Source organism: Clytia hemisphaerica, unplaced genomic scaffold (assembly GCF_902728285.1).
Source record: "Clytia hemisphaerica strain Z4C2 unplaced genomic scaffold, Clytia hemisphaerica genome assembly, whole genome shotgun sequence".
In the NCBI taxonomy this organism is placed as follows: domain Eukaryota; kingdom Metazoa; phylum Cnidaria; class Hydrozoa; order Leptothecata; family Clytiidae; genus Clytia; species Clytia hemisphaerica.
The window spans coordinates 1,137,430-1,276,652 of NW_027103603.1; the positions used below are offsets into that span (position 1 = coordinate 1,137,430).

The following is a 139,223-nucleotide window of genomic DNA, read 5'->3' on the forward strand; positions in this document are numbered from 1 at the left end:
TAAATTGAGACTGTTACTGAAATATGTCATCATGATATGCATTTTTTCACTTGACGTCCTGATATAATTTGAGATTATGACTTGGAAAAATTTACATCAGCCTTCTGGAATTAGTTGAGACTGTAATACAGTATTGTCGGAAGACAGTTTGAAATCATTTGTTTATCATGATTGAATTACCTATTTATCAGTTTTGTAAATAAGAAATTTAATGTCATTTAAATCTGCCTCAAGGTTTTTACTAATTGGTACTTTTCCATTTTAAGCTGATTTCTGGGGATTTCTTAACTTTTCTATTTCATCCTCATTTTTGGACCTACCCCGGTGGGGTGGAGGTCCTATAAATTAACCCGTGTTCGTTAGTTCGTTCGTTCGTTAGTTACCAACTTTTCTCGAGATTGGCTCATTCAATTTTTCTGATTTTTTGCACAAAGGTGCATTACTATAAACCCTCGAATGTGACGGAGCCCGATTTTCGGAAAAAAATTTTTTTCCGGCCGGTAGAACCGGAAATGTCCCGAAAAAAGCGGTTTTTTGAGATTTTCTCGAGATTTTATCATTAGTTTTTTGCGATTTTTTGCACATAGATGCACATTAGTACTGCCAAAAAGGTGTCGAAAACCGTTTGCCGAAAAAAAATTTTTTCCGGTCTGTAGAACCGGAAATGTGCCGGAAATCGTCGTTTTTTCACATTTCCGTCACATTTTTTTCAACTTATTTAATTGTTTCTTTACAGAAAAATGTTCTTTATGATGATGCCCAAAACTTAGCATCGTTTGATTTCCAAAAAAATCATCTATTGAATCCGGAACTCCTTAAAAATCGCCGGAACAGCCGAAAACCGGCGTAAAACGGTTTTCCTTCATTTTTTCAACTTATACTCGACAGATTTTCATGATTTTTTGCACAATGATGTAAAATGGCAATGCCCAAAATGTGACAGAGCCCAATTTTCGAAAAAAAAATTTTTCCGGCCGGTAGAACCGGAAATGTCCCGAAAAAAGCGGTTTTTTGAGATTTTCTCGAGATTTTATCATTAGTTCTTTGCGATTTTTTGCACATAGATGCACATTAGTACTGCCGAACAGGTGTCGAAAACCGTTTGCCGAAAAAAATTTTTTTCCGGTCTGTAGAACCGGAAATGTGCCGGAAATCGTCGTTTTTTCACATTTCCGTCACATTTTTTCAACTTATTTAATTGTTTCTTTACAGAAAAATGTTCTTTATGATGATGCCCAAAACTTAGCATCGTTTGATTTCCAAAAAAAAGTCATCCTTTGAATCCGGAACTCCTTAAAAATCGCCGGAACAGCCGAAAACTGGCGTAAAACGGTTTTCCTTCATTTTTTCAACTTATACTCGACAGATTTTCATGATTTTTCTTTCACCGTTAAACATCGATGCGTTTCTTAATTGCTTTCTCCGTTCCAATAGATATATAAATCGAAATTTAAAATTATACATTACTTCCATTAAATTCTAATTATTCGTTTTATAAATAGGTAGGTCCATTAAAGTATTACTTGTTAATGTCTCTTTTTGGGTAGAAAGAAATTCAAGCTCAAATCAAAGCAAGATCAACATACTGCAAAGCTTACAAGCTGGAACATTTTACTTTTTCCCTGCAAAAGTTATCATAAGATTTTTCATCCACTACTGTAAAATATTTTATCAAACAAAACAGGAAAAGTCACAAATTCGAAATTGCAAGTATTTATAAAACTGCCAATGATTTGTATACTATACATATCCTTTGTCTTTGAGCAAATGGTGGTGGGGAGAATATACTATAGCTTTTTATTTACATGGACTTTAATATATAAAAGGGGTAAATATAAGGATATAATCCTCAGGCAAAAAAACAACAACAAACAAACTTTACATGATTTGATGTTTTTTAAGAAATTTGTAAGGTGAAAGTTTAGATAGATAACCTTGTTGCAAAGAAATTACAAACTTATTAAAGAAATGACTGCTCATAAAAATTTGCTATTCTAAGAAAAGAAATTGTAGTTCCAAGAAAATATAAAAGGAATAAAAGGGAGAGGGTATTCAAAAAGAAAGACATTATTTCTTGGAATCTCAGTTTCTTTCTCCCGCCTCTTTTTTTTTGTTTTGATTTTTTCGAATACCGAACACAGTTGGCCTCGCATACGGAAACTCCAATTCATACAATTTGAGCTGTTTTTGTATTTTGTGCCAAAATCGGGGAAGTCTGCAATCTATGGTGGACTGAAAAACACTTCGAAAAATACTTCACTAATACACGTATTCAAGTAATGTTACATTTGTCACGAATGATGACATGTGGCTTTCCCTATCCTACTTCGTGCTATACAAAGCGTAACAAGCGACGACTCACACATTTCATACTACACTTCCATGACTATTTGAAACATAACCTCACTTTATTACGAATGCGTGTCATACTATCATACTAAACTTACACATCACCCTCTACCATGATAACACAATACAAAGTGAGTATGCAATGTACCCCTCAGGCAATGGTAATTGCAGTAATTTCGGTAATCACGGTAATCACGCGATTACGCCACAACATATCGCCCTTTATAACGCCCCACCATAATAAGACAATGTATACAGTGTACCCCTCAGGCAATGGTAATTGCAGTAATTTCGGTAATCACGGTAATCACGCCCTTACGCCAAAACATATTGCACTTTATAACGCCACACCATAATAAGACAATGCATACAATGTACCCCTCAGGTAATGGTAATTGCAGTAATTTTGTAATCACGCCCTTACGCCACAACATATCGCCCTTTATAACGCCACACCATAATAAGACAATGTATACAATGTACCCCTCAGGCAATGGTAATTGCAGTAATTTCGGTAATCACGGTAATCACGCCCTTACGCCACAACATATCGCCCTTTATAGCGCCACACCATAATAAGACAATGTATACAATGTACCCCTCAGGCAATGGTAATTGCAGTAATTTCGGTAATCACGGTAATCACGCCCTTACGCCACAACATATCGCCCTTTATAGCGCCACACCATAATAAGACAATGTATACAATGTACCCCTCAGGCAATGGTAATTGCAGTAATTTCGGTAATCACGGTAATCACGCCCTTACGCCACAACATATCGCCCTTCATAGCGCCACACCATAATAAGACAATGTATACAATGTACCCCTCAGGCAATGGTAATTGCAGTAATGGATATTTGATGACAACAACCATAACCTTTTTTTCAGTTAAAAGTGAAGAAAGACTTCAAAGTTCAGGTTTCATTTTCCAGTCTTATAATGAACAGTAACTTACTTTCTAGTAGTAGAGCTGACATCTAAGGTTAAATTAGAAGCTTGTCCCCCCTCCCACATTGTATAATTGTCTTATTATGGTGTGGCGTTATAAAGCAGTGCCGTAGCAACTGGGGGGGGGGGCACGCTATGCCCCCCCCAATAATTTTTTCAAATATGGTTATTTTGCAAAATGCAAAGTTTTTCTTTTATAATTTTTCATAATTGTCTTTTATGTGCATGCTTTGAGATTTTTAAGCAATCTAGAGCTCAAATTTTCAAAATTTCCCCCCTCAGGCCAAACCATGGTTGGCCCTCTTGGTGTCACTAAACTTCAGCCCCCCCCCATATTAAAATGCTTCCTAAATCCTACGGCACTGTAAAGGGCGATATGTTGTGGCGTAAGGGCGTGATTACCGTGATTACCGAAATTACTGCAATTACCATTGCCTGAGGGGTACATTGTATACATTGTCTTATTATGGTGTGGCGTTATAAAGGGCGATATGTTGTGGCGTAAGGGCGTGATTACCGTGATTACCGAAATTACTGCAATTACCATTGCCTGAGGGGTACATTGTATACATTGTCTTATTATGGTGGGGCGCTATAAAGGGCGATATGTTGTGGCGTAAGGGCGTGATTACCGTGATTACCGAAATTACTGCAATTACCATTACCTGAGGGGTACATTGTATAATTGTCTTATTATGGTGTGGCGTTATAAGGGGCGATATGTTGTGGCGTAAGGGCGTGATTACCGTGATTACCGAAATTACTGCAATTACCATTGCCTGAGGGGTACATTGTATACATTGTCTTATTATGGTGTGGCGCTATAAAGGGCGATATGTTATGGCGTAAGGGCGTGATTACCGTGATTACCGAAATTACTGCAATTACCATTGCCTGAGGAGTACATTGTATACATTGTCTTATTATGGTGGGGCGCTATAAAGGGCGATATGTTGTGGCGTAAGGGCGCGATTACCGTGATTACCGAAATTACTGCAATTACCATTGCCTGAAGGGTACATTGTATACTCACTTTGTATTGTGTTATCATGGTAGAGAGTGATGTGTAAGTTTAGTATGATAGTATGACACAACCTCGTTCCCTGCGTATTATCAGCTTTTTTATACTTACTGATAGCGCTAGATAATACCCTGGCATTGGCTGGTTTTCGAACGCATAAGATTACGTAATTCAAAAACAAAACGTCAGATTTCATTTGTTCCTGGGTTTGAAACCATTGCATTGCAGTGCAACTTTGTAACGTCAGATTTTTTTATGACGTATTGTTTTGAGAAGTTCCCCCTCTGAGAGGGGGAACTTGCATCAGCCAACACCAGGGTATTCTCTGGCGTCCATCAGTAGTATAAATAAAGCCTGGGATACACGGGCACGAGGTTGAGTATGACACGCATTCATAATAAAGTGAGGTTATGTTTCAAATAGTCATGGAAGTGTAGTATGAAATGTGTAAGTCGTCGCTTGTTACGCTTTGTATAGCACGAAGTAGATAGGGAAAGCCACATGTCATCATTCGTGACAAATGTAACATTACTTGAATACGTGTATTAGTGAAGTATTTTTCGAAGTGTTTTTCAGTCCACCATAGATTGTAAAATTGCCCAAAATCGTATAGTCTAAGACTAGCAACTCTACCGACTGTAAACTCTTTTCGGCAAAAAAAACCCGTTTGCGAATTTTCTTCGGCTTTGGGATTTTTTCTTAGATAGTGATTCGTCTTAGACTATAACATAGTCTAGAAGAAGTGAAGACTATCAATCCGCTGCTCAAAAGAATATCGTACTCTTTTTCCGAAAATCCCAAACCCCAAAGAAATTCCGAAAATCCAAAATTCCATAAATCTAAAAATTACAACTTAAAACGGATCAAAACTCAAAATACTGTGAATCTTGTGACGAGGACGTCATTTTGGCCCTGAATGTCGTCACCGAAAGGGTAATAAATTTTTAACATTACTGAAATGAAATCGATTTCTAATTGATGATCCGATAGATTCTATCGATGATTACCAATCTAATGAAGACTCAATAAGTAATAGTTATCGCATGACTTTGAGTGCAATACGGGAAATATTTTATGAGCGAGGCGAGCCTTTTTATTAAACGTAAAATTTAATAGATTTAATCTATTTACAGAAAGTTAATTAAAGGAAGCCAAAATTCCCAAGTTCAAAAAATAAAAATAACTCGGATAGTTAAAGGAAGCACAATTTTCCGAGTTAGAAAATCAATAATAACTCGGAAAGCTAAAGGAAGGAAAAATTCCAAAGTTATAAAAGATGAAAAATAACTTCCGGGTCTCTTTAATTTCGAATATTTTTGTTCGAAAATCTTGCTAGATTCGAATTTTAAATTCGAACAAAAACATTCGACCGAAGTTCCCGCCGAAATTATGCACATCAAAATAAAGAAAGATTTTGTCGATCCAGAAGCTTCAAAATAATTGCAGCAGCTTTTTCAGAGATGTGAAATTATTATACATTACAGTATATACAGAAAAAGAAGATGTATTGTATTTTTTCGATTGAGAACAAATTTTTCATTATTGCGTTTCTCTATCAGATTGATAACACTTTTCGATGTTTTTCTTCTGATGCATAGATGAGAAAATGGATACTGGTTTAAGCTATGAATGGTCTGCTGAAACAACATTTTTGCAACAAAAACTAATTAGGGCGAACTTCTCAACTTTCAACTATCGTCAAGCTGTAAACGTGTCGAATTTTCGAAGTAAGAAGTGTTGATTGTTGAAGAATTGATGCTGAAAAGTCAAAGACACAGTTTTGTGGAGGATTGGGAGAGACACAAGAGACTTTTTACAAAAACCCCTCGTAACCTGGTTTAATCAAAGACATTGAAATTCCCTCGTTTTGTTGTGGAAAATATTCTTGACAAGTATTAAAGAATTTCAAATTTTTATGCATGCATTGATAAAAAAACTATTTGGTTTTTACGAACGAAGTGCCGATAGCTGAATTTATTTGCTATGGGTCGTGTCACGTGTGTGTCGAGTAGTTTTGTAATAATTTCTATATATTTCATCAGATTTAATTTCACTCACTTTTTGGAAAGAATGGAGTAAGAGCTCATCAAAAAATAGTTTTTTTAACGTTTTTCCATTATTTATTCCGAGAGTTCAGTTCTTTTCGGCTATTTTGTTATGATTTTCTCACGCTGCTTACCCAAATGTTAACCAATTTTTATTTAAAGTCGTCCTAAGACTTCATAACACCCCTCTTCTCTCATTGTATTAGCCATTTCCAAACTCCTTTCCAATCTCGAGTTATCGCATTTTTTTGTTTTGATGACGTCATCAACTGAAAATGGCTAAAGATTCAGCCAAATTTGAAAATCGTGCTCAAGCGTTATAAACTCTTCAACCTCATTCACCATAAAATTCCCGATAGAATGAGGGGTCAACGACCTCCCAACTCCTTTCCAATCTCACGTTATTGCATTTTTTTGTTTTGATGACGTCATCAACTGAAAATGGCTAAAAATTCAGCCAAACTTTGAAGTCCTACTCAAGCCTTTTAAACCTTCCCATCTCATTCCCCATAAACTTCTCGATCTAATGAGGGGTCAACGACCTCTCAACTCTTCTTCAAACTCGAGATATCGCATTTTGAAGTTTTTCCCAAACCCGTGACGTCAGTGGGTCCCTTTACCCCTAATGTTGTCAACGGTCAATTCGCGAATTTTGAAATTTTTGCGGTCAACAGGTACCTTATGCCCCAAGGGTCCCAAAAAACCAAAAAACGTCAATTTTTTCCAAGGGAAAGTGGGTTTTTAAATTTGCGAAAGATTGACACTGCAACGACTTCTTCTTAGAAAACGCTAATTTTCACGAAATTTTCAAAGTTGAACCATTCCAGAGGCTAAACATGTTGGAATAGCGGCTAGACGAAAAAAATCGTGAAAAAAAACTGAATTTCCATTTTTAGGGCCCACATATCATTGAAATTTTGTAAATTTTGCTTACGCGCATGCGTTTGCCAAAAGAGTCGCACTCCGCTCGCTTACGCTCACTCCGTGCGTAATAATTCAATTCACTTAAATCTAGTTGGAGCTAAACCTTAGCTCAGGTTAATTCCAAGTCGAATGAAGTACATCCCGCCACCGCACCGAGGCGGCTATGAAATAGTATATTTCGGCTGCCGGTTATTCTTTCCTTCGACTATATATATCCTACCGTCAAACCCCTTTCAGCGCAGTTCAGCTCAGTCTCAATTGATCACAACTTCAATCTTTCATCATCTGAATAACGAACAACACGACGAACAACGACCACCATTTCAGCCATTTTGCCGCTATATCTGCTACACGTGTCAGCAACCAGCGTTGAATCCAACGGCCCGCCCAAACTTTACAATTCCATCAACAGTGCCAGTTTCTTCAGTAGGCGATGAAACCAATATCCTGGTAACAGTATTCGAAAGCATCCAGCGAGCTGGCTTCGTCCATCCAAATAACGAACGAACTACAACCTCTTCACCCGCTACCGCCTCAAACGCCCTCACAGGAGCGATCAACAACAATAATGGTAGCCTTGCTACGAGTAAAAACGTCCATCAACTCTCACGGTTTCCAACTCTCACTGCCACCCCTCCTTTAATTTTCGGTATGAATCTTTGTATTGTTTTCTCTTTTCGTCTGGATTTAGATAGTCTTAAAAGGCTGGTAAAGTTATTGAGGCAAGTTTATCAGTATTCACCTGAATATGTGGCATTTTAAATTCAATCTTTGACTTGATTGTTTGCCTCTTCTGGCTTTTGTTGTTCCTTTGCTTTGTTTTGAGGAGTCGTGTCTGTCTTGAATCAAGATAATTTCTGGTACTAGAATTTTGTTCAAGGCTTAAAAGATTTTCCTGCATTCTGAGTGATTTGTGGCTGGAGTGACACTCGTCATCGTTTCTGGAGTTGTGATTGTCGGTCGTTGTGCTGCTTCATTTAGCCTTTTGAGAGTTTGGGATAAAGGGGCCTGTTATCCAGTGTTATGGTTATGTATTTTTTATTCATAATTGTTATAAATTAACCGGTCAATGAGCTATGAAACGATTGTCAAGTTGTTTTGGGATTTGATATGATGGGACAAGTTCTTTGAGAAAATGTCAGCAGATTTAATGATTGTTTCGATTTTGACACGTACGTGGTATATACAAGCCTGGTACGATTGAATATTTGTATCTGCTTTCTCAAAGTTGAAATGACAAATTGGTGTTGCATGGGATCATCCCCCCCAGGAAGATGGGGGGGGGGGGGATCAGATTTTGGTGCCAGGGGGGAAGTGAAATTTTCAAGCTTGATGGGGGGAGAAAGGCGAATAGGGGGTATATTCAGTCCTCCACCTAGTGGGGGGGGAGTAATAGGATAAATACAGACCTTTCCTGGTGTGTTTGGGCATTCAGGCTTATGAGCCTGTCTTTCTAGGGATTTTGAGAGTCTTTTTTTTTGCTATAGTAGCTTGCGAATTGAGGCGAGTCTGGATCATCACTTCGCAACCCTTATACAATACGGCTAGGGGGATTTCCCAATAGGGGGGAGCACGAATTTTAAAGACAGGTGGGGGGGAAAGGCCAGATGGGGGATTTTAGCTCTTATTAGGGGGGACCAAAAAGCTGGAGGACGCCATGTGTTGTTACTTGTGACTTGAAGAATAAGGGTAGTGATCCAGTTTTTGCTTTTCGTCTTTATAGCCTTTTCGTCTTTTGCTTTAATAAGATCAAATTAAATGCTTGTTATAGTGGATTTTTGACTGGATTGATGTGTCATTTTGCATATTGTGTTTTGATTTTTGAGATGTTGTCATAAACTTTTTGCAGTTCCAAAATCACCTGAAACATTTTCTGCAACTCTCCTTGTTTTATTATTGATTTAAACGACAGCAAGTCAAAAAGGAGGCTGTTCTCTAACTATAATTTCCTCCATTGTTCTGGGGACTGGTCGGTTTTTATTGAAAAAATTTTCAATGGCCTGAATTTATTATTCTTAACGTTTAACTAATATCCTACATTTGAGGTAACAACATTTGACCTTTTTAAGCAAGGGTAGTACCAGCAATGCCAAACATTCAGGATAAATTTATCAATTCTTTGCTAATGTTTTGAAATTAATCATTTTACAGTGTTGTGTCAAATTTGATTGATCGATATTCGTTGACTACTATCGGAAGTGTCTATCCTTTTGGGACAAAGGTTTGAAACTTTATAATAAGGGATAAGAAGACAAGTTTGACTGGCAGGTTCACTGCTCCAATTTGCAGCCAAATGTTTTGACTAAATGCTAAACAGGTTTTTTTTTTTTTTTTTTTTTTTTTTTTTGGAAATACTTGATAAGTCAAATTATTTTTGCTATAGGAGTTGACGGAGAAAAGGGCTTCACAAAATGACTTAGTCATCCAGTATCTTAAATGGAATCACAACCTAACTGTAACGGTATGGAGTACTTTGAAATTTTAGTGCTGTCCTTTCGAGACAAATACTTGCAGAATTTGTATTAAATGCTTGTGGCTCCTGAGTAGCTCAACAATGATTGTTGTTTCAACTTGATAGAGTCAGTGGCTAGACAAGGACAGTAATGAATTTCAATAGATTTCTCGAGCATGGATACTTTTGAATAATCAAAGGACCAAGTTCAAGTCATTTATGAAAATATTATAAGTTAATGGCTAACAGATGATATGTTTTGAACCGTTCGTAATCTCCAAGTTTAGTTTGCAGCGTACATTCACTAAAAACCAAATCTTAATTAGGATGTCTTATTTCCGTTTCATGTCACATCTCTGCAAGAGACTTGAATCACATTGTACAGATCTCGAATCAACAGCTTAAATTCAGATCTTTTAAAGCTCTCTTAAAACTCAAATTTAGTTCTTCAATTTTCCACATGATTGTATTTAGTTTCCTAGCTGATTTTCTTAATGCTGATGCTTTTTGAATATTTTCTCTCTTTCTATTTTGTTGCCGTCATATTTTCCGAATTTTTTTTTTTATATCTTTGTTTATAACTCTTCCTACTCCTTTTTTTTTAATTTACAGACTACAATTTCTAAGACACATTTCTTCGTAGAGATTCCTTTTCACAATAATATATGGAAATTCATGGATGGCAAACTTATATCTTGAAGGAAAGTCCATACCCTGCTCAAGCTCCTTCCTCTTGAACACTGTTTAAATACCCTAAGTTTTTGCATGGGTGGAGCCTCCGCTGCCCTCTCCGCATGTGTGTCTGACTCAATGATACACATTATGGGTAGACGGTCTAGGGATTGCTATCTTAGGTATCTCAAATCTCTGACCAAGATATTTCTAAGTTTAATTCTAACTTGGCCAAGGTAAAATGTTTACATCACAATTTGCAACCTACCTAATGTCATTATGTGTCTAGAATTTCCTCAGATTAATTTCTTTACCCTCCTCTTAATGTTATTCTTTGGATTTGGGTGACGTTGGGGTATAGGGTTACTCCGTAACCGTTGCATGTCAGTAGTCAGTTACTTAGATTCATCCCCTAAGGTCAAGGATCCAGTTAGATCTGGATTAGGTTCGCACACTGTAGTCCCAACGGTGTTAAGGTTCGCCAGGGCAACCTCCCTGTTTATTTATTTTAGCCTCCGTCTTATACGGGGCGTATAAGTCTCCGTCATCAAAACGGGGCTTATCAACCTCCGTCATCAAAACGGGGCTAGGCGACACCTGTCATCAAAACAGGCTAAGTAAGACCCCCGTCATATATAAATACGGGTTACACAGGACACCCGTCGTCAAAACGGGTTAGGCTCTCAGTTATATATATATATATCTTGATGCATCCCCAATGTCATCCCAAGTTCTATTATACATTTTCGGCATTCTTGTTTACGTTTCGAAATATACTGTTTCCATTTCTGCACACTTATGTCTCTATTCTATTTCCTCTGTTGCTCATATCCTTTGGTACCTAGATCAGTGTATTTCGACCACTTTCAAAAACTTCTCATCTTGCCTCCTTAGTCTGCCTTTTTTGTGTTTTTATTCCTAGGGCCTTATACTTTAATTGCATCTGAGACGTGGGAATTAATTGGAGCTAAACCTTAGCTCAGGTTAATTCCAAGTCGAATGAAGTACATCCCGCCACCGCACCGAGGCGGCTATGAAATAGTATATTTCGGCTGCCGGTTATTCTTTCCTTCGACTATATATATCCTACCGTCAAACCCCTTTCAGCGCAGTTCAGCTCAGTCTCAATTGATCACAACTTCAATCTTTCCCTCCCACCCTCTCCTTAACCCCTGTATTTTTGGTTCTGCTTTCTGCTTCTTCCTTTTCTTTTCTTTTTAGTTACCAACTGCGTTCTCATCCAAGCGTGGTGATTGCTGCTGCGACGGATCCTGATCTCATGGTTTCTCCTGGGCAAGGCTGTTAACCAGAGATTAGGTCATTTGGGATGCATCATGATACGTTTAGTTCTAAAGTAGGGTTACTCCGTAACCGTTGCATGTCAGTAGTCAGTTACTTAGATTCATCCCCTAAGGTCAAGGATCCAGTTAGATCTGGATTAGGTTCGCACACTGTAGTCCCAACGGTGTTAAGGTTCGCCAGGGCAACCTCCCTGTTTATTTATTTTAGCCTCCGTCTTATACGGGGCGTATAAGTCTCCGTCATCAAAACGGGGCTTATCAACCTCCGTCATCAAAACGGGGCTAGGGACACCTGTCATCAAAACAGGCTAAGTAAGACCCCCGTCATATATAAATACGGGTTACACAGGACACCCGTCGTCAAAACGGGTTAGGCTCTCAGTTATATATATATATATCTTGATGCATCCCCAATGTCATCCCAAGTTCTATTATACATTTTCGGCATTCTTGTTTACGTTTCGAAATATACTGTTTCCATTTCTGCACACTTATGTCTCTATTCTATTTCCTCTGTTGCTCATATCCTTTGGTACCTAGATCAGTGTATTTCGACCACTTTCAAAAACTTCTCATCTTGCCTCCTTAGTCTGCCTTTTTTGTGTTTTTATTCCTAGGGCCTTATACTTTAATTGCATCTGAGACGTGGGAATTAATTAGGGAAAGTGAAACTAGGTTTTACGTTTATAGTTAATCATAGTTTCTGTTGCTTAAACTTAGTTTAAGTATAGACAAAACCTAGTTTAACTGAGAGTTAAACTAAGTTTAACTGCTTTAATCAAGATTAAGCATGATTATTGTGAGCATCGTACGCCATAATTTTCTGCGTGGTCAGTAAATTGTAAGAAAATGGCGGCTGGCTGAATTTTAACACAAAATATGTCATCAAAAAGCCTTTGATATCTTTGCAATCCGTGAAAAATGAACTGGAAAACTGCATCAAAGTACTTACTGGATGATAAATAAAAAGGTTGGTTGAAATAATTTTCTGGATTTTTGTTTAGTTCAAGGGTAATTTCGATCATAAATCAGACTTATTTTTTCGCCTGTTCGACTTTGAAAAAATATCAACTGTCTTTACCCTTCGGCTGAAAGCTTTTCCTTGCTTACCTCAGGTAAATAACTCTATGCTACCTCTACAGACTAAAGCTGTTTCATTGTTCTTGTTCATGCAAAGTTTGAGACTGAAGATAATATTTGATGTTTAACGCTAAGGCGAAGGGGATAAAATGAACTGGTTTACCCTCATACTTCAAAAAATTCTTGATTTAACCTTTGACAGTTGATAAATGCAGTTAAAATATAGTTAATAAAATGTACCAATGTACCAACCATGCTTTTTTCAGGGAGTGCACTGAAACTGAAAGCAGGATTTTATAGCGGTGTAAGAACCGTACCCATTTAAAATTTGAATAGACTGGCATTGAAAAAAAGAAAAAACAATTTATTTTAAGAAGACATTTTCATGTGGGTGGTTGAGACTTCAAACATGTTCATTAGCTCCCTTGCCTTACGTATGATGTCCATTAAATATGCTTGATGATGTCCATCGATTACTGTTCATCAATTACATTTGATGACGTCCATAGATTACGCCTGATGATGTCCAGGCGTAGTTAATCGATATAATCGATACTCTTGAGTAATCTATAAATAATCGATAAGTAATCGATGGATTAGATATCGATTTAACCAATAGAATCGATAGGTAATCAGACCTTCAAAAAATCTTGAGTATCGATCAGCGATCGATTATTTCCAAGCTATCGATTACTTATCGATCACATATCGACCACATATCGACTACATACAACCTATCAATTACTTATCAATGATGTATTGATTGTTAACAATCGACGATTACTTATCGTTCGTGCATTGATTACTTATCATACTTATCAATGATGTATTGATTGTTAACAATCGACGATTACTTATCGTTCGTGCATTGATTACTTATCAATTATTTACTTATCTTCGCTCACGTATCGTTATCGATTATATATCGATCGTGACCGACAGCTGTGATCAATAGCCGATCGATTTTTAATCGATACTTTAATCGATACTTAATTTAATCTAAGTATAATGTCGATCTATAATCAATAAACAATCGATGACAAAATTGATTGATAAATAATCGAGCTTTGAAAAAATCTTTAGTATCGATTACCTAACGATTCTATCGGTTAATCGATATCTAATCCATCGATTACTTATCGATTATTTAGCGATTACTCAAGATTATCGATTATATCGATTAACTACGCCTGGTATGTCCATGGATTACGTTCAATTTTCATTGATTAAGCTTGATGACATCCATCAATTACGTTTGATGTCCATCAATTTTGATGATGTCCACACGGTTGTAATCGATAAAATTGATACAACTCATCGATCGAACAGATGTCAAACATAAAATTTATAATCGATAGCTAAATTTGAGGTTAAAAAAATTGTGATAGAGATTTGATTAGATCACAATGGATATCAATGAGCAATCGATTAATGTCGATTATATGGATTATATGTCGACTAACATTGATTATTCATTGATTGTCTATCGATGAACTATTGATCAATTTCAATTACCTTAAAGTATCGATGGTATCAATTGATAATCAATAAAAAACATCCATTGATTATTAATTGGTAATAATTGATTGAATGCAACCGTCTTTTGAATAGCTAATTAGTCCATAATTATTACTTTAAGGGGACATCAGCTTTGGGATATCATTTTTACCATTTTTTTAGAGAAGATAAATAAGAAGGGATAAAAAATCTTTTTTTTCGGCCGATTTATTCAAATTTTTATTTTTATTGTTTTGACTCCAACCACGATGGACAAAATAAACAGATTTAAAAAGAAGGGAAATTTTCAAACGTCTATTATTACGCATTGAGAAAAAACTTTCAATACTGTAATACAGCTCGTTTTGATTGTCTTGTTCTAAATTTTCTAAATGTAACAAAAAATGTGCGACAAAAATTTGGGGTGCATCCCCTTTAAGACAAATAATTTATCACCTCTTTACTGGCTGAGGGAAAGTAATATGTGGAGTAATAAGTTCAAAAGTCCGTCGCTTTCTCCAATACACTTATCAATTACACTTGATGTTCATCGATTAGGTTCGATGTCCATCAATTGCATGTTTGATGATAATTTACATCAATTACACGTTTGCAGATTTTGTGCGTCCTGTGCCTACGTTGGTTCCTAAAAAGATTTTGTGCGTCCCCGTCCCAAAAAAATTTTGTGTGTCCAGAAAATATTTTATGTGGGTTCGCCAGAAAAGACGTGGACAAGAAAAAAATTCTCATGGGCCCTAATAAAAGAAAAAATACTGTACAAACTAATATATGTTTCAGGGTTCGAATTATAAATTTTAGGTGCTTCGCAATTTTTTCTGAGTGACCCGAGTCAAAAAAACAGCGCCGCAGACGAAAAATTTTTCACTGTTTGCGAAGAAATTTTAGTATTTTGCGATGTCATTTGGAAGAAGATGCGAAAGTGTCTTTAATGGATTTATCTAGGAAAGCAAAGTTAGAGTTAGGCTATTATGTAAAATTGTAGAAAAAGCAAAGTAGTGAGTTTATAAAGCATATAGACAAATAAATTGATAAAGCTTCGAAGTAGCGAGTTGATAAAGCAATAGATAAACGAATGAATAAAGTTGCAAGGTAGCGATTTGATAAAGAAGTATATAAACGAATGAATAAAGTTTCGAGGTAGCGAGTTGATAAAACAATAGTTAAACAAAGAATAAGCTTTAACGTGGCAAGTTTATAAAGCAATAGATAAATGGACGAATAAAGTAGTGAAGTAGCAAGTTGATAAAGAAATAGATAAACGAATGAATAAAGCTTCGAAATAGCGAGTTTAAAAAGCAATAGATAAACGAACAAATAGTAGCGAAGTAGCAAGTTGATGAAAAAAAAAGAATATATACGAATAAACGAACAAATAAAGATACGAGGTAGCGAGTTGATAAAGCAATGGCTAAACAAATGAATAAAGCTTCGAAGTAGCGAGTTGATAAAGCAATAGATAAGCAGACAAATCATAGTTTGCAGAGGGGTATGAACCCCCCTAGGTTTATTTCATCCCCCCCTATATACCCATCCCCCCCTTTTGTAATGAAATCTTATCCCCCCCCTTTTTTTTACAGAAAATCGGTTTCGAAGGAAACTCGCTTTCCCACCTACCAGCAAAATTATCAACAAGAAAGAGTATGAAGTATTATAGTCACGAGCCAACAATGACAGAATATAACTAGCGTTTTTCATTAATCTTGATCATTTTAAAATCTAAATCAAAACAATTTGTATTTGATTAGAAAATTGACCAAAATTTCCAAACCCCCCCTTTTTTATTTGATCCCCCCCTACATTCCCATCCCCCCTAGTTTTTTCGGCAGATCTCGGTACCCCCCCTACAAAGGCCCTCCAGAAAGTTGGCATCCCCCCCTATTAAAAAGGGGGGGGGTGCAAACTATGCAAATAAAGTAGCGAAGTGACGATTTTATAAACCAATAGCTAAACGAATGAATAAAGTAGCAAAGTAACAAGTTGGCAATGGTAAAGCACCAGATAAAGCAATAAATTTGCAAGGTTTATAAAGCATAGACAAACGAATGAATGATTTAGCGAAATGTTTTTTTTATTTTTCAGCTTCGCACTTTTGAGTAAGGAAATCTTTTTTCATCGCTAAACCTAAAATTCACTTCGCATTTTGCGAAGTGCGAAGCGTTAATTCGAACCCTGTGTTTAAAGCTGAATTCTTTTTAAAGTTTTTTTGTTTAGTTACATATTAACTGAAAGAATGACATTTTGTTATGCAAACTTTCTGATAAATACAAGGAAAAAATTTCTTAATTTTCTTTACTTGCAAAAAATGCCATCTACTTAAGTATTCACATGAGTGTGTTGCGTGTCTTGTCTTTTCTATTAACTTTTACTTCGTTCTTTGCTATGCTTACCAGATGGAAACGAAAAATAAAGTTGCTGGTCTATTTTAAATCATGCTTCAATCATGTGCCGTCAAAGTGCCTTGTAAAATGTGATTCCATTACTCAAATCTAAAGAAACCAAGTGCTTTGATTTTTACAAGTGTTTTTTTAAGAAAAGCGTAACAGGAGTTAATGTCCACATAAATTGAATTCACTTTTACATTTTCTAATATTAAATTTTTTAGGTTCTTTCAAGAAATTCACAATCTAATTTTATAATATAGAAAAATCTGCTATGGTATTCTATGTACAAATTGAAAATTGAAAATTGTAGAAATATATGTTATACTTTAGGAATTTAAGTTAAATATAATAAATTAAATATTTTCAAATAGCTATGCGAACTTGTGCTGTTTCAAAATGTGATATTATCAAAATATAATTTAGCTATGCATAAGAAATAAATAACTGGAAAAATCTTTAGTAATACTGTATTGTATTAAGCTTTTATTAAGCCATTTTAAATTCTTTTTTTAGAAAAAATGCAAAGCAAACAAATTCATTCAGATTCATTTATATTATTTGTTTTTTTCTTCAGATCAATGAATTGGAACCTTCATACTAGAATACCCAAGAAATATTATGATCAAGACTGAAATACATGGTAAGGGCATAAATTATTTTGAAAAACGTCGTTTCAAGACTGTTAATATTTTCAGCTGATTTCTAAGTCTGTCATAATCATGCTTCATATCTGGTGTGAATTTCTTGGCTGCTTGCTCGTCAAAGGCTTTAAATTTTTTCTTAACATCGTCTAACAGCACAACAACCCTGATTTCCCACTTGGCTGCAAGATTTTTCATTGCATCCCCATATGTTGCCTTGTCTTTATCAAATTTTGTTTTCATTTTCTCGTATTCTGATATCTCATTTTCAAGGTTTGGGAATACAGTGCTTAAAGCTTGACAGGTTTTGGATTCTTTCCGAGCGAAGTATACTGCTGTTGCTTTGTCTATGACACAAAAAAATATTGAGTCAAACTGAGTACAAGGGAGAACTAAAGAAGTGCAAGAAAAAATCCATTGTAAAAGATTTCTGAAAAATCTGACCAAATATTTTTGAAAGCTATTTGTCCGCTATGATTTTTCCTTACTAGATTCCTCTTGAAAGATTTTTTACACAAAATACACACATACAAAGTTTTGATATTTTCCACCCATTTTACCCCCATCCCTTTTTATTATTTTAAATTCAATGACTTTTACCATTTTCAGTTTGGATATCTTGGATTTTAATCGGATGCTCTGAAGTCTGTGGTCCTGAAAAGGTAAAAAGTCATTTCAATACTATATTTTTGGAGTCATTCATACAAATGAGATTCCTGGCACGAATCTCTACTCCTTTCATATTTTGTTCAGTTCCTGAGTGTCGTCGAGTCATGTGTATTCGAATTTAATCAAAATACACCTGACCTAAACATCTGCCTTATAGATGCCTAAACAACGTGATTTTCAGATATTTGTGCTCTTACTCTCTTCAGACTGGTCATCAGCAGAAGCATCAGTCAAATTTTCAGAAGTGCTTGGTCCTGAAAAGGTAAAAATGCAATAATAATCGTTCAATTTTTGTAAGAAATTTAGTTCTGTAGATAGCAATTTTGTATGCATAGCGACCATACTGAGCTTTAGCTTCATACCCTATACAGTCACTCAAAGTCGGTTCAAAAGTGACTAACCTTGCATTGATTCATCTATGCAAATTTCCTTGCCACAACACTTGCAAACAGCATCTGGTAATTCTGTTAAAAAAAATTATTCTCTTCACCATTCTCTTCACATTTTTGATGAAGATGTTTTAGATGTAGTAGATCTGTTTTTCTTTGATTATAACTTTATTTTATTATAACTGATTTTTCTATTCACTATATATATAGGCTCTGGGGACAAGTTGAAATTTTTTGGATTGTTTGACTTTGGTTGCTGGGATTGCACTACAGGGTAAGTCAATTTCTTAATTAAACTTGTTATAGTTCAAACTGTAAAAATATACAAAACATGGTTCACCTTTTGTTTCATCTTTTACTGAGCTGGCACCTTGAATTTGCATGTCGTCCACCGCAAGTCTGCACGATTCAAATGTTGACGCTAAAAAGGTTTATGTATGATTGTTACTAAAAACATTGATTTTGAAGAAGTTTAGTTACTACATGTTTACCTTCTGACATCAATGAAATCTTTAAGTGTATTGATAATTACAAATTGAGAAAACTTTCGAGCCTCTCTTTTAAAAGTCAATTATATACCTTCATTGGTAGTTCCATTGATAACAGAGTGTTCAATCACCATGTCGATTTCTTCTTCGTGCTCTGCACTGGGTCTATTTTTTGCTGGTGTTGAAGTAAGGGGGACCTAAAAAAAATCAAAACGACAGCGCTAATAGTTTTGTCAATCTCTTAAATAAATTTGACAGTTGAACTTTCAGTTGGAAAAAAGAAAATAAATTATCTTTAAACTCTTAAAAATCACTTACGTTATCGTGCAAATGGGGATTAGGTCTTGTCAAATTACTCAAAAGAGTCCTGTTTCCATCCTCATCTATGATAACAAACGCTGGTATCCTTTCTGGGAAGATGTTTACAAGCTTTTGCCAGCAATCTTCGAGGTAAAGTCTCTCCTCTCGAAGCGTATATTTCCTAAAAATATGCGAAAAGTTTGAAAGGGTGCTGGTATCGCAAAGAGCAAAGATGTTAATCAGAGAGGACAATTAAAAAGATCTCCCGTGTACTTAATTTGAGTTTTAACTACCTTAAAGGAAGAAATTTTGGTGGAAAGAAAATTTGGCGGATTCGGCAGATTTCGCCAAAATCCGCCAAATTAAGTTACCGCCAAAATTTATTTTTTCCTCCGTCCGCCAGATTAAATTCCCGCAAAATTTAATTTATTTCACGCATTCCCCAAATTTGTGCTATTTCAAGCCTTTAAAAAGGTTTTTTTGCTTATTTAATAACGCTTTTGGCCAAAAATATCCTGCAACCGCCAAATTAAATTCCCGTCAAATTTACTTTATCCAGCTATCTGCCAAATTAAATTCCCTCTGAAAAAACCTTTTCGGCCATCCGCCAAATTAAATTCCCGCCAAAATTTCTTCCTTTAAGGTATAAAACGATTTCTTACCTGAAATGGTGCAACTCTTTCCTTTTGAACAATTCTTCACTTTTGTCGTCAAACAGAATGCCTTTCTTTGTCTCTCTCCACACGTTTTCAAACAACAGAAAGTCAGCAACCCGCTCGAGATGTGCTTGCAATGTGTGTGGTTTTGACTCAATCAGATCAAACGGTACAAGTGAAAGCTTGAATGGCGGTAGGAGTCCTTTGTTTTCACTGACGTAAACATCGTGCTCTTTGTTTTCTTTGTAGGAAACCTCCTCCGTGAACTTTGCTCGAATTTGGTATCTTACAAACAGATTCATCAAAACGTTTTCTGGATGGTGATTGGTGCATGTAACGGCCACCTTTTTCAATGGATGGAAAATGCGCTCTTCGTCCTCTGCATTGATCGATGGTAGTGACATGATGCGATACCTCATTGGACCGTGACCCGTTAAAGAATGCAGGTACTGACCATGCGTTTTCCTTGTAGTCAGCTTTTTGGGTTGTGGCATTAGTTCTTCCATTGCAACCAAATGAAGAAATGACTGGTTGAGATATCGGAATACCTTAAAAAAATTCAGAATTTAACAGCTTTTTTAATTTAGTTTGCAGTCAGTACTTAGGACTTCAATATGGCAGGAGGATTATGGGTGGTTAGTTTGGTAGTTACGCTCTCAGAATCGACATATATACCGTTATATCAGAGGAATGTAAAGAGATGGAAAAACAGCTTTTCTGATTACTCAAAGTCCAACGATCACTTCTATTGAAAATTCTATTGTAAAAACGTTGATTAGGTCATTAAATGAAAGTCCAGAAAAGACGGCTCGCCATACAAATCGGACGGTTTCTACATGATTTGACGATGAAAATGAAAATTAATTTTTCCTTTTTTGCCGATTACTAGTTCAATTTTTAAGAATAAGGAGCAATATCTTTACCAATGTATAGCAAAAGAAAATCTTAACGCAATGATATTAAATTGGTTCTTGTAAAACTGTCTGAAGTCGAGTAAAATCAAGATGAAGTTATAATTTTCTCGAGCTCTAGCTTTCCATATTATGGTGCGGTCATGATGCGGTTATATCAGTAGAATCGCTAGGAAATTCTGAGCAAGAAGATATAGGTACCTTTTCGTATAGGAGAGGTGTACCCAAAATATAAGCCCTAAAATTTTGCGCATAATCAGGCTTGAAACAAAAGAATTTTGTCACAACACGCTAATTATGCATATTTTCTATAGTGACAACAAAAGAAACCTATTTACTCGACATAAACTCCCTTAAGGGCAAAAGACCTGGTATATGACGAGCCGTTTTTCCATTGTTTTCAAGAAGCTGTTTTTCCATCTCTTTACATTCCTCTGGTTATATACCTTAGCGTTGGTTCGGTGGACTTCATTTAAGTAAATAATCTCCTGTATCTCGATTATCTGGAGTAACAAATTGTAAAAGTCAGGGTCAATCTTGTTTCTTAACAACACGCAAACATCAATCAAGCTTCTTCTGTAGTCTGCTCCTGTTCTGGCTTCCTTCTTGAATGACACCTTGACTGCTCTTGACATCTTTTTCTTTTCATCTTCAGGAAGCCGACCAGGGATATCTTCGTACATATTGTAGATGTGCCCCTTTATCGCATGCAATGGCTCGACTTCCAGAACCTCATAACGCTCAAGAAAACACTCACGTAATGTCGCGTTTGGTTTAAAATGGAGCAGTGCTGGCAAGCGATGGATGCCGGCCATTTCTTCTACCAGTTTTGCTAAGAGGGCAGGCTTCAAATCGTCCATCAAAAACTTAATACCACGCAGGGAAAGTTCTGACCTAATTTCATCTTTCGAGATCTTGTCGAGCACGTTCGCCTTGTGATTTTTGAGGCAAGTTCGCATGTAGCTGAAATGGAAAAAATGAATGATAATTTTTTTATTATTAACATCTCTTTTATCACCATAAAGCTACGGTATAAGTCAACAAAGAATTCCGTAGGGAATTTCCCTTCTGTCCACTATTTCTCTCAGTTTGAACCACAAGTGATTTTGTGGTTTAGAGATGCTGGCTAAATCGATCTAGCCTGCCAGGGTGCAGTATGCAGTGCTGACGAGTCCCAATAAGGACGAAATGCATATGCTGCTCTGCCACCCAAATCTCCTGAGTGAATATAGTTGGACAGAAATTCTTATTTCTTCACATATATATATATAAAGGTTTTTGAAGAAAAAAAAAAAATAAATATACCTTATTGGTATATATTTTCGCGTGTTACAAATTTTCGCGGGTACTTAATTTCGCGAGTTTTTTGGTCAATTTTCGCGAAATTTAATACTGTTTAAATTTTTCAAAATTACAAAATCGCAAAATTAAATACACGCGAAAAATTCTTTCTTATTCATTTGTTAGTATTTTTACATCAAAAACGTTGTGTTTCAAGCAAAATCAGTCTTTTTCTTGCTTTATATTCCGAATCGCGAAATTTAATACACGCGAAAATTTTCCAGAAGTCTGCAATCGCGAAATTTAATACACGCGAAACAAGTTTTTTCGAAAGAATTTCGCGATTCGCGAAAATTTGTAACACGCGAAAATATATACCAATAAGGTACATCGTTTTCGTGACAACAAAATAAGAACAAGAATTTTTATTACCAAAAAAGGGCACTGAAAAGCATGAAAAATTCTGCTAATGCCATGTGAAGGAGAGGCCGTTCTTGCCAGCGGGGCCTATCCGAAGTTTGAGAACAGTCTTGCCTCCAGAAGACATATAAAGCAGACCCCTCAAATGTTGAGGCCGCTAAAAAGGGCCCGGAAGCCAGAATTGAAACTGGAATAGAGTATGAGCGAGGGAATCTCCCAGAAAGTGTAACCGAAAACGAGATTGGAATCTGATGTAGATAAAGATGGAGATTCCCCTACCGTAAATAGACTTCTAAAATTCTATGTAATACGTAATATGTAGACGGCGATATTATATACTAATAAATTAGTAAAGCTAGCTTAGATCTCATAATGAATATTTCTAAAAAATAAATAATTGCTACGAATATCTATCGTTTTTATTGGTCTGTCCGCTTTCCATGTACTTTAGGCGTACAAACTTTCGCGAGGTCACGATTCGCCCCGTTAAGAATTTTCTATGACATTTTACTCGCGAAAGTTTGTACGCCTAAAGGATATAAAAAAAAATGGTTATTAGATTCGCTCAAACTTTCACTTATTATTTTTCAATGATCCCGTCAGTCAGTAAACCCCAGCTCCTTTTGAGCTAAGATCTGCGCCCTAAAATGGTGGAAAAGCATAAGTACCTTGATAAATTAAGTTTATGTATCCGATCTTGGAGGTCCATACTTTTTCTTCCAAAAACATATGCAATGTCGTTCCCTCTTTTAGCATACATCGGACAGCCCCAACAAAAGTAGTCACCTCCCTTTTGGTGCCCAGCCTCAAGCTGACAGGCGGGTGCATCACCTTAAGATGAAGGAATAATGAATTAATTCTTGGCCTAGAAAAGGGAATTTATGATAAATGTATTGAAAGCGACGAGATTTTATAACGTCACGTGACTTCCTTAGTAGCAACTCCCACCAGGAATTTGTTTACTAATTAATTAGGCCGCGTTGAACTTTTCTCACTCGATAGAGCCACAGATCTGTAAAGCCCGAAGGGCTAGGTTTGGAAGGATTTCCTACCAAAGTCACGTGACTAAAATATGCAATTTCACCGGTTTGAGAGATGTGAAATAGCGTTTGCCGCCTACTTTTTTTGATCTCGCGCTCCGAAAACAATTAAAATGCTAGATCCTATCCATCGGCACGAAATTTAAAAAGTCGAATTTTTGCTTCACTTTTTTTTGCTGGAGAAAGCTTCGGGCTTTACAGAGCCTCACTTTTGACATTAAAGTCTTCCGTGCTTAAAATTCAATGAACATACCCTTGAAAAATCTAAAATGGTCGTTCACTTGTACGCCCTTCAACATAACTGGCATTGTAGATAGTTCTTCAATATCTTCAAGGCGTAGGTCACCGTACATTAATTGTTGGTCTGTAGCCGGACAGCGTGCCAAAATATATACTTCCGGATATTCCACGTTTGCTTGTACTGATGTCCGCTCACCTTTTTTGGTTGAAAGAATGAAGGGAGTAAATTAATTAATTTCTTTTAACTTCGGGTTTTCATTTACATGCTCAATAGCTTTTTTCTATAAGAAATATCCGTATAAATATCCTCGAAAGAATCTTGAGACAAATGATTTTATTGCTTTTTCTAAAGAACGCGTCATCTCTATTATTTCAAATGACCAATTAGTGAAGTACTTTAATCGTAGAATTTTTAGCGAGACTAATTTTAGCGTTTTAGCGAGTTTTCCCTATTTTCGCTAAAATAAATCTCGCTAAAACCATTGAGTTTCAAGCCGAAGGCTAGAGGTCAATCTCCTTGGTAGGATTTGAAGCCAACAAATCCTACCAAAGTTGCGCGGCCTTGAGCGAACCGCCTGGTTTTTACACAAATGACAGATTGAAACTAAAATTTACCGCTTAATTTCGAAAAATATATCACTCAAAAACAAAGGAATTGCTAGATTCAATCCGTCATCAAAAATACGGCGCATATTTTAAGGCTTCAATTTTTCTTGCCTGAGAAAGGTTAGAGATTGACCTCTAGCCTTCGGCTTGAAACTCAATGGCTAAAACACGCCGAATCGACAGATCGCTAAAATTTATCCGCGCGAAATTTCTGGTTATATTAATTTCGCCTTAGCGAAAGTATTACGATAGGCATGGTGCGATATCGGACGAAAATTTAGAAAACGAAAGTACTTGATACGGTGGACAAACTCACTAAAGTCAATTTACAAATTACACGCTCGTATAACCACGGAAGATCCAACCTCGATTCCATGGCGAACAGTCAGCGGCCGCGCGGGAAAATATAGTTGCTAGTCTAGATGAGAGGCAAATAGGAAGCTTATCGCCCTGGGTACGAGGTTGAGGAACAAGTTTTATAAGAATAATACAGTAAATGTAATATTAATACACGTTTTTTATAAGAACATCCAAAAATTTTGAAGCCTTTGGATGTTCTTAACTTTTTGAGTTTTAAGCCTAAAAATTTTCTTAACATGTTCTTATTTTCGCCAGTTTTGTGAGTATTTTTGTCCATTTTTCTGAGAAACCGTGTGTTTTAGAGTACGCAAAGCCTAAAATGTTCTTAACTTGTTCTTCATAATTTGACCATCGAAGCCTTATATTCTTATATGGCCCCCCGGGGGGGGGGTACTAGTTTTGGCGGATGAGGGAAATGTGCGGACGGGACATCCGAAAATCGACCCTTAGAGAGACTAATTTAAAACTTTCTGATTTTTCCGACCCTTAGAGAGACTTGGAAGGGTGAAAAAATCGACCCTTGTCCGCACATACCCAGCACCCATCTATACCTTCAGACTCAACATCGATGCTAATAAAGCAGAGATCTTAAAGTTCCGTTCAACAATATATTCTTTGAAAGAAAATTTGGATGCAATGTCTTCATTAACTTGGCTATATAAAACAGTCTTTTTAAAAACGCTGATGAACATAATTAATTCGACATCAATTAAGGAAACAACGAAATGACCAATACAGTAATTATGTGTATTTGATTAGTTTGCCGAAATGTAAAAAGATCAAAGTTCATTGCGTGTCAGGTTTGTTACCTTATTTCACGAACTATTAACGACCTAGGATATTACTGGTTCAAAGCACTTAAAGAAGGACCGCCCCGATAAGGTTCAAATTTGCGTGACAAAAACAAAATGACATTAGATTAGGCTGACATAGGTCGAGTGTATATGAAATTATTACAAATGAAGATCGTGGTCCCACCTAGATTGCGCTCGTCCTTAAAATGTTTTTTTTAAATACTGTTATTTTAGATTCTGATGAAACTTTAAAGTTTTTTAGGGCTTGAAACTCAAAAAGTTAAGAACATCTGAAGGCTTCGAATATTATGGACGTTTGAACTTTAAGCCTAGAAATGTTCTTAATTTCACCATTTCATGAGTATTTTTCGCCCATTTTTCTACAAAATCGGGTGTTTTAGAGTCCGTAAAGCCTTAAAATGTTCTTAACTTACTTTTAATATTTTGGCCATCAAAGCCTTATGTTCCTATATAGTTTGTTCTTATAAAAAATGCAGGTACAATCCAAGGTGCTTCGTATATATTTGCCACACAAACTGTCATAAATCTATGGATCATTGAAATCCGTTAAAGCGATTAAAACTGATTATACACTTCGTTTATGAGAGCTAAACATTCAAAGCTGGGATTACACTTAGACAAATTTTTCTTCATTTCGTTCAATGTTTAACCGGGTGTTTTTTGAGTAAGTGAGAGTTTAGATTTGCATGACGTCACCGGTAAATTAAAGTTGTAAAAAGTCAATATTACTAATAGGAAATGCAAACTGTAAAATTTGTCAATATTCGCGGAACTGTGGAAGGCCTTTTGCCGAAATGGAACTGTGAAGACAGCATGCGAAGTATAGAGAAATGAGATATAGAAATAACACCTCTTCTCAACAATGAACCTTGTGTAATGACCTTGAATTTAAGCAAACCAGCCTTACCTAAACGCCATTGCCTGAAGAGACTTCGCCGGACCCTGTTAAAATATTATTCATTCTCTCAGTTTGCTTTATAGAGTTTATTCTTTAGTGTTCTTAAGTGGTTCTTATTTTTTGTCATTGACCTTCATAAAAATGAAGCGAAATAAAAAAAAATTACTAAATAGTAGGAAGACTTACGAAGAAATGGTAGAAGTTTGACTCGACTTTCTTCGGCGGTCAAGAACTAATCCTTGGAAACTCATTTTGGATAAAACACTAAAAAAATATCAGCCTCTCGAAAATATATAAGAAACAACTAAAACACCAATCCTTCTTGTATTGTACTGTACATATTATTAAGTAGAGTTTCCCCTCTGAGTTGCCATGGGAGGCACTTTTGAAGATAGCGTGTTGATGCTTTAATATGCTCAAATATCTACAAAAGGCTGTTTTTTCAGTCCAAATGCGGATGGACATAATTGGGTTTCAAAACTTGTTACGGAGAGTAACACTTTTCAAAAATACCTTTTACATAAACTTCAGCACTCTCCTTTAGATTTTTTCAATTAATCTCTTATTAGAATCTATTCACTGGCCACAATCCAACCCAAATCTGAAACAACTTTTCTTTATAAGAACAATTTTATAAGAAGACAAACCTCAAATTAAGAGCAAAATTCCAGGCTAGAAATGGCTAATATGATGCTTCTTAAATTAAGCCCCTCTTTTAAAAATCTAATTAGTGAAAAAAGTAAGTATATTCAGAACAATATTAAAAGTCTAAAATTTAAGAAAAACAAGAACAGCCAAGCCTCATCCAAAACTAACTGGTTCTTTTAAAAAACACACCAGAACTTACCTAACATGTAAAACATGAAGTAGGTATCCTGAAATTATGAAACCACACGTTGTTTTTTATAAGAACATTCAAAAATGTTTAAGCCTTCGGATATTCTAAACTTTTTGAGTTTTAAGCCTAAAAATGTTGTTAACATATTTTTATTTGCATCGTTTTTGAAGTATTTTTGTCAATTTTCCTAAGAAATTTAGAGTCCAAAAAGCCTTAAAATGTTCTAAACTTTAGTTTGTTCTTATGATAAAAAACGGTTATCGTGTACATAAAACACACACGAGAGATATGAACCTCTGATACCGTGTATACGCTGTTTTGCATTTTATAAGAACAATTACTTAGGAAAATTACTCGTTTTCTTATAAGAACATCCAAAGTTTTTTAAGCTTTTGGATGTTCTTAACTTTTTGAGTTTTAAGCCTAAAAGATTTTCCTAACATGTTCTTAATTTCACCATTTTGTGAGCATTTTGGTCCATTTTCCTAAGAAATTGGGTCCTTTCGAGTCCACGAAACCTTATAATGTTCATTAACTTGTTCTTAATTTTTTTGCAATCGAAGCCTTATGTTCTTATATAGTTTGCTCTTATGTGTAGGTTTAGTTTGCAGTATGCTTAGCAGCCTAGTGAAATAAAGAAATAAGCTAATTGCTACAGTGCAGTATAAATACAGATACAAGAGACAAGACCAACCACTATTCTTAATTCATGTTATCTTTCATTCATGTAACCTTCTTATTATCAAGAAATCGTACCACTTGTTATCTCTGATTTCAATCAATCAAAGTGCTATCAAAACTTTCCACATGCACACATCAACTTTCTAAAAACTCTACAAAAAAGACAGCTTCAACGTCAAAGCACTGTTCATAGCCTTCAAAAATGTTAACACTGCCTTGAACTTTTGATGCTCTTAAAGTTATAAAAAGTCCCAACACGAGAGCCTACATATCTCTACATTTCGTCCACTGAATAGAGTGCAAAGGTAGGCTAACGTTTAAGTCAAGTAATCAGCAACAAAAAAACTTAGTCAATCATAAAGTTTTAATAAGTTTTGTCAATATAACGTTCCTGTGTCTTAAGTATCAGCATACAAACAAGAGGGGATAAGACAAAAGATGTGTAATTAGATTACATGTCATAATGACAAGAAAAAGTTTTTTGATGTGATTTTCTAAGTGTTTGACATGACCTCAAACAACCTTAGTGCCGACTAAATCGTATTATATCCTTTAGTGTTGTTGTTGTTGTTGACAAGCAAAAAAAAATTAAGGGCAGTCAGTTTGTTCACGATTCACGTTCTTTTATAAGAACAAACTACACGTTTTTTTTTTTATAAGGAATACGTTTATAAGGGATTTGAGGTTGAAAATGGCCCGAAAAATAAGGAATTGTTAAGGAACTACTCAGGCTGAAGAGTTAAACTTGAACTTGAACACGTCACAGTCACAAAAACCTGAAACAAAAGGTTATATATCATCAAAATATTGATGTAACCGCAATATTTAAAGTCTGTCTCAAAAGTATGTGGACACTTTTGGATAAAAGATTTTTGAAAGTTGAAAAACGGAGAAGAAAAATGAATCGGAACACGTATTTTAAATCAGTAAGGTTCAAATATTCTAAATAGCCTGATGTCATGATTTTTAAAAAAAAGTAGAAAAAATCTTCATTTTTCAATTTTTCAAAAATTGTTTATCCTTTAGATTATATTCTCTTTGGAAATATCTTTCCAACGGTGTATAACTTTCTAACATAGTATGAATGGGTGCTGAGAAAAGGCCAAAAAACTAAAGGTGTCAACATACTTTTGAGACAGACTTTAATAATAGTCTATTTCTGTATTGTAGGTAATTGTTCAGCACAGCATCAAATCAGCTCAAACTTAGCAGCTAAGTTAATAAGAGTTAGAATAAGAGTCTGAAATAGAGATTAAATTCAAGACCAAGAAACAAGAAATGCATGACCTAGAGAAATAATGGTGAGATTATGTACATATCATACAGATATTGGGAAATAGGCAAAGGGATAACGTAATTACTGAGGTCGTCACAGTTTTAATTGAAAGTTAATAAGATTACACAGGTAAATTATCACGAAGAGAAACAAACGATTACACTGCAGGACCTAGAGCTCTCACTGTTTTAATATATATCATGGAATCTGCCGAGAGTGCGTAAACCTAAAGTGGTGCTATGGGTGAAATCATAACACGCAGGCTACATTCCTTTTCTTTAAATAAGAACAATGTTGAGCACTGTAGCTGAATCTTAAGCAAACTATGGTTCACTAAACCTAAAATACCTAAAGTTCTGCCTTAGAAATAAGAACAGGATAAGAACAATTTTAAGTTCATAATACCAAAAACAAAAGAAAAGGCGAGCTTCATCAAAGGCAGAGGAAAGACTATATGATACCGTTATCTCTTGTAATAGTGTTTTTTTAAGTTGTTTTTAAGGATCCTCAAGTCTAATACTAAACATACTGTATGTACGCAATACCAAACCAATTGTATAAGAATGCTTTTGGATAGATACTCACTTTTAAACTTCTGGATAGGTCGAGGTAGCGAATCAACCTTTCTTGGACTTCTCTCAGTAAAAATTATGAAAGATTCGTGAAATTGTCTCTTCTCTACACTCACATGGCAAACTATCAAATGGATTCACTTGGTACGAGAGAAATATCGTTTTCCTGTGTGAGAGAGATTGAAGCATAACAAAAAGGTGCGAAAAATGTTTTGTTGCTACGTCAAAACAATCGGATGTGAGAAAATATACCGCTAAACTCTTTATGTTTTTTGTATAAGAACAAACTAGAAGTTTCTTTGGACATGTTACCAGATCTGAATGGAGTGAGTACAAAACTTCCTCATTTTCCAAAAATTTGATTTTCTATCCAAAAGGTGTTTCCTCTTCTCCTTGAATGGGGAAGTGGTCTCTTTTTATGCAAACTGTAGACTGAACTTGAACACAGAATCGGCAAAAAAAATCATGATATTAAAAGTCACTTTATGAGGCCCGGCCCGTGTCGGTCAAAGAGTACCGCTTTTGAACAACTTTTTTATCATAACTGCAATGTTTCTTATTGCCAAATGATGGGAGTTTTGCTTCTTGCAAGAGAAAAAGAAACAAGATAGTTATGCAAAATATTTTGACCGACCGTTTTTATTTAACACCATGTCGTGAAATTCTTTATACAGAAGTTCTTCATTCAGTTTCTTTTTAGCCTGAATCCGCACTTGCAAGTATCGGCATTCTGGAATTTTTTAGCCGAAAAGGATGTAAAAGACGCCGTATGGACGTTGTTGGGACGTCGGATATAAAAAATTAACAATAACAGTAAAATAAGTTTTTTTTTATAAGAACAAAGGAACATGAGGCTTCGAGGCTCATACACGCTTTTTTATAAGAATAGTGTTTTTCTAGTTCATCATGGATACTGTATTCTATTGTTACACGCTTTTTTTATAAGAATGGTGTAAATCCATTTCATCATGGATATTCTTAACTTTTTTGGGAAAATCGTCTAAAATATTCTTACAGCATTCTTAGGTTAGGATCCTAATTCAGACTATTTAACATTTAGTACATACGTCTCAAGCATAAAATGGCATTTTTGTGAAAAGAACGAGCCTTACTTGGGGGTAATTGACAATTTTTAATTGAAAATGCTCTAGAAATGGCATTCTTAGCTTCTTGAGTAGCAAAATTCCATGATGATGATATTCTTATCATTATTCTTAATTTTTTGGCCATTTTCATCATGGACATTCTTATAAAATGTATTCTAATAAAAAAAGCGTGTAATTTAACTTTTAAGGGAAAATCAACCTAAAATATTCTTACGGTATTCTAAGGTTAGGATCGAAATTCAATCTATATTTTGCATGTTACACGTTTTTTTTGAAAGAACATGCTTTTATTAGAGCATTAAGAATTTCAGAGGCCTGCAGATGTTCTTAACTTTTTGTTTCAGTTTTCAAATGTTCTTAAAATGTTTTTTATCTTTCCCATTTTGTGATTTTTTTGTGCGATTTCCCTAAGAAATTGAGTGTTTTAGAGTCCACAAAGTCTTTAAATGTTCTTAAAATGTTCTTAATATTTTGGCCATCGAAGCCTTATGTTAATGTGTAGTTTGTTGTTATAAAAAAATAACGTACTTTCTTTGATAGGGTCAGATGTGCGTATCAATTTTCACACAACCTGACATTTAACAAGATATAAATTAAGCTAAACATGTTAATTCGAAGCTCTATCACTAAAAGCTGTTCAAGAAAGTCTATCAAGCAGCTCTCGTTTTGAGATGAATTTTCTGACCAGATTTCGATGTAAAATATATCTTTCAAAAAAAAAGATCCTTTGACAAGTTGTTAGCGCTTAAAAAATGGGAATATGGAAATATATGATTAAAAAGTGTTTCTGGTACGGGCAGATGTTTGCGAAGGAACTCATTCGCGAGCTAACGAGAAATTGGAGAATCTCTAATAATTTTTTATCAATACCCACAACCCACAAGGCCACCACAGACCACCTTAAAAGATTTAAGAAATCGAAAATAGCATTACAGCTTCAAAGTTTAATCAATTTCGATCTAACTTTTGTATATCTTTGTTCATCGAAAGTGAAATTGACTCAGATCAACACTTCAAGTTCAAGGCTGACTTGCGTCAGTTCGCCTAAAACATTAGGAATTACACGTTTTTTTATAAGAACATCCAAAATTCTTGAAGCCTTTGGATATTCTTAACTTTTTCAGATTTAAGCCTAAAAATGTTCTTAACATGTTCTTATTTTCGCCATTTTGTGGTTATTTTTGTGTGTTTTTCTAAGAAATCGGGTGTTTTAGAGTCCCCAAACCCTTAAAATGTTCTTTACTTGTTCTTAACATTATGGTCATCGAAGCCTTATGTTCTTATATAGTTTGTTTTTATAAAAAAATGTGTACTTTTGCAAAACTTTTCAACCACGTAGAGTCATCTCAACAAAACATCAATTTGAGGCTCAAAGTGCTAAAAAAAAAAAGAACAACCGAGTCTCATAAAAATCTACTGGTTCTTATGAAAAAAAAAAGTGACATTTATTTCATAAGAATGTACTCTATAAGAATATTCATGATGAAATTGGTCAAAAAATTAAGAATGTGCTAAGAACATCACCATCGTATCATCCATTTCATCATGAAGAGCCTTATAAAAAAGCGTGTACAGATTTGCGCACACAGTAGAATAGTCCAGGAGCTGGAGCTCAACTGTTTTTTTGCCTTTAATAATTCTGATGGGGGAAAAAGTAGTCCTATCACAGCGCCATGATTTAAATCAGAAAGCGAAGATACACGTTGTTTTTTATAAGAGCAAACTATATAAGAACATAAGGCTTCGGGTGGTCAAAATCTTAAGAGCAAGTTAAGAACATTTTAAGGCTTCGTGGGCTCTAAAACACCTGTTTTCTCAGAAAAATGGACTAAAATACTCAAAAAATGCTGAAAATAAGAACATGTTAAGAACATTTTTAGGCTTGAAACCCGAAAAGTTAAAAACATCTGAAGGCTTCAAAAATTTTGGATGCTCTTATAAAAAATACGTGTAGTATACGTCAGATTTCCTGACTAACAGAAGAAATACTGTACTTTAAGATTAAAATTTTTAAACTTTTTCCCTCTCTCTATTGAAGAGACCCGGAAAACCCGAGTTATTTTTCCCGAGTTATTTTTCCGAGTTACGGAAAACCCGAGTTATGACGTCATTTTCAGAAAATTATGACGTCACACTCAAATTTATAACTCGGTTTTTTTTGTTTCCATTAAATTTTCGAGTTATTTCATGAATTTTAACTCGGTTTTTTTTCCTTCCGTTAAACTTTCGAGTTATTTCAAGAATTTTAACTCGGTTTTGTTTTCTTCCTTTAAATTTTCGAGTTATTTCCAGATTTTAACTCGGTTTTTTTTTCTTCCATTAATTTTTCGAGTTATTTCAAGATTTTTAACTCGGTTTTTTTTTCTTCTTTTAAGATTTCGAGTTAATTTTCCTTTCTTTAAATTTTTGAGTTATTTCCTTAGAGATTTTAAACTTTAGAATTAATCTTTAAACTTTAGAATTAAAAACTTGTCCCCAGTACCTTAGCTGTAACAAAATACTTTTAAGAGGCTTTGGGGTCTGGTATCTAAGTTCCAATCGAATCTAATTAACCTTTGAAAGAACGGTTTCCTGTTTTCGATTTTAATATACGTAAAAAATGAAAAAGATTGGAAAGAGAAAAAAAAAACTTTTGAAACCTGTCAGTGCAAAAGAACGTTTAGACAAAATTTCATTATTTTTTTCACTTGCGTTTTTATTCATCCAATTAACCAACTAAATTAAAAACGTAAAAATCACGAAAACAGACACTCCCCAGAGATATTATTGTTTGGAATTGGATTTTTCACCCCCTTGTTGTTTTATGTTGTTAAAGAAACTTTGAAATAAAAAGTGAGAAATTGAAAGTGGTCCACCATACAATAAAAATGGCATCAATTCGCTAAAGCGCTAAAATTTCTCCGAATTATTTAAAATTTGAAAATAACTCGAAGATTTAAAGGAAGAAAAATAACTCGAAATTTCAAAAGAAGGAAAAAAAAACGAGTTAAAAATCTTGAAATAACTCGAAAAATTAATGGAAGAAAAAAAAACCGACTGGAGTTAAAATCTGGAAATAACTCGAAAATTTAAAGGAAGAAAAAAAAACCGAGTTAAAATTCTTGAAATAACTCGAAAATTTAACGGAAGGAAAAAAAAACGAGTTAAAATTCATGAAATAACTCGAAAATTTAATGGAAGGAAGAAAAACCGAGTTATAAATTTGAGTGTGACGTCATAATTTTCTGAAAATGACGTCATAACTCGGGTTTTCCGTAACTCGGGGAAATTAACTCGGGTTTTCCGGGCCTCTCTATTGAAACCCATTTTCACTTCAACACCCATTCTCACGCAATTACCTATTTTAACTCAAGCGCTGAAAGTACTTCTCTAAAATTGATAAGAAATAGCATCATAATATTATAACTTACATGATCTGTGGTTTGACTTTCATGACCCATTTGCTGGTATTCAAAAGTCGTTCTTTCTCTGAAAACAACATCATGTTCTTGAGTTTTTCTCTCATGGTCAGATAACAGATATGAATTAGTTGAAAAATTACTTTTGAGATAATTTTTGTTTTCACTATAAAAAAGGAGCATGATAATTAATATAATTAATATTGAATTAAAATTATAACAATTAATAGTGTGTCAAGAAAAGGTGGTCTGTATATAATAAATGTATAAGTTGAAAAAGCTATTACTGATTCGATGTGAAATCCCCGTGGAATCAAAGGATGTAGACCACTCTAAATCTAAAAGTTGTCAAATTTAGTCAAATGCGCTGCACATCTCTCAACATTTGATTTGAAATCAGCAATAAAACACCAGGTAAAAACTAAAGTTTAACAGAAACAATTCCTGAAGTGAAGACAACACGAAAATACTTTTGAGCCAATGAAAAACTAACATTTCTAACGCGTTTGAAGTTATGAAGAGTGAAAAGCAAATGAAAGAAAAAGAAAATGGAGAAACACGTGTTTGAAGAGCAATAGAAACTTTTTTACACCATCTTTTTCCTTTTTTCCGAAAAATAGTCCTTTTAAAGGTGTCAAGGTAATAGAGGTCGAACAAAAAGTTTTTAACAAAGAAAACAAAGGGCTTTTGTTTCGTTTTATCACACACCCCGAATTCATCATTTATCAATTCAACTCGCATTTATTTTCATACAAGTTGTCTTATAAGAATAAACCATATAAGAACAAAAACCTTCGATGGCTAAAATATTTGGGACAAGTTTGGAACATTTTAATGCTTTGCAGACTCAATTTTTTATGAAATTGCACAAAAATAATCACAAAATTGTGAAAGTTTTTACGTTTTTACGCTTAAAAACTCAAAAAATTAAGAAGACTACAAAAATGTTGGATGTTCTTACAAATAAAACATATACGTGGAAACTTTTTAAAAAATCTCATAAAATTATAATTTGAAAATTAAACTTTCAAATCAAAAGCCCGGGGTAATGAATAAAGCAAAGATTTCTTTTAACCTAAAGGGAACTCCTAAAAAGTGTTTTAAATGGAAAATAAAGTAGTTATAATATCAAAAAGGTTTATTCCTTCTCACAGATTTTTAAAGATAATAATAGATAAGATAAGATAATTTTAGAGATAATACTATATACAGAGGGTTAAAATTCTAAAGCAGCTCATACAGAGTTTCACAAATTATTTTAAAAGGGATGAAAAAAATAATTCTACTTTTTTACAAATTTTAAAATACTATCAGACAGATAAAGTTGAATTTATGACTAATTTACATTTAGTTTTAAATCAATCAAAGAAACTTGTAAAATATTATAAAAATTGAACGACTAATCTATATATTAATAGCCGTAGTCTGAGAAGCAAAAGTCATCTTTTAAAAGAACATTGCTTGCGAAAACGAAAGTGACACACAAAAAACAAACAAACCGCTCCACAAATGTGTTAAATCAGATTCGCGCCGTTTTATGAAAACTTTGTTTTGATTGATAGATAAGACTTTTTTCTTTTTTTTTCTTTCTTTTCTTTTGTTTTATGTTTTCGAATGTAATTAACGACCTTATTTGATTTGAGACATTCGAATTCTTTTCAAAACAAAAGAAATCTTTTAAACAGAATCTGTTAAAGAAAAGAACAAATGTAAAATAAAACACAAGAATCACAAGACAAGTTTGTTAGAACAACAGCAACATTAAAAATACATTCGATGGTGGTAAAAACTAGAATTCTTACTTCGTAAAAAGGAACCTTTAAACATGTACTCTTAGGTTCCAAATAAACGGGGGGGGGGGGGTTCGAATAAACGGGGGGGGGGGTTGGAAAATTTTCTAGATTTCAATAAACGGGGGGGACCTAATTGCCGGGGGGGTTGGAAATTGTACTTCTGAAACCCAAAAATAAGGTAAAAATAGGCTAAAATCAGGCTATTTAGAGCAAAATAAGGGGCCTTCTCTTTGACAGCTGAAAATATTCTTATTGATTAATAAATGGGGGGGTCCTAATAAGGTCCGGGGGGGTTGGAAAATTTTCGAAAAATTAACAAGCGGGGGGGGGGCCCGTTTATTTGGAACCTAAGAGTATGTCGATTATTATATTGCTGTAAATCCAAGTCATTGTTGAATTTGAAAAATTATTGAAGTTATGACGAAGTTATTTTATAAAAAGCAACATAAAATTGCGCTATCACGCTTTTTTCTCTGCCTGTCCTAGCTGCCTTCCGGGGAGACTATGGTTGCGAGCTGACTTTCGGCCCTGCCCCTCGGACCCTTAGCAGAATAAAGAGAAGAAAGAAGGGAAATTGTGTGAATTTTAATTCACTTTTTGGAACTAATTTGACCAAATTTCTATCTTTCTGGGGGTAAAAAGTTGAAATGTTCCTATTTTTCCAATTCTTAGTGGGAATGAAGTTTGATCTTCCGATTTTTCAAACTGCCATGTTTCAAAAAAAGCACCCTTAAGGCCGGCACATACCCATACCCATACCCTTCTCCCCCGGGCTGCCTTTTTTCGACGAATCGCGTGTCATGTCTATTATTTCACTCCGCTTATCTTGACATCAAAGTTTTCCTAAACATCAAGAACTACGGCAAATATAACACGAGCGAAGCGAGAAAAAAATCTAATTGCAGAGCCGTCTCGGACGTCGCTGGTCGCCGGTATGGTGTAATTTGGGAATGACGCCGTTTCTGTTTTCTGATCATTTTTGCCAAAAAAATCTTTTTCAAAATATGGTTAAAAGATACGTCACCCGGGAAGGGTAGAGTCAAACTTTGATTTCATCGTGTTGAAGCCACCTTCCCAACATCTTAAAGGATTTTAAATGCGTTCAGCAAACAGCTAAACCGGCGTGCGACGCTGGGCACCGGCTAGTATTATTGAATTTTTAAGGAATAATTCATTTACTTGAAGGCACTGTGACTCAATCCCTTTTGTTATTAAAGCTAAAATGGTAAATTTAGTAACAATCTACCGTCGTTTTGTATAAGATTCCTATTACCGCACCAAGATTCTCGTCACTTTTCCGGAATCTTTCCACTAATTCTGCCTGGATAATCGGCAGGAGATTGAAAAGGGTATGTTTCTAAAGGTACGGAAAATCTTGTGTTTACTCACGAAATTGCCTAACTTTCCGAAGCTTATTTTCAACTACCCGAATTCCTGGTCCTTTTCCGCTAGAAAAGTGGCAAAGGAATCTTAGTGCAGAAATGGAAATTTTTTATAATCTTATAACACAACGATAATTGTAATCCCTTACTCGAACTTTCTGAACCAGTCTTTTAAAAACGTATTTGTCCAAAAATTTAAGTTCGAGTAACTTCTCTTTATTCAGTCCCAAACCTCTCATGAGAAGTTTGAGTAATAATCGAAATTACTCGAATTTCAACTGTTCAAGAAAATTTGAGCAATTCGAATCTCGAACTGTTCGAATAAGTTCGAATAATTCGATTGTCGAGTGCTAGAGGAAAAGATCGACATAAAAGGGTTGTTTCAGTCAGACTTAAGTTTACTGGTAACCCAAAAATGACATTTGTCAAGTGCTTCCCCAAAGAATAAATCACACCGCAAGTTATTTTTAAAACTCAAGTCCTAAGATTTGGGACAGCACTACCATTAGGCCCAGTCTACTCATTTATACACGTTGGGTATAACCAATGTCCACAAAAACGTATTCAATCCATCTATATACTTACGTTTTGGGTGAAAAGTAAACGATTCTTGTTTCGTGATTCGATTTATTTTCTACGTCGTATTTCTGACCTGTAGAAGAGGAAAAAATTGGAACAAAAACGTTAAATCGAAAATCCACAAATCCAGCAAACATACCCAAAAAAAAAAAATCAGAGGAACCAAGATTAATTTAGAAATTTGGTCACTCAACTAAAAATCGAAAAAAATAATCGACACAATTTTATTTTCAAATTTTAACAAACAAAATTGAAAAAAAAATTGACACAATGACCATCTTAGGGTCAAAATTAAAGATGAGGACACTATTTTAGTAAAATGTCTCAAACAGTGTCTTTTCTAGATTTTCAACAAAACAAATAATTCAAAAACCCATAAGGAGTTATATAAGATGCTGGCCACTGATAGGACTAATTTTTTCTTCCCCTTAATTAAAAAGACATGGGCCAGTCGAAAAAAGGATAAGAAAGTTATATATACAAACTTTTATGTCAAATTCCAGACAAACACTCGCTTCAGTTTCACGCTTTTTATTTCGAACAGCTATCAATTTTGCATTAAAAAAACATTTATATTTAAAAATCAAATTTTGGGACTAGCCTACTGACAGACATGTAGACATATCATAGATCGTTCCAAAACAAACTCAATTATTTCATAGATGTTTTCTTATGAACCCAAAAATATAAATGCCAGAAAGATTACTGACAAATTCGACTCGCCTAATACTCTCATACACTCACGATAGACCCAATATGCTTTTGATAGACTTGATGGCACTGATAAGTGGCCCAGTGTAATTTAGCACACTCGTTTATTTTAAATACAGTATATGGCCCCCAAAACGGAGACGGCCCCCAAAACGGAGGTTTTCATTAAAATGAAGATTCTGACTTGTAGATTTATCAGAATTAAACGATTTTTGTTTATTTTGAAAGAATGATGGTTATACTTAAAAATGAGCATGTTTTTGCTGGTTTGAGACAGATTCAAAATAACATATTTGCGTCTAAAGGAAATATTTTAACACCAAAATTAGATAAAAATTGCATATAACTCACTCTAGCTCCTTGGATATTGAAAATAAGTTATGAACACGGGGTATAAGAAACTTTCTACACCTAATGCCGTTCAGAAAATGCAAATACATCTGTGACTTTAGAGGCTGGGTAAAAGATATAGCATCTTGAAGGTCAACCAGTATTTTGGAGCCCTAGAATCAGCATTGACAAAACCGAAAATTCTAAATATGAGAAAAAGAAAAAATCTTGGAATTCTATTCCTATCACCTTGAGTTAATACTTTATAACAAAAAAATTAACATTATATATAAAATTTTTCGCTGAATCAGCAAAAACGGCAAATTCTGTCATTTTTTTGCAAAATATAGGAGAAAAATATCTTTAACCCTTTGAGTGCCAGGGTCTTTTTTTCTAAGTTTTTTTTTTAAAATCGCTAGTTCAAACTTTAAGGGCTTATATCTCCTGATCTAGAAAGAATTAGAAGCTCGTATATAGCTCGTTGGATAGCTTAGAGTCTCCTCTCCGCTGCGCGGACCTGACTGAACTGATGGAAAGGTGCCCAGTGGTAAAACTTCAAATCAATTCACTAGAAGACAGAATAAAGTAAAACAGGGCCAAATTTGGAGGTTCTTGGATCACTCGTTGACCAAAAATAGTCAAAAAACGGTCAGAATCTCAAAAAAGTGAATTTTTGTCATTTTTTTTGCATTTTTTTGACTTTTTTGCTTAAAATCTCGCTGGAAAGACTCATTTTTGAAATTCTTTTTGCTTGACCATAAAGGACAATCTAATTCCTACGAGTTCGACCAAAAATAACGATTTCTAACTCAAACTGGGCATTACAGGAGGGCTTCGCCCTCCTATATAGCCCATGTCGTATATATACGACATCGGCACTTAAAGGGTTAAAGCTTAATATTTTCAGTTTCAGTTAAGCTTTTTTTCTAAAATTTTCACAGCTTATTCCATACATGAATGGAACTATTTTCAAAAGAGATTGGTTTTCAAAAACTTGATTAAGACGTTGTTAAATCAAGATTGTCATTTTGAAAATTTCTAAATTTTCAGTTTGGACTTTGCAATATCGAAAATCTTGAAATATTTCATAAAAATCATAAATTTTACATCCATCGGGTCGTAAATTTAAGGGAAAACACAAATATGTTCATAGTTTTTCCCCCTATTACCACTGGGCTTAATAATTTGATTTTAACTACACCTCCGTTTTGGGGGCCCCAAACCTGCATTTTGACAACCAGGGGTATACTGTAAAAGTTTTATCAAATAAATTTATGCCCAAAACCCTCTAAATCATATTTCAAAACTATGGTCAAAATTTTGTATTCGTATCTTAAAGATATCTCGAGAAATCGCTAAAATTTCAAACCTCCGTTTTGGGGGCCATTAGAAAAAAGCTACCTATCTTTAAGCGATTGAAAAATATTGTTGAAATTGAAAATTTTGAAAAAGAACTTCCAGGAAATAAAATAGAGATGTTAAAGGTTTTCATGCAGCAAAAATTTTTGTAAAATCTCTTTTCCTCTAGATTGGAGAGAAATTTCAAATTTGATCGCCGTTTTGGGGGCCACATACTGTAAGTGTTAAGTGATAAATAGCCCAACAAAATTAAATGAAGGAATCATTGATGAAAATCTTGGTATTGATAATATAACTTTCTTGGTCACCTAACCCGGGGGCCAATACACCGTTTAGGAGTGTCGACTGCGCACGCGTCAATCCAATTTTCCATTGTTTTGATTTTAGCGACCACGGAAAATTCACTCTCCTCCGTAAAAAAACGGTAGGTAAACATCTGGTTCTCATAAGGAAACATAGCAGAAAAACGGTAGGTAAAGAACTCCTTTTAATCATAACTTCTTTTCCTTTTGATGAATTTTTGTGAAATTTTCAGGAGAGACTTATAAAATTATCATTGATATCATGTTCAAATATCTAAATTATTCTCTTTAAAGGAGAGAAAAAAATTCACAATGTTTACATTCCTCTAACCTTTCACAGTACTAAAGTGCGCATTTTTACCTACCATTTTTACCGGCCTCTGCAATGGAGTACCGTGAAGATAGCGAGACTCCTAAACGGTGTATTATAGCTTTTTCATAAACTCGATAGCGCTTATAAGTGGCCCGGTGTAATTTGGCCGACTCAGTTTTTTGGCTTTGCTTGAGGTGGTAGCAAATCTATATCGCTAGATCCAGTCCCTTTTAGGTGAAAAACAAATAGAAAACTATGGCCAAGTAATCGATGGTTTCAAAGGTTGGAGGTATTTTTGTACTTTTATTATTTTTTAATCTTATAAATTTTGAGGAAATTTTAGAATATATTTGTTGTTTCCTTAAAATTTGAAAACGAAAGTGAAAAAATTCCAAGATGGTGATCCTCTATTCTACTTCACTGGACTCAGCGCCATCAGCGAATCATAAGGAAGCAAAGATCAGTCAGAAGTAGACTACTGGGACCCCTGCCCACTGGACATTTACCCGAAAAACTTCGTCACCGATGGGAAAAATATGCTACAATTTCAACCCCGTTGGGGAATTGACTGATTTCATTTCCACTTGAAATTCAATGAAAATAATTGCACTCCAAAACCATATTGGAATCTTTTAGCTGAGAACAATAGAATTTCTATCCCCATTGGGATTTCGGGATTTCGATAGATTTTCATTCCCACTGAGGGTAAAAATTCCACCGGGTCTTTTTTTGAGACGTGATTATCAGTGTTGCAACATGCTTTGGTTAATATGGACGGAAAGTCTAAAATTTAACTCTAAGTTCACGAAAATTCTGCTTTAAAGGCCTGTTATTAGGACGGCGGAAATCCATGTAAGAAAATTCAATTGGACAGATTTCCTCTACAGACGGAAAATTTGCAACACTGAATCATCCATTATACGAGCTGTAGAGCCAGCAGACCGAAAATTAACATTATCACTTACCTTTGGGGATGACAACGTGTTCACCAGTATGGGATCTCCACGTGGAACTATTGCAAGTGAACCACACTGGCCCTCGAGCGATGAAGAAAAACTGAAAAAAAAAATCAAGCAAAAAATGAAAATTCAGAGAAATTTCTTAACATTCTCTTCTATAGCATAAAAGCAAAAGTACGTGTAAATAAGATGCATTATATATTATAAATTAAAATTGCAAAAAAATTGGGAGGTATGATATTTAGAACGCCACGGAATGTCACGAATTGAAATATCAGAATTAAAATCGAAAAATAAAACTAATTCGCGAAGCGCCAATCCAGCCTGATTCATACGCGATTGTTTTAAGCTTCGTGTAATTAAAGTAAGAGCATTAAAAGACATCAAAATAAATGAAAATTAACCGAGGACCTCGAGGAATTTCATAGCCATGTGTATGTATAGGACCGAAAAATAAAACAATTTAATTTAAATAGACACCATTTATTTTCGTTGTTTTGACCTCACTTAAGAAGAGGCATCGATGTTTGTTAGAAATAAATATTGACTTTTAAACTATTTTCAAAGGGAGGTTTGCACCATTTAACAGTGAAATATAAAGTGACCAAAACAAATAACTGCTAAAGCCAATTACATGTGAACCCAGTCGTAAAGGCGATGTTTAAAATCAATTCTAAACCCCTTATTTGCATAACTTTTTGTAGTTTGAGTTTAGGTATCAGAATGCAGAGTAGTCTAGACACAATAGAAAGCTTCAGGTGCTTTTAGGCCTAACTCTTGGTATATAGGCACTGCTATGAACGGCCACTAGTGACCCCCACCTGGAATTCGCTTTTTAATAGGATTAAACATAATAGAAATTTTAAACAGAAGAAGTTTATCAATGAAGATTTAAAATAAAAGAATGTTTAAAACACAGCTGATTGGCTTAGGTTTCAAAATTTTCTACTGTTTCATCAAAACCTCAATGCGCATGCGATGTATCCGGAGAAATTCAATATTCAAAACAAGAGCAGTGCGCAAATCCCGAAGAGTAGAAGTTTTACGCTCGAAACGAAAGATGATATGACGTAGCCTAAATGGAGAGTAGATTCTGAAAAAAAGCCTTCAGTTGAAAATGACTAAATACTGTGATTGTGATGCTTCAAATCAAAGGTGAAAAAAAAACACGATATCAGCACAAATTATACTTACGAGTTCTTCCTTAGGCCTTTGTTCTCCCTTTCTTTTGCGAGCTCGAAGTTTGATTTGACCCGTGAAACAACCGCTTCCTCCAGTGATACGCGAAATCAATAGATTGTTGGGATCTCCAACATTCCTGCTGACCGATCTCCAAAACGTGCTGCACGAATTATATTGCACGTCGTCTGAGGAAAGAAAGAAAGAAACACAGCAAAGTAAAAACAAGCAGGAATTTCATAAGTAACGTTTTCAGATTTCATTTTTCACTGATTGATTATTCAGAAAATATATTCGAATGAAATGGGCTTTCCCAGAAGAAATTTTACCCCCACTGTTGAGGATATTGATTTTATCGAACCCCCTGGATATCTATCTTTTTACTTGAAAAGACACTTTACCCCTGGATATCCGCTCCCTTGTAGATATTTAACCCCTGGATATCCACTTTTGAACAAAAATCGTTAACCCCCTGGATATCCAATATCCTCAACAGGAGGGGACGGACTATTTCTGGAAAGGCCCAACGTCAGACATTAACCTGTAAATGAAAATCTAAATTCTATACTCAATTGATTGATTGATGTTCCACTCTAAAACACTCAGATTTTTATCACTGTACACCCTTAAAAGTATAATCACTTTGCATTGCTGAATAATTGCTCAATGGACAGCTAGTATAGTGAGCAGACTTTTCAAAAACTTGAATACATATGAATATGAACATACCGATGATAACACATACTTTCGCGGGCAAAAGCTTTCGCGATCGAAAGTTTCTCCCTAGCAAGAAATTACACGAGAAATTCAAGTAAAAGAAATAAAAGTTTTTTCCGCGAAAAGTACACTTTTTATGCTATCTTATACTCAGTCTTCAGTCTTTGTGCATTTTTATCGCTTTTTTGCCGGCAAAATGAAATAACATTCTAAAATTCGCGAAAGTTATATCCGCTGAATTCGTTCCAAGAGTAAAATTCGCGAAAGTAAAATTCGCGAAATTTCACGTTTTTTCAACATCGCGAAAGTTTCTGCTCTTAAAGAGTATGAACATATTTTGTCCCATGAGCTTCTTATAAATTCGTCACAAGTCACAATTTATAAGGAAGGGACTTTAAACGTTTTATTTTTACATAACTGTTCCCACATGTTTCATATCAGGTCAGTGTCTCCCTATTATCATATATCACTCTTATTTAAAAAACAAAACCTTTAAACAAACCTCGATTATCATAATTGTTTGTTTCGCGATTCTTGATCTGCACTTTCACGGGAGGTCTTTCCCATCTCTAGAGGTGAAATCAAAACAGAAAAGGTTGTTGAAGAGTAAGAACAATAGGCCATTTCACAGTCGCAAAGCGTAATGGGTAATCAAGACCACTGCGTGCTAATGATGACTTACTATTTGTCCAAAGTTTTGAAAAATTTTGAAGATTTTCACGTCTAACCAACGGTAAACCGTGATCGGGGCGCAATCAGTCCTGATTACCCATGATCCATTTCGACTGTGAAAAGGCCAATGACATTTTAAGATGACACAGTGCAAGATCTCGTGAATTTTAACGTTATCAAGAAAGTTTTAGTGGAATCATTTCACTAATTACTTAATTCCTCAGAGACACAAAGATGCAAGGGAAGCAGCATGACCATGAGAATATGAGCTTTCTTCTTGTTACAGGGATTGAGTATCAAAATTCAGAAAATAGAAAAACTATAACCATAGAAGTGAGAACCTTTCATAAACCTAGACCAAGCCTCATCCGCCATCTTTGATCGAAATTTTTAGAAAAGTGGTACCCTAAGAACTACTCGACTGGGTCCATTTGAAGTTAAATGAAAGTTTCCTACCATTAGGGAACCACTTTTTAAAAATTCCGGTCAAGGGTTTTGCTTGATCGGGATAGAGAAACTGTGTGGTGATAAACATGTGAAAAAGTCGAAAAAATGTTATGTAAGAAGATAAAGTACAACATGTTACTTACAGAAAAGTCGCAAAACATTATCATCTAAGGAGACAACTTAAAGAAAGACATGTTATACTTACCTCAATTTCAAACAGATCACCCTTGTCGCATTCTTCATCTTCTCTCGCTTGACGATCTGCCTCGCTCTCACTGTTTTCTTCTAGTTCTTCTGCATCTGCAAGGACCTGTTGTTCGGGAGCTTGCTGGTCGGCGAGCTGATTTTCGTCGTGTTCGGTGTCAGGTCTTTCTTCTACTTCATCCACAGCCGAACAAGGAACTGACATCGAAGTCGCTAGTGAGATAAAAAAAAAGCTTTTTACTGTATAAGAAAAGATGCACCTTTTGCAGATATGCGTAGGCAAAAATGGACAATTTACCCTAATTTAGGCGTTGGCTTTTGATCCAAAAAAAAAGCTTTTAAAAAGGTAGAATAATTTGAAAATAGTTTTCATACATACTCACAATTTTTCATCTTCATTCAACAATTTTTAGAAAACCGTCAGGCATAGTTTTTCATGTAGAATTATTTTTCGAGAGAAAGTGACTCTTTTTAAATTTTGCTTTTAATGTTGACCAGGGGGGGGGGTCATGCAGTTACTCCATGACACTAGGTGGAGTAACTGCAAATGTTGACCTTTCTCGCTGACACCACCACCCTTGCAGTTACTCCACGGTGGAGTAACTGATTTCACACCTTGAAAAGGTATACACCACCCCTTTAACCAACAAAAGACGGACAATGACGATAAGCATGTTGAGCCAGCATGATTTGATGTAAGTTTCGGATAATCTAAACAGGTCTAAACAGGACATTTACCAAGGAAAGTGAAATAGTTTTTTGCAAGGTAAGTGGAATTAGTTTTTGCAAAGTTTCATTATGTAAAATGTAAACAATAAAAACAACACGACCTATTAACCCTTGGGGTGTTCCCCCTAACTAACAGAACAGAAATATAGTATTAAAATGTTTCAAAAGTTTCAATAAATTCTCAATGTTTCAAGATGTTTCAATGTACACTCTAATAAGCTGTAGTAGTAGGGATTTATGTTAGGAACAGATCATGTTGATTACCCTCTTAGAATGTGCCATAGGTTATAAAAACTTGAAAAAACATCAATTTTTAGGGTAGGAACCATTTTTGGTTTCCCTACCCGGGTATTTAGGGTCTACTGACTGCTCAAAGGGGCCGCCCTAGGAGTGATTTTTTTTCTTTGTCAAAAGATAGTCATGTGACCCCTCATTGGAAAGAGAATTTCATGCAGATTCCAAAAAAGGTCACAAGTAGTGGCTAAAAATGAGGTTATAAAAAGTTATGCCTGCTAAAAAATGATGGTTTTGTGATTTTCCCTCTAAAAACGCATGTTGAGTATATTAAGCTCTTACAATCATTTCCCTATCCAAATCGTTATACTTTGATCAATACTTTCAAAAAAATCGTACAGAGTTGAGTAAATCAGACTTTTGTCATAGGATAGCAGTATTTTTTCAAGAGCTCAGTAAGTACATGTATGAAGAACATGGTACTCAATAAAAACATGACATTCTTGAGCAAACAAATCCAAATAACTTTAAAAAGTTTATAAAACCCTCCAAAGAAGTCAAGGTAATTAAACTTGAATAGGCTGATAAAGTCAAGGAGCAGAAAACTGAAGCCTTTACTGAAAAAGAAAAGGCAAGATTGAGTGAAGGGTAAAAAAAGTACTCATTATTGGAGACTTATCTCAGGCCCATATAACTCAGAAGAAGAAATTACTTAAGAAGTACGTAGAAACAAACTTGGATGATAAACTTAAGAACAAAATGATGTATAATGAAGTGAAATATGCCAAAATTACATGCATGTCTCTCAAGCGAACAGCTGCAGTCTTTCGTTTGAGAAAAGATTATCGCAACCTCTCCACAGAAGAGTATGTCGAAAACTTGAGCTCTTACCTCAGTATTGCACGTTGTTGCTCTTAGACAACTATTAAAAATCTTAGAAATGTTATACATGGAATTGTGGGTAAGAGGGATGATAGGTAAATCACTAACACTGGAACTCAACTCTCCTTTACAAGGTCAAGGGGATGAAACAATACAGTCAAAAAAACTTGTTATATTGGGGAGCAGTAAAGTCCAAAGACTTGTGATATTGGGGATCATGTTATTGCCTTTGTTATTGGCATGAGGGTATTGGTAATGAGACAAAATGACATTTAGGAGTAGTAGAAAAGGTTCAACCAGTAACAGTTTCATACATGACACGAACTGATAAAAACAGACACAACTGGACATTCCCTGAAAAAGTTGAAATAATTAAGACATCTGTCGACCAAGTAATCGCGACTAAAATTAAAGTCCAATATCTAGGAACTGTGAGGATAAGATGTTGTCAAAAATACTTCAATTTCAATTTATTAGGTTTGAAATCTAATAGCAAAGGAAGTACCCTTCAAACTCTGTAAAATATCTTTTGGATAGTATAAAGTTTGAGAGGTTGACGGACTTTCTAACTTCGACTGTTCTCGATTAGAGCAACGAAATTTCTTATTTGTCAAAGAGCTCTTTTATCCTTGGTTTTATAGTTTTTAAATTTTTAAAATGATCCTGTAGATTCAAAATGTATGATATCAGTAGAAAATAAGCACTTATGTTTATTTCATGTAGGTCTTCCAAAAAATATAATGAAAGTATGAATTAATTGCAAAAGTATGAATTTTTTAAGACATTACACGATTACACTAAAAAAGCCTCTTTCAAGAGCAATGTAATGTACTCTACAACCTTATCACTTCATTTTTTATGCATAGTCATGATGTTTTTCTTAATCCATATTAAATTACCTTTCAAATGAGGGGTAACTTGATAGGTTTTTGAGAATTCTATTTTTAGGCAACCTAGCAGTGAGATTCCGAGGTGGGCGTGGCCTTAAAGGCCCCGGTAGGGAAGTCAAAAAAGGTTTCTACCGAATTTGTTCTACTTTTTCTGAAATTATACATGTTTTGGCACATTTTGAAGGGGTAATCAGTTTATGATTCCAAAAATCCATTTTTAACATAGATCCCTAGTAGTAGGTGTCTCTTGCACTGGTAACCCCGACTGGTAAATAAAGAAGTAAGGAAAAAATATGAACTAAGAAAACTGTAAAAACAAAAATGATGTCTACAACAAAAATCGGATATATAAGAAAAAGCTGGTATAAGCAGGTCTAAGTCCTTTTAGTTTTCACAAAATTTCAAGTGTTTGTAGCTTTGATTTTTGCTGCTTTTGAGATTGATTTCATTTTTTGCCGTTCTTGAGGTGACACAAAGTCTGAGTCATTATAAGCATGGGTTGGATGTACTCCTTCATAATGGGCACGTGCATTATAAGTCCAAATGGCCACTTTGCAGACAGGGCAGGGCACAACATGATTTGAGCACGGGCTTCGTTGGGAATGAACAGGTTTCCTCTGGATGAAGGAGTTATATTTACAGTTTGTTGTCATCTGGTTGTATTGTTCTAAAACAAATGAGTAATTAACATCAAAGATCTGTCAAAGCCCTGTTAAAGCAGGTGAAAGTATTTTTTAGCACTACATTAAACTCAGAGATATTACCTCAAAAATACCTAAGAATCTAACCAGACCTGACCACGAGAATTAAGTTAATGGTTAGAACAGATATAAAAATGATCAATAAATACCAATAGATATTTTTACCGTTTCCTCTTTTTGATGAATTTGTCAGGTTTGTGTTACATACAGTTCTCCCACAGAATCCACATATGTTGCAACCAGAGATGTGGCTCTTGGTAATGTGGATGCCTATGTGCTTTCTCATGTTGCTTAGCAGAATCCTTTCTTTACATAAGCAGCATTCAACGACATGTTTGAGAGCACCTTTTTTCTCTGAAGAGGCTTTCTTTACTGACGAGTTGGTATTTTCACTGGCACCAGTGGCACTACTTGAATTCTGGTTTGAATGGCTACTTGTGCTGCTTGATGAACCTAAATTTAGTAGAGATTTAAAAGGTTTATGCTAATGTTTTTGTGATGATGGCACATAAGCTCAGATGGAGTTTAAGGCTCAACACAAACAGCTAAGAAGAAAACTTTTAATCGCTCATTCATTCATTAGTTGACTTCATTTGAACAGAAGAAGATTTTTAAAATCCTAAATATCCACCAATATGATAGTGATGTAATGTGTAATACCTGGATTTGGGTTTTGGATTGTCAAACCAACATTCAAGTCTAGTATCAGTTGCTTATCAAAAGTAAACATCAGTTTTCCTTTAATTGTTTTCAAATCAGGTTGGATGGCATAGCAATATGGTCCAGTGGTTTCAATCATCTCACCAAGTGACCCATTCCAGATGTAGCAGTCTGCATCTTTATCCAATCCCATCTCCGCACCTTTTACATACACATTTTCATTACTAATATCACCACAAGATACCATTTTCACTTTGCGAGTAGCCTTCTTCAAAACAGATATCTTCACAATCTTCAAGGTACCCTTGACATTGAAAAGGATAGGATCCCCAGGCATTATTGATGTCTCAATTGCTTCACTTGCTTCTTGGCCATCTTCAGTAAACTTAGTCATCCCCCTGACTTTACGGAGTCTGTCCTTTGAGAGAGGGTTTGATGAGAACAGGCTCTTTACGATCGTTGCCTTGTATACTCGAGAGCCATCAATCTGAGAAACAAAACAAATTGGCTATAAAATTCTGAGTAAATCAGAGTAAATATATAATCTACAGTATTCCAGGTATTTCAGGGTACTCGAGTAATCACATTGAGCTGAACTGGTTGGAAAGAAAAACAGAATCAAACAGAATCAAAGTGTTATGTAGCCTATTTTGAGTCTGTATTTATCTCAACCTGGATTAGTACAAACCTCAGTTTGAACATCATGCTTTTGAGTCGTTTCTTCTGGTATCATGTCAATGAGTGATGTTGCAGGGCGATCTTCTATATCAGTGTCGTCCAATATGGTATTACCCTCACCAACATTAACATGTATGTTGTCATCTTCAGAAGTGTCTGTGTCTGTCAACCCAATTTTAATTCCATTTGGACAAAGAAGGGTGTAACCCAACGAAGCAATCATATTGAAATCACACACTTCTCCTTGATACTTCTGGATTTGATTAAACTTGTATTCTGCCAACGCTCTTCCTTGATTCCAGACAGCTACAATTGGAACATCTTTAAGAACTAAGTTCTCAAGGTCCCATTTTCCAGGGCTGCAATAATCAAGACACAACCTTTTCATGATCTTTTGGCTTTCTTCAAACCAATTTGGGTGCTTGTACATCATGTCAGTGCATAATTGAATTGATCTGGTTGCATAGATCAACTCCAAATTATCAACAACTGATTGTTTGTATTTCAGTCGAAGGTTTCCGAAAAAACGTTCAATTGTATCATTGCTACACAGCATGATAAAAAAGGGAACGTCAGGATGGTGATATTTCCATTTGGTAGCACAAAAGAAGGCATCTGAAAATGTTGCTTGCAGGTCGTGGTATAATTGGTTGTTGAGGAATGATTTTAACTCTCTTTTCAGGATTAACAAGATATGTGCAGCAAGTGAAATCTTTTCAAGCTGACTTTTAATTGTTGTGTCTGGAGTAGCATAACATGCCAAAACAGCTTCGATGATGAATCCCAGCAAATGAAGTTCCTCAGAAACATCAGCTACTCGAAGGTTGATTGTTTTCAGTGTGTCAACATCACGAACTGCTTTTACAAACTGGAAAAGTAGTGTTGTTGCTAGTGGTACGTTTTGCTTGTCCTTAGGGCATATCAAACTTGAGTTGGAAAACTTGGTTTCATTTGGTGCTAGACTCAATATCTTCTCAACATCAGATCTCAACATGGTACGATCACCTAATAATAAACAACAAGAGGAATTATGGTATATGATGGCAATGATAGATATGCTTCAAAAGCTTTTGAAATAGAAAATAGAACGAAATGCGGAGAGCCACATTAGAATTTGAATATAATTGAAGAATAAAGTTGAATCAGGTTTAAACTTTTTTCTCAGACTTAGCATAACAAATATCAACAGAAAAATGATCCACAAATTGATAATACCTATGCGAAAGTTATTGTTGGTGATATTTCCTCTGATACGTTTTGCAATGTGCTTATGGTCAAAGTTAACAGTTTCGTCGTGTGGACCAACTTTCATATCAACCAACTTGAGTTTACTGATTGTGTCATAGATTGGTGATGTTGGTGGTAAATCGTAGCACATCAATTGATCAAACAACATGCGTCTGGTGGCATCACCATCTGTTGCCCAGTTTAGGAGTGGTACTTTATGAACTTTGAAGAACTCTTTTGAAATTGTCAAAACTATATGTTTTTGATATTCAATCTCATTCTTGGAGCAGGTGGGTAAAGCTGCTACCACCTGGACTCTAGCTTTTACTGTGTTGTTGCTGCAGACAATGACCATTGTCTCCTTTGGAACATGTAATTTTCCATCCTTGACCTGATTTGAAAGCTCTTGAACGTGTTGATATGATTCGAAATTCATGTTTACTTCACGGCCATGCTCGTAGCAAATTCCGTAAAGTGAATCGTCTTTCGGATTCCACCTAATGTCAAGAAAAGAGAATGTTTAATTTTATTGGTCATATTTTTAGTCAAGCAAACAAACCCTTTAGTATAGGAGAAAAAAAACATCTGCTAACATAAATAACAGCTGAGAACAACAGAAGTAAAGCGTCCCCGGCGTCCCTGAAAATTCATGAATCAATTTGCCGTCATATTGAAAGATTGAGATGATATGATATTATAATAGATAATATTTCTTAGTTTGCTTTTTAGAACTGTCTGGAACTGTAGAAAAAATATTGAAAACATTTTAACCTGACTTTGGGCTCTAGAAAAGTCTCATCAATCTTGAGCATATATCCATACTTGGGCTTGCCAGGGTCAACAACAATATGTTTTATGAATTCATGAGGGTCAGTATTGATTGAAGACTTTATCATACTAGTGGACCCTTGTAATAATCGATAGGCAGTGCTGGTAGATGGGAATTTGAGTGCCTTGTGCACAATATCCAAAAGGGAGGGGCCACCATATTGAAGGATAAGGAAAGCAAGATCTTTATCATCTTCTGATGAGTGCGGGTTATAAACACCGTCAATAGCATCAATGATTTTATTTATGGTGTATTGTAACCCTCTACGGCGATTCATTGCAACCTTAAAAATGGAAAACAAAAATTGATTTAAATTCAACCACAATAACTGCAATCACGATAAATTCTTAATAATTCCTAGCCATTCATTTTAAGCTTGTATTTCCGTTCATTAGATTTTTGAAACCCACTCACCGACTGATTGTTTATTTTTACAAAAACCTTGAAATATCATTCAATTAAGAAAGAGATACCTTGACAATTTCATGCAACTTTGGAATTGAATTGTCTTTTACCAATAACATAAACCGCTTATGCAACTCCAATGACTTATTCAAAGTATTCAATTTTCTTGTTGCTGATACAAACTTCAATTTGTAATTGTTCAAGGAATTTCCCATCTTCACTACTCGCTTACACAATTGTTCATGAGTTAAATATATGGATTTAGCTGTGGTGGTATGTTTGTCCATGTCATTCGAGCTTGTCACCCAAGATTGAAATACATTGTGATTTTTCAAATCCAAGCATTCTTTGTTTGTTCTGACGTCGAATGGATAGGATATGTGAAGAATATAGTTTTTTCCTACGCATTCCTTGGCATGAAAAGCACCATTCTCAAAGACAATGTCATTTAAAGTGGTGCTTAGCAACTGAAAAGGGAAATTTGAGTAAATCTCACCAGCTAAAGCAGGAACATAACCAAAACATTTCTTTATAGAAGCATTAGTTGAGACAGATACTGCATTTATATTTATAGCTTCCGGTATATTTGGACTCCCTCCAATAGGCTGAACATTCTGATCCATTTCATAGTCTTGTAACACAGTATCATTATCATTGTTAGTATTTTCAGAGGTTAGATCAATATCATTATCAGAAAAATTGTCAATCGAATTAGATTCTTCTGAAGGAAATTTTTCTGCAGATCCAGATGAATTCTTTTGGAGAAAGAAAGATTTGATAGACTTTGTTCTTATATTATTAAGTGGTTTCGATTTGTTTGTTCGTTTTTCCCCTTTCCTTTGCAAGACTCAACATGACGCTCAAAATTAGTTCTGTTATGACCAGCTCCATGAAAAGTTTTTTCACAAAAGCTGCATTTATTAACAATTTCTTCTTCCTCTTCATTCTCCTTGTCACTGTCAGATACTGCTAAATCTTTATCTGTTGCATTTTCTACTCTATCCATTTTATATCTGTTTCTTTCTAATTATTTCTAAAAAAAACAAAGGTACATATAATCTCCATTAATCAAATTCATAAATAATTACTTTTAACATTTTCCCAACTCCCAAAACATTCAAACCTACTCAAGCGATATAACTTTGAGAACTTCAATACAGTACTTTTCAAAACATTGAATTAAATTTCTAACAAAAATTCTAAATATAAATATAGTTGAGATGTCTTTATTAAAACTGTACAAATCAATGGTTAGTTCAATTAAAAACTCTTCACATTGATTGAAAAAAATCTGTCCGTTTTTGATTGAAAAGGAAAACAACACCTGATGGAAGTATTGGTAAAAACCTGAACAAACCTGTGTAAATACAATGTTTTGGAATAGATAGAGAACACAAACTATGAAAAATAAACTCAGATACACCTGCTGCTGGATACACTTATTATTAAGGAGAACTATCAGCTGGAACTATGAGTATCTTTAAGGTTTTTAGGACAGAAAAAAAAATTTCTATTTTTTATAAGAAAAATTTTCACAATCTTTGCAGAAATAAGCTAAAATTTTAACAGTTACTCCACAAAATAATAACTGATTTTCCAAATTTCATGTTAAGGCACCACCCATGTTGCAGTTAGTCCACTGGTGGAGTAACTGTTTTCCCAAATTTTGGTTTATGTACCACCACGGTAGTAAGTGTCATAGTGTTTATATAATAACTGCATGACCCCCCCCCCTGTGTTGACCAACATTATTATCGAAATTGTTCTTATGAAAAAAGCATGCATAGTTCGAACCCCCCCCCTTATTTAAGGGGGGATGACACCTTCCAAAAAAGTGAAGAAGGGGGGGGGGGTCAGAAATTTTCACTAAAAAGGGGGGGGTAGCAAGGAGGGGGGTCGTTTAAGAAGGGGGGGCTTACATATATTGTAGATTATTTTCCAGCACTGTTATGAAATTTGGTCTGCATGAAAGGAAGTTCTTTATTTTCACTAAAAAGTGGTATATATTTGCCAGACTTAATTTTTCTTTACTGTTTCCCTTCCCTTTTTACCATAAAAAATTTAGCCCGAAATCCTTGGGGGATAGGTATTTTTAAAGGTTGGGGGGATGCCAAGAAGGGGGGATCAGACCCCTTTCCGCACTATGGCATGTTTTTTTTGGTGAAACGAACCTTTGGAAGTTCCAGGCTGCTGGTCATCAAAAATAGATTGTAAACTTTTTACTGCTTTACTTCTGTTGCTCACGTTGCTTTTGTTTCTTGATTTATTCAAAATAGTGGTATCATCTGAAAAAGAAATCGATTTTCTACTTCTATAAACTGTAAATGGTTTAAAAGAATTTTTTTTAAATTCGTAGAAAAATCTAAATCGGTAAATATCAAAGTTAATAGGATTGATTTAGCCTAAAACTCTCTGTTAATTTACCGGAGACTTAAAATAGTTCCATAGAAAGGCTTCGAACAAATGGTACACGAAAGCCAGTCACCAAGCATCAATGATAAAGTGCGTTGAAAAAAATCAGAAATGAACTTGGCAGAGTTTGACTTACTAGACGACTTGCTGGTTGATGATTTACTGGAACTCTTCCTATTTTCTGGATGAATGAAAGAAGAAAAGCAAATTAATAATGGATAGAATTTCTTATTTCGACAAATAATTTGGAAACTATAAAAGAAAAAGTTATAAAAAATTACTGTTCTGTCCACTTTATAAATTCATTTTATCAGGTTTTAAAATGAACTAAAATCGTTTATCATCTCCACAAAATACAGTAATTCTGGTAATTTTTGTGTTATATGATAATTCGATAACCGTTACGTGGATAATATCAATTTGTATAAACTACAATTAATTTTCCCCTCCATAATTTTTTGGCTAATTAGTGATTTAGACTAGGCTTTTAATGGAAAATGGAAATACATTTGGTGGTAATAGAATCCAAATAATACATACTTGTCGGCATGCACACCCGCTTACGCTTGGCTCTTTTTGCTGGAAAAGAAAAGAACAATTTTTCATTTATTTCATTTATCTCGTTTAAAGATTCCAAAGAAAGCTTTCATTAATTAATTTCAGTCAATAAACCTCGAAAAAAAAATTGTAAAGACAGAACAGAAGCTGCTAGAAATTTTTGATCAAACAAGCAACATTAGTCCAAGTCCAAAAAACCCCATTTTTAGGCACTTTTTGGCCTAAATCTTTTCGAAAATCGGGCTCCGTCGCTTTTTGGGAATAACCATTTTGCATCACTGTGCAAAAAATCTGAAATAACTAATGAGCCAATCCCGAGAAAAGCTGGTAACAGAGAACAGACGAACGGACGAACGGACGAACGAACGAACGAAAAATTAAAAGGACCTCCGGGGTAGGTCCAAAAAACAATTGAAATACCTGTTTTTTCTAAATAGAAAATTTACTTGATAAGGCTTAAGAATGGTTATTAGATAGAACTAAATAATTTTGAAAACGACTTAAACAAACCTTTTTTGGTTAATGGTTCAGAAGGAACAAAATCTTGTTTGCAGATACTTTCTTCATTAAAGATGATTTGTAAATTCTTGCTGATATTCTTCCTATTGTTTCTCTTGACAATACTTTGATTGTTAAAGGTAGTGACATTGTTGGTCTTTGCAGAAGCTACAATATTAAGTAGATATTCACATCAATTAAAGCGTGCTGAAAATCCTAAAACTTGGTGCGTATGAATTTTTGTGTCAATGAAGTCTAATATTTATTAATTAAAGTAATTTGACAGGTTAATTTCAAAATTTCAGTAGCAATTTCTTTTGGTTTTAAAATTAATTTATACAAAGTGTCAGCCACTCTTTCAATGGCTGTTAATATTATATAGCCTTTTATTTACCTAGCCTGTTAAATCTATCTATGTTTCATCTACATGGAAATAGCAAAAAGTGCACAGATTCTACTTCTAGAGAACATACTATGATATCAAAGTGAGCCAGAGCAGGCAGTATAAACTATAGTGTAAGACAGTTATAACGAGACGACTCCTAGGCTGCTCAATATAGAATCTAGCATCCTCTGCAAGGAGAGGCTAGTCATCAGCATTATATCAAAATCTTGACATACAAACCTTTTGATATGGGAGATGGATGTTTTTCAACACCAGCATCATCCTGGTCAACATCCATTGTCTGGTTGATGGATTTATTGATCATGCTACAATAAGCTGCCAGCGGAATATCAATTGTTTTGTTCGACCGCGATCGAGTTCTCATTGAACGATTTGATACACCTTCTTCCAGTATATTGGGTTCCTTGTTGTTATTTTTTAGCCTAGACCGTTTTTTCTTGACCACCTTTGCACTACCAGCTTGCGTTTCCATGCTTCGTTTAACTGCTTTCTCTTGAACATTTTCTTGTGTGACTTTTGAAAGACCAATAGTTGAAATAAACTCTACGAAAAATTGAAATAAAGTGGTGTTGCTTTTATTATAAATGGAGTTATGAAGTTAGTTTTCAATTAGAAAGGGTGAGTGAAAAACAGGTAAACGGATTATTAGGCTTTTTCATGAGTTCTTGGTTCAACAGCTGACTCGTTTTGAAGCCATTAAAAGATGATTATAGTCTTCAAGTGTTACTGAAATAGAGTAAACTGCTTTTAAACTCCTCTGGGAATCAATTACCATGGCAATACTTTAAAAAGGAGGTAAGCGTTGCTTGTGACGTAATTTATGAAAAAGGTCAACTATGAGAGTAGATAATAATAATAATAATAGTGTCGGAGTTGAAAATCTCATTTTTGTTTAATAGACGCTTTCAAACTTTAGTTTAGGCCATTGCCATTTCAGACAGAATTTGTTATTTCTAACTTTCACAAAACATATGACTCAATCTGAAATGGAAGAACAAGGCTCACTATTAATCTTTCTAGGTTTGAAGGAATTATAATTAACCTGTTAGATTCTTTTTTGGAGTCGCACTTTTTGGTTCATTTGATGAAACATTCTTTTCTTTGGAAGGGCTTTCATTCTCAACTTGCATCGAAATCTCTGAATGAGTAAATTTAACAGATTTAAATTCTGACTGTAATTTTTTAATCGTTACTAACAAACTCATAGTCAGAAGTTCAAAAACAGCAAAAGAAAGTGGTGTTGGACTTTTGATGAGAGTAATTTTTCATGGTCGCCTTTACTGATAAAGCACTTGTCTTGTTAAACTTACTTACCTTCAAAACTTTTCTTTGTTGTTGTTACATCCTTACCAGTTTTTTGTTTTGCCACTACTGGCAAGGTGGTGAAGGATTCTTCAGTATCTAAAAACAAAAGAAATCCATTCTTTACTTTACTTCACTATCAATGAAGATGAATAAATTTAGCAATCAATAAGCAATGTCAACATATACCTACTCTATAATGTCTTACGAAAAGTTTTGTAATTTACTCAGAAAAAAAATGTGTTTTTAAAATTGATATATATACGAATAAATTTGTTTTGTTTTGATGAATTTCCTTTATTCGTAACAATTTGCATTTCAAAATAAAACACCTTATTTGTGCAGACGTTACATTTATTGGTCAGCCAAAGCTGAGCATTAAAAATTTGTCTATTATTCAGGTTCAGACGGAACTTTGTCCAAAAAAAAGTTAACCGATTTCTAAAGTTTTAATCCGATCGGGCTAAGTTTGGTTTCCCGATCTGTGTATTTACTCTCCAGCTTTTTTAGGGCAGCGTTCCGGTTGGGATACGCTTTCAATTCATCCAATCGGGCTAGTTTGGTTTCCCGATATGTGTCAAAAACAATTCAATATGGCTGCCAAGGCGGTGCTTTTTCGTTCGTTCGGTGTTTATCTCTTGCCAGCTTTTATTTATACAATCATTATATCTTGTTGAAGTGGCTTTTAAACGTATAACTAAGGAAGATACAACACTGGAGTTAGATTATAAGGATGTTCTTTTCTTTAAAGTATGAAGATTTTAACTTATTTGCTCAAGTTTTTTCCTGAATTGTGAGTTTTTTTTTTACCTGCTAGACCTCATTACTTTGTAGGGACTTGAATATAGAATAACCTTGTTTGCAGATACTTTCTTCATTAAAGGTGACTTGTAAATTCTTGCTGATATTCTTCCTATTGTTTCTCTTGACAATGCTTTGATTGTTTTTCTTTGTAATACTTTCATTCTTTTTATTTTTAAAGGTAGTGTTGTTGGTCTTTGCAGAAGCTACAATATTAAGTAGATATTCACATCAATTAAAGCGTGCTGAAAATCCTAAAACTTGGTGCGTATGAATTTTTGTGTCAATGAAGTCTAATATTTATTAATTAAAGTAATTTGACAGGTTAATTTCAAAATTTCAGTAGCAATTTCTTTTGGTTTTAAAATTAATTTATACAAAGTGTCAGCCACTCTTTCAATGGCTGTTAATATTATATAGCCTTTTATTTACCTAGCCTGTTAAATCTATCTATGTTTCATCTACATGGAAATAGCAAAAAGTGCACAGATTCTACTTCTAGAGAACATACTATGATATCAAAGTGAGCCAGAGCAGGCAGTATAAACTATAGTGTAAGACAGTTATAACGAGACGACTCCTAGGCTGCTCAATATAGAATCTAGCATCCTCTGCAAGGAGAGGCTAGTCATCAGCATTATATCAAAATCTTGACATACAAACCTTTTGATATGGGAGATGGATGTTTTTCAACACCAGCATCATCCTGGTCAACATCCATTGTCTGGTTGATGGATTTATTGATCATGCTACAATAAGCTGCCAGCGGAATATCAATTGTTTTGTTCGACCGCGATCGAGTTCTCATTGAATGATTTGATACACCTTCTTCCAGTATATTGGGTTCCTTGTTGTTATTTTTTAGCCTAGACCGTTTTTTCTTGACCACCTTTGCACTACCAGCTTGCGTTTCCATGCTTCGTTTAACTGCTTTCTCTTGAACATTTTCTTGTGTGACTTTTGAAAGACCAATAGTTGAAATAAACTCTACGAAAAATTGAAATAAAGTGGTGTTGCTTTTATTATAAATGGAGTTATGAAGTTAGTTTTCAATTAGAAAGGGTGAGTGAAAAACAGGTAAACGGATTATTAGGCTTTTTCATGAGTTCTTGGTTCAACAGCTGACTCGTTTTGAAGCCATTAAAAAGATGATTATAGTCTTCAAGTGTTACTGAAATAGAGTAAACTGCTTTTAAACTCCTCTGGGAATCAATTACCATGGCAATACTTTAAAAAGGAGGTAAGCGTTGCTTGTGACGTAATTTATGAAAAAGGTCAACTATGAGAGTAGATAATAATAATAATAATAGTGTCGGAGTTGAAAATCTCATTTTTGTTTAATAGACGCTTTCAAACTTTAGTTTAGGCCATTGCCATTTCAGACAGAATTTGTTATTTCTAACTTTCACAAAACATATGACTCAATCTGAAATGGAAGAACAAGGCTCACTATTAATCTTTCTAGGTTTGAAGGAATTATAATTAACCTGTTAGATTCTTTTTTGGAGTCGCACTTTTTGGTTCATTTGATGAAACATTCTTTTCTTTGGAAGGGCTTTCATTCTCAACTTGCATCGAAATCTCTGAATGAGTAAATTTAACAGATTTAAATTCTGACTGTAATTTTTTAATCGTTACTAACAAACTCATAGTCAGAAGTTCAAAAACAGCAAAAGAAAGTGGTGTTGGACTTTTGATGAGAGTAATTTTTCATGGTCGCCTTTACTGATAAAGCACTTGTCTTGTTAAACTTACTTACCTTCAAAACTTTTCTTTGTTGTTGTTACATCCTTACCAGTTTTTTGTTTTGCCACTACTGGCAAGGTGGTGAAGGATTCTTCAGTATCCATGAATCTAAAAATAGTAACGAATCTGCACAACTTTATGCGTTTGTACGACTTGCAATTAAGCTCTTGCACAATGATTACTTAAGATATCAAAAGAACTGTAATAACTTTCACGGTTTTCCAATCATTTCGAAATGAACTGTGAGATTGGAACTCATACAATTTTATAGTTGGATTCATTATGACTTGTTTGATGCGGAGCGTTATTGAAATGGTAAGTAAATTGTTTGACTCATATGAACCGTATCATCTTTTCTTGTACAAAGATTTATTTTCTTTAATGTTTTGATGTTTTAAACTGGTTTTAAAGTGTATGGAACTTTTGAGTTGTTAATTTTTTTGATTGTGTGGAAAACATATTGTATTGTTAATGACAGAAAAATATTGAATACGATGTTAACCTGTTTCTGATTGGGGATATTGACCAGTCAACATCATTTAATATATTCTTCATTGATTTGTTTGGCGTTTTTGAGGGCGTTGTTGATTCAATTTCGGCATCAGAAGCGACACTTATAGGAGTCATGTTTAACTTGCTAGGTGCCAAATTATTATTGCTGGCACATTTTCTGAAAGAAGAAAATCAAAAGATATTTAAGTAAAACAGTTGCTGTTGATTCCAAAGAAGGACAAGCGTACATGCTATGTTTTTTATATGCATATTTTTTTGGAAAATAGGCTCCGTTAAGTTTAAGCCATATTTTGAAATCCTTTATGTTTGTGATATGCATATTTTTCTGAAAAAAAAATTGGTTCATTTAAAAAATAGAAAAGAAAAATGCTCCCAAGCAGACAACCCAGAACAATGACCAATTGGCCAAAGCTAATGATATGCTAATGATATGCTTATCTCTTCATCAAATCCAGGGTCCAGAATGCTTAAATGTTATGCTTATAAAAAACATGTATTCCAGTACTTAACTATTGCTCTGTGTCAAGTTTACAACATCATTCCAATCAGGAAAATTAAAAATCTTACCCCTTGACAGTGAACACATTTTTTAGTTTCTGAAAAAGAAAAAGGAAATCTTCATGTCATTTTTTAAAGCTAGAATTGCGAAATAAAAATTTGATATTTTCACCTTTTTGTTAGCAGTTTATTAAATGGATATTTTAAAATCTTGAAAATTAAAAATAAAATTCTATGGTAAAACTGCTGAAAGTACAAAAATTACCAAAATGAAAACGTTTAAAATCCCAATATTACAAGCAAAGGTTCAAAAAGCGTATATAAAGAAGCATTTAAAACAAAAAAAATTGTATATTAGTTTGAAACATATAACAAAAGACTTACTCTATTTGCTTTCAATGGTCTGCCTGAAATTAGTATTGATAGTGGCATTGTCAATTTTTATTTAAACTAAAAAGAGAAAGATTTCTCTTCTAACTGTCAATCAATGTAAGTCTTTAAAAAATAACAAGGAACATGCTGAATTGAACTAGCTGATGAAGGTGTACTCGTAAACATGCTGAATGATGATGAAAATGTTTAAACGAAAAGGGAAAAAAAAACAGCATTGCATAGAGATGCGTAAGCTTGAAAACATGAAGAAACCTGTTTTACGCTTGATGTTTAAAGGTAAGGAGCAGCCACAGACCATGCCCCATGTAAAATTAGGATTCTCATTTTGCATCATCAGTTAGTCACACTAGGAAATCAAGCTTTCAGAAAAAAAAACATCAGTCATCTACAGGATGTATTTGCAACAATAAGGATGAGAGTTACCTGAATCAAGTTCAAGTTCCCAAGACAATTAATTAAAACTTGAAAACTTAAAATGAGACAAAATGACAGATTGCAAATGTGCAACAGCCAGAATATCAACCAACCAAACTTTGTCATTCAATTCCCAAGACGGCGCTTCGATTTTTAAGGCCTTGTTTACACGCTAAAAGTAAAAAAAATTCCACACATGTAAATGGGTCAGTGACACAGCCTATCCGGCAGTGTGCGGATCTAGGTGGGTTTCGTCTCCCCCGTAGATCTTTTTCTTGGGAAGTTGATCTTCAAATTAGTTTTCAAGGTTGGCTTGACTCAAATTTTTTCATCTATGGCTCAAATTATAGGCAATTTCTCATAGTTTTCGAAAATGTAAATTTCATTGAAAAGCGCTAAGTTAGTTTTTCAAGAATCCCTTTAGAAGTTTTGTGGCGCATTTTTTTGCTTGCAAGTCAAGTAAAGATATAGCGCTTTCGCAGCATTAATCTTTGATACGCATTTTGGCAGGACCCTCCCGGCGCTCCTGAAACCTCCGGTGCAAAAAGTGCTGTTTTTTTCGTGCACCGGAACACCGGAACGTTCAGGTGCACTTCCGGTGCAAGATTTTTCCGAATCGAGCTGCACCGGAACACCAGAACGTTCCGGTGCTTCCGGTGCATAATTTCCGCGATATAAATGCGATAGCGTTCGCTGCGCTAATCATGTAAAAAGTAACTGCGCACGCGCGAATTATCCAAATTCTAAAACCAAAATAAACATGTTTTAGCAGATTTTTTTAGAAGAGAAATCAGATTCTTGGTGATAAAAGTGTGATAAATTGGATAAATTAAATGACAGTCACGGAAATCCTTGCATTTGCACGGGGTCCGCTACGTTGCATTTGCAACGGGTCTAAATCAAAAGTAGCGCGAAAACCCGGTGCAAATACACTGGGTTTTTGGAACTCTGTGCATTTGCACGGGGTGGAAAATTAGAAAATTTAAGATTTTGCAATGGTTTTACAATCAATTAACATCATTCTTTTTGTTTAGAATCAATATTAAGAAGATGAATCAAATTCAATAAGATATACCAGGTAATCCTTCTTTATTGTCTTTATATTTTGATTTGGAAAATAAGAATTGTTCCTTCTTATGCTGGCGTAAGGCTGTGGCGAAGGAGTTTATCCGCGCGGTCATAATTTCGATTTTCAAATGCGGAACATACGAAACTTAGAATACGGGCATTGTGAGATAACGGTGTTTAATAATCCCGATCCTGCCACTCCATACTTATTTTTAATTCCCCAGCGGTCAAGATTGGATGAATTACTTCTTCTCTCGCTGTTTCTTCTTTTTCTTTTTCATTTCAGTTTTCATTTTTATGGGAACCAGGGGGGGGTGAAGCAGTTAGTACAAGACATCATGCCGGTTAGTACCGTTGTGGTGTGCCATATGAATTGGATAAAATCACTTAGTACTCAGATGTACTAACTGCAAAAAAGGGTGGTCCCCTGCTAAAAATTTGCCAAATTTTGGTACTAATTGTGTAAAAAATAGGATTTTGTGAGAAAATTAAAAAAAAAAGACCATATTTTACCAAAAATTTTTTTTGGGAAGTAGATTTTTTTTTCAAATTTTCGAAATTTTTTTTTTAAATCTTAAAAACAATTTGCTGGTTGCAATAGAAATTTGATTTTCTAAAATGTTGTTTTTTCCTATTGAAAGCTATGGATATTGAATCATTTTTAAGATATTAAATTTGATTTTATTTGATTTTATTGAATTTATGAAGGTCAAAAGCCTTTTTCAAGGCTAAATTCAGTTAGTACTAACTGTACTAAGTGTACCAAGGTGGTGGTGTTACTAACTTCTTCCGAGAAAGCAGTTAGTAGGCATGATGTCTTGTACTAACTGCTTCACCCCCCCCTGTGGGAACACAATTGCGATCATCATATCCAGGTGAGACGTGTATTATCCACATTTTCCAACGTCGTAATATCATAATGACACTCATCCATTGGCGAGGGCGAGAATATGCTGGAAACCCTCTGGAGAATACCCTCGTGTCAGAGATCCGGTGGAGCCCCTCTGGAAAACTTAGCCAAAAATTGTCTGTCCGGTGGAAAAAATAACCTGAAATTTTAAACCACTTTAAAAGAACCGAATGACTTTACCCTCGGTGTGGTGGAAAGATTGCACTGCAAAACCATTCTCTCTGTAAACTTAGAGCTGGAATATATATTTTCTATCCCAATCGGGACACTACGATTAGATAAAAATTTTCATCCACACTGAAGGAAAAAGCTCCACCGGGGCGGCACTGAGACAGTGGTGTATGTGCGTGAGAGAATGAAAACAACGCAGGGCTGCAAATAAGCGTCGGTCATCGTCAATGTCCGACTGAAAAAGCTATTTGACCGACTGAAAATCTTTTGTGTCGGTCATGATGTCCGAATGAAAAAAGAAATAAACCATTAACTTGAGAGTTGAAAATAAATCTCTTACACCCCTGTCTCTTACTTAGCCTTATTCTTTTAATACTCGCTTCCTTTGTAGTAGCTTTCAGGGTGTTTCTAAGTTAACTTTTATCGACTTGCTTTCTTCGTTACTTTCTTTGTTTCTAAGATCACTTTTATCAACCCGCTTTCTTTGTAACTCTTTTAAGGGTGTTTCTAAATTACTTTTGTCAACTTGCTTTCTTCGTAACCTTCTTTGTTTCTAAGATCACTTTTATCAATTTGCTTTCTTTGTAACTTTCAAGGGTGTTTCAAAGTTAACTTTTAACGACTCGCTTTCTTCGTAACTTTCAAGAGTGTTTCTAAGATCACTTTTATCAATTCGCTTTCTTCGTAACTTTCAAGAGTTTTTTTAAGACCATTTTCATCAACTTGCTTACTTCATAACTTTCAAGAGTGTTTCTAAGTTAACTTTTATCAACTCGCTTTCTTCTTAACTTTTAAGAGTGTTTCTAAGTTAACTTTTATCAACTTGCTTTCTTCGTAACTTCCAAGGGTGTTTCTAAGATCACTTTGACTTTTATCGAATCAATTTCTCTGTTATATACAGTAACAAACTGTTCAAAGGTAACTTTTATTTTTCCTACTTGCTTTCTTCGTAACTTTCAAGAGTGTTTCTAAGATCACTTTTATCAATTCGCTTTCTTCGTAACTTTCAAGGGTGTTTCTAAGTTAACTTTTATCAACTCGCTTTCTTCTTAACTTTTAAGAGTGTTTCTAAGTTAACTTTTATCAACTTGCTTTCTTCGTAACTTCCAAGGGTGTTTCTAAGATCACTTTTATCGAATCAATTTCTCTGTTATATACAGTAACAAATTGTTCAAAGGTAACTTTTATTTTTCCTACTCGCTTTCTCCGTAACTTAAAAAAAAAATATACACTGAATGACCGACAGGATTTTGAGTTTGACCGACAGGATTTCATTTCTGTCGGACATGATGTCCGATTGACTAAAAATATTTATTTGCAGCCCTGCAACGCCCAGAAAGAAAATAAAGACCAACGAAGTTACAGTCTATATTCTATTAATTTGATTGTAATGATCAATGGCCTCATTTTTATTTTTGGCCACTTTTTTTAATGTTGTATGTATTTCGTAACGTATATTATTTTATAAATTGTTAATTTTAAAATAAACAAGCAACATGCTGAATGGACCTACCTGATGATGAAAGTTAGTTAGCAATGCGAAAAGAAAAATACACAACACAATAAATTCATCATTGATTGTTGATGGGGGGAGAGAGAAGGGTTGTAGGGAAAAAATGAATAGGAAGTTCTGGTCGCAAAAATCAGTTTTATTGACAATTGAATCATGCTTGATGGTGAGCATTGTTATCAATAATGTTTTTGTGTGAAAAACATAGAAATACAAGGAAAAAATCCAATGAAAATCTGCAAAAACGGCGATTTCTGGCAACCGGAAAAAAATTTTTCTCAAAAATCAAACTCGGCCATTTTTTGAGCATTGCCAATACGCATCTTTCTGCAAAAAAATCAGAAAAAACTAAAAATGAAAATTCGAGAAAAAGTAAAAAAACCGGTTTTTCCGGCATATTTCCGGCATTTTCGGCCGGAAAAAAATGTTTTTCGAAAATCAGGCTCCGTCACATTTTAGGTATTGTCATATTGCATCAGTGTGCAAAATGTCATAAAAATATGTAAAGTACAGCTCGAGAAATTCAAGAAATACTGTCTTTAAGGCGAAAATAGGTTGTTCCGGCGACTTTTAAAATAGTTCCGGCTTCAAAAATCAATTTTATTGAAAATTGAAACATGCTTGATGGTGGGCATTGCTATTGATAATGTTTTTGAATGAAAAAACAACCAATTATATGGAAAAGTCAAATGAAAATCTAGAAAAACGGCGATTTCCGGCATATTTCAGGCATTTTCCGCCGGAAAAATTTTTTTCTTAAAAATCAGACTCGGCCATGTTTTGGGCATTGTTGATACGCATCTTTGAGCAAAAAATCTGAAAAAACTAATGATAAAATCTCGAGAAAATGCCAAAAAAACAGTTTTTCCGGCATATTTCCGGCATTTTCGGCCGGAAAAAAATGTTTTTCGAAAATCGGGCTCCGTCACATTTTAGGTATTGTCATATTGCATCAGTGTGCAAAATGTCATAAAAATATATAAAGTACATCTCGAGAAATTCAAGAAATACTGTCTTTCCGGCGAAAATAGGTTGTTCCGGCGACTTTTAAAATAGTTCCGGCTTCAAAAATCAATTTTATTGAAAATTGAAACATGCTTGATGGTGGGCATTGCTATTGATAATGTTTTTGAATGAAAAAACAACCAATTATATGGAAAAGTCAAATGAAAATCTAGAAAAACGGCGATTTCCGGCATATTTCAGGCATTTTCCGCCGGAAAAAAAATTTTCTTAAAAATCGGACTCGGCCATGTTTTTGGCATTGTTGATACGCATCTTTGAGCAAAAAATCAGAAAAAACTAATGATAAAATCTCGAGAAAATGCCAAAAAAACAGTTTTTCCGGCATATTTCCGGCATTTTCGGCCGGAAATGAATGTTTTCGAAAATCGGGCTCCGTCACAATTTAGGTATTGACATTTTGCATCAGTGTGCAAAATTTCATGAAAAAATATAAAGTACAGCTCAAGAAATTCAAGAAATACCGTTTTTCCGGCGAAAATCGGCTGTTCCGGCGATTTTTAGAAAGTTCCGGCTTCAAAAATCAATTTTATTGAAAATTGAAACATGCTTGATGGTGGGCATTGCTATTAATAATCTTTTTAAATGAAAAAACAACCAATTATATGGAAAAGTCCAATGAAAATCCAGAAAAATGGCGATTTCCGGCATATTTCCGGCATATTTCCGGCCGGAAAATTTTTTTTCTCAAAAATCGGACTAAGCCATGTTTTGGGCATTGTTAATACGCATCTTTGAGCAAAAAATCAGAAAAAACTAATGATGAAATCTCGAGAAAATGCCGAAAAACCAGTTTTTCCGGCATATATTTCCGCCATTTTCGGCTGGAAAATTTTTTTTTTCGAAAATTGGGCTCCGTCACATTTTGGGCATTGCCATTTTGCATCATTGTGCAAAAAATTAGAAAAAACTAATGAGCCGATCCCGAGAAAAGCTGGCAACAGACGAACGAACGAACGGACGAACGGACAAGGGTTAATTTAAAGGACTACCTATAATTATAGGTAGGTCCAAAAAGGTGCGTTCTTATTTTCTTCTTCACGACTCTCGAGCAACACGCTCTCCCTGAACAGCTCATATGCTCTGCTTCGGTTGATCCATTTTTCCTGAATAAAAAGAAAGTAAAAACATTCTACTTCTATTGAATTATCACATAATACATTACGTACATTTTCATGATTTTAAACATAAAGGATAAAATAAAATAAAAAGTTAAAAACATTAGCGCAAGATGTTCTAAGACGCTGGTAAATGTGGAAAGCACAAGAGTAGGTGTAGACTCAAATATCAAAGTGTAAGAGTGAGCTGGGACGAGACGATGACATGCCAAGCTAAGTAGAAAATTGTAGGAATTATAGGAAAAATATTTTTAATTTGGAAATTAAAAACTATTAAAATTATTTGAACTTGAACTTATTATTTACTTTAAAGGTATACTAATTTAAATATAAGATCATATAAAGATCAGATGCGTACTTCTTTGTTCTTTATTTATCGACGATGTTCCCATGTGTGATGCACGTGATAATTTTTTATAATTGAGCAAAGTCCGCCATATCGTATTATTCCCAACTAACTCTATCGCTGGATAGCCCTGTATCTGACGATCATACCTTTTATTGCGCAGTGATCAAATAAAAAGTTCGGTTGGTACTAGACTAGAGTCTACTTTTGGCTGAACTTTGCTTTTTGATAATTTTTTATGACGCTGAGTCCAGTGAAGTAGACTAGGAGCATTTGGCGAGGTCGCCATTTTGAAAAAAAAAATTTAAAATCCAAATAACAATAAAACTACTTAAAGTTGAAAGATATAACCAAAAATGGGAAACAAACACGATTAACAGATTTGCAATCCCTTATTTTTAAATAAAAATATTGCTTCATACTGTTTTTACCTTCCAAAAACAACTAAAATCTGGCGGACTGTTTTACAGTCCGCCTATAAGCAAAAGCATATTACCATACACTACCAGGCCACTTAATCGCGCCATCCAGTCTATAAAAAAAGCTATAAGTGGACCCTGGGCTAGGTTGGTACTGGCTAATCACATTTTTTTTTAAACAGCTTTTTAGAGCGTGCGAAAATCCCTTGCACCGGAAGCACCGGAATTTTCTGGTGTGAAAAATGGCGTTTTTTTAGCTGCACCGGAAAACACCGGAGATTTCCGGAGCGCCGGGAGGGTCCTATTTTGGCGGGACGCTAGTGTGACTACTTTAATGGGATAAACTTTCGCGGGGATTAAATTTCTCGGTTGGGACTATCCACAAAATTCAATTTCATGATTCTGTGACTTTTACTGTCAAATCATACATGTTGGTTGTTGAAATACACATTATTAGCGCTTCTTTGATGCCAGTAATAACATTCAAATAGTATTTGTTTGACATATTTTGAGTTTTGTTTAGAAATATTTCGCGGATGAGGCCCTTCCAAATTTCCATTGGCACTTAATTTCGCGAATTTTTGCGGATGACACCCAAATCCGCAAAATCCGCTAAATTTAATCCCCGCAAAAGTTTATCCCATTAAAGTATATACAGCTGATCATTCATTGAGCATAAAAGGAAATTTCCCAAAAATTCACAAATACAATTTTTAAAGCCAAAAAAACAATTTTCAATCTATGTTTTTTGTGGCTAAGATGCAAAATACTTTTAAATTGCGATGTCAGAAATTTCAATAAAATTTTGGTTTGCTTTGTGTTTGGTTTGGCTTGGCTGGCTTGGGGTGGACTGGAGTTACAGCTATGAATCTAACCAGGTACCAACGAGAAAACCCAAAACTAACTAATGATCCAGAACACCAAGGAGGAAAAAAGTGCAAGAATAATAAAAAAACTTTACTGTAGGAGAGTCAAAGTCAAAACCAAGAAAAATGGTGATATTTTTGGCGCGCAAATTCTCTCGCTGGATGTTCTGCAAAGTACACCTTTGAGAAATCCGAGCTGTGGCGGATTGGCGCCCCCCCTCTCACGCTTTATCAGGCACCCCGCCCCCAGAAATGAAGATTCCGCAGAGAAGGCAGATTACGGATAGACCCCGGTTTTTGCCAGTAGTGGCAAATTTTGTACAACTTTTGTATAGTTTAAATTTGCCACTACTGGCTAAAACCGGGGTATTTCCGTAGAAAACATTACGTCATGAATATCATGAATTGACACTCTCGCTCGCTGGGAAAATTTTCAATATTTGGCGGGATTAAGATTACGGAATTATACAAGATTATATCATCATGGATTTTGGAAGTCCTGGACCCACCCCTCATTTTCGAATTTCAGTTTTCGAATATTTTGAAACCTTTTTTTTAAGGGATTGAACTTATAGTAGTCAGAGGGTTCAAACTTTTTACGTGCTGCTACTGGGAAGTTTCGAAAAATAACTTTATTCGCGGCCATATTTGGGAGATTGCTTTAGGTACCCTAAAGAAAGTGTAATTTAGATGCTGCTATTGGTGGTATGCAAAGAATAGCAGCAGCAGAGTTTATAACGTCATTGTTTACTCTCCCATTGGCTAGAACTCGTTGCGGAAGATCTTCGCAGGTTTTCTTTGGATTATGTCATTATATCTTTGCGTCTTTAGCTTCACAGTTTTGATTTTTCTTTATTTTCTTATAAGCATATACTTTATAAGAATCAAATCAATAACTCTTGATGGGCTTGATAGACGGTGATATACCTTTCGGTAATTAGTTCTTAGAAAGTAAACAAGGGATGGGGCACATTATGAGCATATTTATTTTTCTTATAAGCATATACTTTATAAGAATCAAATCAATAACTCTTGATAGACAGTGACATACCTTTCGGTAATTAGTTCTTACAAAGTAAACAAGGGATGGCGCAAAATAAGAGCATATTTATTTTTCTTATAAGCATATACTTTATAAGAATCAAATCAATAACTCTTGATAGACGGTGGTATAACTTTCGGTAATTAGTTCTTACAAAGGAACCAAGGGATGGGGCACAATATGAGCATATTTATTTTTCTTATAAGCATTTACTTTATAAGAATCAAATCAATAACTCTTGATAGACGGTGATATACCTTCCGGTAATTAGTTCTTACAAAGTAAACAAGGAACGGCGCACAATATGAGCATATTTATTTTTCTTATAAGCATTTACTTTATAAGAATCAAATCAATAACTATTGATAGACGGTGATATACCTTCCGGTAATTAGTTCTTACAAAGTAAACAAGGGTTGGTGTACAATATGAGCATTTTTATTTTTCTTATAAGCATTTACTTTATAAGAATCAAATCAATAACTCTTGATAGATGGTGATAAATCTTTCGGTAATTAGTTCTTACAAAGTAAACAAGAGATGGCGTGTAATAAGAGCATATCTATTTTTTATAAGCATATACTTTATGAGAGTTTTTAAAAATTAAGCGACAATTGTTCTTAAATTGGTCTGATTTTTTTAGCGATTTTAAGCCTCGTTGTTCTTGTTGTAAAATTGTTTCATCAAGGCTCGATGTAAAGTAGATTTCAGATTAGCTTCATCTACTTCTTGTTTTTCCCATGTAGTTCAAATTCTAGGCGAAATTTTCGACTTCAAGTCGTCTTGTTGCTTTTTTGAAATCGTGATTCGCTAAAATAAATCCAAAAAAAATCAAGATTTTCCTGACTCGCTAATATACGCTAAAATTTCTACGATTAAAAAAGTATCTTATAAAAACTCCAGCTCATCCCAAACATTCTCGAAAGGCCCTTCTTAGAATTTTTAAAGACAGCGAAAGTTTCTGCTCGTGGAAGTTTGTACGCCTAATATTTTCTTTGAACCATGTGTGTCGTCGTAATAATAGATATTAAAGGAAGAAATTTTTGCGGGAATTTAATTTGGCGGATGGCCGAAAAAGTTTTTTCAGAGGGAATTTAATTTGGCGGATAGCTGGATAAATTAAATTTGACGGGAATTTAATTTGGCGGTTGCAGGATAATTTTGGCCAAAAACGTTTTTAAATAAGCAAAAAAACCTGTTTTAAGGCTTGAAATAGCATGAATTTGGGGAATGCGTGAAATAAATTAAATTTGGCGGGAATTTAATTTGGCGGATGGAGGAAAAAATAAATTTTGGCGGGAACTTAATTTGGCGGATTTTGGCTAAATCCGCCAAATCCGCCAAATTTTCTTTCCGCCAAAATTTCTTCCTTTAAGGTATTGTCTTTCTTTGACCAATAAGAGGTCGTTCCTCATGTTTTTTCAACCAATCAGAAATACTTTTTAATAAAAGTACTTAACAATGAAAAACCATCGTCAGACAGATGGAATTTGCACGGAAAGTTTGTCGCTTAAGATATTTTATGAAATTCCTTTGACATGATAGCAATAATAAGAAAACAACAATCGAACAATTACTTTATAATGAGTTTTATCACACCTTTATACAATCAAATGATTAAAAAAGAGAAAATTTACTTTCTCATGAATGATGTTTAGATTTTGCTTTTAGCAGCTGTAGTATGATGTATTCCGTTCCTTGTTCGACATCTTGCTATAGCTATTATAAGATTTGGGTACTTTGATGAAAGTTTAGACGAGTTTAGGCTATTTTTTACTCATTTTTTCTTCGTCATTTTCAACTTCAACCTTCTAAGAGTTGTTTAAAATATTTGAAATAACTTGAAATAACTTACGTAATTTACAATTTAACTTTTTCGAAGGACCCTTTTTTCAAGGTTTTTGGCTTATAAATTGATCAAACTTATATTTTATTTTCAAAATCTTCATTCAAGATAAAGTCAAATATAAAATCTTGCAAAAAAGTCCCTTATGAAAACTAATAAACTTTGCAACAACTAATTATTTCAATTAATTTGAAAAAAATATTCTCAACCGCTGACCGGGGTTCGCAGATTCGCTACGACAGACATGTGTTAAAAAGAGAAAGAGAAATAGCCGTTGTACTCAGTCCAGCTACGCTATACAAGTGTCCTTGCCTAAAGTAATCTCTTTCTCTGGTCTCGTTGAAAGTTTGCAATAAATTTTCAATGAATCCTTTGGTAAAAGCCGGGTTAACGAACATGATAAAAAGTAGTTGCCGGAAAATACATTTGCGTTTATGTAGATGAAATTTGAATATTTATTCTGTTTGCAAACATCTTGAGCTCGGTATTTAAACTGACCACTGGATTAGCTAGTGTCCGATTTCTTTTTTAACACCCCTGTGCCACAGACCCGTTGGGACCCTAGCCCCATTGGAAAATTTGTCAAATATTTTGTCCCCTGTGAGGAAATAGCCTGTAATTTCAGCCCCGCTGGAAAATTGACTTTAATTTCATCCCAACTCGAAATGTTTAAAAATTGCACTCCAAAACCATGCCCACTGGATTTTTGAACCTTGGAACAATAGAATTGCTTTCCATTTTAGGGTTTCAATAGGAACAATAGAATTGCTTTCCATTTTATGGTTTCAATAGGAACTTTATCCCACCGATGAAAAAAGTTCCACTGTGAGACAGGGGTGTTTTTTAAATCTTGAAATTTAGCCAAAATTTTTATTTTTGTCTAAAAAATATATATTCTTTTTCTTTGTTCTATCTATTTCAAAATACGAAGAAGCAGACCGGGATACGAGTTTGAGGCTGGCTTAAGGCATTTTGTCTCGACTGTTTTTATTACCAAAAAGCAAAATGAAACTGCCAATTCGGCTACAAAATAAAGCACTCTCATGATGAAAACAAAAAATGAGAATTTAGGATATAAAACTCCTCTTAAATTGCTTTGACATTTTTATTTGAATATTACAACGACCAAATTTTTATTATCGAAACGCCTATGAAGACAAGGAACAAAAATGGAAATGCACAGAAAAAAAAAATGATTTAGTCTTGTAGACGATGTATTTCGTTATTATCGCAGGTCCGTCGCATATAAATTATTTATATGCGACGGGAGCAATAATGATAAATTATTCATTAGATTAAAGTTTTACCTGTTTTCTCATAATACTCGTCATCCAGATAGAACAAAGCTTGATCGTAGACACATGACAGAGTGACCAGAAAATGCGACGAACCAACGATCGGCGAAGTATCATGCCAACAAATAATGAAACGTTGTCGATTGAACATTTTCAGCAAAAGAACCATTCGTTTTCGTGGATGCTTTTCGCAAAATCTCATGTTTAGTCGGGTCATTTCAGATTTTAGCTGTTCGTTAGTCATGTCTTCAAAGTATTTGTCAGGCTGAATCCGTAAATATTTCTCGACACGTTCGTTAATGCGTTGACGCACGAGATCAATTGCGAACTTTCGACCTTTAAAAAGATACACCATGAATTTATTTACAGTTTGTGTAGATTTTGCTTTAAATTTTTTGTTTGTGTGTCAAGGAACCGAAACTAGAAGTTTTATCTTGTGTGATGTTTCAACTCTGGTCAGAGCCCTTAATTTCGCGATTAAAGTAAGAAGAAAAAGAATTGTAAAAAGACTTTATAGTACTTTACAATTTGCGGAATTCTTCATGAACTTAGCCAAAGGAATTACCTGAAATCTCAAACGTTGTCTCAACAATTTCTTTATTTCCATCATCATCCTCAATAACGGTCAGCTTCTTGAATTCCTGGGGAATGATACTCTCGCCGTACGAATACTTACCCTGAAAAATTATAAACAAAAAAATCATTAATGTCAGACAATACTAATTTAAGATGGAAAGTTAAAGAATTAAATGCGAGCGCAGCATTATGCATGTACCGGACTACCGCCATACCAATTAAATATGTTCCTGAATAAAGGTTATCGAAAATATGTATGCGTTACCTGCTGTCCCACACCACCAGAACTCACGAAAAAAGTTCACGAACAAGCAAATAGAATCAATAGCTATACGCACAACCGAAAAGGAATTGTAGCTTGCGGAGGCATCGATAAAGTGAAGAGCGAGAACGAGAACGAGAAAGAATTGAACAACGTGGTCAAGGATTTACGAATTAAAACACAACCCACTTATGTCTTTCGTATCGGAAGAACACAAGATACAAGACCAATCAAAGTAGTATTTAAAGATGGTCATGAGAAATATAAATTTATGACAAAATTGACTGAATTGAAAAATCATCAAAAATATCACGGACGACATGACGAAAATGGAAAGAGAGTTCGTAAAAGAATGGAAGAAGAAAGCAGACGAGAGAAACCTAATAGAGTCCAATATTGATTATGTGTGGAGAGTGCGAGGAAGTCCACGTGAAGGACTTTACCTTAAAAAGATATTTAAACTAAAATTATTGTAAACCAAAATCAGCGAGAGGCCCTGTGCTTATACCTGTAATTCGATACAATAAATTGTAAATTATAAAGATTGTTTCGTAGAGGTCAATAGACCTGTGAAATATATTACTATAAATAAAGGGAATACGGGAATAAAGGGAATATAGGAATATGGGGAATACGGGAATAAGGGGAATAAGGGAATATGGGAATATGGGGAATAAGGGAATAATGGGAATAAAGGGAATAAGGGAATATGGGAATAAAGGGGATAAAAGGGAATAATGGGAATATGGGAATATGGGAATATGGGGATAAGGGAATATGGGAATAAGGGAATACGGTAATAAAGGGAATATGGGAATATGGGGAATAAGGGAATATGGGGAATAAGGGAATATGGGGAATATGGGGAATACGGGAATAAGGGGAATAAGGGAATAAGGGAATACGGGGATAAAGGGAATATGGGAAATGGGGAATAAGGGAATATGGGAATATGGGAATAAAGGGAATATGGGAATAAGGGGAATGAGGGAATACGGGAATATGGGAATATGGGAATATGGGAATATGGGGAATAAGGGAATAAGGGAATAAGGGGAATAAGGGAATATGGGGAATAAGGGAATAAGGGAATATGGGGAATACGGGAATAAAGGGAATATGGGAATATGGGATTAAAGGAAATATGGGGGAATAAGGGAATACGGGGATAAAGGGAATATGGGGATAAAGGGAATACGGGAATAAAGGGAATATGGGGAATACGGGAATAAAGGGTATATAGGAATATGGGGAATACGGGAATAAGGGGAATAAGGGAATATGGGAATATGGGGAATAAGGGAATAATGGGAATAAAGGGAATAAGGGAATATGGGAATAAAGGGGATAAAAGGGAATAATGGGAATATGGGAATATGGGAATATGGGGATAAGGGAATATGGGAATAAGGGAATACGGTAATAAAGGGAATATGGGAATATGGGGAATAAGGGAATATGGGGAATAAGGGAATATGGGGAATATGGGGATAAAGGCAATAAGGGAATAAGGGAATATGGGGATATGGGGATAATGGGAATATGGGAATAAGGGAATATGGGGAATACGGGAATAAGGGGAATAAGGGAATAAGGGAATACGGGGATAAAGGGAATATGGGAAATGGGGAATAAGGGAATATGGGAATATGGGAATAAAGGGAATATGGGAATAAGGGGGATGAGGGAATACGGGAATATGGGAATATGGGAATATGGGAATATGGGGAATAAGGGAATAAGGGAATAAGGGGAATAAGGGAATATGGGGAATAAGGGAATAAGGGAATATGGGGAATACGGGAATAAAGGGAATATGGGAATATGGGATTAAAGGAAATATGGGGGAATAAGGGAATACGGGGATAAAGGGAATATGGGGATAAAGGGAATACGGGAATAAAGGGAATATGGGGAATACGGGAATAAAGGGTATATAGGAATATGGGGAATACGGGAATAAGGGAATAATGGGAATATGGGAATATGGGGAATACGGGAATAAAGGGAATATGGGAATATGGGAATAAAGGAAATATGGGGGAATAAGGGAATACGGGGATAAAGGGAATATGGGGATAAAGGGAATACGGGAATAAAGGGTATATAGGAATATGGGGAATACGGGAATAAGGGGAATAAGGGAATAAGGGAATAAGGGAATACGGGGATAAAGGGAATATGGGAAATGGGGAATAAGGGAATATGGGAATATGGGAATAAAGGGAATATGGGAATAAGGGGGATGAGGGAATACGGGAATATGGGAATATGGGAATATGGGAATATGGGGAATAAGGGAATAAGGGAATAAGGGAATATGGGGAATATGGGGAATAAGGGAATAAGGGAATATGGGAATAAAGGGAATAAGGGAATATGGGAATACGGGAATAAAGGGAATATGGGAATACGGGAATAAAGGGAATATGGGAATATGGGAATAAGGGAATATGGGAATAAGGGAATATGGGAATAGATGAGGATATGGGGATAAGGGGAATAAGGGAATATTGGAATACGGGAATGAGGAAAATGATAGGAATATTGTATAAGAGTATTATCTCCTTAATGTAATAGGCGCGTTAGATGAAGAAGAAACCTTCTGAATTCTCCCCGAATGTCAATGCATCAATGCATCATGGGTAATCATTCGGGGAGAATTCGGTAAAGCCGATATCGTCTATTACCAGGCCTTCCAACAATCCGCATGACTTTCTTGAAAGCTCATTGGTTGATAAAAAACTCGTGACTAGGTATTGTCCAATCAAGTTAATCGCAAAGTTGAGAAACTTTAAAAAGTACCGTACTTACCTGTAACAATCCTAATGCTCCTTTAACACTCATATGCGCCAATATCACAAAAATTCGGATATTGCTGCGGCAAAGGCTCTTTTTGCCATTTTGGCGCTTTTGATTGTTAAGGAAGCGTTTGGATTGTTACGGGTAAGTATGGTACGGTACTGACTGCAAGAGATATTTTTTCAGTGTTTCCCCGATAGATGTTGGAGGAAAAAAAGAGGAAAAGGAAAGTATACTGGTACTTTTTGGCTTTTTGATGACCTAATGGCAAAAGAATTTTGTCCTTACTTAGAAAACCATCAAGAGTCATAGTTTCATCTGTAATACTCGTTTTTATGATCGATATTTTCCACCCTTGAATTGCACTTTTTTCCTTACATTATGGCGGCTGTGATTTATACTAAAAAAATAATAATTTAAAAACATTGGCTGATTGGACTGTTGTGAATGTTGTCTAATGATATTAAAGGAAACAAGTGTTATATTCTTTAATATTTTTTTTTTTCAAAATAGACTACTCGTACTTTATAGACAAGAAAGGGAAGTTTTAACACTGATCCTATGCTATGTGTGTCCAGACGATCTCAATCGAACGGAATCGATCGACGATCGAACCAGTCGAACCAAAGCAAACGCTATCGACCGATTGAAATTCGATTGTTGAACGCAATCGAATCTCAATCGAACGTCAAGATTCTGGGTAATATTCGATTGGTTCGATTGCGTTCGATTTGGTTCGACTGGTTCGATCGTCGATTCCGTTCGATTGAGATCATCTGGGTGTGTGTTTGGATATAGCTGTTTGGGCGTATGCTTGAATATTCCTTTAGGCAAGTGTGTCATGATCTATACCGTGAAGTTAGGCAACTTGCATCAGTGGAGGGAAACTTGCATAGCCATCAATGACTGACCAAATCAAAGCAGCAAAATTTCAAAACAAATGAACTACGCAGCTTCGCTTGCAGCCCTACTCTACCATTTTTGGTTTGGTTTAATTTCGTATTTTAATGACCAGTTTTAATGACCAGCCAGGTCATTCATTTGAGGGCTATGTATGCATGTTAGCCTCCACTGATGCAAGTTACCCGATCTCACGGTAATCGTTTGGGAGAACGTGACAGTTTTTGTCTTTTGAATAGCTAACTTACTCCAACAGAAACTTTATAATGATAATGTCATACCGTCAGTCAGGCACATCCTGGCAAATGAATGGGGTGAGCATTTGCATGGGGTATTCGTCACCCAGTGTAAATGAGATAGGACGTCTCAGGCTAAAAGCGTGAAAATGAATAAAAATGAACTTCAAACTGAAAATGGGAAAAAAGGAAGAAAACTGGGAACTTTATTTTTTCGATAAAAGTTTCTTCAATCTTCGAAGACAAAATTGACCCATGGAAAAGAAATTTCATCTATGCATAGTTCTTTGAAATGAAGCAAAATATTTCCAACCCGGTTCAATTGCGTGGGGTATTCAGTGCTATTACATCACTTTTGTTTTCGACCCCTTGCATTTGACACCAATCGCAAGTGAAAAATAATACCCTGTTCATTTGCCAGGACGTGCCTGACTGACTGTCAACTGCTCTAACTTTGGACTATCTGACAAAAAATGGGACGGCAATTCGGCCACCATTTCACCAAACCCCAGACCGAACCTCCAAAGTCATTTGATTTGAGTTAATGAACGGCGTATTAAAAAATACACGATTTCTCTTTCGCACCGAGTAGGCTTTTAAATCGAAATATGAAACAAATCCGTAGTGGAACACACGCGAATGTCTGGAACGAAGAAAGAAAGAAAGTATGATTGATAAACTTGGTGGAAAGTTAGCAGGGATTTATAGGGTTTAAAGTAACAAAGAAATTAGAGAAGAAAGTTGTGGCGGAATAGAGTTCAAGTAACAAAGAAATTAGAGAAGAAAATTACGGATTAATAAAGTTCGAAGTAACGAAGAAATTGGAGGAGCAAGTTACCGAGGAATAAAGTTATGGAGGAATAAAGTTCAAGTACCAAAGAAATTAGAGAAGCAAGCAAGGTACGGAGGAATAGAGTTCAAGTAACAAAGAAATTAGAGAAGAAAATTACGGATTAATAAAGTTCGAAGTAACGAAGAAATTGGAGGAGCAAGTTACCGAGGAATAAAGTTATGGAGGAATAAAGTTCAAGTACCAAAGAAATTAGAGAAGCAAGCAAGGTACGGAGGAATAAAGTTTTAAAGTAACAAAGAAATTAGAGAAGAAGGTTATGGAGGAATAGAGTTCAAGTAACAAAGAAATTAAAGAAGAAAGTTTTGGATTTAAGGAACTAGTAATAAAATATATTGGTCACGAAAAACCGAACGTCACGTCACTCAAATATTGGTTGGTTATTTTCACAAATTCAGAAAATTTTTGTGTGGGTGGTTTTTTTATTCTGGTCGGTTTTAACTGATAACTGACCACTATTTCGATCACTGAAATTTGAAGAGGAAACTATTTTAACTCAAAACTAAGATATCTTAATAATTTGTATTGTAAGTTGGTCTAATGTGTTGACATCCTTCTTCTAATTCCTTCACTCTTCTTAAGAGATGAGAATAAAGGAAGGTTGGAATCACTGATTATATCTCAGTTTGGCAGCCAAGGTAAAAAACATATTTTTTCAGTCAGTGATTGTTTGACTTTACTTTTATTCCTATCTCCAAAGAAGGGTGATGTACCGTGGCCCACAAGTGCAAAGAGAATCTTTTTTTGCTTGGGGGAATCTTTTTTTTGAGGAGGAATTATTTTTTTTTTGAGTGGGAATCTTTTTTTTTTGGTGGGAATTTTTTTGTTTTGAGGAGGAATCTTTTTTTTTTAGGGGGAATTTTTTTTTTTTTGATGGGGAATTATTTTTTTTTGAGGGGAATCTTTTTTTTGATAGGGAATTTTTTATTTATTTAGGAAATTTTTTTTTTATTCAGGAAATTTTTTTGTATAAGGGGAATCCTTTTTTGACGAATAATTTTTTTTTAAGGGGGAATTCTTTTTCTTTTGGGGAATCTTTTTATTTTTTGGGAATAAGTTTTTAAAGGGGGAATTCTTTTTCTTTTCTTCTTACGAAACTTCGCCACACAACTCGTCACTTTCCTTCATTATTCAAACCGTAGAATACGTTTCATGAATACTGTAAATTCGGAATTCGGAAAGTTGCCTACTTAAAACAAGCACACAGTGTGAAATGTAGATGGTCAGCCGTAATAAAACGCGGATACAAAGAGTTCGTTTACAAGCATCTCAAGTACGGGGGCGGTCTGGGAATTTTCGGTAGGGTTTACAGTCAAAAGTTTCATGCCGTTCGCATGTCGGAGCGGTCTGAAATACCGGAGCGCTTCAGTTAAAATTATCGAAAACAAAGTCCGCCCAGAAAATTCATGTAAAGGCGTTTATTTTTTAGTTCGGGATGGTCATAGCACTATTTACGGGCCGATGTCTGAAGATCCCAAATCAATTTACTGGAACTGATTTCTCTAAATTTTCTCAAACCACTCTGCATTTTGTTTTTCAGATCGGTTGTCAACATTCGGCCCGCTTAAGTACTACGACCACCCCCAAACCGAAATTACCATTCAAACTGAGCTGAAACACCTCATGTAAACAAGAAAAAAGCTCAGAACGGTCAGAATCTCAGACCGTACGACAACCAGTAAACGGGCTCAAAGATTCAATCCGCCGAAACAAAATTATTAAGTCACTTTCTCTTGGTAGACCCCACGGTTCTTATCTAAGCCTTGCCAATTTTGATAACAATGAGTTCGAAAAGCATCAAAATCTGGTAAATTCCAAATTTATAAAATAGCTGCTAACGAGGAAAGTTTGCCACTGAAAGTCCACCTGGAGTTTACGGAAGGAAAGATGTTGACAAGGCTAGACGGGATGAAAGACAAAACAAAAACAAAAGCAAAAGTTGAAGAGAACAATTCCATATCTTGTGTTGTGTTGTGCTCTTCCAGAAAAAGCCTATATGAGGGGAGGGGAGGGGGTCTGAAGAATATACTGTTTGGGTGTATAAAAGAAAGTTGCCAATTGAAAAATGTTCAAGGGTAAACTTTTGTTTCCAGAGGGTCGACGACGGGGTAAAAGCTGTGACTAAAGTAAAGTTTTGAAATATCCAAGGGTAAATCGCTGAAAAAATAATATATGAGTAAAGCCCCCATTTTCTTCTGGAAGAGCCCATTTCTAACTAAAAAATATACAGGAGGTACAATAAAAATAAAGGCATGCAAAGTTCTATTTTAGCTATTATATTTAAAACTTGAACTCTTGCTACAATCAAAAATCGTTTCCCTGTTCTGACAAAAGAGACTTTTATTTTGTGTCACCTGAGGATAAAATTTGCATAACAGTTCATGCTAAAAGACACGGAAGAAGAGAAAGGCTGCTTCAAATTTTGGAACAATTTCAATTGCACTCAAATATTTTTTCTTTGCTGGTAGGTTACGCTAAGCGACTTGATGTAACATCAGCAGAGTAGCACAAGTTAAAGCAAAATTCTGTAAATAACAGCTGAAAAAGAATCTATGTGTGCTCAGAAAAATGTAGCCAATTCTTTTGTTTAAAAATACTGAGTGGGCAAAAAATGGGACTTTATCCGAATAATTGGTACAACAATTAAAAAACCCGTCAATCAATTTAAACTTGAAAAACTTCAAACACATTTGGATCATGTAATTTAGTCGATTTCTACATATTGAAATTAAAAACCGTAACTAAAGCCAGTGTATTCGAATAGTCCCATTTTTTGCCCACACAAGATTTAGCAGCATCACTTTCAAGTTACTTTTGCTTACTTATAAAACACAATGTGGCAACATGCGAATAAAGTTTTGTTTTGCAATTTGAAGGTTAGAGAACTCGGGTAGTATCAAGAAATCACACAGGTAGTTGAAAAAATCGACGCTGTTCCAGTCAAAATTATTTTGGTCCATGTCATTTTCCAAGTTAACTGAATATCCTCGAACAGTAGCAATATCGGCAGGATTACACTGGGTACAATTTTCTCTGAAACCATTCGGCGGGAAGGAATATAGCACATCAGGGCGACCACTAGCTTCTACATTAGGAGAGTGCCTAATGAAATGTGAATTCCACTGTTCCATACAAGAATCAAGCTCGTGTTGAATCAACGGAGCAAAACAATAAAACGCACAGGCCCGGTGAAGATAATCGCCTGTATTATAGATACCTTCGTCCACCATATCTTGAAAAAAATTTATTAAATACTCGGTATTTAGTCGTCGAAATTGTGACCACCAACTTTCTATGCGCTGATTGTGATTTGAAGATCCATACAAATGAGCTCGATGATCACTTTGACGGTTGAAGTAGCATTGTGCTGCAGCTAAATAACCATTCTCTGTACCGCAGTCCGATCGCACACATCTGGGAAACACACCAATTTCTTCTACGGTTTTCAAAAAAAGGTTGCAAATTATTTTTGGATTGTTGTTACTGTTGATAACACGTAGCCACAAAATCTTCCTGCTGAAACCATCACAGCACCCATGAATTGGGAAACCATACCTGAAAAATTAGAAAATTTAAGATTTCTAACATAGAAATTTTACTAAATTATGGATTTAAGGATGATATCGAGATTGATGACATGTTGCGTTGCTTGAGATATTCAAAAACTTAGGGACAAAAATATCTTTTAAGTTTGTCATAGCCATCCACATGCCACGTGTAGTTTGGTCCATCTGATCTATAGCTTCTTCTCCGCAGGCGTCGAGATCTTCTATGTGCTGCCCCAGCCGGGTCAAGGAACTTCATTGCTTCCATCACAAAATTTCGAGAAATTCTAATTCCATACTTGACTGATAGTCTGTGCCATATGGTACGATATCCAACAGCATCACAGCAAAAATCTATTTCTCTTGAAATCGCAGCAAAGGCTTCAGCAAAGTCTCGTTGACTAAAATTCTTTCGATTAAGATTTAACCGACCTAAGTGTGATTTCAGTGTTCTCATGCAAACTTCCGTACCATGATGATGAGACAAAAACTGTAAAATTTCATCGTAATAGTATCCTTTGTAAAAGTATTTGATCAATAACTCATCAAATTCATTGTAAGGGAACCTTTCACCACAGTTCGAGCAAAATAGATACCTCCCAACGTGTTCACAATTCGGACATTTCATTTTTTTATTAGTGTTTTTCTAGAACGATAAAATATAGTTAGTGAAAAGAAACGGTAAAGAAAAAGGAATGCAAGCAAACGATAATCTTTTAAGATACGATTAAAGGCAAATGTGACTTTGATATTTCATAAGAGTGACAAACAACATTAGATATGAATTCAACAGTGTAACGTATAGTAGAACAGACTTTAGTATATTTCAACACACTTAGAAAGATATAAATCAATCTAAAGCTATCATAAGAAAAAATAACAACGTTTCCAGACGTTTCCGTGCAATATTGTTTTTAAAATAACAATAAAAACAAAACAGGTTATAATTTTGCAATAGAATATTAAAATTTTATGTACTTCGTATTTTGATCTCCACGAACACTCAAAGGTACTACTATTTCGGATAAATTTTACAGGATAAAAAGTCCCAAAACATCACATCTAGTAATACCATCGATGTTAACTAGTATCCGAAAGGAAAATTCAAATGTAGCATTTAATTTTTACTCTTTTTGCAAAGTTTTGAGGTTTGAAAATATAAACTAGTAAACTGTTATCTGGTGATAAAACCTCGCAAATATGTAAACGTATAAATCATAAACATAACTCTATTTTTCACAGCCTTAATTGTAGATAAGGGGAACCTGATACAATGGATAGTCAAATTTGAAATTTCTATTACACTAGTATTAGTATCAACAAAAAAGTATTAGAACAACAAAAGGGAGCTTTAAGCTCAGGACAAAAGAAACCGGTAATGTTAAACAGACGAAGTAAAAAGTCAAAAAGAAATCATACAATATCAACTGTTCAAGTTCTTAAAAATTTTATATTTTACAATCAGCCAAAGTGAAAGCTGTATGCATATTTTGAGTTGAGAATATCCTTAAACTCTTGCTCAAAGACATTGTAGCTTTCATAGTCATCTTGAAGAGTAAGTGATGGAACACACGTTCGAGAAAGCGGTCCTCTTGGCGTTTGTTTCTCTGGAACAATGTTTATCAATATTTTATCTTCACCAATTAAATCTAATGCTGTTACAAATGTTAGAAATCTAAGCAAGTCTGCTTTGCTTAATTCTCTTAGGAATTTGATCAGATAATCTAGAGTGTTCCTTTGATTTAATGTTTCTGGTTCCCTGTAACTCAAGTGCTCGATTACCTTCCTGTTGGTTGGAGCTTTATCAAGGTAAAAATTCTGGATTGATTCCACTGTTGCAAAAATAGTTTTATTGCATTTATAGAAAACTGCTCTGAATATATTGGCTATATAATTTGGCTTTTGGATGAGTTCTTGAAAAGCAATTTCATTGATCAGACCCAAAACGTTTTCAGATGTCGGCTTTGTGTGTAATTGAAACTGCCCCAAAATTTGAAGAAGCCTTTTTCGTGACTCATCTGTGTCTTTAAGCATAAACTCCTCTATGCAAATTTTGTCCTCGGGGGACACGAATTTCCAAAAGCCGTCAATAACATCTGCTTCGGAAATACTTTCCTCTCCAAACAAGGTATGTGTGATAAAAATTGATGAAATAGCAATGGGAAAATAGCCAATTTTCTTACCATAGATAAGAATTTTCCCAACCGCTTCCCAATGTTTTTTGGTCATAGTATGCCTCACTATGGGAACTTTTTCAGCAAACCCTGTGCAATTAGTTACTCCAAATTTGTTCCAAAAAGAGGTAAACACATCACGCGTGACCCCGATTCCGATACCTTTTTCTTCTTTTCCTCTCGCATCAATGACATGAAATTCTAAGTTATACCCCATTATTGAATGGTCCATAAACAGCTCAATTAGATCTTCCACAATTTTAATTCGGTGGATCGTAGCCGATTTTGCAACCAAGACTTCTTCATCCATTGTTAAATCTATAGGGAATATGTTTATTTTAAAATGACAAGGACAAAAACCACTTTTAGTTGTGTATTCATTTAAATAGATGAAATCATTTTAAAGTATCCGCATCCGCAATGTACAAACTGCAAAAAAGGTGGTTCCTTGACAAAAAAATGCCAAAGGTTACTAACCGCATGGATAAAATAATTTAAAAGGAAATCTTTGAAAGATAACCCCAATTTTTACCAAATTTTTGAAAATATTAATGTTTAAAAAAATTCGATGCAAATTAGGGATCCATGTATTGTTGCAGAAAATGTTTTATAAAATACTGAAAGAACAAAGAAAGTCTAAGTTATAAGACATTAGGCATTGCGTTTTGCTTTCATTTTGATCAAAACGGCATCTCTTGTTAAAAACATACCATGAATCGATGTAGAATCAATTGAAGAAAGAAGCTGATCATTTGAAGAACTTGCTGCCAGTTCAACAGAAGTGTTGCGAGAGACTACAGAATCAGTTGAATCTACAAAAAAACAAAAAAATAGCTAACACTAGATCTTCAACGAATTCAAAATGATAGGATACCGAGTGTGTTTCAAAAAACGCCCCTATCTTTCAATTTTTGACGTACATTTTTCTACCAGATAAAAATAAATGAAATTTTTAGAATAGATTTGAAATTCAATTTCCTACCCTTGGTGAAAATTATACATTTATATAGCCGTTAATTATGACTTTATGACAATTTTGCTGACGTACGTCAATTTTTGATTGTTCACAGATTTTGATAGCTGAATTTTCCCGTAGGGAACAAAACCCAAAAGCACACTAAGCTTTCATCTTCTTATTTTGTCTCGCAACTTTTAAAAACATCGAAATGGCATCATTGTTTCATATGCCAGGTTATTTTTTGTTCCAGGATCAATATTTCATAGATTCTAGCTTGTTCCAAATAAGTCATTTTCAACATCAGTTGCGACGACAAAAAAAACACTCTTCAATCATCAGTTATGTACAAAAAAGCCGAAATAATCACTTTTGTCACTGCAAAATCTCCAGATTTTCATTTAAAGGTTTTCCCAAAAAAGGTAAAGAAACAGCTGGGCTTTTGAGATATATTAGGATATGTTAAATCGAGTTAAATAATGGAAATCAAAGGAGTTTAAAGAAGTTTATTTTACTGGAAAAGGTTTTACATCGTCTTGAATACACTGTGTAAATTGCGAAAAAAAATTCCAAAAGCCACCTTTAATTTCAAAAAAGATAATTTGACATCAAATTAATTTTAGTTTAGTAAAATTCCCTTTTCTACATCTCGCTTAAGCTTTAAGTTTTCTTTAATAATGTCTTTGTTGGTAAAAGGAAATCTGTAATCTAGACGTTGTGACGTCTTTTTTGACGTCAATAGAATGCTTCTGTGAGCAACGCAAAAAGTGGTGATCTTGCAAGAATGTTCATTACTTTAATTAAATTTACCCAAAAATTAAAAAACTTACAAAAAATTACAAATTTTACTAGTTTTTGGTAGTAAACGTTAAAAAAATCGACACATAGCTACCACCTATTTTGGTATTTTACTACCCTAGGTAGTAAAATTTTTTTTCCATTTTTTGTCACACCACCACCGTAGTAAAGGTCATTATATCTGAGATTTTACTACCGACCCCCCCCCCCTTTGAATAGGGGCGTTTTTTAAAGCACACCCGGTATAAAGCTGGTGTTTAAAAATGAATTACAAAAGGAAACCCATCCCAGTCATTAAAAAAGTTCAGATAGCAAATACTGAACTATAACTATAACATTAAAACCTACCTTGAATTGAGTTTGGTGCAATTGAAGAAAGAAGCTGGTCATTCGAAGAGCTTGCAACCAAAGAAGTGTTGTGAGAAACTGTAGAATATGTTGAATCTACCAAGAACAAATAATAAATTGACAATAGTAACGTGTTAAAATGCACTGCGCGCAACTTCATTATCTAAGATGGAAATCAAAGGCTTTTTTTTGTGGAAGTCAAGGCTATATTTTTTTACAAAAAGTGATATTGGGAAAAGCTTTACTTAGTCGCCATGATAATTATCAGTTTTCTTCCGAGTTTAAGGAGTTGATTTTTGTTACAGTTAATTCATATAATCTGATGTACATACGTACATTCTGAGATTAACGAAGGCGCGTCTTTGTCAGACTCGATTCTAGGTGTGTCAAGCAGTAACTACTGTATTCGAACTTTGTTGACTGATACATAGCGTCAGCCTAGGTTTAGGTCCAAGCCAAAAATTTTAAAAGCAACTGGTCGAAAAGATTTGACTTTGTCGGGGCCTGTGCGCGCCATTATCAATTGACGAGTACAGGCTGAAAAGTGTTTTTTGACGTGCTATTGTGCGCGTGCGTAAGAAAAAACCACAAATGATCAATATACCTCCAAGTAATATGGTCAATTCTCTCTTTTTAAATTATATGAGATACTTTCCTCAAATGAATTATTAAAGCCTGTAAAAGCAAATAATTTTTTAACTAATTAACTCTTTATTAATTGCTTGCCCGATTCGAGTTACCCTCATAAAGCAGTTTCGCTAGATCCACCCCTGGGTGTTTGTTCTTCTTTATGAGTGATCAGTACTAGAAAAATCATTAAACGATCCTTCTAAAAGTAATCACTCATACGAACCTTTAACTGTACTATTATCACTCTGAAAACACTGAAATATCACAAGAATACAGTGCACTTTCATCTCCATTAGAAATTAAGCTTAAAATACTGTTCTTGCAGGAGCCCCTCCCACTGGAAATATCATCTCCAGTGGAAGTTTCTATCTCCGCTGAAAATGATTAAATAAATAAATCCTCACTGCAAAACATTGTGACTTCTCTGATTTGAAAATAATGGAATTTGAATACCCAGTCATAAAAAACGTGGGTATATCAATCCCCATTGAATTTCAGTCCTCAGTCTTTTACTTTTAAACTTCTTCCTGAAGCATATCAGTAAAATATTCTCGCAAAAAAAAAGAGTAAAAAAGAGAAAATACAAAACGACAGAAAGAGACAGACCGATTATACTTGAAAGTCAAAAGTATGGTAAACTCTAGCCAGCCCCCCCCCCCGAAATATTTGAAACAGATTTAGCCTCCATCTTTTTTGGGGTGTAACCTCACTTTTAAGGGGGGGGGGGCTATAAACACTCAACACAATTAAAAACATACCCTCAATTGAAGCAGGTGCAATCAAAGAACTGAGTTGATTGTTCACATGATTTGTTGAATATTCAAAAGAGGTGTTGCGAGCGGCGGCAGAATCCATTGAAGCTGTCAATAACAAAATACATTTCATCAATACAAAGTGTCAAAAGAAAGGAATATACTAGGAGAACATTCTTTAATATGCTTGAATGATAAATTTTCACAAACCTGCTTTAATTAAAAATTTTCACTTATCAACAAACTTACCATGATTCCAGGGATGCGTGACTGAAGAAAGAAGCTGATCATTCTGAGAGTTGGCTCCAAATTCGACAGTAGAGTTGTGTGGATTTGCAGAAACTGTAGAGCCTATCAATAGAGAAATACAATTTTGAATTCAAAATAAACCAGCCGTTTAAAGGCATTATTTTTTTACGCTATATTTCAATATTTATAACTAAACAATTTCTACTGAATGTTTTAACTTTTTACCCAACTCATTTTTTATAAAAGAATGACTGGGTGAGTTAAATTAACAGAAATACCCATAAAGTGAGGGTTTACAAAGTTTGGAAATACCTCTCTTGTCCTACTTCCTCAGAAATTTGCCTTAGTAAATCTTGAGTTTTGATAAATAAAAACAGTCGAAAAATATTTAGATCAGACGAAAATACGAATGTTATATTTTTTAACTTTTAAGCAAACCAAAAGAACCCACTTAAACATTATCTATAATATGCATGCATTAAAATGATTAGCATGAATTATGCATGAATCGTGCATCTTAAATTACACAGACCTAAAAGAATTTTGAAATTCAATAAATATTGAGTTATTAAGATTGGAATTCTTAGATAACTGTATAGTAGTGTAATGATTTGAAAAAATGTTATGAATTATCAGGAATAATCAAATGAAGCCAAAATGTCATTTTTGTGAGAAGCCAATTCATAAAACATTTCATAAATCACAATAAAAACACAATATTAATGATTTTTATCATGCAAAAATACTATTATTGTTGAATGATATTGCTGCTCCTGTATCAAAGATATTGAAAGGTAATGGATTCACTGGATTCTCGTCACTAAAAAAAAACGCATTGAATTAATAATTTACTGTGATACAGTACTAGAAAGAAAATTGTATATAGCTTTAAGATATCTTCTTTTAGCCTTTGGCACTACCCATATTAATAAGGACGAGGCGGGTGGGATCTTACTGGTTTGACAGGGTTGCTAAGTAAGTGGTACACTTTAAAGCAGCTCACAAGAAGACAGAATCTACTGTAGACCAGGGTCAAATTTGGTGTCTTAATTTCCTCATGGAAAAAATATGGTCACAATCTCAAAGACGTCAAACTTTGTCAAATTTTTGTTAGCATTTTTGACTTTTAAGCCCAATTTTGAATTATTTTTGAAAGAAATCCTGGTAGAATCTTTCTCCTGCAACAATCTTCAAAATTTGTAATGTTTTATTTACATTTCCTCAAAACTTTTCCTGAATAGAAAAAAAATTTAAATTCTGCCAAAAATTGTTTCTGAAAGGTAAACCAAAAGATATTGATTGCTTACTTTTGTCTTTTGCTTAGTGCAGATGGAAGCGGTTCATCATCGTCTTCGTCTTCAATGAACATTGGCAACAGATAAAACAACATATCTTTGTATTTCTTACAGATATCTCTTTGATATTTTTCCAATGTGAATGGAATGTTAGTTCCTGGAATTGTTTTACAAATATCACCATCCTTATTATATACAAGTTTTACATCTTCCAGCTGTTTTGATGCAATCAGTTTGTTGTAACGTTTTTGTTTATCAAAAGCAGCTTCTCGTAATTTGTAGTAGTCCCATTGAGGCTCACATTCAAGTGGGAGACGGGAGTTTGGTACTTGTTTGTAATAAGTCTCGAACTGTTGCCCAACAAATTCATTTAAAACAGAGACATTAACAGTAACTTTAGAAATCTTTTGTTTTTTGGACTTGCATATACGATCAGTCTTCTTCTCTTCTAAGAATTGCTGGAATGTTTTTTTTCCTTGATTTGATGTACTTGTGCTGGCACCAGTATTTTGTGTAGTATTTCGTTTACCACATGCAGTACAAAAAACTTGATTAGATGCAATGGGATATGCGCAATGACAACAATACATTTTTCATTAACTAAATAATAATAATAATAATAATAACAATATCAATGATGATAAAGGATGCTGTTTCAGTGAATAACAATAATCATAAGAATATGTTGTGTGCTTAACTTCATTGATCAGATGAAGAAGGAAAATGATGAAAAATGCCTATGGTTTAAATAGGGTTGTTTTAGCATTGTTGAAAGTTGAAGAAATTACTACCGACGCAAATTTTTTTACAGCCAATTTAAGGCACAGTCTGCTTATAGTAGCTATGTTTGTTATATTGTCTAGACAAAAAATAGTATAAAAAAGACAAGAACATATTTTTTTATGAGTGCGGTTTGATTGCGGCCCCGTACTGGTACTCCCCAAATGTTCCTAACTGAGTGAGTATTTGATTACCAATAGAATCGATAAGTGGTAATTTTGACCACCTTTTTTTATCATTATCAATCATGCATTATTGATTATTAGGTTAGTATTCTTGTAATAGCCGACTTGTGAGCTAACCAGGAAAGGTACGAGCTTGAAATTTGACATGGATCTTTCCATCCATAATGCCTGCCAGCACCCAAAAAATTATAGCATGAAACTTTGTAGAATTCCCAGCAGGGGGGTTAGGGTATAATTACGGAAAAATTCACCAGTTTCCCTGCCTTCCTTCTTCATCTCAGTCTTGTATTTTTGAAGGAAAATAACTAACGTCTGATTTCTGTATTTTTAAAGGAAAATTAATTGTCTTGTCTTTTTAAAGAGAAATAACTAACATCGCAGCTGATTGGGCCATTCTGAACCCATTTCTATATTATATGCAAGATATTCACTTAAAAAAAAAATTTCACCTCAGCTCAAGCGTACTCTGGACTTGACTCAGAGAGGCAGCGAAATTTAAAAAAGAAATACTTTCCTTGCGAAATACAGTGAACATATAGTCAGGTAGAATTACATAACTACCCCACCCAGACAAAATGGTGTAGAGATGAAATATTGCACAGAGGTCCAGGAACATGTCAGGATTCACCAAAAAAAAAGCCCTACCATCAAGAAGATGGCAACACCCTTAAATCCATAATGGCGAGCATTGTACTTTTTTCTACAATTAATTAAGGGGGGACCCTTGATAACTGATTTTTAATGATTTTCAAATGTCAAAAATAACTAGACAGGGAACACCCTCTTGATGAGTAGATGAAAAAATTGGGGTCACTTTTGAAGTTTGGACCACGTGGTCCCAAGATATGACCTCAAAAGTCCAAAAAAATGACGATTTTGATGACGTCAGCATTTTTACTAAGAGCAATAAATTGGAACAACGACATGCTCATCATGTAGCCCTGATCACGGGCTTTCAGAAAAATATATGGTTCAATATGTTTAGATCAGCTGTTGGCGAGATATAACGATTATAAAAATCGTTAAAACGCTTATTATTGCTGAGTCAGCACTTTTTTTCGATTTTTAAATCATTATATTTCGTTATATTCCTGGACCTATGTGCAAAATTTCATCTCTGCACCATTTTTGTCCCGGTTTTGGTGGTTTATGATCTAATTCTACCTGACTAATACTTTAATACTTCAATTACAATCGAATGTTCGATTAGTACAGCCTAGAGTACCGTCTGGAGTATAGCCTGGAATCCAGACTCAAAATAAAAAAAAAAAATCTTATATACCTTAACATACAAAGTTTCTAAAATTTTAGAGTTTGGTACAACTAAAAAGTCTGGCACAGTTTGTTTGATACTGTCAGTATAAGTGAACCCTTGTTTACAGAATCTCAAAACTTTGGAAACCTAGGCAGCCCGGGCAGCCGGGCCAGGCAGACACACATAATTACTTACCATAAAACCACTTTCAAAAACTCAAAAAACTTTTAAATTTACTTTAAACCACATCAAAACATCAGCCACATTTGCAAAGGCTTCTTTCAAGCAGCCATTTTGTTTTCACACCCGACAATAGCGCACCCAACAGTCGGGTGCTAAAATTCCTAACTTTGTGAGAGCACCCGACAATAAACACCCAACACCACCTGATGGCATTTGTTGGTAGTAAGAAGACCCTCTTGTTTCCGCCCTCTGGAAATCGCCACCCGCCCGTTGCATGTGGGGTGCTGTTAAAAGCGCCAAGATGTAGCACCCGACAAAATGCACCCGACTGTTGGGTGTTTAAATTTCTAACTTCGAACACCCGACAACAGCATCCCGACTGTCAGGTGCACTGACAGGGTCGTTTTTGCAAGAATGTCAGCTTTTTTTTCCATAAATTATGCGAGTGCATAGAAAATGCAAGTAAAAAATTCTGCTCAGTGACTCGGGAGAGAACTGGCCAATCAGATTCACTCGTCGCAGGGAAAAATATACCTACAGTTACTTGGACCAGACCATAAACAACCAGAGAAAAGATTATAAAAAAACTAGACGGTGAAATAGTTTACGGTCTGGATATCCAGGCTACATGTAGTAGGGTCCATTTTTCAGACGACAGCAGAACACCCACTGCCACAAGCGTACCAAGAGGTGCCAGAGCGCTCCTTCATCCTTGTTTTCAAGATTTCAAAAGTGAAAAAATAATGACAATATCTAGCCAGACACGAACAGACAGACTTGTGACCTGCAAGGCAGACCCCCAGGCCTGATGAGTCATGAGTGATCCAGAGTGATCAAATAAAAGATTGAAAGTTAGTTATCTACAACCTAATGTTTAACACATTTTAGCTAAGAACCAACCACACAGCCAACCAAACCACTTAACTTGGGTTTTTAATAAAAGTTTTTCTGCTTGATCAGTGCTGTTTATTTGTACGTTTGCAGTCAGAGGAATGATGTATGTATAGTCTTCCAACACGACCTAGTATCCAAGTGTGATTTGATGCAGTTGGGTTTAGCTGTAGTATACTAAAAAACCTTATTATGTTAGATTGTACTCTTTCCACGCTATAAGACTAAAGCATTAACAAAATGATATAATATAGCCTAATATAGCATAATTACAATACAAGATGTTGCTCCAATAATATACTATATACCACTGTCAGACCCGACTGATAGCCAGTTTATTTTTTTTTTTTTATTTAAGTCTCTTTCATCACCAAAAACTTGGTATATAATAGCTAAATATCTCCTAGGTCTATAAACTAAAAAAAAAATTACAACTCAGTACCACTGTTGATATTAGGATGAGAGAGATGCAAAAAGAACAAGACTAGAGTGTCTGCTTTGCCCTGGAGGGAAGACCGCGGCATTTCACCGACAGTCAAGAACACCTTCAAATTAGCCTATCATAGGCTGATTAGCCTATCATAGGCTATTTAGACTATTTTATATAGGCTATTTAGCCGAAAATCGATAAAAACCTCGATTTCTGACGAAATATAAATAGTCGCGTCTTCCCTAAGGAATACATGGTTTCTCATTGTCAGAGAAATGCTCATGACAAATTTTGACTTTGGATCAATTTTGGTTTAGGATATATTCCACTTTTTGGGTACTGCATGCACAGGGTAAGAAAATCGGGCTTTTTAGAGAGAAAAAAAGAAGAAAAACAAACATGTACTTTTGCACACGGCACTTCATTATAGGAAAATTAGCCTATGATCGGTTAGTTAGCCGATGGATAATAGATTTATTTATATATTTCTGTTTCCAAAATTGAATGTCATATCAGTTTAAGTGAAAAAGATTCTTTTGGCTTTGGGCAATGAAGTAATGGTGAAAAATAGACGCGACTATTTATATTTCGTCAGAAATCGAGGTTTTTATCGATTTTCGGCTAAATAGCCTATATAAAATAGTCTAAATAGCCTATGATAGGCTAATCAGCCTATGATAGGCTAATTTGAAGGTGTTCTTGACTGACCGAGGGGCCTATCCGAGGTGTACACCAGCGGTCTTTCCTCCTAGAGCCTATAGCCGACCCTCAAAAGGCCGGGTGGCCATTGACGCGAGGTCCAAAAACATGTATGAAACACGTGCACGAAAAAAAGAATCCAAAAAATATTCTCCCTCGAAAAAAAAAAAATTCCCAAAAGAAAAAAGATTCCCCGAAAGAAAAAAAATTCCCCCTTAAAAAAAATTATTCCCCAAATAAAAAAAAAAAGATTCTCTAATAAAAAAAAAATTCCCCTCGAAAAGAAATAATTCCCGCTCGAAAAAAATAATTTCCCCTCAAAAAAAAATAATTCCTCCTCAAAAAAAAGATTTCCCCTCAAATAAAAAGATTCCCCCAAGCGAAAAAAGATCCCCCCAAGCAAAAAAAGATTCTCTTTGCACTTGTGGGCCACGGTAGTGATGGAATTAAATGAGGGATGTCAGCATCAGACCAAGCTACGGTAGTCTGATTCGCAGACCTATACTTCCTATAGGTCTGCTTAATAGTGTATGGATTAGTTTCCCGCTACGGTGGCTCTTATGGTGGCCGACTCGTGCTATTTGGCGAGTTGCTAAGTTTTTATGGGAACTCGAATGCGAGTTAAAATATAAACAAAAGAAACCAAAGCGAAAACATTCCAGTGTCAGACGGATTCCATTTTGCCACAGGCACGCCTTTTCGAATGATTTTTTTCTATTTTCGAATGTTTTTTTATTTTCGAATGTTTTGATATTAGAGCTTTGAGTCAACGAATTTGAATTTCTCAAAAACTTCGAAAGAAAATTTCACTATAACTATTTGTTTCTAAAGAACCTCTTTAGGTTAGTTAAATGACACATATTGGGTTTCATCAATAAAACTGATTCCAACATTCTTCCCGTCATCCCTGTCAAAGTTTAACAAAACAAAGAATAACAGAATCTGCTGCTGCACTTTTTCAAACAACTTTAAGTAGACACAAAGTAAAAGGGAAGAAGGCTCTCTGGAAAGAGATAAAGCCACAAAATAATATTACTATTAGATACTTACAACAACAATCTTTCCCTATCATAAGCTTCTAAAATAACCACATACCTGTCACGACCTGTTACTGTATCTTTTCTACATTCGTTCAAAACGAACAAAATGTCCACCAAAACAAATCAAAATTCCACATTATAAGCTTGATAACAAATGTTCTAGATGGTAATTTTTTTCTTGGTACACATATTATATACTCTAAAACTTGTAATTGTATTAACAAAACTTCTTTCGTCTTAAGCAAACTACCCCAAATCAAAAACAAGTATTCGAGCTTGACGAAAACCACTTCCCGCTTCGACGGCCATCTTGAATTTGAACAGCGAAAGCTATGCTACTTCGTAACAGGTAGAGTACATTTGCAAATTAATCATCATAAGCACTCGCCAGCAAAAATAGCCCTCTCGCCGAATTTCGGCGAGAAGCGGCATTTTGTGGGAAAGAGGATTTACTGACTATTAAGCAGCCTCTATAAGAAACTTTTTCGCTAGAGGATGAGCAGAAGCCTAAAGCTACGGTAGTATATGGGGCGCCGTTGCGGAAAAAAATAAAAAAAATTTTATGTAAAAAAAAAAAATTTATCCAAAAAAAAAAAAAAGATGTTAAAAAAAAAAATGTAAAAAAAAAAGATGTAAAAAAAAAAATGTTAAAAAAAATGATGCAAAAAAAAATGTTGCAAAAAAAATCTACTTTTGTTTTCGGAGAGCGAATATATCGACTATGAATATCACCTAACTATTTTACAGAACACAAACATAAAAGCTCGCCTAGTATCGTAAGCTAGCGAAGGAATGACATCCCTGAGAAGCTTTCGCAGCGTACGGCTTGAAGTTGGCCCAGTGGTATAGGGCGCCCGGTTCACGCACTAGCGATCCCCAGTTCGAATCGGGTCAGGGACACTATTGGAATCTTTATCCAGGTTTTGATATTTCATGTTTTTTTAGGTGTAGATTCAGAAAAAATAGGTCCGAAGTCCTGAAAAGTTGACGGAAGGGCGCTACGGGGACCGTAAAGGACCAAAGGACTCGTACGGGACCGTAAATGACCCCCTCCAATAGCACCAGACTGGGTGGGTTTCACGACTTGAAACTTTCTGGAGACGTCAAGCATATCGAAGGAGGAAAGCATCCCAAATTTCATCACTCCACCGTCACCGGTCACCGGTCACCGGGCCGCGAAAGGTACGCTGCAGGCAGGACGTCCCCGTAAGGACGATTTCCGGGCCGTACGGCGTTTTTAGCCGGTCAAACTTTCTGTTAGGCATCTCTACCGGATGGAAAACAAGCCTGCAAAATATCTAAGACGTAGCATCAAAATTGAAGACACAGCGCCTGATTAAATTTTGCCTTAAATCGGTCTGGACTTTTTTAACAATTAATACAGCGCAAGACCTTCCCCGTAAGGGTGATTGCCGGGCCGCACGGGTCTATAATAAATTTCGTAATTTTCCCCTTATATCGACGATCGACTCTTACTCGCTTTTTTAAAAACTGCTTATTCAGCAAAATCAGCAAGCAGCCAAAACGTGGGCCATATAGTAGGCCAAATGGCCCGGGCCAACTAGGCGGAGGCGAGCCAGCCACCAAGCTGAAAGCATAGTCGATATTGTATGTTTACTTTTTTTCCGTTTTTAAGCATGGTAGATTTTTTTCCAGCTGTTTTTTTATTATTCTTATAAAACTTTTATTTTTCTGACATTAAAGTTTTTTTTACATCAAAAATTTCTTTTTTACATAAAAAAGTTTTTTTTTTACATCAAAAAGTTTTTTTTTACATCAAAAAGTTTTTTTTTTACATCAAAAAATTTTTTTTTTCAAAAAAATCTTTTTTTTTATTTTTTTCCGCAACGGCGCGCCATAGTAATAATCATTTAAAAAAGTTAATTTTCCCAATAGTCAATTAAATTTGAAACTAATCTCTGCTCTAATAGGCAAAATTTTTGTTTTATTTTAGTATCTGAGATGATTAGAAATTTATTGAAAATGTTATAAGATCTTTTAAAAATCATGTCTGAAATGCAGCAAATACCTCGTTTAATAAACTACCCCACCCATGAGCATCCTTTGGAACTGACAGAAGGGATAAAAATCTATCCACAATACAATGGATCTTGGAAATGTGATAATTGTGAGTTGGATAAAACAAATGGTGAGAAACCATATCATTGTCAACCCTGTCAATTTGATCTTTGCATTAATTGTGCACTCCCTATAAGACATTTAAGACACCCTTCACATCAGTTGTACAGGGCGAACATGAAAAATGTATACCCTCAGTACCATGGACAATGGCGCTGTGATGGTTGTGATGTAACCAGAGGACCAGAATTGGCATATCATTGTTTCCATGATCAATTTGATATTTGTGATCGGTGTGTCCAAGGACAGAATCTTCCTATCCATCAACATCCATTGAAACCTGTTGATGCCGCAAAACTTTATGATAATGCACCGGGCTGGTGGGCTTGTGATTGCTGTAAACGACATGGAACTGAAATTGGATCGTAAGTTTTTGGTTTCTGATTAGGACTGAAAGGTTCAGTGTTGATCTCTTACTATTTCATTTTGTCTTCAACCATCACCACACCTAAGGGCTCAATCTCAAAATTATCAAAGTTGTGTCCAATTTTTGAGATTTAGATTACAGCCATTTTCTTTTTATTGAATGCTTATTAGCAGCGCTTTATTACAATACTTTTCATACATTTTCTAAGACACTTATTTTGAGATTGAACCTACAGCTACAGTCAATAATTAATATTAATTTAAAAATGTTTTCCCTTGAAATTGAGTTCAGTTCTTTTTAAGAGTACAAAAACAAATACACTTTTCTGGTTAGTGAGCTGTTTTGGTTGTGTGAAACATTTTTCTGTTTCAGGAAATTCTCATGGCACTGTGCACTTTGTAAATTTGACTGCTGTTCTGATTCTCATTGTGAGTATTATTAAAAGTTAATGAAAGACAATTTATTTTTCATTTTCAGGAGATTCTCTTGGCATTGTGCTCTTTGTGAGTTTGACTGCTGTGTTGATTCTTTAGCGGAACGGAAAACTCCTCAACATGAACATCCAGTTCATTTAACAGATCCAATGAAAGTCTATGGACAAAATGGTAGTTGGAGCTGTCGTGAATGCAGAAAACAATTTACTACAGAAAACCCTGAACCAAATAGGGGAAGACCTTACCATTGTTTTGATTGCGGTTATGATATTTGTCATGAGTGTATATCTCCGGCCCTACATAATGGTCAGTTGAATTACCTTATAACTAGCCGTATTGTATAAGGGTTGCGAAGCGATCCAGACTCCACCTCAATTCGCAAGTTGCTAGCAAAATAAGAGAACTCTAAAAATCCCTCTCATAAAGCCGCTTTAGAGACAGGAGGGTCGTAAGAGCCTTAATGCCCCAAACACACCACATAATCCACGGCGGTACAACACCCACCGCGCGCCGCCTGTGCATCGCTCTTTTTTCCTTCTAGTTATTCTAGTGTAAATGGTGCCTTAATAAAATCGAACGATCGAACATTTTTATTCGAAATCATCAAAACATAAAACAAAAACAAAAACGTACAAAGATGACTTGTTGGTTCTTGGGCATTTTTGATTTATTTCTTGACAAATTCAACAAATTTGATTACGTCCGTACCCCGTACTTCTTTATCATAGAATATCTACTTGGTTTTGCAAGGTAAGTTTCGTTAACTAAAAGAGCACTCCTCCCGCCCGCGTGACTTGCAAAAACCTCTCCTCATTGATTGACTTTATTTGATACTTGATACTTGCTGTTAAAAGTCAAGGGATGATGAAGATCCTTTCTGTCACCGTTCAAACTAATTTTTTTCCATTTAACAGCAAAATAAACATTTAAAACCGAAGAACCACTGCTTAGATTGCTTAGATGCATGCCGCCCGCGCGGCAATTTGATCAACTTCAGATTATAAGTCCGTGTTTCGGCTTCCGGTAATTTTGTTGCTGTTCACTGCTAGGGTACACCATTTTAAAACGGCATTTTTCGCAGTCCTAGCTACCAAACCGAGAAAGTTTTCGTAGCTTCAAGCCAAACCATTCAAGGTCATTTTGATAAAATCATCGGTTTGAAGATGTGATTTATATAGCAAATTTTATGGCAAATTTTCGCTTGGGATAGAAGTTAAAGGTACGTGCACAATATAGCAAAACTGCTTCGCTCATAAATTCGCTTCGCAACTAGCCGTATTGTATAAGGGTTGCGAAGCGATCCAGACTCCACCTCAATTCGCAAGTTGCTAGCAAAATAAAGAAAACTATTTAAATTTATTTTCAGCGTTAATAAGAAGATAATTTGAAACATGGCTGAAACTTCTCTTGAATATCGGCAGCAAAAGATTTGTTGTTCTCGATTTTGCGAGTCATGTTAGTTCGCTACGGGATCGTTTCGTTGCCAACTCTCGAAAAAGGTATTATGCACACCGGATATTTTGTGTTCGTATTTCATTAAGTTATTTTGTCTTTCACTTTTATTGAGAATATATAATAAATAAATAAATAGACTATATGAACAATTTAAAGATTTGTACAAATTTATCAATATTTTGCATTTTGAAATTTTATTTATAAAAATAAATAGAGAATTTTATTAAACTTTTAATAAATCCAAAAGCCCACGGAAAGTACCCAAGGTGAGTGTCGTTGTGTGTGAAAAATAATGATCAGGACTTGTAATTTAGGAATATCGATTCAAAAAGGTTTTTTTAGAGGCATTCTTTATTCTTCGACAGTTTCTAAGAGATTCTTTACCTTTTTTGGTAAAATTCTGCACAGCGGACTATCTTTAAATCGAACTTGTATTATTCGAATGTCTTAACAGCTTGAAGAGGTTGGTAATCTCACTCGAATACAAATTAAATAATTTAGAACCTCCAGCTCCGGGAATATAATTTAACAATATCTGTAAATAGGTTAATCGTGATAGTAACTATATAAGTATCCTGAAGCAGAAATATAACAATGAAATTAATAATTTATTACTTGAATAAATTTATTACATTGAACAGAACTATTAGCATTGAAAAACAAAGCTGACAAAAAAAGTGTAAATCGGAACGATATCTTTTCTTTTTGCTATCTTCTATCTGAAATGATAACAAAGAAAGAAATAGCGAAATTTTAGACTTTATAACTTTAGATATCGATAACGAGGATATAACAGTGCCTAAAAACACCCTGAGGAATCGCCGTCGCCGGAAGAAACGGGCTGAACGCCTCCACGAACTCGAGGAGAAGGTGGAGAACCTACAGCAAAAATTATAAATGACTATGATAGACGCGCGCAATAAATAGCATAATTTATTTCTAAGTAAAAATCCAACGATAAATATATAATTAAAACCATAATCAGAACTTGACTACTTCTTATTATAAAACCACAATACAGATTAACGCTTATGAGTGATTAGAATTAGATTTCTATTTATTAGATTATTAAAAAAAACATGAAATAACCGATCAAAAATTTCTACCAAAAATTTTACTGGGACCGCTTGGTGATAGGGACTAAATTAGTTTTTGAGACGCACGATTGAATTTATAAAAGTGATAAAAAAATGAATAAAGTTAATGAGATAAACGTAACGTAATGTTGTATGTGTGATGATCATGGTATGGGCGGTCTCGGCGGTCATGGTAAGTGCGGTGGCGGGAGTCGTGGTAGGGGCGGTGTGAGCGGTCGTCGTAAGAACGGTGTGAGCGGTCTTCGTAGGGGTGGTGTCGACGGTCGTTGGGGCGTTGTCGGCGGTCGTCGGGGCGTTGTCGGCGGTCGTTGGAGCGTTGTCGGCGGTCGTTAGAGCGTTGTCGGCGGTCGTTGGGTCGTTGTCGGCGGTCGTCGGGGCGTTGTCGGCGGTCGTCGGGACGTTGTCGGCGGTCGTTTGGGCGTTGTCGGCGGTCGTTGGGGCGTTGTCGGCGGTCGTTGGGGCGTTGTCGGCGGTCGTTGGTGCGGTCGTTGCTGTTTTTGCTTATTTGCTGCTCTCTTAACTTGTTGCGCGCGTCTATCATAGTAAATTGGAGTTTTTGCTGTAGGTTCTCCACTTTCTCCTCGAGTTCGTGGAGGCGTTCAGCCCGTTTCTTCCGGCGACGGCGATTCCTCAGGGTGTTTTTAGGCACTGCTGTTTCCTCGTTATCGATATCAGAGGAGGCTGACAGACTAAGTTCATGTGTATCCATAGGTGAAGCCATAGTGTTTTATTTAAATATTTATACTGAAACGAAATAGAAAAACAATAGATAACAAGCATGGTCCTGGTCCTTAAATTACCAACCTTAGTACAGGGGAAATACTTAATACAACATTCTCAAAAGTTTAACTTAAGATGGAACCCTTGCCACAAGAGTTAATTCGCTTTTTAAATTTTGTAATTTCTTTATGCTACCATATGGAAACTATTTTTTAAGGGCTCTCATTAAAGTACGCTGGTTTCCACATGGTATCAAAAAGTTTACTTACTTGGGAGTTTAGCATGTACACAAAACTTAGTAACCCATTTAAAAACATGAAGTCAATGTGGAATTGTTTGAGGGAGTCCATCCTGCTTTACAATACACAAGTATGCGATTGCATTCCCAGACTTTGGACAGGGCTTAGGTGAGTTACCTCCCTCAAAGCATTCCACTCCGGTATATTGAGAATGGGTTGCATTACGTATTAATGATGTTATTTTTACCAGAGTAAAAACGCTTCCAGGAGGTACACATTTAGTAATTCTAAGGAACATAAATTTCCTACTAAACTACACATTGTGATTTGTCTGCTAGTTTGATCCAATAAGACATGTTAAATTCATTGATCGAAGGAATGCAGGACACAACGACATTGATCAGCATGTTTGTAGCATCGAGAATCTTGAATACCATCATCACAAAAGGTGTCAATTTCCTGGATCAAGAGGAGGTACTGTTCGATTGAGCATGGATTTTCACGAATCGTTTTTTCAGAAAGTGATTTAAGGCGTTTCTCTTCAACTTGTCTAACTTTCCTCTTAGGATGTCTGTTGAGATACTCTAGACGTTCAAATGGTATGGGTTCAGCGATACACCAATCGGCATCTTCGGTTACACGCGAGAATGCGGTATATGCAGTTCCATAGTTTTTTGCTTCCATCCCTATTTCTGGTGACAGTTTTATAATTACATTGGAGATCTGTTGGTTTCTTCCTATTGTCATACCTTGGCTTTTTGTTATTGTTAATGCATAACCAGTAATCAAAGGAAATCCTTCACGATGACAGCATTTTGCATCGCAAAAAACTTTATTCAAGGGTATCGGCACCCATGTGGGATGGTCCGGGTGCCACTGTGGACCTTTGTATTTAGGGAAATCAACAATTATAACTTCTGGGAAGGCAGGGGGTTTTACACCCTCTTTGTACACGATGCTAACCACAGTACCCAGTGCTCCATTATTTAAACCGAGCCTAGTAAGACTACCTTGATTCTTAGTAAGAATGACCCGACAGCCAGCAGCAACAATGCTCACATTTGGGATTTGACCCATAGATTCTTTTTCTTTGGAATGATGTTTTCCTACACCAGTGGAAATTATTTCGGCAGACACAGCACGATTCCCATTCACATACTTGCTATTCAACGCATTTTTATTATACATCCTTGCTTCTTTCCATGTTTCAGTGAGACAAATAACGTTCGATACTTCACTGTCAAAATTTCTCTTCTCTTCTTCGCACAATGAATTATGGCTTCGAGCATTGATTTCCTCCCAGTCTTTCCTTGTAACATTTCCAGTCCGTAAATTATCAAGTCTTTTTAACAAAGCCATCTGATCAGGCTTTTGTCTCATAATCTCCTCTAAAACTATAACATCTTGAAAATTACTATAAACTAAATTACCAGCAGCTTCTATTGGAGTAGTAGAATCTACAATCGGATCACCTAAATTGCTTGAACCAATAGCCCCTAGTTGAAATATATCTCCAAAAAAATTAAACGCTGGGATACAACCAAATGGGATGACACCTTCTCTTTTTAACAAACGAATAGAAAGCTCCATAAACCTGTGATGAAACCAAGCAAGTACGTATTCTCCTACCATTCCTCTTTCATCAGCATTAATACACATCAGCGAGAGATGTTCATTTTCATCAAGAGTAAGATCCTTTAGCTCTTTGTACTTACCAGCAGACATGGGCTTGTCAACTAAAGTTGCAGTGTTCGAACCTGTATTTCGAGGAATATGAACAGCCGAATGAATAGTACCGCCATCAGGTAGAAGTACAGCTGCAGCCCCAGTTGGTGCAACATTCAAAACAGAACGGTTAGATTGAAACATTCTCCTGACCATTCTAGTAAGAATCTTGATGACTTGGCTTTTCCCTGTACCTGCACAACCCTGGACAACCAAGCGTTTACAATTGTCATAACTAATGTCAATATTCCCTCTAGCATATTGCAGTAAGGTTTTTAGATTGAAATAGACAATCGTCATTTGAAGTTCGTTCACAAGCTTGGGGTCGACGTCTGGGAGCGTACACAGCCGACTCGATCTTTCAAACTCAAGAGATGCCGCACCAGAAACTTGCGAGAGCCAGTCTTTCATTTCCTGATACTGGTCTTCAGAAATCGTATCAATGTTTAGACAATCCGTCCCATGCTTATGCCAATCAAAATCATTTGTACCAGCATAAAGAACAGGCTCATCAGCCTCGGCGTTTGACATTTGCACCCTATGGTTTCTAGCTATATCTCTCAATAAATCATTTCCAAATGAGTCCAAATTTGATCCTTGAGAAGATTGCTGACTATTTTGTGTAGACTGTGAAAATGGAAAGCTGTCAGTATCTAAATCTATTTGTCTATCATCGTTTTTGTTCTTATTTTTTCTGAGCATTTCTTTATCAAAATCAATTTTGGCAAATTTCAACATCATTATTACTGCTTCTGGACAGCTTTCGCTATCTAAAAAGTTTGCAAATGACTCTGTGAAGGTTTCGAAAGGCTCTTTTAAGTCCTCAACAATTTCTCCATGTGCCTGGGGAAAATTTCATCAATAATTCTTTGGCAAATTTTTCAGAAACAGGCCATTTCCAAAATCTTTGACATCCAGTAAAAACAGGCACATGATCTTTGCCACATGATTTACTTTTTGGGCAGGTACATATCTTTGCCCAATCATAAAGTGAAATGTTAGGGTAAAGCGTTCTTCGTGAGTCACCTAAAAATTTATCAAGAGATGATTTTCTGGTTACTTCTCCATCTTTGTTTCCTTTCGGGTCAAACAAACGAAAACCACTCAAGCCTATCCTGTTAAATCTTCTCGAACATTGATAAAGTTTACCTCGCACATTAATGTAATCAGCACTGGATGAGGGTGTGTCAACTATACCAACAGTCTTCAAAATCAACTTCTGCGCTACTGATCTCATGGTTATATTTGGCTCTGATTTAACAAGAATGTTCCGATAGATTTGATGCAGTTCTGCTGTTGTGGCTGCCCCTTTACAGCAATAACCGGTTATATATTTGATTAATGCTAACAAATCTTTGGAAACAATGGCTTGTGTGTCACATTGCCCCATCCATGACAATGGACGTAAAAATACATGTTGTACCATCCTTGGGTGATCATTTCTTCCTTCATAGCGCGGGACTTTACCTTCAATAAAGCGTGGTTTAAAAGGATTTGTTTCTTTCCCAACAGAGCGTTTTGTGCTTTCATCATATTCACCAAAGTGATGGCGGCAATACCGTACAACTTTTTTCTTTCTTTTTCCTGATTCATCCCTTTCCTTAGTTGTGACAGTTTTTCGTCTCAAACAATACTTACTGCACTTGTGAACCATTACTTTATTAACAACACCCATCTGAAATCGGTTCAAGCTGTCGTTGGTAGTTTTACATAGCAGACAATCCTTCAAAATATTTGGATCATTTTCCTCAAGCGTTCCATCTGGCTTAGGCCAGAGATTCTTATTAGGAAGCCAGGTTCTTTCTTCAGTTTCTTCGTTAACATCAATTGTTCCTCCAGCAGGGTGCATTGAAACAAAATGGGGCGAGAATGTCTCGTTTGTGTTCAATTCAGTTGATTGTAGCCATTGTTCAATATCACTTGCAATATCAACATTGGGATCTGATGTATCTTGGTCCAATATGGATTTGACAATATCATAATGAGATTTGGAAAAGTACAACGCATGTGTGTGAATGGCACCCCGACTCTTTGCAAACTCATATCTGCTCCAATCATCTTCATATTGAAAAAGACTTTTTAAAACCGTGTCTTTATAATTCAAATGTCTTGCATTAAAGTAAGTCGTAATGATATGCTGATTTTGTAAAATAACTTGATGGCGAAATTGTGCATCTGTTTGAAATCTTTCTTTGATGGTGTGAATATTGTCGCTTGATGTCTTTGCAAGATATTTGATGATAACATCATGAAGTGGTACCCAGTGGTGTTCAGCACAGGATGAAGTATCAAAATAGGATGGATATACGTTGTCCTCTTTTAGCTTAAAAAAGCACAAAGAGTCAAGTTCGTGCTTTCTTTCCTTCCAGTATGGATCAGTATTGACTAAATTTGAGCTCATTGAAATAAATTTGTTTGGAATACTGTCATCTTTGTCTTGAAGTCTTTCTAATAGTTCGTCTCTGGTAAGATGTTTTTCATTAACCTGCTGATTAACACAAAAGCTTCCTTGATTTAAAGCTTTCTTGCGGAGTCCAATATTCAGAAGATGAAATTTCAAAAATCTATGAGCTGATACACGGTTATCTGAGCAAAAATATATATGATCTACCCACATGTCATAATCAACAGCCCTTGTTGATGGAATAGTTATGTCACACGTTCCATTTATGAAAATATGTGGATAAGCCATTGTGAAAAAACCTTCAGGGAGAGGCTTCTCTTTGTTATCAGACTTCAAGTTCCCAAGATCAGCAACAGCACCTTGTTTGATTATGTTTTCTATTTCACCACTGTTCTCTCCAAGAAATAGTTTCAATGCATTCTTTATGTTGTCATCAACATCAATGTTTGTTAGCTGGGCTGCAAATCCCGATGTTGTCACCAACTCTTCTTCAGCCTGCAGGGAATCAAACTGTTTTGGACCAGGCCCTAAGTCCTCCTCTTCAGTAGCTAAATTATTTGCTGTCGATACAACTGGTAGACCTTTTAGCTCTCCTTCTTTCTCTGGAATATGCATCAAACGATCAACATCAATTACCACATCCCAATAATATGGATTTGGCTGGTACAAAAAGAATCTCCCATTTAGCCCAATACCAGACACATGGTCTTTACCTGTATAGCGGGTAAATCCTGGTCTTGGTGCACTTTCACCATACTTTGGAACACCAAATATTAGACCAACCAAAGCCTGCTCAATTCTTTGCCTACAAGCCATGTATGCTTTTGAGCTGTTTTTACCACCTCTTATAAGAAGAATACCAACTTCAGATGGCAGTTGTGGTAGTTTGGTAAATTTTCTAAGGTCATGTGGTATAGCTACTGCATGACCTTTGGAGGCTAACATCCCATACTTAAGACAATGCACATAAATGGCAATGGATATTTTTCTTATCAAAAGACTTTCGACAAATGTCAGGTTTTGAAGAAAAGGGGGAATTTCCTTGAAGTGTTGGTTATTGTGATAATGCATGCCATTTTCCAAGAAACAATCTTCAACTGGGGAATACAATCCTGAGAACATCAACGACCTATTGATGTGTTTCTTGTATTTGTTCTTTTTTATCTCATCTGTGCATCTTTTACATCTACCATTGAGAAACCTTTTTTCTTTCTCGGATAATACATGATAAATAGGCCTAGTCTCATAACAACTCATACAATGTTCCACTGAGTGCAGCCTCTCAGCATCATTGAATTCTTGAATTGCTCTTTCAACAGCAGGATTTGAGTGAAGCGGAACCTCTCTTTGAATATGTGAATGTTCAATTTGATCAACAGTAATTTCTCGGTTTCCTTCAATATGTGGATGTTCAACCTCTTCAACAGTATCTTCTTGGTTTCCTTCAATATGTGGATGTTCAGCTTCTTCAACAGTGTCTTCTTGGTTTCCATGCTGCAAATTTGTGGATGGGTGTTGGCTTTCGGTCGGCTCAACAACAAAATCAACACAGTGAGATTTTCTAGCAGCAATTTTGCGTTCCACATAACTTTTATCTTTAAAGATACTCCTCAAAATATCATCAATCTCTTCTTCAGTCTGCTTACTACATGTAGCCTGATTTGCTAATCTTACATTTTTCCGACGTGCATAATTATGCTCGTCAGTTGTAGAATGTTTTCTTTTGAGTCCTCTTTGATCTTCTCTGGAATCCCTACGGGGCATGATACTTTGATCCTTGGGTATTTCCCCATGCTTAAGCAAACTACTTTTACTAAAGACATGGTGGGTGGATGTACTCTGCAGAAGATTAGCTGATGATGTTGCATCATTCAGAAAGTAAAGACTTTGGAAGTGGTTGTATTTGTGAGATATTATAATTTTTGGACCATCAAAGTTTTCGATGATTTCGCTATTCATTCTACCAGCTGTAGCTGGGTGATGAATATTTTCAGGCCAAAAAGTCAAGTATTGAAAATCACGGTTGCTGTTATATTTTGTACAGAAGATAATAATTCCAAGCTTTTTAGCAGCAGCTAGAATGAATAATTCCGAACCATACTCCGCATTACGATACTGTCGCTGAATAACATTATCTAAGCTTACAACTTGTCCATCATCATCTGGTTGATCTACGTTCGATAGGACCCATTGTTCAACAAAGTCTAAGTGCCTATTATGATCAACAAAACTAACAACCTCATTCCGCAGATCCAAATGGCTGCCCCAATATGGTCTTTCAGTTATGGAAAGGCATTCAACAATGGCTCTATAAAGGCAATTTCCATCCCCAAGTGTGGAACATACAGCGCCAACATTAAGCCCGATTGATCGGGCTTTGCGTACCATTGCCTGCCATGATGTATCTTTGGCTTCATCATAGACTTCAGCCATTATTTCAAAAGAGTACGTGAAAAAGGGTACATGCGTAGTCTAAGTGGTCAGTGGGTATAAACAAAAAATTCATTCTTACCACCCACCCACCCCCACAGGCCTACAGGCAAGTAACTGAGTACAATTAACTGTGTTGTGATCTCAGTTCAGACAGACAGATCACACAGATAATTAAAAGCACCAAATATCAGAAACAGAAAAGTAAAAAAAAAATAGTCAGTAAAAACACAAAAGAATGGTAAAATACACAAGGTAAATAATTTGTTAACAAATTTCTTTCATATATCTTGGATGTTTAGATTTCAAATCAAACACAAGAATCAACATTCAGCAATCCAAATATTTTTTGAATGAAATAAAATTGTTCGAAACTTTCGCGGGTATAACATTGTCATTGGCAACTGTGACCCACAGTGCTTCAGATTTCTGATTGTAGTCCGTGTTTCGGCTTCCGGTAAAATTTTGATGTTCACTGCTAGGGTACACCATTTTTGCGAAGCGAATTTATGAGCGAAGCAGTTTTGCTATATTGTGCACGTACCTTTAACTTCTATCCCAAGCGAAAATTTGCTATAAAATTTGCTATATAAATCACATCTTCAAACCGATGATTTTATCAAAATGACCTTGAATGGTTTGGCTTGAAGCCACGAAAACTTTCTCGGTTTGGTAGCTAGGACTGCGAAAAATGCTGTTTTAAAATGGTGTACCCTAGCAGTGTACAGCAACAAAATTACCGGAAGCCGAAACACGGACTTAGAATCTGAATTTGATCAAATTGCCGCCGCGCCGCGCGGGCGGCACGCATCTAAGCAATCTAACCAGTGGTTCTTCGGTTTTAAGTGTTTATTTTGCTGTTAAATGGAAACAAATTAGTTTGAACGTTGACAGAAAGGATCTTCATCATCCCTTGACTTTTAACAGCAAGTATCAAGTATCAAATAAGGTCAATTAATGAGAGGTTTTTGCAAGTCGCGAGGGCGGGCGGGGAGTGCTCTTTTAATGAACGAAACTTACCTTGCAAAACCAAGTGGATATTCTATGATAAAGAAGTACGGAGGTAATCAAATTTGTCGAATTTGTCAAGAAAGAACCAACAAGCCATCTTTGTACATTTTTGTTTTTGTTTTATTTTTATGTTTTGATGATTTCGACAGACGATTCGTGATTCGAATAAAAATGTTCGAACGTTCGACTAATATCTTCGATTTTATTAAGGCACCATTTACACTAGAATAACTAGAAGGAAAAAAAAGAGCGATGCGCGGCGGGCGGCAGTGGGTGGTGTTGTGCCTCCGTGGATTATGTGGTGTGTTTGGGGCATTAAGGTAAGGCTCTTATCTTACGACCCTGTCTCCATAGAGGGATTTTTAGAGTGTCTCTTATTTTGCTAGCAACTTGCGAACTGAGGTGGAGTCTGGATCGCTTCGCAACCCTTATACAATACGGCTAGTAAAACGGCCATTTTTGCAGTCTTATCTATCAAACCGAGAAAATTTTCGTGGTTTCAAGCAAAACCGTTCAAGGTCATTTTAACAAAATCACCGTTTTGAAGATGTGATTTATATAGCAAATTTCTGCAAATTTTCGCTTGGGATAGAAGTTAAAGGTACGTGCACACTATAGCAAAACTGCTTCGCTCATAAATTCGCTTCGCAAAAACATTTTGTCTTATATGCCCACTCTTTGTGTCACAATTATTCTGTGTTTAGACAAATACAAAAATAATTTTTTCAAACAGCTAACACAACTTCTTGACATTCTTAAATGCAGGCTTAGCAAATTTGCCACTGCTGTGATCTTTTGTTGGTCAATAGTAATTGAAACAATCCAAATATAGCAATGCCTTGCGTTGAAAGCACCTCAAAGTAATCAAGATAACCACTAGATGCTGTTTTGCAATACTTTGCCAGTTCAGTTTTTTATAATGTGATTGTTGTTTTTTAGATGGTGGAGATATTCCAATGGATCCAGGACTGAGAGCAACCTATGCACATAATACACCATCTGCTAGAGTTACTTCTAGACCTCATCAGCCCCCAACTGGTAACTCGCTTAAGTTCTTATGTAGTTGTCCCTATTTTGATGGTATTTTTAATTTAAGATTTAAAAAAGTGTTCCTTTTTCTCTGTTGGGAAAAAATTAGCCCCAGACTCAAAATTTCAGAAAAAAAAGTCTTACCTTAACATATATTTTCATTTGTTAAAATTTAAAATCCATATATTATTACTGTCAGTTTCACGCCTTGTGCGATCATCAGATATACTATACTACAAATAAAATTTTCTCTCATAAGATGTATACACTATGCTAGAAATTGCAAAACCGTTACGAATGAAAGAAATTTAATAAAAATGCTCATGGGAAAAAAATTGATAATAAAAACAATTAGTTTAAGACATGTGGCTGAAGTTACCTTAACATAAAATTTTAAAGTCTGGTGCAACTAAAACAGTATGGTACAGTTTGAATCACACAATCTGCGAGTGAACCCTCGTTGACAGAATCTCAAAACTTTGGAAACCCAGCCAGACACACATAATTACTTACCATAAATGAGGCCCCCCCAGTCGACCCTCAATTCACGTATTCACGCAAAATTTTTTGCCAATTCACGTATTCACGTGCGAAAAAAAACATTTTCACGTTCACGCGCTGATTTTGCTTTTAATTATTTTGTTAAACGATTGTGACCTTTTATGGCCAACATAAAGTTTTCTGCAGTTTTTTGACCTTATTCTCGACAGCATCGACCTTTTAAGACCTCTTACAATTATTGGAGCTTTCATAGGGCAATGTTTAAGGTCTTTCTATCACGTCTATCACGCCAAAGTTACAAAAAACTACCTCTCTGGCGTACGGTGGTATAAACCCTGCCTGAATTTGCTTTTTAAGGGAGGTAAGTGCAAAGTTAAGCCTTAGCTTTAAGGTTTCCCCCCAAATTTCTTCCTCGCAGGCCCTAAATATGTTTTATTCTGAGAATAAATTTAAATCGAGGTTTGGCCCAAATTCATGGTCTGGAAAATCGCGAGCTTCAAAGAGGTGGTACAACCAGAGGACGCAAATTCCCAAGTTTGACCCCCTGTCTCTCATTGAAGAAAAGCTGTGGAAAGGAAAAAGCGAGCGAAGCGAGCGCGAAAATTTTTTGACAACTTTCACTCTTTCATTGCTGAGAAAACGGCCTTAACACACTATTGTTACCCTAATATGCCTACCGTGAAAAGCACAGCTCAAAATCATATATTTACGCTGTGCCGACGAATCGAGATTCTATTCATCGCGCAATCAGCGAAGACAAAAGTAACCATGACGACCATCCAAGATCTTGGATGAGTGTCATAGTCGATATTTTTATTTCCGTCGTTGAAAACACAACTTACAAAAAGTCATCAATGCTTTGTAAAAAGAGTCAGTGATAGAGAATCATAACATAAAGTCTGTCTATTATTTCGATTCAATTAAAGTGACATTTCCATAATTAAAAGTTTAGTAATTACTGTTATACATTTGGGGATCATGTAAAAGATTTCTTTCGAAATAAACTCATTTCAACTACACTTGGAGGTTTCTGGGGAATTGGTAAATAGTAAACTGCACACTGATACAGTCTGCTAGACATTAATATGGTAATATTTGCTCTTCATCTTTGATTTTTTCTACAGTGATTAGATTGACACATGCGCGATAAAATTTATATTATTTGTCTTCAGAGGTTACTATTTTCTTTGAAAACTTAACCTCTGATACTCAGGGTATAATATGCCTTGTTTGGTCAAAAAATTTATTCAGAATCTTTGATTATTTTCAACACTGACCATTTACTGGTACAAATCTGGTACGGCGAGTGACGTACCTGCCTTACACGGTGCGGCGTCGCAAAAGTATTTTTCTGAATGTTCGATGATGCAATCATATAAAAATTTTTAGAACTATCTACCTACTTTTGTAAATTATCAAAGAATCAAATGCCCTTCACTGTTTCCAAGTTCATGCGGTATCATTTTATGTACTGCATTTAGTAACAATATATAAGCGATTACAGAAAGACGACCATCATAAGCGCCGACGAAGAAAATTTTCTCATTTAGACTTTTCTGTTTTGGCTCAAAACACTCTCGCTGGATGCAATATTTGCATCACAAAATGCGCCCTTAGAAAAATAAGTAAAAAATATTTGTTTCTGTTTCAGTTTTGATTATTTTGAATAACTTTACAATGGTAATAGGTCAATATGATATAAAGGATTATGCGAGCGAAGCGAGCAAAAAATTTTTACATATTTAGGTTTATTCAGTTTTGTTTTAGACAATAATTTGCTTTTCACGTTCACGCTCAAAATCTCGATTCACGAATTCACGCTGGTAAAATCTTATTTTCACGTTCACGCGGATATCTCAATTCACGTATTCACGCGTTGAAAAAGTCCAATTCACGTATTCACGACAGAAAAAAGGGTCATTCACGCGTCACGCCAGCCCCTGGGGGAGCCCCATAAATCCTCTTTTACAAACTCAAAAGCCTTTCAAAACTACTTTAAACTACATCCAAACTTCAGCCACATTCATAAAGGCTCCTTTCTATCAGCCATTTTGTTTTAGAAATGAACCTGTGTTTTCATTTTAATTTGTTTATCTTTTCTTGCAATGTCAGCTTTTTCCATAAATTATGCACACGCATCGAAAAATTCTGCTCAGTGACTAGGCGCGTACTGACTAATTACATGCAGTCGCATATGCAGCTGGACAGATCTTAAAAAAACTAGACAGTGCTGGACAGTGAAATAGTTTACGGTCTGGATATCCAGTCTAGGAAAAAATTAGAGAGTAGACTTTTAAATCAAGACAAGGGGAGGGAAAAAGTTAGATGCTATAGAATATATCAAGGTGAGAAATGAATTTAGACTTCACTGGTGAAAATCCAACTCAAAAGAACTTGGAATCCTTTTGTTTTGAAGGGGGGGGGGGTACAGATAGACTTTTGACCTACTCTTTTGGATGTTTATCAATCTTATTGATAATTTTGTGTAGTTGAGCAATTTTAGCCAAATATATTACTCAAATCATTCAAATTTCTTGTTTAACTTTAGGCCCCTTTATTTCAAAATTCTCAATAAATTACTAATCAGCTAGCTGAACTGAAATTGTGGAAACTATTATATTATATTTCAAGTCATTATCATTTGTGGAACTCTGAATGCTTTGCCTAGCATAGCTGAGCATAGAGAGGTAAATGCTCAAATTGTTAATAAAACATAATTTGATTTAGAGATTTTGGTTGACGATGATGATGATGTCAACATTGAAAATCTTGATGAATCAGAAAGATGTGTCATTTGTTGTTCCAGACGTAAAAATGCAACCATTGTTCACGGAAACACTGGTCATGTTTGCTGTTGCATATCATGTGCTAACACTATGCAACAGAGAGGCGACAACTGTCCCATTTGCAGGGCACCAATTGATCTTGTAATTAAGCAATTTAATTCTTGAATGGAAATTGTCAAGATTGTATACAATGGTGCACTATCTATCCAAAATGTAATATGACACAATTTTCCTACACAAAAGGTTGGTACAAAAAAAAGAAAATTCAGATCAGATGCAGGTTGATTAATATGGCAGAATACAGGCCCGGGGGGGGGGTACTAGGGCAAAATGGGTTACGGGGATGCTCCGCTGGTCAGGGTACCTTTTTTAACCTCCACGAGTCCCAGGTAGGGTCGCAAAAACACCAAAATAGAAAAATCAGTCCCTCGTAGGGTGCCTATTTTTGGAAAATTTGGGGAAATAGTAGAAAATTTTGCAATTTAAGTCCCATTCAGGGTCACTTTTTTCGCAAATTTCGAGTCCCACGTAGGGTCCATTTTTCGAACCTCAGCGGAGCACCCCCGTCGGTCGACAAGGGTAGTACCCCCCCCCCCCGGGAATACAGGGCTTAGATTTTTGAGAAGAATCCACTGGGATACAATATTTTGAAGGAAAACTAGGAGATTCTGCGGAAAATTGCATTAATGCGAAAACTTTGCATGGCACTGTTGATTTTTCACGTAAAAACTGGTTTTCCAAATTTGGATTTGGATTAAACTGATTAGATGTAGCGTTAGAATGTTTATGATGAAAGCTTTGTTTTGTTATTCACAATCTTCTGATCAATTTATTAGAATTTCTGGTTTCAATCAATCTCTCTTCTTTTCACTTCACGTTTTTGTCTGCGTTTTCATTATACTATTTTTGCCATTTGTTTCCTATTTTCTTACATCATTCTTAAGGCCCTCAGCATGTTATTTGCTTATTTAAGTATGTCAAAATAGTCACCGTTGATGAAAAACGTCATGTCATGAAAACAGGGAAAAATATTGAGACTTTTACATTCTCCTTCATAAACGAAATGAACATAAACTCACAAATTATTGTTATTATATTTTAAAAAATCTTTTGATTATCTATTCTAGATAAGCATAAATATAATGGCTTCTCAGCCCTCAACTAAGATATCGATGTCAGAAATGAATACTGGTCAACGAATATTGAGGTATTTGATCATCAAGAAAGAGAATCTAAAAAGAATACTGTTCTTTGGTTTGGATATCTTGAAGAATACAAGTGTAGCTTCACCAAATATTGCTCGTAAACATTTTAACCTCTCCAAATATGGTCATTGCTGTAAACTGGTCTTTCCAGAACGTCTAAATGGTACAGCAGTAAACGTAACAGAATCTTACTTTTATGATATGAAAGGGTTATTTTATGTTGTTTGTATTCAATTATTATAATTTCAAAGAGCAAATTGCGATTGTCAGGAGTTGTTTTGAGGAATGGTCAGCTATGGATATCACAGACAAGTTACCACAATTTTTGAAAATTGATATGGGGGATATATTGAATGAGAAGTTTGAACCTGAAGTTATTGGTGAAAACCGAACTATTTGCTGCTGTAAATGTATTGACAAACCAGGACAAACAACATAGTGATTTTCTTCTACAGGATGGTCAACCTGCATTAAATGCCAAGGAGGCGATCATTTCTGATAAGTCCCATATATCCAAACATGTATTAATACCAACATTGGAAGACCTCAACAAAAGTGTATTTGAAATACCAGGAAAATCTCGCAGTGATTCATTTAGCCGTAAACAAGGCAACATTCAGCCAGCAGAATATACACCAGATTTAATTTTAAAGAAGAATAACCAAGAAATGTGGAAGAAACTTGATGAAGTGATGCTCACTAGAAGTACACAGACATCTATTGCAACAAAGGATGCCCACATTCAAACTGAATCTGATATTAAGATCTCGAAACCATTGGCTATGAGCATGGCTACACAAACAGAAAACAAGAAAAGAAAATTACAGACAATACCTACCTTGGATTCCAACAACCACCATCAGAGTTCACTCAATCTTCTAGAATCCATGTCTAACATATTGCAAGAATATGTCAGTAAATATCTAGACGATATTTTCTTCTTCAAAGTGTACAGTCTAGTTGATTCCTTTCTCTATCTACTCAAGGATGAACTTAACCTGGTTATTTCCACAACCACAGGGATTTTCCCTTTTCATTTAATGCTGGATTATGCTAATATCAAGAAATCAAATATCCCAAAGAACCTTCATAGTAACTTGAACCTCTATTACCAGGATGGCTTATTGAATTTGTTCAGCAAATGGCTTGGCATGCAGTTCTGTAACTTTAGATCCACCATTTCCAACCAAATTGGTGAATATAAAAAATTGTTAATTCAGAGTAACCAATTTTTACCACCTGCTTTAAAAGTTTTGAACGAAGAAAAATTATTCCCAATTTGTATGGTCATGTTTTTGAACCATTGGTTGAATAAGAGACTTGAGGATGAGGAGTTTCAATATTCTAAAATTTTGTTGGTTTTGGAATTGATGAATGATGAATTGTTAACAGGTGTTGGTCACGTGGTCTATGCTAAGTTAAAAAGTATTCGATCGATGTGATCATTTTGCATCACGTTTCATTGTAATTATACCTACTTTGTACAGACAAGTTTTTCAAATATTTTTGGACCTACCTAAGGTAGTCCTTTAAATTAACCCTTGTCCGTTCGTTCGTTCGTTCGTTCGTCTGTTCGTCTGTTGCCAGCTTTTCTCGGGATTGGCTCATTAGTTTTTTCTAATTTTTTGCACAATGATGCAAAATGGCAATGCCCAAAATGTGACGGAGCACGATTTTCGAAAAAAAAATTTTTCCGGCCAAAAATGGCGGAAATATGCTGGAAAAACTGGTTTTTCGGCATTTTCTCGAGATTTCATCATTAGTTTTTTCTGATTTTTTGCTCAAAGATGCGTATCAACAATGCCCAAAACATAGCCTAGTCCGATTTTTGAGAAAAAAATTTTTCCGGCCGAAAATGCCGGAAATCGCCGTTTTTCTGGATTTTCCTTAGACTTTTCCTTATAATTGGTTGTTTTTTCATTCAAAAAGATTATTAATAGCAATGCCCACCATCAAGCATGTTTCAATTTTCAATAAAATTGATATTTGAAGCCGGAACTTTCTAAAAATCGCCGGAACAGCCGATTTTCGCCGGAAAAACGGTATTTCTTGAATTTCTTGAGCTGTACTTTATATTTTTTCATGAAATTTTGCACACTGATGCAAAATGTCAATACCTAAATTGTGACGGAGCCCGATTTTCGAAAAAATTCATTTCCGGCAAGGATTGTAAATTCACATTCTTTGCTTAATATAATATACAAAATATTTAGTCAATTATGATGTATCGGATGGAAATATGTAGCATTTTAACAGAGATTTCATTTCCATAAGGGTGGATGTAAACAAATCTCAGACTGAAATGATTTTGTTTTTCCAGGAATATTCACAGAATACTATCACTTCAAAAAAATTTGGGTCCATGTCTATTGTCATTTTAGAGCAATTTTTATTCAAAAACGGGGTTTTTGCTTGAAACGTTGTATTTTAGCCAGTTTTAACACATATTTCAATTCCATAATGGCGGATATACCCAAATCCTAAACCCAAACAATTTTGATTTCCCTGGAGTATTTCCAGAAGACTATCACTGCAAAAAGATTTTAGGTTCATGTCTATTGCCATTTTTAAGATTTTTTGAGTCAAAAATTGGATTTTTGATTGAAATATTGCGTTTTAGCAGGAATTTCCATTCCAAAATGGTGGATATACCCAAATCCCAAGCCCAGATGACTTTGATTTTCCTGTAGTATTTCCAGAATACTTTCACTGCAAGAAAATTTGGACTCATGTCTATTGACATTTTAGAGATTTTTTCAGTCCAAATTTGGGTTTTTGGCCTGAAAAATGGCTATTAGCAGGGATTTTATTTCCATAATGGCGGACATAGACCCATCCCAGACGCAAATGATTTTGATTTCCCTGGAGTATCTCCAGTATACTATCACTGCAAAAAAAATTTCAGTCAGCATTTAAACTCAGTTTGTAGAAGCTTGCCTTAAAGAATGCTATTTTTTGAGAAATATGATTTTTTTTTGCTAAAAAGCGATTTTTGAAGACGCCATTATGATTTTTTGAAAAAAGTGAAAAACTTGAAATTCATTTTGCTTAAAGACTTTATTGAAGACTTCCATCTCTGGAAATTTGAGGCATGTGAATCGATAAGTTTAAAGTTTATGAGCTTGCAAAATTGGCCTTAAAAAGCATTTTGCTACCCAAAATTGGCTTAAAACGGCTCTTTTAGGGCTCTAATGGGCACAATTTTCAATCCAATATGATTATTTTGTTGTTTCTTCATAAAATTTAGTACAGCAAGTGAAAAAAATAAGATTTGCAATAGTTTTGACATATTTACAGGCCTGAAAAGGCCAGAAAATGCCATTTTTTCCAATTTTTGCCTGTAGTGCGAATCAGTACCCCCAGGGGGGTTCGGCCAATTTTGAACTTCTGACCTTAAAAATTGCGCAGAATGCCTCACAATAGGTTAAATTTTCATAAAAAAACACTACATCTTGAATTTTCTGACTTTGACATTTGACGCCCCACCCTAGTTGTATTCAATTATTATAATTTCAAAGAGCAAATTGCGATTGTCAGGAGTTGTTTTGAGGAATGGTCAGCTATGGATATCACAGACAAGTTACCACAATTTTTGAAAATTGATATGGGGGATATATTGAATGAGAAGTTTGAACCTGAAGTTATTGGTGAAAACCGAACTATTTGCTGCTGTAAATGTATTGACAAACCAGGACAAACAACATAGTGATTTTCTTCTACAGGATGGTCAACCTGCATTAAATGCCAAGGAGGCGATCATTTCTGATAAGTCCCATATATCCAAACATGTATTAATACCAACATTGGAAGACCTCAACAAAAGTGTATTTGAAATACCAGGAAAATCTCGCAGTGATTCATTTAGCCGTAAACAAGGCAACATTCAGCCAGCAGAATATACACCAGATTTAATTTTAAAGAAGAATAACCAAGAAATGTGGAAGAAACTTGATGAAGTGATGCTCACTAGAAGTACACAGACATCTATTGCAACAAAGGATGCCCACATTCAAACTGAATCTGATATTAAGATCTCGAAACCATTGGCTATGAGCATGGCTACACAAACAGAAAACAAGAAAAGAAAATTACAGACAATACCTACCTTGGATTCCAACAACCACCATCAGAGTTCACTCAATCTTCTAGAATCCATGTCTAACATATTGCAAGAATATGTCAGTAAATATCTAGACGATATTTTCTTCTTCAAAGTGTACAGTCTAGTTGATTCCTTTCTCTATCTACTCAAGGATGAACTTAACCTGGTTATTTCCACAACCACAGGGATTTTCCCTTTTCATTTAATGCTGGATTATGCTAATATCAAGAAATCAAATATCCCAAAGAACCTTCATAGTAACTTGAACCTCTATTACCAGGATGGCTTATTGAATTTGTTCAGCAAATGGCTTGGCATGCAGTTCTGTAACTTTAGATCCACCATTTCCAACCAAATTGGTGAATATAAAAAATTGTTAATTCAGAGTAACCAATTTTTACCACCTGCTTTAAAAGTTTTGAACGAAGAAAAATTATTCCCAATTTGTATGGTCATGTTTTTGAACCATTGGTTGAATAAGAGACTTGAGGATGAGGAGTTTCAATATTCTAAAATTTTGTTGGTTTTGGAATTGATGAATGATGAATTGTTAACAGGTGTTGGTCACGTGGTCTATGCTAAGTTAAAAAGTATTCGATCGATGTGATCATTTTGCATCACGTTTCATTGTAATTATACCTACTTTGTACAGACAAGTTTTTCAAATATTTTTGGACCTACCTAAGGTAGTCCTTTAAATTAACCCTTGTCCGTTCGTTCGTTCGTTCGTTCGTCTGTTCGTCTGTTGCCAGCTTTTCTCGGGATTGGCTCATTAGTTTTTTCTAATTTTTTGCACAATGATGCAAAATGGCAATGCCCAAAATGTGACGGAGCACGATTTTCGAAAAAAAAATTTTTCCGGCCAAAAATGGCGGAAATATGCTGGAAAAACTGGTTTTTCGGCATTTTCTCGAGATTTCATCATTAGTTTTTTCTGATTTTTTGCTCAAAGATGCGTATCAACAATGCCCAAAACATAGCCTAGTCCGATTTTTGAGAAAAAAATTTTTCCGGCCGAAAATGCCGGAAATCGCCGTTTTTCTGGATTTTCCTTAGACTTTTCCGTATAATTGGTTGTTTTTTCATTCAAAAAGATTATTAATAGCAATGCCCACCATCAAGCATGTTTCAATTTTCAATAAAATTGATATTTGAAGCCGGAACTTTCTAAAAATCGCCGGAACAGCCGATTTTCGCCGGAAAAACGGTATTTCTTGAATTTCTTGAGCTGTACTTTATATTTTTTCATGAAATTTTGCACACTGATGCAAAATGTCAATACCTAAATTGTGACGGAGTCCGATTTTCGAAAAAATTCATTTCCGGCCGAAAATGTCGGAAATATGCCGGAAAAACTGGTTTTTTGGCATTTTCTCGAGATTTTATCATTAGTTTTTTCAGATTTTTTGCTCAAAGATGCGTATTAACAATGCTCAAAACATGGCCGAGTCCGATTTTTAAGAAAAATTTTTTTCCGGCGGAAAATGCCTGAAATATGCCGGAAATCGCCGTTTTTCTAGATTTTCATTGGACTTTTCCGTATAATTGGTTGTTTTTTCATTCAAAAACATTATCAATAGCAATGCCCACCATCAAGCATGTTTCAATTTTCAATAAAATTGATTTTTGAAGCCGGAACTATTTTAAAAGTCGCCGGAACAACCTATTTTCGCTGGAAAGACAGTATTTCTTGAATTTCTCGAGCTGTACTTTATATATTTTTATGAAATTTTTGCACACTGATGCAATATGACAATACCTAAAATGTGACGGACTTTGTTGTGACTTTTTCTCGAATTTTCATTTATAGTTTTTTTCTGATTTTTTGCAGAAAGATGCGTATTCGCAATGCTCAAAAAATGGCCGAGTTCGATTTTTGAGAAAAAAATTTTTCCGGTTGCCGGAAATCGCCGTTTTTGCAGATTTTCATTGGATTTTTTCCTTGTATTTCTATGTTTTTTCACACAAAAACATTATTGATAACAATGCTCACCATCAAGCATGATTCAATTGTCAATAAAACTGATTTTTGCGACCAGAACTTCCTATTTATTTTTTCCCTACAACCTTCTCTCTCCCCCCATCAACAATCAATGATGAATTTATTGTGTTGTGTATTTTCGCTAAATGCTATATTTTCTGACTGATTTTTTTCATTTTTCTTTTCGCATTGCTATCAATGCTAACTAACTTTCATCATCAGGTAGGTCCATTCAGCATGTTGCTTGTTTTACTTATAATAAAATAAATTTTACCTTATCGGGGGAAAAAATGTCGAGGGAAAGTGACGAAATTTTGAGGGGGTGACGAAATTTTCCCCCGACGAATTTTTTCCCCGATATTTTATCACCTGACCAAAACTTTTACCCAGCAATTTTTTTATCCCCCAAAACTCTTACCCCGACTAAACAATTATGTCCTTCTTTGTACTTATTTTTCAGTTAAAGAATGTATAATATCTAAACGAAAAGAATAAGATATGAAATATAACACAAATTAGCCGTAATATAAAGCCGTAGTCCTACATCTCCCCCCAGATCGTTAAGTCACAACGTGAGGAGCGATCTAAAAAGTTAAAGTTAATATGTGATCAGTCCCAAAAAAGTTCTGAAAAAGGTATTAGATCACAATTCAAGTCCTTGTCACCAATCAACATAAACAACAACGAGAGTTCAAAGTTCAATAAAGTAAAGTGCATCCAGTTCAAACAAAACGAGAGTGGTGTAACAAACCAACGACTCAAATCCATGTGCAATGCATTAAATGTCTTTGCATAAAGTCCATATAAACAGTCTCTTTAAGTTCATAAAAGCAATATCATGGATTCTGGTTGGTGTAACAACCAGTTGATGGGTCGTAAAATTGACGTGCTTTACGAACGCGGCTTGATTGACGTGTTGGCTGACATGGAGTTGTGACTGTCTCTTCATTCGGAGTGCGAGACAGTGGAGTGATGATAGGTGACCTGATGAGTTCTTCTGGGGTGGGGGAAGCTGGCTCGTCTTGCTGTGACTGGTTGCCACGCGCTTCCTTGTCATCATGGATGGCAGGTGTAACTGGTGCTGGTGTAGGTGTGGTTAGTTGGCAGAATGGTGTCGAGCTTGTGGGGATCGGTGGTACATGCTGGAGATGTTTGTAATGGTTAACTGTTGGCGGTGATGATTCCTTGATCTTGCGAAGAAAGCGTCTGTTTCTTGGTGTAAGACGTCCAGTACCAGAAATTTTGACGATGTACTGGTCGTTTGGCTTGATCTCCATAACCACACCAATGCGATCCCATTTACGTGGTGTCGATCCATGCTGATTTTGTACGAATACTCTGTCATTGATCTGGAGTGGTGGTAATGCACGCGAGTGCTCATTCAGGGTGATGAGCTTCTTGTCATATTGCTGCCGCATGGTTTTCTCTTTCGATTGCCAAAGGTTCCTCCATTGATCTTGAAATTGCAGGTTCTCAAAGCTGATCAGGTCTTTCTTGATGTAGGGAAGAGTGTCGCGAAGTGCACGTCCAAAGAGGATCTGGGCTGGTGAAAGCTTGCTGATCGGGTCTGGAGTGTTTCTTTGAGTGAGTAGAGCCTGTACCATCTTGTCGGTGTTGAGGTTGCCATCTTGTCCGACATTCTCCATCAGTAAACGCTTGGTTGATTTGACTGCAAGTTCTGCTCTACCATTTGATGATGGGAAGTAGGCTGATGATACCCTGTGGCGGACTCCCCATCGTTGTAGGAAATCTTCGGTTTGCTTGGCAGTAAATTCAGGGCCACCATCACTAGCAACTTCAACAGGTACACCGAAAGTTGAGAAGAGCGAGCGAAGAGCATTGCAGAGACCTTTGGAACCAGAGTTGCCTTCAGTTGCTTTTATGCGGCTTTGTTCCGTCCAACCTGATAATCGGTCAGCTGCTACAAAGTAATACCAGCCACAAAAAAGAAAGTAATCACATACGATACCCTCGAAGGGTGTGGTCGGGATCCAGGGTTCAATGGGTGGTTGTCGTGGTTGAGATGGAGCGATCTTGTTGCATGGGGCACATCTCATTCTTGTCTCATTGATGTCGTTGGTGATACCTGGCCAGAAGATAGCAGATTTGGCTCTCTCGTTCATTGCAGAGGTGCCTTGATGAGCCGCGTGAAGGGATAGAAGAGTTTCCTGGCGTAGATTGTAAGGGATGGTGACACGGTCCTCCATCATGATTACACCATCGAGGGTCCATAGTTTAGATCGAAGATTCCAATATGGTTGCAGCTGGGCCTGCAGGTTTGATCTGTTGGATGGAAATCCTGACTCAATGGTTTGCATGAGGGACAACATCTCATCATCAGAAGCGGTTTCAGACTTGATGATGTCCCAAGTGATTGCACGGATGTTGGAAGCAGCCGAGACGTAGAGAGCTGTGAGTTCAGCGTCGATATCGTCGTCTTCATCTGAGTCGTCTTCATCTTCTGGGTTGTTGACAGGACTCCGTGATGTAGCGTTTGCGAAATGATTGGACTTGCCTGGTAAATGTTTGATTTTGAATCGCCATGGCAGTGTGCGTTGTTTTAATTTGAGGAGTCTTGTGTTTGAAATTTCGTCAAGGGTGTGGTCTCCAAGGACTTTTGTTAGTGGTTTATGGTCGGTAACAACCAGCAAACCGTCGCAACCGAGAGTGAAGAATTTGGTTTGCTTTAGGGCATAGACGATGGCGAGAGCTTCACCTTCCACCGGGGCGTACCGCGTTTCAGCTGGTTTAAGGAATCTTGATCCCGCCAGGGTGATTTTCCATCCATCTTTGCAGCAGTCTGGTGTCAGTGATGTGCAATCGCAGTGTTTTTGACATAGGTAGAAGCCAATTCCTGTCTTGGACCAATCAGGGCGAAGGCATGTTGGTTTTTGCATATCGAAAATTTCTACGCCATTCTTGATTGCTTCAATGATGATGTCTTTTGATGACTGGAAAGCAGATTCGAGTTCGTCGGACCAAGAGAATTGTGACTTGGGGCTGAGGAGTGGTTTGAATGGGGCCATAACGTCTGTCAATTTAGCGTAATGACCAACTTGGTTAACTAGCCCAAACCATGAACGAATGTCACTGAGCTTGGTGGGTGTGGGGAAGTCTCTTATTGCTCTGAGAAACTTCTCAAGGGGACGGATTTCGCTCTCGGTCACTTCGAATCCTGCGAATTGGACTTCTCGCTTTGCAAACTGGAATTTGGATTCGTTCAGCACGATGCCATTTTCACCGACAAGCTGGAGGAAATCAATGACTCGCCACCAGTGATCAGAGAGTTCATTATCCCACATTACGGTGTCATCAACACACTTGGTTTTGCGTGGGACGTCCTTGATGATCTCATCGAATCTCCTTGCATAACCGTCTCCACTGGCTAGGAATCCTTGTGGGGCTGTTTTGTATCTGAATCTTCCCCATGGTGTTAGAAATGTGGTGAGATGACGGTCGTCAGGGTGAATTGGAACTGAGTGGTAACCATTCCACGCATCGGTTACAGTCTTCCATGTCATGGGTGGAATTGATTTGGCTTGCTGGAAAGGTGGTTGGACGTGGTGGGTTTCACGCAAGCAGTGTTTGTTGAGGGGTGAAAGGTCAACTGTTCTTCTGGGTTTACCATCCGGCTTACGTACAATAATCATACGGTGACACCATTCGGAAGGTTCTCCCATTGGAACCTCTTCGAGTACCCCTAGTGCGACATCGTCCTTGATTTGCTGTTCAACTTCAGCTTGCCAGTGCAGTGGCACTGGAATTGGTTTGTGGATAGATGATGGTGTAGCATCTGGGTTGACGTGCAATCTGATTTCAGGGCCAGACATGCCTGGGAGTTGTTGGTGAGGGCACTTGTTGAATGTTGATGCTGCATAACGCTGGATTAACCAGTCCCTCATCTTGTTGTTATTCTCTGGCGTGGCGTTGAATGGGAGCTTGTCTGGACGGCTTGGAGGTAGAGTACGTTTAGGACAGCCGCAAGAATTCTTCGTATGTTCAATAGCAGATATGTCAGCTGAACCGATTTTTGGGAAGCCTTCTGGGATGATACCGAGTTGGACACAAGCATAACGTGAAAGGTAGAAGTTTCCAGCGTCTGGACTGATATATGCCATAACAGGAGCTGTGTAGGAGTTTCCATGAATGTCACGGCCCTCAAGTCGTAAGAATATTGCGCCAGAAATGTTTATCTCTTCCTTGTTTGCTGTTGAAAGTGTTCGTTTCACAGGGAAGAGGTCACGGTCAGTGAAGCCGGAGCGATAGAACTCGTGTTGGCTCCATAAACAAGATTGAGCCCCAGTGTCTGTTACAACAGTGACAAGTGAGGGGTTTACTTTAGGACATTCAACCCCAAACTTTTCATAATCGTCCTTGTTCACAGAGAGTTCAAGTTCAAGCGTTGGGTGTTTCACAGATGAGGCTTGCTTCCATCCGGTTGTTGTGAAAATGTGGTGATCAAGGAGAATCGTTTTATGTCGTCGGGTGTTGGCGCTGACCTCAAGGTTATTGCTTGCAATTATAACTACCCTGGTTTCGTTTTGATGATCTTTCCTCCTGTCTGTTGTAGGTGGCAGGTTATTGGAAGGTTTTCGTGGGTTTGCTTGCTTCCAGCATGGCAAGCAGAGAGTTACTTCTATCATCTTGCGTTGACGTTTGTTATATGTAAATCTATCAATCTCAGTTTTACAGTTCTTACATTTTCTTTTGTCAGTTTTATTTTGTCTAATACCAGCATGCTGGATTTGTTTGTTTAAGGCATCACGTGCCATCTCTTTAGATTCAATAAAAGCAACAGTGTCTTTTACACTTTTGGTATCAAGATCTGACCATCCGAGTATATCTTTTCGGATATCATCATCAGATAATCCGGAAATTAAAACGTCTTTGACGATTTCATCAGTGAAGTCAACTTGGGAGTCACAGTCATTATTCGGACAGTTCATAATGTAAGCGCATGTGGCAGCTTTTCCATTGATTCTGGCATAAAAGGAGCGAACGTTTTCTCCATAATAATAATAATAATAATAATTTATTTACAACCACCCATTGCTGGGTAAGGTTGGACATAGAGTCATGACTCTCGCCCATGAGGCCTATTCACTTCAGAGAGTTACGACTCTATGTCGAGCTATCAAAAAAGAAAAAAAACTTCAAAATTATTTTTTCTTGCTTAAGGCAAGAGTAAAATATTGGTTTAATGAAACATTTTTAAACTCCATAGCTTGGTCAAGTAACGATTTCGTTGGCCGACCTCTTTTAGTGTAGTGATCGTTATTGAAAGTTAGTAATTTGACAGTTCGTGTTACTGGCATACGAATGATATGACTAACGTAATGATGTTGCTGAGATTTTATAAAGAAGCTAACATCAGATGTTCCACATATATTATGAAGTTGATTGTTGTTAATTGCATATCGATAGTCATTAGCATCCGGATTCACAAATCTGAATCCACCACGAATCATTCGACGGAGGAGTTTTCGATACACAACATCCAAACGGTCAAATTGTTTTTGGGTCAGATTCCAGTTCTGACAGGCGTATACTAGCCTACTTCGCACAAAGCTGTTCAGGAAAAGTATGCGAGTTTTCAGATTAATTCGAAAATTCTGAATTAAATTTGACATTTGTTGAAATTTAGTGTTAGCAAGCTGGATGCGGTGGTTTATCTCCTTTTCACCAGTGTTCGGCTGGTTACAATCGAGATAGGCTCCCAGGTATTTGAATTCAGAAACATTGGCTAGATGGCATTCGTTTAATTCGACAATTGAGTTTGGATATGGAGAATCTACTGGATAATTGAGAATCATCGTCTCTGTCTTTTGAGCATTGACAGATAGACCGAACTTGACTCCAGGGTAATATTGATAAGTTTGAGAGATTAATGTTCTTTTTACGAGTCGATAATCTCTCTGCTCGCGAAAGAGAGCTAGTGCTGATTTGGTATTTGTGATCAAAGAACTTGATATCATCATTTAAGTGTGATTTCTCGAGTATCAGACGCATGACGAAATCGAGATATAAGTTGAACAAAAACGGGCTTTCTGGCCCACCCTGGCGGACTCCAGAAGATGTTTGGAATAATTCTCCTTCATAGGTTAGAGAGGTGTGTTGATAAAGTTTTTCCAATATCTTGATCATAATCGGTGACTTTTTGTCGGTGAAACGAAGACAAATTGTATCAAACAGCCATTTACGGGGTATATGATCGAAGGCGGCTGAGAGATCGACAAATAATAGATACAACGGCTGTTGTTTTCGATGACTGATTTGGTGTATTCTCTTTACTGTGTAAATCCCATCAGTAGTGCCATGGTCCTGCCTGATTGATAGCAAATCTGATCTGCGGACGCTAATGGCGACAGGGGTTACGGCTAAGCGCTTGATAGCAGTAAGTAGATCATTCTCTGTACCTCCGGTTGCGTTTGGATTGCTTTGTAGGATGTTGTCTCCAAGGTCCTCATCGCAACATTGGAAAAGTTGTTGTACTGTTTCGCCTGCAGTTAGTCGTGTTCCTCTTTTGAACATGTTCCATCTGGCAAGGAAAGCATTCCAATTTTCCTCGGTGGATCCTTGGATGACGGAAGGGCGATCAATTTTCGGGGCCTTCTGTCTGACGTCACCCGGGGCAGCAGCGTGACCAGTATCTACGTGGGTCTTGCCGTGTATGGACAGAACTACAGCAGCAAGAGCAGCATCTACATCGTCTGTGACGAATTGACAGCCAGGATACGGGCATCCAATCGCTGGCATGTTGATAAGGTATTATACATAAACAATTATGTCCTTCTTTGTACTTATTTTTCAGTTAAAGAATGTATAATATCTAAACGAAAAGAATAAGATATGAAATATAACACAAATTAGCTGTAATATAAAGCCGTAGTCCTACACCGACCAAAATTAAAATCTAAATTTTTTACACCTTTATCAACCGAAATTAGTGCTTTAACGGTCGAATTACAAGATCTTTTTTCAAGATAGTGAAGGAAACCATTTCATTTGGACAATTTAGTTGGGTGAAAGTGACTCAATTGTAAATTTCGTCGGGGAAAAGTGACGAATTTGAAATTTTGGTCGGGGGAAAGTGACGAGAATGCCTCTAGGTGACGAAATTCTTCCCCGATGAAAAAAAAACCCGACTAAATAAAACTCCGACATTTTTTCCCCCGATGAGGTATTAAACAAGTTGAGAATCGCTTCTCCGGCTTATGTTATATGCCATCATCATTCAAAAGATGTTTTGATGTTCCCGCGCCAGCTGGGTACGATTACGCACATTCTATTTTTATTTTTTTTTAGAATTTGAATGTCATGCTCCAAAAGCAACCATGGTAAGCAATTACCAGCTGGCACACAACGTTTTTTCAACATTCTTCTAACGTTAAGTTGACGTTATGAACATTAGATAAACGTTGAAAAAACGTTGTCTGTCTGTTGGGAGTAGTAAGAGTTTTTCTTTATTCTCGAGATGACTCTACGGATTAGACTATCTTACTATACTACACTAAATGGTCATTTTAGGCTGTCACCCATGATGGTAGCAATGCTGTTATTTTTCCATACTTTTTAGGGGGTTGGTTTTAAACCTGATTTATATAAAGGATTTACTCCAGTTTATGAATTAGAGAAACTTAACTTTTCTTGAAAAATAGCGTACATATCTGCATGTTTTTGATACGAAAACTCATTGACCCGGTCATGTAGCGAACTTGGGCCTTTCATCTCGCTTTCGTCTTTATATGCTGTCATTGTGTATGGTGTAACCAAGTCCTAGGTGATGTTCCACTGTTATTGTTACAATTTTTTACGGGCTAATCGATTCCATCGCGCATGCTCAGAAACCAAAACAAAACAAAAAAGTTTTTTCCCTTCCTCTCTTTTTATCCAGATTATATCTTTTTCTCTACAAATTTTTGCGTGGGTCATTACTTTTTGCATGGGTCATTATTTTTTGTGTTCCTATTTTATTTTTTGATAACATTCCACTCCGGATTATCTTTTCACAAGCACAAAACTGCTATCTTATTCGAATTCTATCAAAAGTTATAGCCTTTTTTGTCTCTGCTGCAAATTATATTGAGACAGACTTTAGTTCGAATGAATCGAACGCCGATTCAATTGAATGCAATCGAACACAATCGAATAATTGCGATTGGATTGTCGAACGCAATCGAATCGCAATCGAATATTACCCAGGATTTGCTGTTCGATTGTAACGATTGTATTCGATTGATTCAATTGTATTCGATTGATTCAATTGTATTCGATTTTATTCACTCTCGTACCGTACTTACGCGCTCGGCCGTCCACGCTAAAAAAGCTCTAAACGAGTGATTAAATTTAATTTAATCGCAATCAAACATAATCGAAGGTAATTTACAATCAATCGAACCAATCAAACGTCTCGAACACAATCGAACACAATCGAATATTACCTAAGAATCGGCCGCTTGATCGAGATTCGATTGCGTTCGACAATCGAATCGCAATTATTCGATCTCGTTTTATTACGTTCGATTGGTTCGATTGCGATTTTCGTTCGAAGTTGTTCGATTGGCACCGTCTGGTCATCTGTTTATGGAAACATTATTAATGTTCTTTCTTATAAAAACAAAAGGCCAACTCAATTGCCAGAAAATGGCTATAACCTTATTTGCTTATAGAGAAATAATGTTCTTAAAAGAAAACACTTCACTTGCTTTTTCTATGTACACATTGGTACACAAAATGTTCAATAATGTGTGCATGCGTGAATGCGTCTTTCTGGGTTTTTCTATATTTTCAGGACTTTCCCAGCTGTCACACAACTTTGTTACAACGTTTATATGATGTTCATAACGTCCATATAACTTTAGATGAACGTTGAAACAACGTTGTGTGTCAGCTGGGTTTTCTATTCGCTATATTCCAGGCCTCGTGAGCCTCGTGAGTTTGAATTCGACTTTCAAACCTTCAGCCCTCTGGGCTTCCTGTCTTCATTTTAATGAGAAAAAAATAGCCTTGCTTTCAGATAAATTCCCGTCTAAATTAAATACTTTAGTGTATTATTGGAAACTTTTCTTATATCTTCATTTGCTAGATTGTAGTTAGAGAATCGCGCTCAACAACAGATATCTTATACAAAATGCTAGATAGAGCTCCTTTGTTTTTCCTATTAGCATGACAGGTAAAGCCACAACCACCAAGACCACAACGATACAAAAAAAAATTTTTCCGTCAGTGCTCGAAATCCAGCTCTACCGGCCGAAACCAAGCTGTAGCGGCCAAAAGCAGCATCTGTTATCAAATTTGCCTTCAGCAGCCATTAGTTATGTAAAAAGTAGATTTTCTTGAATTACAAAACATGTATTGTACCACTAAGCAAGGGCGCCTTACTTTTCGTATCTACCCTAATGCCCTTAATTTTCGCGCACTACCACTGCGCGGAAATTAAAGGGCGCGCGAAAAAGGCCTATTTTCGCGCACTAGGCCGTGCCAAAATTAAAAGGTGCTCGAATTAGGAAATAAGGAATTTTTTAGCCACTTATGGCATTAAGGATCGCCTCTTCTCTTTGCTCCCGCCCCTCACCAAAAATAAGAGTATAGAAAGAAGAAAATAGCTTTTTTATAGTTAATAGTCATAAAAGAAGCAATATAACTTGTGTCTCGCAATTAATCATGATTTTTGAAAAAAATATATGCAGTGGAGCCTCTAATTAGCGGACACCATTGGGGAAACAGATTAGTGTTCGCTAATTAGAGTGCCCGCCTTTTGGAGACTTTTTATGAGGATTTGACTAGAAAACGGCCAGAAAAAAAATATGTAAAATATGTGATGAGAAACAAATTTAAGGAAGCGCGAAAATTGATAATAATAGGGGTGCGCGAAAATTAAAGGGTGCGCAAAAGGTCGTTTTTAAGGGGTGCGCGAAAATTAAAGGGCTCGAAAATAAAAGGCGCGCGAAAATTAAGGGCATTAAGGTACTCTCGGTTACCTAATAGCTGTCTCCTCCCCGGACTTTCTAGTCCGGCTGCAAAAAACGTCCGACAATACATTTGAAGATTGCGCATATTTCCCAAACAGATATTGTACGACAACGAGTGATAAAACAATTAATGTCTCAGCAAAAACAACAGCAGCATGCTGCAGAGAATAAACCTGTAATGTCTGTCTATTACACAGGCTTATAATCTAAAAAGATTTGATCTTTAGTCGCAATTAGAAATAAACCAGCCGAGGCTGGAAGGTCAGCCAATAGAGCTTAGCTAGATAGCTTTAATAAGTGGGTTAACAGATGTAAGAGATGTACTGAAACAGAGTAGACTAAAAATGTTGAATAATGTACAAATTGTGAAACATTTGATAACTTGATTTAAAATTATTTAAAACAAGCCTGAGAGCTCCTCCAACCCCCCCCCCCCCCCACGAGAAGCTCAAAGTATACTTCTCTTTAGCATTGTAGCACTGTTTCTATGACATCAAACAATTAAGCTATAGTTCATTACTATAAAATAAAAGGCATACAGGAAAAGTGGGAACCGGGAGGCGGGAGGCTGAACCGGGAGCCGGGAGTTGGGAGGCTGAAATCGAAAGTGGGAGGCGGGAGGCGGGAGGCTGAAAACGAAAGTGGGAGGCAGGAGGCTGAAATCGAAAGTGGGAGGCGGGAGGCTGAAAACGAAAGTGGGAGGCGGGAGGCTGAAAACGAAAGTGGGAGGCGGGAGGCTGAAAAAAAAGTGAGAGGCTCATTATAATGCCACGCACAAACGTTTTTGGTCAAGGGATAGGGAACAAAGAGCTAAGAAAAAACAGATCATTTATTTTTTATAAACACACACAATACATTTTTTACATACAGTTTTGAAACCAAGTGTTTTCTCCGTTCTCTCTTTTTTCCTTTAATCCTAGGAAGCGTTTCTCTTTATAAAAATAATCTGTCCGCAGTTCCGGACGCAGATTGTGTTTTTCTAACCTTTTCTAACCTTGGCGCACGTTTTGACTGAATGATGGAATGGAATAAATGGCGATAACAGTTTATACATATCTCTTATCAGACTCGCAGAAAGCGGACTGCAGAAAGTTATGAAAAACACTCTCATCACAACTTGCACAGCCATAACAAACAGATCCATCTGGTCTTCATTTAACATTGTTTTAAAGTTTAAAAAACACTGCCAGTGCTTGGCACAGAAGAGAGGACTCCCAGTTGAAATTAATTGCTACTCCGCTGCCCTGTTGAATTTATTTATTATGGTCGTGTGTTTATTCCGCCAAGGCGGTAAAGCAATCACCCGAATTCATAGACCAATCAAAAGCGAGTTTAAAGCAAGAACTGTTTATATTAATATTAATATAATTGATCAAATTCCAAAGACCATTTGTCATAATTTTGCAAGTCCAATAATAGGAGATGTGATGTCATTATTTGGTTCCCGTCATCTGACCGACCCTGATTTACGGTCAGCAGGTAGAGTTGGAGAGTCGGAAAGCTTTTCGGCTGCTTTGCTGGATTTCCACTGTCGACCTCTGCACGCTCTGTGTTTACAAGTTTTCAAATCGAAGTAGCGAGCCGCATTAGATTGATTCTTGCTTTGATTTGATGTCATTGATTTTAATTCATGCTATTTTGCCAAAGAACCTGCCTACCACCCGTATGTCAAATATTATATTGTTTATTTTTGGAGAAAGGCGGTGTCCCCATCGGTATAAAAGTCGTCGGTTGAATGTAAATGTGATCAAAAATGTTTCCGCGCCATTGTCCTGTCATGAAGTGAGAGATTTTGTTTTTTATTAATAATACAAGGTGCTAACAGGGTTCAATATTTAGCAAGTTAAGATTTTAAAAATGATGATAGATTTTTACATGCGAAATTTTTAGGAGAGGGGAGAAAATATCATCTAAAAACATAGCAGCACTGTCGGTAGGTGGCTCGTTTTATTGTTGTTTATGTAATTTGATTAAAACTTAATTGTCATTATTTAAAGAAAATAAAAGAGTTTCTCATTGATATTTTATTAATCTTTTATCATCATTATTATCATTATTCCGTCGTTTTGGATCAGGTGCAGTTAGCGTGGTCACTGGTTGGATTCTTTAGTAGTGGAGAGCACTGTTAAAGAATATAACCTAATGTCGTTTAACCTAATAATGTTATAAAATACAGACCAGAAAGTATTTCACTGTTAAACAATCCAACCTAGTCCACTGTTAAACAATCCAACCTATAGTCATGTCCAGTTCACTGTTTAACAATCCAACCTAGTCCACTGTTAAACAATCTGACCTAGTCCACAGTTAAACAATCCAACCTAGTCCACTGTTAAACAATCTGACCTAGTCCACTGTTAAACAATCCAACCTAGTCCACTGTTAAACAATCCAGCCTATAGTCATGTCCGGTCCACTGTTTAACAATCCAACCTAGTCCACTGTTAAACAATCCAACCTAGTCCACTGTTAAACAATCCAACCTATAGTCATGTCCGGTCCACTGTTTAACAATCCAACCTAGTCCACTGTTTAACAATCCAACCTATAGTCATGTCCAGTCCACTGCTTAACAATCCAACCTAGTCCACTGTTAAACAATCCAACCTAGTGCACTGTTTAACAGTTCAACCTAGTCCACTGTTAAACAATCCTACCTAGTCCACTGTTTAACAATCCAACCTAGTCCACTGTTAAACAATCCAACCTAGTCCACTGTTTAACAGTTCAACCTAGTCCACTGTTTAACAATCCAACCTAGTCCACTGTTAAACAATCCAACCTATAGTCATGTCCGGTCCACTGTTTAACAATCCAACCTAGTCCACTGTTTAACAATCCAACCTATAGTCATGTCCAGTCCACTGTTTAACAATCCAACCTAGTCCACTGTTTAACAATTCAACCTAGTCCATTGATAAACAATCCAATCTATCCATGTCCGGTCCACTGTTAAACAATTTAACCTAGTCCACTGATAAACAATCCAACCTACTCAACAATCCAATCCTTTCCTTCGAGGATTGGCCATATTAATGACCTTATTTCGAAATTTCCAATCTGTGGCTGCGTTTAAACCAACTGGCATTTGTAATTTGGCATTTGCTCATGAGGGATTCGATTTTAATAGCTTTTCCATTGTATTTTCTGTCATGGCATTTAAGGAATCGTCTTTTTAGAGTCATTACTGAAAAGGTGATTCCCTCAAGTTCAACTTTGACAGATCAAACAATGAAAAACATGGAATTTCTCAAAAACTGCAGTCATTAAGACTGAAACTTTTTGCCGTAGGGCTAGGCTATGGCAAATCTTGCAATATCTATAGAAAGAACTGAATAAAAAACGTCAAATACTTTAAAATATCAAAAATGTCACTTTTTCTCTCTGTTTTGGTTCTTTGTTTGATTCGAAATACCAGAAAAGGGGATTTCTTTGCTCAAAATGGCATTTCAAATGCCAACGAAATGCCAACACGCTGGCATCATTAGGCATTTGACAAACCGAACAATTGCGCGGAACATTAGAATTCAAAAGAAAACTGCAAGCAATTACAAATGCTAGGCTGGTCTAAACGCAGCCATTATCAATAATGTTTGACATTTGATTTTAATACTGATGGTTTTATGTGTAAGGCTTGGGGTATGTTTTGTTTCTTTTCGTTCTTAAGACTTAGGGTAATTCTTACATTTTCCGTAAGTCTATCTTGTGGTTTATTTTTTTGTTTTTTTTCTTAACATTTTTTTGGTTGTTCTATATGCAGACAGAAGCCTGTTCCATATGCGCTAGAAAATTTAAAATCGAAAATTCTAACTACTGTCCTAGGTGCAAAAGACGATCCCATGCTAAGTGTAACGGCATAGAAGCAAAATTCATTAAAAATATCTGCCTCTGCAAAACTTGCAGAATTGACGCACTACCTAATTTTGATTCTGATCAGGGGGGGCACGCAGTTACTACAAGACATGATGTGTAGTAAGTGCTTTTTCAACACTTTTTTTCAGGACCACCACCCTTTGCAGTTACTACACCTTGGTAGTAACTGTTTTCAGAAAAGATTTCCAGGTACCACCCCTGTTTTTGAGTGATATCATCAAAAAGATCCTCGAAATTACCCTAAATTGCGATTATTTTTCAACCTAAAGCCATTTTTGTGCTAGATTTTCTTTTAATTTACTTGGTTAACAGCTGTTGAGAACATTTTAATGATAATTAGGCAAAGCATAATTTCAAAGTTGGGTCTGAGAAAAATTTCAAATTTTTTTTCGTCCATTTATAACAAAAATATTTTTTTAACAAAGAATTTTTTCACACATTTTTGTGAAAAATTTTGAAAGTTCTTTAAAAAGAATTAAAATATAAGCACTTACTACACCAAAAGTGCTAGCTTTAGTGTTTGGCACCACCCCCAAACAGCAGTTACTACACTGTGTAGTAACTGTTTTCATAACTTCTGAATACAATACCACCACGGTAGTAAGTGTCATACTGTCTTGTAGTAACTGCGTGCCCCCCCCTGTTCTGATGATGAATTACCTGCTGGTAAAGACATAAGTTACTTAAAATCATATTTTGAGCATTTGAATTCTATTTCGAATACTTTTTCTAACTTTGATTCGCAAAAAGACGACCAGATTAACGAGTATGACTATAATGACCACGTGATTAATTTTAACTGTAAATATTACAGTACTCAGGAATTTACCTATCTTCCTCTCAACAAAATTCACTCTCTTGTTTTCATCTTAACATATGTTTTCTAGATAAACACCATGACAATATTATCTAAACTCAATCATAACTTTGATTATCTTGGTATTAGTGAGACCCGACTAAAATCTTCTATCAAAAACTCGAAAAACACAAATCTTTCTATCAAGGGTTACAAATCTTTTGACACACCAGCTGTTTCTTCAGTTGGAGGTACTGTTTTCTATATTTCTGAATCTCTCGATAGTAAACCTCGCCAAGACTTTTCTAAAATCATCTCTTTTAATAGTGGCAATCTTGAATCTACTTTTGATGAAATAATTTTTAAAAACCGAAAAGATTTTATCATTGGGTGCATCTACAAACATCCTTCTTTCAAAATCGATCTTTTTAATGAACAATATTTATCACCTCTTTTGAAAAAACCATGCAAAGAAAATAAAAAGCTCAGTTTAGGCAAGGATTTATTATACACTGGATATACAAGTAACCGATTTTTGCCGATTTCTCGTGTACTAGCTATGTCCGCAGTAATGATATTATTGTTCACTCTCCTGCCCTCATTAAATGTTTTTTAGAAGCATTTTTATGCATTTCTTATCGAAAACCACTCATCCAATTCCCAAAAGAGACTTAAAACTTTCCTGTGAGAGTCAGATTCTTCCACTTAATTGATAATTATAAGTCGTTATGACGTTTCAAGCTGTGAGAAAGATGCAAAAGACGTGTTGTGTATAAGAAATTGAATGTTGACACCGGAAATTTTCAAACTTCAACCTCAAAAAAACCACCTTGCCACCACGTGCCTCCAAAGGATTTTCATACCACAGTGGAGCCAAGACACTCAAGTCTTATGTATGCTAATTTCAGCTCTTCTGGGGACAGTCTTGGAAAGATATTTTCAATTTAAAATTTCGTGTCACTATAAGCATTGTGTCTGAATTTCTTGTTTAATGATGATTTTCTCACACCAGATTTCACAAATGTATCCAGCTTGGTATGCTAGCCTTACTTTCAAACTTTTTTTCTGCAATTGTACAAAAAGAAAGAGCTAGCGAACTTTTTAAAAATAAGACTGATAAACATTTTTTAAATCAGACATCTTCGAGCCGCCATGACAGTTGTCCTTTGCGGACAAAGCTTGAACATCAATTGTTTTCTGAAACAATGAAAATACAATGATCGCTCTCCATCGTTGTATGAGTCGTTTATCCAGTGTATAATAAATCTTTGGTTTAGGTGACTTTAATATTGATCTCCTTACCTGTCATACTGAAATCTCTCACTCTAAGTTTCTTGATACACTTGGTGCATATCAAATTCTTCCATCGATCATACTTCCTAACCGACACATCCAGCACTCTCATCGACAACATTTTCACCTCAAATACTGACTGTTCTTCGATATCTGGAAATCTTACAGTGGCTTTATCTGATCATCTACCACAATTTTTAATATCCTGAATACTTCTAATTCAAAACTTAAGCCCCATTTTCCCTTTCGTCGTGAATGGTCTAAATTTCGTGCACATATCTTTAAACGTGAATTTGATAGCATTGACTAGAAAGGCTTGATCGATATTGACAAAGGTGATGTTGAATCTTCTTTTAATGCTTTTGATACTCGTTTTGCTCTTTTATGTACTTTTATATGAAAACCATGTACCTCTTAAACAAGTTACTAGACGTGAAAGCAGGTCTTTTCTGAAACCCTGGATCTCTAGAGGTATTCTCACTTCGATGAAAATTAGAGATGGCTTATTTGACTATCTAAACACAAACCTACCTGATCTGAAGGCTTTCTTGCGTGGTAGGTATAAATGTTATCGTAACCGAATCGTTTTTCTCTGTCGTTTGAGTAAAAAACTTCACTATTCTAAATTCTTTTTTCATAATTCAGGAAATATTCGAAAGTTATGGGAAGGCGTTCGTGGAATTATATCCTCTTCCTCATCTTCTAGCTGCAGCTCTCTTAATATTGACGACACCCTCTCTTCTAATCCCAAAGAAGTTTCTGAAACTTTTAATGACTTCTTTGTAACAATCGCAGGTAGCATTCGTTCCAAAATTCCTTTTACTCGTCATCGTTTCTCTGAGTGGTTGAAAGACGAAAATCTGAATGCAAACTCTTTTTTCATTGTTCCCACGACCCCTAATGAAGTATTTACTGTTCTCAAGTCCTTAAGTGATAACAAATCCACGGGTCCAAGTAGTATATCCTATCCGATAATCAATTCAAATCTTTTCTCTGATTCTTTCTGACATTATCAACTTGTTTTTCTATTCTGGTATTTTATCATCTAAACTCAAAGAAGCCAAAGTCATACCTATCTTTAAAGAAAAAGGCTCTCCTGCACTTGATGCTGAAAACTACCTAGGCCCATCTCTCTGCGCTCAAACATTGATAAAATCTTTCAAAAACTTATGCACAAACGTCTTATGACTTTTCTTGATCAATCAGGCTCTTTGTATCCACTCCAATTTGGTTTCCGCTCAAAACACTCTACAGAAACAGCACTTCAATATTGTGTTGATCAAATCTTAACTGCTCTGGATGAAGGTGAGTATGGCTGCTCTATTTTCATTGACTTACAAAAAGCTTTTGATACCGTTGACCATAAGATTTTAACTTCAAAACTAGAATTCTATGGGGTTCGTGGGACAGCTCTTGATTGGTTTCGCTCTTTTTTATATGATTGATCACAATTTGTGTCTATTTCTAGCATTAGTTCTAAAACTAAGCCTATGCTTCACGGTGTTCCCCAAGTCTCTGTTCTTGAACCATTATCATTTCTTCTTTACGTTAACGACTTGCATATCGCTCTTCCTTTTTGCCTAGTTAATTTATTCGCTGATGCCACAATGCTTTTTATCAGAAACGAACTCTTGAAACTGTAACAATCACCTTTTTGTTGTTACTAAAGTATATTCCGTAAGTCTTATTTTCGAATGACTCCAAATAATGATTTAACACGATATATTTATGGGGTTCGCTATTAATTAATTTCCCTTAGATTCTTTTCTTCTTCCTTTAAATTCAAATTCGTAATTACAATATAGGATTATCTTAGTGCAGGCTGATGGCCTTGCTATTTGTTTCTTAGGCTGATGACCTATCTTCTTTTGCTTTATTTCTTCTCTATTTGCTTGCTTCCCCCGACTGACTTCCTTGATTTCGACTCCTGTATTTATACTGTTTTTGAGGTGGTGGAGCGCCACTCCTTCTTCTTGTTTTTCCCATGATTTCTTTCGTTTGATGAAGAACGTTGCTCCGACGTTGCCTTCTCTCGCCAGTACGTATTTTTTTTAAGAATTTTGTGTAACGCAATTTGCGGTTAGGGTTTTTCCATTTGCTAGGACTTGCCCAAACCTTTTTCTTGGGGAATTTATAACACTCCTTATTTGGGCTTTACGGATTATCTTTTTTCTCACGGTTGAGTGGATCGTTTTGTAAACGTTTATCTAAAA

At 35.7% G+C, this 139,223-nt stretch overlaps 6 protein-coding genes and 1 long non-coding RNA gene across 11 annotated transcripts; 2 read left to right on the forward strand and 5 right to left on the reverse strand.

Moving 5' to 3' along the window:
- The first annotated feature begins 7,388 nt into the window (after positions 1–7,388).
- Positions 7,389–12,204, forward strand: LOC136802085 (uncharacterized). The gene is made up of 2 exons (XR_010845958.1): positions 7,389–7,940; positions 9,675–12,204. It is a non-coding gene; the product is annotated as an uncharacterized lncRNA (long non-coding RNA).
- Positions 12,205–16,931: 4,727 nt separating this feature from the next.
- On the reverse strand, positions 16,932–26,617 carry LOC136802084 (uncharacterized). Its single transcript, XM_067058806.1, has 12 exons — positions 26,596–26,617; positions 23,744–23,926; positions 23,119–23,281; positions 21,196–21,712; positions 19,845–20,386; positions 19,201–19,363; positions 18,974–19,079; positions 18,735–18,815; positions 18,407–18,469; positions 18,203–18,259; positions 17,937–17,990; positions 16,932–17,683 (listed from the first exon to the last, which is right to left on the reverse strand). The coding sequence occupies exons 2-12, from the start codon at positions 23,841–23,843 to the stop codon at positions 17,349–17,351; spliced, it is 2,181 nt and encodes a 726-aa protein (XP_066914907.1). The 5' UTR covers positions 23,844–23,926; positions 26,596–26,617; the 3' UTR covers positions 16,932–17,348.
- An 8,783-nt stretch (positions 26,618–35,400) lies between these two features.
- LOC136802081 (uncharacterized protein DDB_G0286299-like) lies at positions 35,401–62,134 on the reverse strand. Of its 5 annotated transcripts, none has more exons than XM_067058801.1 (20): positions 62,013–62,128; positions 61,581–61,646; positions 61,266–61,294; positions 60,688–60,855; positions 60,199–60,311; positions 59,927–60,022; positions 59,103–59,426; positions 58,493–58,645; positions 57,651–57,737; positions 57,379–57,474; positions 56,556–56,879; positions 55,943–56,098; positions 55,415–55,453; positions 55,011–55,055; positions 54,634–54,747; positions 45,229–45,440; positions 44,407–44,473; positions 43,203–43,375; positions 42,015–42,105; positions 35,401–38,107 (listed from the first exon to the last, which is right to left on the reverse strand). In XM_067058801.1, the coding sequence occupies exons 2-20, from the start codon at positions 61,626–61,628 to the stop codon at positions 38,037–38,039; spliced, it is 2,406 nt and encodes an 801-aa protein (XP_066914902.1). In that variant the 5' UTR covers positions 61,629–61,646; positions 62,013–62,128; the 3' UTR covers positions 35,401–38,036. The 5 variants fall into 5 exon arrangements, with proteins under 5 accessions (XP_066914902.1, XP_066914903.1, XP_066914904.1 ...); XM_067058802.1 differs by having other exon boundaries at positions 60,199–60,293; positions 62,013–62,127; XM_067058803.1 differs by lacking the exon at positions 59,927–60,022 and having other exon boundaries at positions 62,013–62,134.
- Positions 47,623–53,468, reverse strand: LOC136802099 (uncharacterized). Its single transcript, XM_067058817.1, has 8 exons — positions 53,388–53,468; positions 52,531–53,217; positions 52,000–52,340; positions 51,217–51,725; positions 50,012–51,006; positions 49,324–49,810; positions 48,829–49,116; positions 47,623–48,629 (listed from the first exon to the last, which is right to left on the reverse strand). The coding sequence occupies exons 1-8, from the start codon at positions 53,466–53,468 to the stop codon at positions 48,364–48,366; spliced, it is 3,654 nt and encodes a 1,217-aa protein (XP_066914918.1). The 3' UTR covers positions 47,623–48,363.
- A 19,453-nt stretch (positions 62,135–81,587) lies between the features above and the next one.
- On the reverse strand, positions 81,588–83,430 carry LOC136802086 (uncharacterized). Its single transcript, XM_067058807.1, has 2 exons — positions 83,088–83,430; positions 81,588–82,798 (listed from the first exon to the last, which is right to left on the reverse strand). The coding sequence occupies exons 1-2, from the start codon at positions 83,414–83,416 to the stop codon at positions 82,066–82,068; spliced, it is 1,062 nt and encodes a 353-aa protein (XP_066914908.1). The 5' UTR covers positions 83,417–83,430; the 3' UTR covers positions 81,588–82,065.
- A 512-nt stretch (positions 83,431–83,942) lies between these two features.
- On the reverse strand, positions 83,943–90,585 carry LOC136802087 (uncharacterized). Its single transcript, XM_067058808.1, has 7 exons — positions 90,002–90,585; positions 89,441–89,514; positions 88,695–88,796; positions 88,452–88,553; positions 87,064–87,159; positions 85,673–85,774; positions 83,943–85,280 (listed from the first exon to the last, which is right to left on the reverse strand). Exons 1-7 carry the CDS (start codon positions 90,577–90,579, stop codon positions 84,250–84,252), a joined length of 2,085 nt encoding a protein of 694 aa, XP_066914909.1. The 5' UTR covers positions 90,580–90,585; the 3' UTR covers positions 83,943–84,249.
- Positions 90,586–97,377: 6,792 nt separating this feature from the next.
- LOC136802088 (uncharacterized) lies at positions 97,378–114,409 on the forward strand. Its single transcript, XM_067058809.1, has 5 exons — positions 97,378–97,956; positions 98,436–98,698; positions 110,413–110,511; positions 113,731–114,093; positions 114,397–114,409. The coding sequence occupies exons 1-4, from the start codon at positions 97,460–97,462 to the stop codon at positions 113,952–113,954; spliced, it is 1,083 nt and encodes a 360-aa protein (XP_066914910.1). The 5' UTR covers positions 97,378–97,459; the 3' UTR covers positions 113,955–114,093; positions 114,397–114,409.
- Positions 114,410–139,223: the final 24,814 nt, after the last annotated feature.

Bases quoted from the DNA above. Each gene is read 5' to 3' on its own strand.
- LOC136802084 (XM_067058806.1), bottom strand. From the start codon at position 23,843: ATGTACGGTGACCTACGCCTTGAAGATATTGAAGAACTATCTACAATG. The intron at 19,364-19,844 runs GTAAGAAATCGT...GCATATTTTTAG, and splicing joins AAAGAGTTGCACCATTTCAG to GAAATATACGCTTCGAGAGG. The intron at 17,684-17,936 runs GTAAAAGTCATT...TTTGTGTCATAG, and splicing joins AGATATCCAAACTGAAAATG to ACAAAGCAACAGCAGTATAC.
- LOC136802099 (XM_067058817.1), bottom strand. From the start codon at position 53,468: ATGGATAGAGTAGAAAATGCAACAGATAAAGATTTAGCAGTATCTGAC. The intron at 52,341-52,530 runs GTATCTCTTTCT...TCCATTTTTAAG, and splicing joins AGTTGCATGAAATTGTCAAG to GTTGCAATGAATCGCCGTAG. The intron at 49,117-49,323 runs GTATTACACATT...TACTAAATTTAG, and splicing joins AATCCAAAACCCAAATCCAG to GTTCATCAAGCAGCACAAGT.
- LOC136802081 (XM_067058801.1), bottom strand. From the start codon at position 61,628: ATGCCACTATCAATACTAATTTCAGGCAGACCATTGAAAGCAAATAGA. The intron at 59,427-59,926 runs GTTAATTATAAT...AATTTTTCGTAG, and splicing joins TCCAAAAAAGAATCTAACAG to AGTTTATTTCAACTATTGGT. The intron at 55,056-55,414 runs GTATGTATTATT...TCATTCATCCAG, and splicing joins GCGGGTGTGCATGCCGACAA to AAAATAGGAAGAGTTCCAGT.
- LOC136802086 (XM_067058807.1), bottom strand. From the start codon at position 83,416: ATGAAATGTCCGAATTGTGAACACGTTGGGAGGTATCTATTTTGCTCG. The intron at 82,799-83,087 runs GTATGGAATTAG...CTAATTTTTCAG, and splicing joins TGGCACAGACTATCAGTCAA to GTATGGTTTCCCAATTCATG.
- LOC136802087 (XM_067058808.1), bottom strand. From the start codon at position 90,579: ATGTATTGTTGTCATTGCGCATATCCCATTGCATCTAATCAAGTTTTT. The intron at 89,515-90,001 runs GTAAGCAATCAA...GTTTTTTTTTAG, and splicing joins GCACTAAGCAAAAGACAAAA to TGACGAGAATCCAGTGAATC. The intron at 87,160-88,451 runs GTATGTTTTTAA...TGTTCTTGGTAG, and splicing joins TGCACCTGCTTCAATTGAGG to ATTCAACATATTCTACAGTT.
- LOC136802088 (XM_067058809.1), top strand. From the start codon at position 97,460: ATGTCTGAAATGCAGCAAATACCTCGTTTAATAAACTACCCCACCCAT. The intron at 97,957-98,435 runs GTAAGTTTTTGG...TTTCATTTTCAG, and splicing joins CATGGAACTGAAATTGGATC to GAGATTCTCTTGGCATTGTG. The intron at 98,699-110,412 runs GTCAGTTGAATT...GTTGTTTTTTAG, and splicing joins ATCTCCGGCCCTACATAATG to ATGGTGGAGATATTCCAATG.